Source organism: Anguilla anguilla, chromosome 11, assembly GCF_013347855.1.
Source record: "Anguilla anguilla isolate fAngAng1 chromosome 11, fAngAng1.pri, whole genome shotgun sequence".
In the NCBI taxonomy this organism is placed as follows: Eukaryota; Metazoa; Chordata; class Actinopteri; order Anguilliformes; family Anguillidae; genus Anguilla; species Anguilla anguilla.
In genome coordinates, this window is record NC_049211.1 from 34,645,723 (window position 1) to 34,748,880 (window position 103,158).

The window sequence follows — 103,158 nt, forward strand, 5'->3', positions numbered from 1 at the left end:
CTGCAATGATGATGGATTCACGTAATTCTAGGGCAAAGTTTAATACTCAATGTATTCTGATAGATCGCTTCGCTTCTGCGCAGTTAACTTTCAGTTAAACCCCCTTTCAGCATCGATAAGTCAATCACACCTTCATAATCGTTTATGCGCGGGCATGTCTGTGTAAACGGGTGCGTGCACTCGACGCAAAACCATGCGAACCAAATTGGAATGAAATTAAATATTTGCTGTTAGAATGGTGAGTAATTGGAGAGTAATTAGTTCAACGTGAAACATTTTTTGCGTTTTACAGTAGGCTACTGTCCTAAATAATTTAATTTGGCCAAGGTGAATTCGTAGTTGGACTGGATTTAAATGGGGAAATTTGGTGTTTGGCACCGGAGGCTTACTAAACTGCAATACCTCGAGTAACCACTGGAGTTTGCAAGCTTCACGGAGAATGACAATCCCTGGATCCATCAACGTATACACATCAATGTAACCGGGAGAACGCGAGGAGCGGAGTTTGAAGCCTTCACTCGTCTCCTCCAATATTGGGACACTGGAGGAAGGGGGACACAAAGATTGGAGGAGAGGAAAGGGGGATACATTTTTCAAGTATTGGAACCATAAGCCGTATAAAGATAGATTGGAACACACCCTGTCTGGCTGCCACACACCACTGCACAGTTCCTGTCTTGTCTTTTTTTGTCCTTTTCACCAGTACCAGTCCAGTACTACAAAATACATAAAAATGAAATACATCAGAATACAATTAAATATTTTTATAAATAAATAAATAAACCCACATTTTCTCCCATATACTCCCCGAGGTAACAGTTCCCAATGATCTTCCTTTACTGGACCTATTATTTACCATTTGAATAGACGTTGGGATAAAAGTGCAGTTATGCCTTTCCTGTCTATGCTTTGGTACCCTATACTTCCTCAAAAACTGGTAGTCAGAGTGCAGCACATGGGAACTATCACCAATAATACTGTCTGCCAATCTCAGTATTCTCTGATTGTACTTCTTTTTAAATATCTGTATCACTGGAACTCCCACAATCTTTGAGCACCCATTAAAAAGTCTAAAAACCTTTGATTTAAATTAAACTGATATGCTACTGTACCAAGCTGTAACACCATAAAGAAATATGCTCTGAATAATTTAGCTATAGAATAATAAATAAAATTAGCTCCCTTGTTCCATAGGATCTGTCTATGAAGAAATGAATTGTTGTACTCTGTTTCATAAATACTTATGTCAATATGTGCAGTCCAAGATAGAGTGGAGTCCACATAAACACCCAAGTACATATAGGATGTTACTTGTTTTATCCTCCGACTATGAATTGCCACTGGAGGAGGGTACTTATTTTGCGGTCAGCCAAAAATGTTTTCTTCTGTCTTTTCTGTATTTGCTATTATCAAGTTTTTGTCACACCAATCAATGAGCCTGTCCACTTCTTCTTGGTAGCAGTTTGGTTCTGTCCCCCTATCTAAGAGAGATATCAGAGTGGAATCATCAGAATGTTACAAAAATTGTTGTGATCTCCATTTTCCCATTATTTTTTTAATTACATACACATAACAAATACACACACACTTCTATAATTAAAAAAAAAAACCTATATAGAAAAAGTGGCTTTTTTTCTTTCGTTTATTAATTTTATTCTTATTTAAACTGGGACTGTCGTTATGTGACATTACTTAATAGAATGACATGTGAAATCATTTATTAATTGGAATCCCCAATACAAGATATCTAGATGTTATGTATTTGTAGCTTTACGGTATCTGAGGTCGAATCATAGGGTCGAAAACAACCAAAAACTCCCACTGTGAAGTCATAAGTAATTGACGGAAGTAGATATTACGTCACACGGAAGCCCTTCGGTCCAAGGTTGCGGTGACTTTATGACGATACTTCCTCTGACGCATTCGATTTTAAAATATTATTGTCCTTCTCAGTGATGGCGGCGTCGTTTCCTTCTCCTTCTGCAGCTAACAACAAATGGTATTTTACCCGAGAACAGATCGAGAATAGCCCGTCTCGCCGTGCTGGGCTGGATCCAGATAAAGAACTGTCGTATAGACAGCAAGCGGCTAATCTACTACAGGACATGGGACAGCGACTCAATGTGTATCTTTTTTGTCGGGGACACGGGGACTGCGCTCCAGGAGGTTGAAGCCGGTTTGGCGGAATTGTAACTGGTTCGACAAAGCTCTTCCAGATTGGTTTTTAATTAGTTCATATTAATAGTAAAACGTAGTAGAACATGTTTTAGATTAGTTTTTATATATGTAATACGTGTTCTATTCGACCTGGTCGTGAACCGTGGTGTTATCGGAGGTTGGCGGTTTCCAAGCGGGGCCCAATCTTGTTGCTAAGGCTTTGGTCTGTGGGATGTGTAGGCCGCAAATTTGGCCTAGGAATTTCCTGGAGAACAAAAGCCGGAGTCGCTGCGTCGATCGTCTGAAACGTACCGCTGGTTAATTCGCGAGCTGTTTTTTATGCGGAATGTCTGAATTAGACTCTTATACTGCTATAATTATGTCGTTAACAATTTAGTATTTAGGTTAGGTAATCATCTTTACTCAGGTACTCTAACGTTAGATTGCTAGCTGGGAAGCTAACATTAGCTTGCTCGACCATAGTTTATTTTACACAGCTAGAGCTTCCTTGCTAACGATATGTGATATTAAGTAGAGGTAACGACCACATTTGGCGTACTGAAACCACGCACAATTAGGTTTTACTGCTCGAAGGTGCAGGTTAATTGGCATTGCTGCAAGCTCGTTAAACCACTGGCTTTGGGCTAGTTTAGCAACGCAGCTAGGTAACCGCTCGTAGCTAACTATATTTGTTGCTGTCAAACATGGTAATGTTACCATTTAAAATGTTCCGTTACTCATTTTAACACTGGCCACGTCTTTACTTCACGCTACAGTGTTTGTTTCGCTAGCTAGCGAGATATATTAGTTATCCAAATAGCAGCTTGTTGTTTTGGTTTGCAACCAAGATCGCTAACCATTCTATGGATTTTGCACGTTTTCTAATTAGTTTGCGATTTAGTTTATAGCGAAACGCGTAAATACGACGTCAGTGCCTTAGAATGAATTTGCAACTGTTTATCTTGTTGTTACATGAGAAAGTTTAATGCAGAAAGCGTTCCCATGACGTCATCACAACAAAGACCAGCGCTTCCATGTAGAAGACGCTACGAATGAAACTGCTCGATTGTTGATGATGAAGTCTTATAATTGAAGCGATCAAAGATGGCACTGAAGAACAATCATAAAGTCAATGATTCAGAATGAGCCTATAAGCCAGTCGGTAATATTATGATGGTATTGATACTGCAGCAATCATTGTTTTGATGCTGATACTACTAGGCTACTTTCTAAATCCCCTCTGCCAAGAAGTCATCGCAAGGTGAAGCAGTTTCTTGTTTGTGGTCGGAACTGTGTGAAATAGGCTACCTGGCGTTAAGAATACTGTTGTGTGTTCTGTAGTTCGACACTTGTTTCTGATTGGGGTCGTCTCGTCATGATGTTTTGCATTATATATGAGGAATAACTGTTTAATTGGAAACCAGCTATCTGCGCAGCGTCTACCCGACACATCTGTTGTTATATGCCACTCGCTGTCCACTTAAATGATCACAATTCAAACTCATCTTATTCACCCGCCATGTCTTCTAGTTAACTTGCAACTATACCTATTTCATCACGTTGAGAGCTACGATCCACTATAAACAGTATAATGGTCTTGACTGCTTCGTAGTTAACAGCTAACACTAGTTGACTGTTACGCGAAAGTTCATATAGCGGTCGGTGTTGTCCAGAGCGACCTGCATTTCATTATAGGAGAAATACATTATAATACGTTATAGTGCCTGACTGGGCTAACAACAAAGTCAAGGCAAGGTTTTGTTGTGGCTAAGTATTTTTCCATGGGGGCTTTTGTGATGTATGTTATGTGCAGAGTAAAGACTGTGAAGGTTCTCAAACTCATGCATTCCTGTTCAGTTGTTGTGAATTGTCAGAAGGGATTGAGTATGCTTAACGTGATGCACAAAATATTGAAGTATTGTTATTCATCTTGTTTGGTAGGGGATAAGGTTTTTAGTCCCTGTACTGGACACAATGAGTTTCCAGTGTAGTGTGTGTGTGCATAGTTTTGTCTGTTCTGCTCCCTTAACCTGAATGTCTCCAGGTCCCAGCTAACTATCAACACTGCCATTGTGTACATGCACCGTTTTTACATGGTCCAGTCCTTCACCCGCTTCCACAGAAATGTAAGTACAGTTATTAACAACATGCTACAGTGTTCAGAACCAAATATTTTCTCCCTTTCCTATGTTTGATGCTGCTTCAGTGTGTTCGGTTTACTGCACACTGTGCTGAGTACATGCACTGGGCCTCTGCGGAGATGTACTGTAGGTTGTTCTGTGTGCTTTAGACCTGTACTGTTGCATGTAATAGCATTTTCTGTTTAAATGGATTTTTTTTTTTAAATACGCCATGGAGAGTACAGGCGATCTTTCGTCTTTTTTTTCTGTAATTGTAACTGATGCAGTAGTAAACGACAGAGGTCATGTGAACTGCTTTTGGGGAAAAAACATCGTCCCTGACCAGCTGTGTGTTAGTGGTGAACACAGTTCCTGCAAACGTCTCCACTGACCGAAGTTGTGCAATGGCATGGCTGCTGTTCTCCATGTGTGCACAGGCGTTAAGTAGACCCAAAGTGACAGGGGGCATGTTTGCCCGCATTTTTGTGGTTGTATGAGAGTGCAGCCGTGTGCCCTTTAGGTCAGATTATGGTTTTCACCCGCGGTGAAGTGGCACGGGAATCCTAGTGAACGTCCACGGGCGTCCATCCTTTTCCTCTTACTGTATCTGAATGGTGTAGATTTGTGCGACTGTGTATTGTACGCTGATGCGTGGTTTGTAGCGCCGGTTTTGCTGTGGTCCAGTAGTTGTGCTTTGCATTGATGGAGCTGCACATCAATGCAGAATGCTAACATTGGCTGGCTGTTTTCCAAATGCAAGGATGTACCTCGTCAAGCCCCTTCACCGGCCCCCCCCCCCCCCCCATCCGCTGTTATGTTTGGTGACTTGCACAGTAGGTGCCAGCAGAATGACAGACTGATCAACCAATTTGGGGGGGGTGCGAGTATGCAAAGCATATAGAAAGGAGGTGAACCACCTGTGTACATTGGAAAACAGAATTTGTTTATGGTTGATTTGCATTGGGAACGGAATGTAGGAGTGCCACTCCAGGCAGCTAAATAACAACACGAGGCTAGCTACTTGCTCTCAGCCTTGCATACAGTGCTTTAGCGTTGCTGGCCGAAAAGAGTGAATCGGTTGAAATCCCTTGTTGACATTAAGTGGTTAGAGCCGTTAATTGTTAATTGTCTGCAGCGGCCTTGTCACATTCTCCAGCGTCTAGCGCTGTCTGGTAATGAGCCAGGAGTCATGCCTGTCAGTGTAGCTGGATGTGGCGGGAGCCTCTTTAAGCTGAGCACTTTAGGATGGAGCACAGGTCCGCCTTCCATGTTCTCTGTGGGATAACGGCCCTCCGCCCTCCCCACCCGCGCTCAGGTGATCGCCCCCGCCACCCTGTTCCTGGCCGCCAAGGTGGAGGAGCAGCCCCGCAAGCTGGAGCACGTGATAAAGGTCACCCATGCGTGCCTCAACCCTCAGGACCCGTCGCCGGACACCAGGAGCGACGTAAGTCCCCTCTGTGCCCAGCCCCGGGCGGGTTTGGCCAACCGCCCTCTCTCCAGCACACGGCCTGCGCAACGCGACCGAATCGCGTTTGGTCCGAGACGGTGGGGCGACGTTCGGCTGCGTCTCCCGAGGACGACTTTTAACGGAACCAAAGTCTTGTGCGGGTGGGATATTTCAGGCGTGATAAAGCTGTGCCTGTGGGCTACGCATTTAACAAAAAAAGATTAAGGTGTAGTTTTCGTTAGACCAAAAAAGAAAGTCTGATTTTCCAGTTCTATTTTTCTGAGCAATGAAGAATCTGCTGGCGAGCAGTCGTTTACTCGAGTAACCGGTCAACCCCCTAATATAGGAAATATATGTGAAACGCACTTAGGTAATGTGTCACAAGACCTACCCAACCTTTACACAAGTTTTCTACTCCCCTTAACATCAAAACCGCTGCCGCACCTCCTAGCATCTTTTGTGTTGTTTTAGCTTGGTATGGAAAGCTTTCGAATGTCTTACTTTGGACGTTACCCGTACGCATTCGCTGCTTGTATTGTCACTGTAGGTTAGCGTAGTGTTGACTCGCATCTCTGTTTTAGGGATTTTCGCATGCACACTCGCTGCTCTGGGAATGTTGTTTGGCAGGTCTAGCGCCGTCGCTTCAGTCGCTGTGATGAATACTTATTTTCTCTTGCATTGTAAGTCGCTCTGAATACGCTGAGCGCCTGCTAAATGAACGCACTGCAATTTAATGTGAGGTCATTTAAAGGTCTCCTCGTTCCCTGCCCCTCCTCTTCCTGCCACCCTCCCGTGGCGGGATAGTTCCGCCGGCCTGGCAGTGAACAGCGTCCCACTAAATTGACTGCCAAGCCAGTGCCATAATGACAAATTTCAGGCCCCGTTTTTTCCCTCCAGTTAAAACGCAGTCTAGTGAATCCCCTTGGCCTTTTTTGAGCCCTGTGAACTGCTGCAGTTTCTGCAGCTTTCATATGAAGTTACATTGGGTGGCGTTCCCTGAACCCTCAAACAGACTTGCGCAGAAAATGGTGCAACGTTTTTGCTTAAGGCTAGAACTTACCGTACGCAAGGAGATGGGTGCTCCTGACAAGCCTCAAGCGCATTTGTTCATCTTCCGTCATCGTTTGCCGGCTGTAATCCACCACTGCCGAATGGTTTTGGTGAACGCGTTGCGAGGGAGAGGTGGATAAGGCACGCACGCGGCGTGTTTGAATACCAGCTGTTCTCCATCATCGAGTCCTCTGTGCTGCCTGGGTCATTCATGAGGGGTGAGGAGAGAGAGAGGGTGTCCTTCCAGGTGAATAACTTCCTGTCCTCTCAACTTCAGGCTTACCTGCAGCAAGCCCAAGACCTGGTCATTCTTGAGAGCATTATCCTCCAGACCCTCGGTAAGTTTGTGAGGATGGGCGAATGGGACCTGCCTGTTGCAGGTGCATGTAGAGATTACTGACTGTAACGTTATGTGTTCCTGCACGCAGCTAGTCTTGTAAACTGATCTGCTGTTGGCGGCTCAGGCGAGCTTGGGTTAGTTCTGAGAAGCACTGGGTTTGCCTATGTTTAGGCCCCTACTGTTTTTCCTAGACTTTTTGTTACTATTATTTTTTTCTGCCTCTTGGTAAATTTTCATCCCTTCCCATGCTCAAAAAACTCATTGAATTCGGCAGGCATGTCTAGTATGGCTGCCGGTTTATTATGCATGACACCCATGCAACTGACATTCTAGGCAACATTGAAAAATGATTATGGCCATCCTATTTAACGCACATGCACCAGATATCTTCCACATGTCTACCTCCTCGTGCTGAACAAATAATATCATAGAGCCCATAGTGTCCACCATATTGGATTTACCGCCATTCTTCCACAGTTGTTTGTTTTTTTCGTACTTCTACGTTGTTTGCCTGATTCTCACCATATTTTGTGCATGTGATCTACCGCATGTCCCTGTGTTTCAAATTTTGATGTGTCCAAAGATGGCTGTAGGATTGTACTTTCAATTCAGCAAAAATGGCTGGCCTTGCCCAAAATATATGTATGGCCTCAAAGTTTACGGAGATTTCAACAAAACTTCAGGGGATGATGGATAGCCATAGTTTGGATTAGCATGCCGGGGCTCGCAGTGTTTTAGTGCAGTATGGCCTGTTTTTTTGTTGTTGTAGTCGGTTTATTTTAGTAAAATACTGATTTGCATAGGCTCCATAAGGGCAAATTGTATGAAATTTGCAGAGAAACCTCAGAATGCTTTCCTCCAAAAGTCCCAAGGAGTATTTCTTCCTCAGTCAAAGATTCTTAAAGATAATAAAATATGAATATGCATAAATTGTGAAAGATATTTGATCACACCTACAGGGATCCATGTAGATCATGTATATCACATTTTGTGCATTTTGCCACCCAAGGTTGTGCTACTGTGCCACTTCAAAATTGCAATGTTCAGATCATTATTGCAGCTGTACACTTGCATCTGATACATGCCAAATTTGGTACTGATGGATCAGGTTTGCAGGCCAAGTCGCTATGATAAATTTTGGTAGAACATTTTCACTTTGAAGTTTTTGCTTTACTGATAGTTAAAGTAGACTGAATTATGTCTCAGTCACACAGAGCTCCCCTCTCCTCCTTCATATTCGCTCTTTGAGGGTACCTGAATGCAGGCTGTAAAAACTCCCTCCTTACCCCCCACCCCCACACACTCACAACTGCAGTGTGCAATTCCTGAGCCATGACATACAGCTGTACTATGTTTTCTATAAGTATGATAGCCTTGAAAATTGTTTAATTTTTCTTGTTTAGAGAACTAAATTGGACTTTTTGAGTTAAAAAAATCCCTGACTCCTGGATTACATAAGAAGATTAATATTGACATGTCTATACGTTAGCCAATGACATTTCATAACACTTGCATGTAAAGACGATAATTTTTTAAAAAGAAATTAAATGATTTCCCAGCTGCTACCTGTAAGGTGGTTAACTTGGAAACAGTTTCAGATGCATCATATGGCTAGGAGGATGACAAATATGAAAAAAATTAGCAATAACTTCTTAACAAATACATCATATGCTGTAGCTAAGCAAATTACTGCAAAAACTGAGATGGCTTGCTCTCACTTTCTATTCAGGTCAACTTTTGTAAACATGAAGAGAGACCATCCGTACGGTCTTGTATCATAAAAAGTTCCCCCATCTGGCCTGCAGTGTTGGGCAGCGATTCCTATTACGGTCCTGATTGTAAACGTGTCGATGCTTTATTGAATAAATAAATGATTCATAGCATCACGATTACAACTCGCACTTCTGTATCTTAAACCAACCCGGAAAAAGGAATTATTCTTACTGCTGTAAATTGCCCAGAATGTAGGTTGGAGCTACAGTGTAGACATAAAGACTAATCAAGTGCATACAGGTTTCATCACTAGTGAATGTCTGTGTGTGCACACTGAGTGGTGCGTGTAGCATGACTAACTGGTTTCTATAGTCTAGATTTTCTTTTTAAGTGTAGCTTGCTTTACTTGCATTTCACATTACACAAGCACTTGTGGGCAGGACCGGACAGGCAGAAAAGCAAGGATGGGCATCAGTGGGCAATGGGGGGGTAAAATACTCAACTCCAAGGGGCACTTCTGCTCCAGAGGGACAGATGGGCTGGTACTTATGTGTGCATATGCCAGGCTGGGGAAAAATAAAGGTCTGGACCATGTACATTTCTCCTATTGCAGCATACAGTGCAGTCAGATTTTCTCACACCTATTAGGTTGCTACCTCTTTAAGCGGTACGATGTAGGTTAAACTTTTTAAATTTATAAAGCTTTTAAAAATGCCCCCCACTGACTTAAAATTGGCGGGAAGCTCGGCTTACAGCAGTACACCAAGTTCTGCACTGGAACAAATAAGCTCCCTTTACTTTGATAAGTACTGGGAGAATTTTAGCAGTGTCCGAGGCTAGCGTGAATTCGATGCTGGTGAAGTCAATTTACGGGCTTTGAGCAACATTAATCATCGCAAGTAATGCCCCAATGAAGTTACTTAACTAACATTAATATTACTGCTTGTTTTTTCTTTGCTGAGTTTGCTGCAACAAAATCACTACTGTCGCTAATAATGATGGTGCAAAGGTCTTGTTGAGGATGAGAAAAGGGTTGTAGACTGGAGAAACGTAATTTGCAATTTGTAATAGTTTTGTTTCCTACAATGCTGGCAATATGGCCGTTTAGTTTTATTGAGTAGGGCCTATTTAATTTCATAAAATGGGTTGTTGGGACGCTGACTGCGTTTGAATGCGCTTTTTTTGACTGGTTCTAACTGCTATCTGATAATTGATACGTTAGATAAAGCATGGGTGCATAATTATCTTCTTTCTAACCATCTATACACAAGTATAAGACTATAAATATAAAACTACTTCTTTGTATGTCATTTCATTTAAAATGAACAGCGCACTTTTTTTTTTTTTTTAAGAAATATTGGCCTCTGAGCCACCCCTCTCCCCATAGCCTACATGTACTCTGTATGGTGATGCTACTTGTACCGTTAGTTGAGTGCATAATTGCATCCCTAGCTAATATGACTAATTTTAGCTAGGTGGTTCTACCAGCTAGTAAGCTCGCTAGCTAACATTACTGATATGACATTAGCCAAACAAACGTGCAGCTAATGGGTAAATGGCTGACTAGCCAGTAGGTAATACAAAGTGTTATTCGGTTAGCACAGCAACATTAATATAAGACAAGTGCTATTAATTATTACTATGTTTTACTGCTACTGCTGCATAACGTTGTCTTTATTGACTGACGTCCGTTTTGTGACTTTATTCCTTTGGCCGGTGATTTGAGGTTCTAATGTTTCTTTAAGTTACATTCGATGCAAACCGTACCAAAAGTGTACTTTGCTTTTCCCCTCGTCAGTTTGAGAGAGGGTCATTGGGCGCATGCATCGATTTCTTGTGGGTCATTTATGAATTTTAGGGGGCCAGTGGCACAGCCTAGATCAAACACTGAGTCTGTTAAAATGACAAGCAGTGGTAAATTAAAAAAAGGCTTGCTTATGCACATGATGGTTATATGCCAGGCAATTAATTTGATCTCGGGTGGCCGGCAATATGCTTTCTTGGGTTAATATTCATATTATAATATTCGTCCCGTCAGCCTACAGTAATCGGCATTCTTTTAGAAGTAAAAATTCTTTGCAGTAAAAATGTCATTTGTATATTAAAGAGCGGCTTTAAAAAAACTTAAACGTGTCTCAACTGTAAAAGTGAAGCTCTCTGGAAAATCCCCCAGGTACTTTTGAGCCATCTGGTTACATTTCAATGTTCAGGCCCTGCCGGTTGGGATGCGTGCAAATGTCTGGTGGGTTTAAAAAGGGATCGTCTTTGGTGCAGTTAGGTAAAACGAGCGTGTGAGAGGTGCATTGTGGTCCTCAGAGATGCGTGTCTGATGCTCACCAGCTGCACGTCAGGGCTGAGTGATTCCTGTCCATGCATTTCCTTTGGTGTGGAACCATGCCATTTATAAGGGTTCTCTCTCTCTCTCTCTCTCTCTCTCTGTCCCCCCCTCCTCCTCCTCCTCTTCTTCCTCCTCCTCCTCTCCCTTCCCTTATTTTAGCATTTGAAATCACCATTGACCACCCACATACACATGTTGTCAAGTGCACCCAGCTGGTCAGAGGTAAGCATCAACTAGTGCCTTCCCCCAAGCCTTTGGGCTTCTTCGGTTGGTTTTGCAATCGAGGCTCTTGTCTAGTTTGTGTCCCCCTTTACATTTTCGGTCTTTCCCAAATATTATTACTGAATGATCCACGGAGACTATGTAGAGTTGGTTAAGTCTGTGGGAGGGCAGATGTTCATTTTGGTCTCTGTTCGCTTTTTTTGTTGTTCCAGCGAGTAAGGACTTGGCCCAGACGTCATACTTCATGGCGACAAACAGGTGCGTTTGCGCTTCCACCCTCGATGCTAGTCCAACATAGAGTTTCTGTCCGTGGGACAAGATCCCGTACCGTGTTAAAAGAAACGATACATAAAGAAACCAGCATCTGTGATCATTTCCACTCTCTGGCCACTGAAACAAGTCTCTGTCCCCCCTCCCCCCCCCCCCCCCCCCCCTTCATCCCCCCCCCCACTTCCTGGCCGCACGGCTTCGTTTTTGATGGTTGTCCGGGACGCACCCGTACCCCCCCGAGCAGCCTGCACCTGACAACCTTCTGCCTGCAGTACAGCCCACCCATCGTGGCCTGTGTGTGCATCCATCTGGCTTGCAAGTGGTCCAACTGGGAGATCCCGGTGTCCACCGACAGCAAGCACTGGTGGGAGTACGTGGACCCCACCGTCACACTCGAGCTGCTGGACGGTTTGTATTCCTTCTCTCCCGCATCAGTGGTTTTGTGTGTACCCACGTCGGGGGGGGGCGGGGGCGGGCGCTACACGGGCCAACGGGTCGCCTCACGAACCCAAATATACCAGGAGTGGCTCTGTCCTACCCGAACAGGCACACGGCTCCGCTCTACGTATCGCAACCTCCGTGTCCGTGATTCTTTCAAAGGGGTGCCTGTCTCTAATAATCCAAATACTTACCGTGAACATTTGGTACATCGTGTAATGGAGATATAGATGTTGTATTGTCCGTCCTCTTGTTATTTTATGAAGTTGACGACCGGTGTGTAACATCATCGCTCGTATCCCAGCTCCTGGTTCAATACCCCCACTTATCAACCTTTCACACAATTCACCGTCTCACTCTCAGCTGGGCGTTAGATGCCTTTGTTAATTATTTCTGCATCACATAGTTGGAAGTTGTGCGTTTGTCGCGTGCTCTTGGTTGTCTGTCCAGGACCGTCTTGTCGATGTTGCGCCTAATGCGTCCCTTACGATCTCTCTCCACAGAGCTCACGCATGAGTTCCTGCAGATCCTGGAGAAGACTCCCAGCCGATTAAAACGCATTCGCAACTGGAAGGTACGGACAGGACTGGAGCGTGACCCGCCCTGCTGTTATAGCCACCCGCGTTAGCGCCCCCTCCTGGGCCTCTAGTCCCTGTTCAACTCTACCCTTTCTCCAGCATCTTTCTTCTTCCCTCCTCTACTCTCTTTCCTCCCACCTCCCTGCTTCCTCTCTCTTTCTCTCCCTGTCTCTCCTTCTCCCTTCCTCCTTGTAGTCTGTAGTCTCTGTTTCACTCCTGCAATTGTTAGGAGTTTTCCCATCTACAGGATAATTAAAGGATATAGAAAGTGGCTTTTTTAAAGTTGGTTTTAAGCGGAAATGTTTGTGCGAACAGGCGGCGGGCCAGACGGTGAAGAAGACGAAGGTCCAAGAGGAGGGAGACCAGACGGAGGCGATGATGAGCATGATCTCCATGGCGTCGTCCGAGAGCACGCTGGCGGGGCTGATGAGCCTCTCCGCCCCGTCCGGCGCCGCCGCCGCCTCTTCCTCCGCCTCTGCCGCCCCGTCGCTAGGCGACAAGGACCGCAGCTCCCAGCACTGGCCGTCCGGCGGCAAGGCGGGGGAGCACCAGCAGAACCAGGAGCTGAGCGCGCACGTGCCCGCCAAGGTCTCCCTCAGCGAGTACCGCGCCAAGAACGCCGACGTGCTGGCCGCCCAGAAGCGCAAGCTGGAGAACATGGAGGCCAGCGTCAAGCGGGACTACGCCTCTGCCGCCCAGGCCCTGATCGGCCAGCAGAGGAGGGAGAAGCACCAGCACCACCAGCAGCAGCAGCAGCAGCAGCAGCAGCAGCAGCAACAGCAGCTGTCCTCCTCCTCCTCCTCGCACGGGCCGGGCGCAGGCTCCGCCCCCGACCCGAACCCCTCCCCGATCGTACTCAAGATCCCCCTGGAGAAGGAGAGGCAGGACCGCAGCTCGCTGAAGGTGCGCCTCCCGCTGGGGTCCGGGGGCGGGGCCGGGGGCGGACACAGCGGGGGAGGGGGAGGGGGCGGGGGCGGGGGCGGGGGAGGGGGGAGCCGGGCGGGAGACGACTTCAAGGTGCGGATCCGGGTGCCGGAGAGGCGGGCGGGGGCCGGCGAGGAGGGGAAGAGCCGGGACAAGCACAGGGACCGCTCCAACCACCACCACCATCACCACCACCACCACCACCACCACTCCTCTTCCAGCGGGGGCTCTTCCTCCTCCTCGTCCTCACACAAACACTCGGCCGGCCCGGGCGGAGGCGGGGCGGCCGGGACCGGCAAAAAGGCGTCCGGCGAATCCAGGACCGGCTCCTCCTCGTCTTCCTCCTCGTCCCGGAAGAGGCCCCACCCGGAGCCCTCGCTGGCCGTCCACCCCCCGAAAGCCGGCAAGTCCTCCAGGAACTCGTACCAGCTCCCCCCAATGCCCGGCCCCCCCGCTCACCCGCTGAGCCTCGGACACGACAGCCTGCCGCCCGCGGGACTCGCCCACCACCAGGGCCCGTACCCCCACCCGAAACTGGACAAGGCCGACACCAACGGCCACAACGCGGCGGGGGGCGGCCAGTCCAACGAGTACCAGGACACCTTCGAGATGCTCAACTCGCTCCTGAGCGCGCAGGGCGTTCAGCCCTCTCAGGGGTCCATGTTCGACTACCGCACGCAGTACGGCGAGTACCCCCGCTACCCCGCCGGGTCGCGGGGCGGGGGGTCCCGGCCCCCGCCCCTGCCCACGGAACCCCCGCCCCCTCTGCCCCCCCTCCCCAAATGAAGACTGAAGACTGGGTGGAAGGGGGGCGGGGTCGGATGACATGATCGTATGATCGTAGGTCAGCTGGGCTGCTGGACCAGAGCTGTGTGCGTGTACGCCGACCCTCTCCTGTGCACGTAGTCCGCCACTCAGCTTGACAGCGGAGTATTGTACCACTCACTTTAGGTTTTAAGACTCCTCTTTTATTGCTTTTCTTTTTTTTTTTTTTTGGTTTTGTTTTAGTCACCCCCCCCCCCCCACATCCCTCGAATTTGTGGCAATAATGAATAAGGCTTTAAAAACCTTTAAAAAAAGAAAGAAAACAAGAACAGAGTCAATTATGTATTAAAAATGTAAATACTATTTTTCATGTCATTCAGGTTGTTGTAATATATATTTGCATTGAACTGATGAACTGAAAGTCTTTTAACAGAGTGACAGAGAACCAGGGCCAGATACTGCTGGCGAGAATAAACGAAAATACGTTTAATATAGTTTTAATAGGTTGAACGCATGGGAGGAAAATGTACACTTGTATTTCTTTATTTGTAAAGTTCTGCTAACAATTTTAATAGCTATCTCATGGTTTCAGAATGTTTTAAAGTATTTATTTTTTATTCCTTTAAATAATTTGTAGCACTTGTTATTCAGATACTTTCAGGTTATTAAAACCATATTTAATTCTCCCCCTAGACGTCTTTCCTCTGTAGTTTTTTGGGTAGAACAAAAGAGTGTATCCTGGTACTCTAAAGATTTTACCTTTTTCAACAAACGTGGGCTCACAGTTCCCACAAACTCTCTGCTGTGCTTTCTTGTGCTTTTTGAGAGGGTTTAACTGCTTTTAACATTTTAAGTTTTTTAAAAAAAAGTTTCCCCTCTGTGAACGTCAGTGTTTTCTATTCTGTAAATGTGGAATAACTAAGCAGGTGGATATAAAGTATTTTTACATTTTGTAAAAAAAAAAAAAAAACTTTAAAAAAAGTCAGATAAAGAAACATATATGTACATTAAAAAGGTTGTATTTTAGTTTGTAGTTTTCCTATGTGATGCAGTCATTGTTTTAAATGGTTGTAAAAATGCTATAACAACACTCCAGTTATTAAACAAATGGGCAGAATGAATTCTACCATCTACATTTCAAATGCAAACCATGCCAGTATCCGGGTGAAGAGTTTTTTTTTTATTTTTTTTTTTTTATTTTTTTATAAACATATATACCTTTAATTAATTCTACTAGAATCCATAAACCTTGTTCCCGCAACTGTTTTTAATTACGTATATGTACGCCCCCCCCACCACCCGAGTCAGATGTGTAAGATATTCTAGGGCTCTAACATTGCTCCCTTTGCAAGGGTAGCAAGTCATCAGATGTATGCATCTCATGCCTTGGAGTGCTGCCCACTGCCTGCCCCCCATTCAGATGCATGTACCATTCACAGAGTCTAAACATGAAATCTGGTCAGTGGGAGAACCCCGGGGGATCCTTGTGTAAAAGAATGTGTACAGTACCATTAATTGAGAATTGCTGCCTGTACGCCTGTTTTTAATGGAGATGAATTGCTCTTGTATTAATATGTGTGTATAAAAGAATGGGAAAAAATTGGGGGGAAAAAAGACCTCATCCCATGATGTTTCCTGTCCATGACATCATACTTTCTTTTTTTTTTTTTTTTTTGGAAATTCATGTAATCCTGACTATGTAATCATGTTTTACAGTTGTATTTTTGTTTGGACTTATGAAAATTAACTAAATTAATTCATTTTAATTTTGCTTTCTACATTCATCAAGTCTGTTTTGTTTTAACACTATTTTTAAAACCAAAGTTACAAACCGCATATTAGTTCAGTTTTATTCAGTTTCTGTTTCGTTTTTAATCATGGTGGTTACTTATGAAATTTACCAAAACAATGAACCCAGCTGTAGCATGTTTGTTTTGACTCATCGCCTGTTTGTGGCATCACTGATCAAGAACTACAGTTTATTTGTTGGGCGACTGGGACATGAACCCTAACTGTAGTTAAGCTTCTCCAGTTGAACATCTGAAATGTAAAATATGAAGAGAATTCTCTCAAAAAATGTGATTTGAAATGGGCCCCATTTTAAGGCATCTGTTTTCCCTCAGATAATATGATTGCATATTCCCTTTCAATCTTGGTTGAATGTTCTGTGGTTTATATTTGAGTGTCTGATTCCAACCACAGCTCCTGCTCTGTGTGATTATCACGGGGGTGAGTTCTGACGGGACGTGTCACCTTCGAGTAAGGATGTTTTTTTTTTTGTTTGTTTTACCCTACTCTTAAGGTGCAGTCAAGTAGACCAGCCAGCTTTTGTTAAGCAGACCCACTCCATGGAAGCTTGCGTGGCACGGTTTTCAGCCTTGATGAAAAGGTGTTGCAAACGAGAGAAACCAGAGAACATCTAGTGTTTCTTAAATGCGGTGAAAGGCAATCTCCAACGGCCTGGGGCTCTGAGCACTCGGTGAGAGCTGGTTTGCATGACAGGGAGGAGCAGCGATGTCTATGTAGGCTGAACACAGACCACAGGCACGGATTTTTTCACTGTGTCTTTTCCCCCGTACACATTTACCTGCTGTGTGTTTGAGTCCTTATGCAAAGAGCCGTGTTTGGGGTCAGAACGGGGCAGACGGGCGTGGCACTCTTTAGTGTTTGTCCTCTCATTTAAGACAACGATCAGCGATCAAATGAAAACCACAGGGTCATCCTTCGTTTTATTTTTAAAGTTGTCCTTCATTTTGTTTTTTGTTTTTAAAAAAAGAAAAGAGAGAAAAAAAACACGGTCTTATGATGTGTTTGTGTGATTCATGCATCCCTGCAGTTCACAGGTTGGGTAACCTTTGCTATGGGCATACTTAAAGCAAAAAGGTATGGTGTAGGCCAAAGGGAAAGAGATGTCCGTGTACTGGATCTGATGCACATTCATTTTAATCCTCTCCATCATTTTTATTTTTTATTTTTATTTTTTTAATAATTTGTTACATTTGGAGAGGAATGTTTTGTGAGCTGTACATACATTTTTGTATGTGTTTAGTGGTATCAGGTGAACTCAGGTTTGGAATTTGATTGTTTTTAGGGGGGATTCTTGTGTAATATTTCAAGTAAAGCTACAGTTTACATATCTGTATCTTTTTTTTCTTGTGTTTTTGTGAACACAGTTCCTTTCTTAAAATGTGGATGATCGACTCACCTGTAAATAAATGTTTTAAAAGAAAATATTGCTTAAATTTGTTTGATGTTGATGTGCTATACATGCAGTTAGTAACTAGATGAGGAAATTTTATCGTTAGTTCTACAGTTTGCTAATTTATACACATTATTTCACTGACTTAGAGATATTAGTTGTACATCACTGTCTTTGGAATATGACCTTTGAAACCTTTAAAAAACATTTTAGCTTAACAAAAGGGGGATAACTGAACAGAATAACAGACACAACTTTCATTCCACATCTAACAAATACAAGTTTATCAAATTTTTATTGGTCTCATCCTGAAATACTCCTATAAACAGTTTCTCTTCGAAGGTCAAGGAGATCTTCAGATGCAAACAGACAAATATGCATTATTCAGGGATGAGCAGCTTATTTTTTCTTTTAAATTATTAGTGCGGTTGCCTTTGGCAATCACACTACTATTATCTCATTTTTTAAATAATCACACATCCAATTTTAACTTAAGACTATAATGCAGTAAAGGTATAGAAGGTACAATTAAATCACAAGTTGAATATATAGTAGGTTATTTTACTGGAGCCACATGCATCTTCAGGCAACACTTTGAAATGAAGAGTTGGCCTTGACTGCAGATTCTGGCGCAATTTGAACATGGATCATCTGGTTTTACTCAAAATGTCTGGTTTCATGGTCTGTATGTCTTCATGTCAAATTCAGTGTAAATAATATAGTTTAAAAAGTTTTAAACATAAGATGAGAAGCTAACACCGTAGTTTTGTTGGACTACTGATTACCATAGCTGGCCTACTGCCATTTGTCACCAGTCATGCATCGTGGCTACTTTGTCTTGGCTTTCATGATCTGTATGTCTTCATGTCAAATCCGGTGTTAAATATAGGTTTAAAGCTTTTAAATGTAAGATAACAAGGCAGCACTGGAGTTTCGCACTGTTTTGAGGCTAGCCTGCTTGTCACCAGTCACATCACATCAGCTGCTTTCGTGGCTACGAGCTAATGTATTGGTAATGTAAAAAAAATGCCTTTGCTTTCATTATCTGTATGTCTTAATGTCAAACTGAGTAAAAATATAGTTTTAAATGTAAGATGACAAGGTGGTAGTTCTACCAGAGTTTATCATTGTTTGTAGGTCTGGCTTTAGCTCTACCTCTGCAATAATTTTACCTCTGCTCTGCTCTTATCTATGTAGCCCCGCCCACCATGCCTGAGTGTGGTAGGCTGGCAGCACTGGGAATGTGCAACAGGGTTGACAGGCAGGCAGGCCAGAGAGATGTCCTGATTGGTTGTTAAGATTCAGGGGTAGTGAAATTCGGAGTGGCTGGTTTCAGAGCATAGTTTCAGAGCCTTGGGCAGTCAGAGAGACAGGACATTTTTCTTATACCTTTAAATTTATTGATATCTGTTGGGAAGAGAAGAAGATTTATCCAAATATGAACAAAAGTGTTCTACGGCAAACTTACATATAGCACCTTTAATAAAGATAATTAAGCTTAAATGCGATTCTATTTTACCAGCCATTAGGTAATATCTCACCTAATACTGAATGATAGATTTAAGATTTCTTATTTTTCATTCTGTGCAGAAAAGATGGACTTTGGTTTGCAATTAGTTACCCTTGATTTATGAATATGAAATATTACAATGAGGTATAAAATCTGGATTGCTTTATCGATGTTCCGTATTCTTGTGTTACATTTAGTACATACAACGATAATCTCGTCAATATTAATTTAATATAGCTCATCATTTTAAGTGCAGAAATTGCTGTAGACTCTAGGATTGACAAACAGTTGCGCAGACCTATGACGTACCTCCACAACAGTTGTTCTGCACCAATCACAGAATGCGGGCGGGTCATATCTATCTTCGAAGAAGGGAACGGGAGAAGTACAACACAATTGCAAAGGAAGGGCTAACAGGTAAGAGCTTGTGGTAAGACAGTGAAACGTTGATGGGCTCTATTAGTAACCAGTCCGTTGTTTTCTACCGTCTTTTGATCATAAAATATTTCCAGCACATATATCGCTATTTTTGTGGCGTCATGGTTTATTCTGAGGCACTGAAGACGATTTATTCGGGTTCGGTCTGTGCTAGCTAGCTTAGCTAGCCAGTAGGCTAAAAGATGGCTGACCCTACGTAAAGGAGGCGGGTTGTTTACGCCAAATAAGGCGCGCGCGGAAATGTTCCCAACTCGAATAGAAACGTTCCGTTCCTCATAAGTTTAAAGTCTAGGGGGGGTTTATCTGTGCAAATAAGAGGCTACAAACCATCACGTGCGTAGTGGCTACTTAGTCACTAGTAGATTGCAGCCGAGTGTGTTTTTGAACCCAACCGTAACGTAACCACGGTCATGAGAGCTAAAATATCTGACCGCGAACTTGCAACCACAACAACGGGATTTACCTGACCGTTGAACGAATCGCGTGCTGTCACACCACGAGGTTGCCTTGTTTTGTGTATGACACGGGTTCGAAGAGTTAGTGTGTAGATGCACAGGACTGGCTAGCATGGTAGCTAGAATAATCCGTCTTTGCAGCCAGAGTTGGCCAACTATATTCCGCCAAGATGGCGGTTTTAGCACACTTTTTGCGCATTTCGAGGTTATCAGGGTCTGTGCTGCTGGCAGTGACTCTGCGATTGTTCTTAGCGGCCAATCACGGATCCAGACGTTTGTCGCATGTAAAACCACGCACCGTAGCGGTCACTTAATTCCGGTGACCAAGGCAGTGATCAACATTTTGAAAAGTTTGAAAGCGTATCAGACTAGACATGTAACCAGGAACATTAAATGTTGTCTAAAGAAAGTAATTAGGCAACTGAAGCTTCCTATTTGCTTTGGTGTAGTTGACAGCTCTTGCGCACATATGTCGCACATTTACTATTAGCTGAATCTTTATCCAGAATCTAAAATGATGCTGTTGGATCTGAACGTCCAGGATTTCTGTCTCCATCTCATATTTCTAAAGCATTTAACCATTGGTGGGGAAATACATTTTCTTTCATTCATTTACTCACCAAAGAATTGTATTATTTTTTTCTCCTCGTACAGTCCACTCTAAACAGCAGTGACGTACACGTGCACAGTGACGTTGTGACCAGATCAAATCTGATCCTATACCGTTAGCATAGCTGTTAGATTCTGAGCACAGATGGAGTCACACTAGTGCTTTATTTTACATCATCCATGCCTAGTTTGATTTGATCCGTACCGTAATGAATGTTGATACATAGATACGCCTTTAGGCATGATTAGTTGCTCCCGTGCTGTTGTTCATTAACCTATATTTTGCTTGATTTATAATTTATTTAAACATAACCAGTTTTTGTATTCTGATACTTGCAGTTTTTTTTACTGTTTTGACAATGGTGTTTTTACTATAATGGGCTTGTGAGTCATTGCCAAGTGAATAAATGTAATGCTGAATATAATTTATACAGCCAGATGTTAACTAATTTTTATTTTGTTTATGGCCATACAAATGTGTTTAGTACTTTAACAAATTGTATTTTTAGGAAAGTCAGGCAAACAAGTGGAAAGGGGGGGAACAAATTCAGTTTCAAGTAGTGAAATACCAACTCCAGTTAAGCAATTCAAATTAAATTTCTGCTGGCACTGATCTCTGTCCTTAGATGACTGCCCCTTAAACATCGAGAACCTGGCCAAGGGGCTATTCACACACAACCTTAATCTCTGTTGCATAACTAAATATTGTAGTTGGCTAAGGGGCTATTCACACACAACCTTAATCTCTGTTGCATAACTAAATATTGTAGTTGGCTGCTCTGAGGCTAAACATACTTGTCCTGTCCTTTACTACTGTAATGGACTGTACGGACTTCTGAGGCTAAAGGTTTTGCCACGTGTCGTTTACATTTGTGGGGAGCTGTACTGAGGCTGAGTTTACCGTGCATTTCATTTGCTTTTGTAGAGAGCTGTACCGAGGCTGACTTTACCTCACTTGTCATTTGCTTTTGTAGAAAGCTGTACTGAAGCTGACTTTACCTCACTTGTCATTTGCTTTTGTAGAGAGTTGTACGGAAGCTGACTTTACCTGACTTGTCATTTGCTTTTGTAGAGAGCAGTACTGAGGCTGACATTACCACACTTGTCATTTGCTTTTGTAGAGAGCAGTACTGAGGCTGACTTTACCACACATGTCATTTGCTTTTGAAGCGAGCAGTAGTAGGGCAGATGTATATAATGCATGTGAATGGTTTTCTTTGCTGACAGGCTCTGGAGATGAACAGGATCCGGATTCACGTGCTGCCGTCCAGCAGGGGTCGCGTAGCGCCCGCCGCCCGCTCCCAGGAGCCCCAGACCTGCTCCTTCTCCCAGCGGCCCTGCTCGCAGCCCCGCCTGGAGGGCCTGGAGTTCTGCATAAAGCACGTTCTGGAGGACAAGAACGCCCCCTACAGGCAGTGCAGCTACGTCTCCAACAAGAACGGCCGGCGCTGCCCCAACGCGGCGCCCAAGCCGGAGAAGAAAGACGGGTGAGCGCTTTGCCCACGTGCGGTGGGCACGGCCTCTTTCCTGGCCTCTGTGCGCCCCGCATGGCCTTCAGACCCCTCCCAAAAGAAGAGTCCTCTGAAAAGCTGTTTATGCCATTTACCAACACAACAGCATGGTTTAGTCATGGGAAGTGGCTGATCTCAGGCCTTCACTCTCCACAGAGGTGGAGGAGGATGTTAATTGTGAGTTGATTCTCTAGGTTTTTCATGGCACAGCTGAGTGTGGGTAAATGGTTTAGGCATGCAACACTTGGCACTGCATAGCCTGAGTGCCTTTCAGACAGAGGACTTGATGCAGTGCTTGAACTGACTGGGAGTTTTCGGGTGTTCCAGGGTGACGTTCTGCGCCGAGCACGCCCGCAGGAATGCCCTCTCCCTCCAGGCCCAGATGAGGAAGGTGTCGTCCGGGCCCTCCCCGGAGGTGCTCCTGTCCCAGCTGAGCGGGTACAGCCGGCCCGAGACCGGGGTCCCCGGCCAGGACGGGAGCCGCAGCGAAGCCAGCCGAATGCTGGGTGAGGGAAGGGCTCGCGTTGGGGCGGGACATTTACTGCCGTATGTGCCACAGGGTAATCAGTTAGGGGAAGCTAGCAATGAACTCCCGAATGGATTCACAGATTCGCACAAGATTTTGTGGGAAGGTTGGTCGTGAACCAAAGAGGAGGCCACGTGTTTGTGTGAGGGTGTGTGCGTGGGTGCATGCACACGTGGATGTATGCGCGTCTGCGGTCGCAGCTAGTGCGGATCCGCGCTTGTTTAGTTCAAATTTACCTTGTTGTTAGCGACTGTTACAGTATGCTTCTAATGCATTTATTATTTTAAAATGGGACTAGTTGACCCAGTTGATGTGAACAGTTTGATTGTTGGTACGTCCGGTGTGGTTGATGTTTGTTGGTATGTCGGTGTGGTCGATGTTTGTTGGTATGTTGATATATGACGCTTTGTTTAGACGAGGACAGCTGGAGTGAGGAGGAGCAGGACTCCGTTTTGCTGGACCAGACGTGGAAGGGGGACCCCGACAGCGAGGCAGACAGCATCGACAGCGATCACGAGGACCCCCTAAAGTAAGGCCCTTCCACTGCATTCAAAATCATCCATTTTGTATTCACATAGAAACCAAGTGAACAACTGCTATGATTTAGTTCAGGTCAGACTTTATATAATCTTTTTAATTCTTATTTCAGTAGTCTTACCCTGCCCCCTACTGGTCATTTGGAGACCATGTTTTTATAGTGCGACTTCACATGGTGTTGACATTTTAGCCAATTAGTGGTGCGACCGTTTAGTGAACTTGAAGTGAATATCTGTACAGAACGTTTAGAAATGACATGCTTTTCGTCCACCTACAGGAAATTGTGTCATTTATACCTGTTAATAAGCTTGAAAAGAGCTATTTATCCTTCCGTATTGTGGCATGGTCCATTCGGGAGCTACCCCCTTTTTCCCCGGCCGTGAGTTTGACTCCTGACGTGTGTGGCAGACACGCGGGGGTGTACACTGCAGAAGAAGTAGCCCTGATCACTCGCGAGAAGCTGATCCGCCTCCAGTCGCTCTACATCGACCAGTTCAAGCGCCTGCAGCACCTGCTGAAGGAGAAGAAACGCCGCTACCTGCACAGCCGCAAGGTGGAGCACGACACCGTAGGTGAGACCAGTTAGCGGACCGTAGGTGAGACCAGTTAGCATGTCGTAGGTAAGATCTGTTAGTGCGCCGTAGGTGAGACCAGTTAGCATGTCGTAGGTAAGACCTGTTAGCGGGCCGTAGGTGAGACCAGTTAGAACACCGTAGGTCAGATCAGTTAGCGTGCTGTAGGTGAGACCAGTTAGCGTGCTGTAGGTGAGACCTGTTAGCGTGCAGTAGGTGAGACCAGTTAGAACACCGTAGGTCAGATCAGTTAGCGTGCTGTAGGTGAGACCAGTTAGAACACCGTAGGTCAGATCAGTTAGCGTGCTGTAGGTGAGACCAGTTAGAACACCGTAGGTCAGATCAGTTAGCGTGCTGTAGGTGAGACCAGTTAGCGTGCCGTAGGTGAGACCAGTTAGCGGGCCGTAGGTGAGACCAGTTAGCGGGCCGTAGGTGAGACCAGTTAGAACTCCATAGGTTAGATCAGTTAGCAGGCTGTAGGTGAGACCAGTTAGCATGCTGTAGGTGAGACCAGTTAGCGGGCCGTAGGTGAGACCAGTTAGAACACCGTAGGTCAGATCAGTTAGCGTGCTGTAGGTGAGACCAGTTAGCGGGCCGTAGGTGAGACCAGTTAGAACACCGTAGGTCAGATCAGTTAGCGTGCTGTAGGTGAGACCAGTTAGCGGGCTGTAGGTGAGACCAGTTAGAACTCCATAGGTCAGATTAGTTAGCGTGCTGTACTAATAGTAGCGCGTGCGCGTGTGTTGCAGGGAGCAGTCTGCTCACAGGGCCCGAGGGCTTGTCCATGAAGGAGCGGGAGAACCTGAAGAAGCTGAAGGCCCTGCGCCGTTACCGTCGGCGATACGGTGTGGAGGCGCTGCTGCACCGGCAGCTCCGGGAGCGCCGGCTGGCTGCCACCGAGGGATCCGTCCTGCAGGTGCGCTGCTCTCACAGCCTGGTCGCCCTCTAGTGGCACAACGCTGTCACTGCTCTACAGGTTCACTCCGCATTATATGTACTCTTGCGGTTCAGTGCCTGCGGGGTCGTTGGACAGCTGCTGTCGGTTAGCGATGGAAGAGTGAGGCTCCATCAGCCCAAAGAAATGGTTTCCCTCTGGTGGTGGAATGGTGTTACTGCAGTTTCTCTGCCGATAACGCTTCTCTGTGAGTGAGAGGACGCTGTTACCTGGTCTTTTTCTAGGTACTGCTTAAATTGGCATGTTCCTGTACCATTTCAGATCCACTCTCGAGCCGTGACACAATCTGACGGGCATTTGAGTGCTATTGGGCTGCGGGGGTCGTGTAAAGTATTTTTGTCATTTTGGGTTTTTGTCTTTCAAGCTCATCCTCTACTTCCTTCAGATCTGCCCCAAGGCACGTGATCCTCAATGGCAGCTAGTGTTTATTGGCATAAATACATCTATGTATTAATTAATATTACTGTATATCTTTTTATGTTGATGAAATGGGGGGGGAAGGCATTGACAGCCTGATTTTCCATTACAGAATCCAGAATAGCATTTGTGACTTGTCACTTTTGTGTGTCCGTGTGTGTGCATGTGCGTGTGTGTGTGTGTGTGTGTGTGTGTGTGTTCGTGTGTGTTCTCCAGGCCCACTCTGCACGCTCCAGTCAGAGGTGCATCTCCTTTGTGGAGGGGGTGCGCTGCTCCAGTCAGAGTCTGCCGATGACCCGCCACTGCGTCTCCCGTATCCTACCGCCGTTGCTGTCTAAGTTACGCACCGCCAGCGTGTAGAATGCCACCGTAATCAGATCAGTCACCTGGTGACGACTTCCTGTTCTCTTTGCGCTGCGTTGCATTAAACCAATCACTGGTGCCCCCTTCATTTTTATAAATTTTCTTTTTTTCTTCTTTTTTTTTTTTTACTTGCGCTATGATGCTTATATCTGCCTCCACTCCTCATGGTCACCCCCTCATTTGCTGGAACCCCCCCCCCCCCCCTGCAGTAGCCCTGTATGGTGTCTGGCAGCTTGCAGTAGCTGTTGGTTTTGAACAGAGGCAGAAATGAAGACCTTCCCATGGTCTGTTGGTTTTCCCCCACCTCTTCCATAGGGGACACCCAATTCAGTTGGAAGGGACAGCCACTTCAAAAATCACTTTCATCTGTGATTTTACCCTCTATCGCCTTCGTTTCCTCAGCCGCCTTACCCCGCCAATCCTCTTCTTTTCACTTTTACCCCAATCTGCAAAATGGCCGCTCTTCATTTCATGGCTGTCTTCCGCTCATCTCCTGCATCTGCAGTATAGCGTTCAGCTTGCATTTCTTCTTTACTCTCCAGTGACTGGCAGTGGTAAGCTGGCAAGACGCTTGAAACGCCTCCCAGTAGCCACGAGAATATTGACAGGGCGGAGAGCTGGCAGAAGAACAGTAAATAGACAAGACCTTGATAAACAATGCTACAATATAAGCATTGTAAAAATTAAAAATAAATCATTCTTACTGAGTGTTCCTTCATAACAGCTGTATAGCTCCTACTTGACACTTTCATCAGAACTCCGTAGGCATTCATGAATGCATCTGCCTGTAACTGAAATTGTGTGTGTCCCTCTATGCCGCAGTCATGTCACTATCTGCATCAGTGGTGGCCGGGGTGGGACGTTTTCCCATTACGAGCCGATTTGTCCTTGCGTTTGTGTTCTCATTTCATTTTTATTTTGTGTCTAAAGCCTGTTTTACAGTGGCAGACCTGCTTAATGGTGTCGTAGAGCGTTTTTTTAGGCACAGCTTAGTTTATGACTCTACAGCGAGCACGTTACTCGAGTAAACGATCCCACCCCCCGGTGTTGGTGAAGTGACACACACTACGCCCATTCATGGCTGTTTGCACATGTGTTTATGAGTGATTATGCTGAACTCCAGGGGCTTCTGAGACCCCCCCCTTACACCTGGCGTGAACATGCATTTTGGGGGATCGGATAGCACTCAACTGCTTGAAAATGCAACTGTAGATGCACCCAAGACATACCGAGGACAGATTGTGATCAGTTGCCCAAACCATCTCCAGGGATGTATTGTGACCTCATTAAACACAAGTTGTAAATGGTAATGCTGCCCACGTGCGATGACTACGTGATCAGAAAAGCGTGTGTGCGTAGCTTCACATGATCCTTTTTATTGCCAAAATAGCACTGTAACGTTAGCCGGCAACAAGTCAGTTACTGTAGCTTTCAGAGGACTGGCGCAGTAGGGAAGGAGGACGTCGTGTGTGCAGTTTGAGCTGGAAGTGAGATCGGATCATGATCCGATCTCTGTGCAGTCAGCTGAGACGCATATTAAAGGGATGGTATAAACGCAATCCAGCTAAATCCTTTCTAGATACCGTCTCGATACAAGATGCATGTTATGCCGTGTGTAAAGGGGGTCTGGGAGTACTGTGAACTGCTGATGGAGTTGTCTAGCTCTGAAGGACCATTCATAGAAGGTGTGTTCCAAAAATCATGTGAGAAGGCGACGACGTGTGGTGGAGTTTAAAATGGTGCCTAACACTGGTCCGTAAGGCCAGCGGTGTCATCAGCACACAGCAGTGTCGTCATGGCAGCAGTTCACCTCTGTGACATCACGAGAGACGCCCGCCCCTGATTGGGGGCTCCTTTCCTTAGCGCCGGCTCCCCTGCAGATATCTACCAGGACAGTAACCAGGTGCTGTTTAAGATGTGCCCGGGCCTGAAGGACGTGCCCTGCGACCGGCCCGTCCACATGGGCCAGTCGGAGGAGCCGCGCTGCCCCCTGCACCTGTCCCTGCCGCCCCCCATGTACCAGCCCGAGCAGGAGCCGCTGGTGCCCGAGGAGCTGACCCCCGCCCCCACCGAGCTGTACCTGAGCGCCGCCGAGCTGCAGCCCACCGAGAACCTGCCGCTGGAGTTCAGCGACGTGCGTACCGCCCCTCTGCCTCGCCCCGCCCCGCCCCTCTGCTTCGCCCCTCTGCCTCGCCTCGCCCCGCCCCTCTGATTCACCCTGCCCCACTGCACCGCCCTGCCCCCCTGCCTCGCCCCGCCCCACTGCCCTGCCCTGCCCCTCCCCTCTGATTCACCCTGCCCCACTGCACCGCCCTGCCCCCCTGCCTCGCCCCGCCCCACTGCCCTGCCCTGCCCCTCCCCTCTGATTCGCCCCGCCCCACTGCCTCACCTCGCCCTGCCCCTCCCCTCTGATTCGCACCGCCCCGCCCCACTGCCTCACCTCGCCCCGCCCCTCCCCTCTGATTCGCCTCGCCCCTCCCCTTTGATTCGCCCCGCCCCGCCCCACTGCCCCACCCTACCCCTCTGCCTCACGCCGCCCCTCCCCTCTGATTCGCCCCGCCCCACCATCTCGCCTCGCCCCGCCCCTCCCCTCTGATTCCCCCTGCCTCGCCCCACTGCCCTGCCCCTTTGCTTCACCCCTCTGCTCTGCCCCACTCCTCTGCACTGCCATACCCCTCTGCTTCATCCTGTCCTGTGCCCCTCCTGCTCTGCAGAATATAGTGTTAATTGTAGCGTAGTCACCATTCGAATAGCTAAAGAAAATTTCTCCAAGCTCCTCAGGACACATACGAGCACATTCTGTCCTCTGAAGCAGATGTCATTCGCTGCTCTGTATCGCACCATTGTGCAGGTGGTAGTTGGAGGAAAAAACTTCTGAAGAGGCAAACCGCAGGCACTTAGTCAGCCAGCAGGGGTCACTGGTGCACAGTGAGACACTGTCATTTCGGCGAGCTGAACTCATCGGCTCCCAAAGTGATGCCAGGTGTTCATCGCCCTGCAGGGCTGCTGGCCACAGTGGGCACAGGCACAGCCCATATTCCATGCCAGGCCACACTCAGGAACTCTCCTCCATCTTGTTTCCCAAACCGAACGTCTCCCGTTTGGCCAAATACCCGTGCCCCTTCTCACCCCTGCAGCTCTCACATCGCACCACGCTGAACCATGACGCACGCGAGCATCACTTCAACATCGCTCACAGAAATGTCACAGAGAAATGGAACAGAATATCAGTGACCTCAGACTGACCTGCCGGCGCCTGGCTCCAGCGAGGGTGTCGTTAATTTGGGGCCCCGCGTGCCTTCTCCTGGTACCTCTTTCTTTTAAACAGTCGGGGGCATGGTCACTGCAATGAGTCCCTCATTACGATCACCCGTCACTTTAAATTCTCCAGTAAGCTGTGGAGGCTGTCTGTCTGCTGGCTATTCCGAGAGGCCTGTCCTTGAACTTGAAGGCGGGCTGACCGTTAATGTGTTTATTTTGCCAGACGCGTGACTGCGGACAAGGCCGCTATTCCTAGACGCGTCGAACGGAGCATCCAGTGCAAAAAAAGGCCTGTAATTGAAGGGAGAGGTCACGGCGCTTTCAGTCCCCCCCCGAAAATCAATGAATATTTTAACGCCTCGTTTTAAAAGCGAGGCTGGAAGCTTTGCTGCAGTGAACGGCTTTATTGTATCCTCACCAGCAGAATGGTTTGAAAGGTAGCCAGATACAGCGGCGTGTACGGGTGTAGAAAACAAGAACAGGGAAATGGCTGCACTGATGAGTGTGTGTGTTCCTGCTGGTGTGCATTGAGCTGTCTTAAGGGAGTGACCCGTTCAGCTCAAGCAGTAAGGCCGGGGTCCACTGTCCATACTCAAATCCTATCCTGGCCGTGCCGGTTCTGTTCACTACGTGCATTCGGGTGATTCACAGCTGGACAGGATATTGACTGAACTGAGGAAATACGCTGCGGAAGCAGTGGGGAAAAATGCTTCTTCAGTTGGGCGTCTGGCGTCCGCTTGCTGAAACTGCACATGAAGCGTCTTACTTTGGCTGTGGGCTGCGGTGTGAAAAGAAGCCGCTCACGGCACCGCGTGTTTCAGAGAAGAGCCGTCTGCACTGTCTCGAATCCATTCCATAGGAGCTTAAAAACGGGGGAGCATCTCCATTCTAGTGTTTAATTATAATAATAATAATGCATTTTGCGAGTGCCTTTTGCGATCTGACCTCGATGGGTGATGCACGGGCGCCCATTTTGGCTCCTCTGCACATGAGTGAGTGAGTGGAGCTCTGAGTGAGTGAAGCTCAGCTCAGAGCAGTGAGTGAGGTTCAGGTGAGTGAGTGAGTGAGGCTCAGCTGTGCTCAGTGAATGCGTACCTGTCTCCGGGCCGCAGGACCTGGACGTGGTGGGGGACAGAATGGAGTGCCCGCCCTCCCCGCTGCTGTTCGACACGGCGCTGGCCCTGGAGGACCAGACCATCCGCGAGATCGCCGAGGCCCCCATGGACATCCTGACGGGCGCGGAGCAGGCCGAGCTGGAGCTCTCTGAGAGAGGGGCCATCCCCATGGAGGAGGACCAGGTGGGACAGAGCCACACCCCCTCCTTTAACAGGCCAAACAACAGGGGCTTGTTTGTCTTTGTTACAACATTATTGTTTCAAGATATCTAGCAGTTAAGTAGCCTTTGAGAAGCTTGAGAAAAATCTCAAGTCTCCTTATTTGTTTCTTTGTTTTTCTTTCCAATTTGGAATTTGCAGTTGTGAAAAGCAGCTATACCACCGGAACTTGTCTATTTTACACCATACAGGCCACACAGTACTACAGGAGAGCCAGCTGATTGTTGTACACTCTACAGACCACACAGTACTAAAAGAGAGCCAGTGACTATTTTACACCCTACAGACCACACAGTACTACAGGAGAGCCAGTGACTATTTTACAACCTACAGGCCACACAGTACTACAGGAGAGCTGGTGACTGTTTACACCCTACTGGCCACACAGTAATACGGGAGAGCCAATTACTATTTTATACCTTACAGGCTACAAAGTACAACAGGACAGCCAGTGATTTTTTATTTTTTTTGGGGGGGGGGGGGTTTAACACCCCACTGGCCAAACCGTACTGGTGGAACGTATTCCTAGATTAGGGTTTAATTTCTGACCATGTTTTGCTCTTCATTGGAGAGTTGAAACGTCCTGAGGGTTTACGTGCTGCACAGGGACCACACCACATGACTCATGATTGCCTTGATTGGTTGATTCGGTTAGGAAGGGCTTCCCCCCCACCGCCCCAACCAGACTGTCTGACCGCTCGCTGCCCTCAGGTCGTCTCGGAGACCGGTGTGACTGGCGCCCCGGAGGGAGGGGCCATGGGAGACGGCACGGCGAACGACTTCGGCATAACGGCGAACGCCACATGAGAGCCACCGCGTGCGCACAACCAGCGGCGTGGACGGGACGGCCCGGGGACGCCGTTTCAACACCAAACGAACAAATAAAAACGCCCTTAAAAGCAGAGACTTCGCTGCACCCTTCGCCGGGGCCCCAGACCTCTCTCGCCAGGGTGGACCTGCTACGGAGGCGAGGGGGGGACATGGTTCCCTCGTTGTGTTCTTGCGCACGGTCGCTTTCCCGCAGGGTTCCCTGGTCCTGACGTCCTGAGATCCTGTCTGGTTTTGAAGGGGGTCTTTGAAGCGGTCTGCAGCTCCCAGCTCCCAAGTGTTCGCCAGGTGTCACTAGCTGCAGATACCATGCTGTTAATAAGCCCTGTTTGTAACTGTTCAGAAGAATTAAAAAAACATGACCAATGTATGTTTGTTTTTTTATTTTTTATTATTGGACCGGCTTAGTTTTTGCATGAATGTAGACAGTTGTAGGTATGTGTAGTTATGTATTGAGGCATGTACAGGCAGACCAGTTACCCTGAGAGGGAGAGAGGGAAACTGGTTTCCCATAGCACTGAGCCCCCTGTCTCGTGGCACAACAGGGTCTGCTCAGAAACAGGCAATCCTAGTTGAGCAAACCAGGGCCCACCTTCCTAACGTTCATTAGCCTTGTACACCCCTCCCGCACCTTTGCATTTTACCGATACAGAAAATGTGGTACTCATTAGGTTCGTTCAGCAGTGCCGAAAGAGTGGCGCGCGGTGTTTAGATGGCGGCAGAGCACTACAGCGGTAGCATCTGTGCTCCTCTGCTGCTCGTGCGCTGGAGCCAGCGGGCCTTCCCTTCTGTACTATTAACGCGAGGCGCTAGATGGCGCCAAAAAGCGTAACCCGAAGCCTGCCCAGAATTTAAACCCGACTGTTGTGTATACATTACTGAGCTGTACATATACATGCGAGCTCTTATTTTCCTACATAATTTTGCATTTGCCCCTTATGCAAATAATTACACCCGGTTTACACGTGCCTTTGTTCAGTTGTAGGCTGTGTAGAACATTAAAAATCATTTTGTGCTCCAATATTTGAGGTAACAACCGGTCTTATTTTAATAAGCTTAATAACGTACCGCATTTTGCGATTAAGCTCATATATATGTGGTTTTTCCCGGTTTTGTTTTTAAATATTTGAATATTTGCCCTGGAGCTGTGTCCCTTTTTAAGATTAAAAAGTTGCATGTAGATGCGAATTGCAGGTACATTGCTGAGATGCAGAAAACTGAGAGACCACGGATCTTACTCTTAACAGCATAGTCTTCATTTCCATGCTTTAACGAGCCCCTTAACCACGTTGAACCCCAGTATTTCCGTTTTGCTCTGGCAACCTGGTTTCATTCATTAGAAGAGCGCTATTTTCGCTAGCGCTCTGAAACAAAACATTGTGTTCTCTACTGAATGTTTAAATGGTGTATCCAGAATGAACTATATGGATAGCTGTGGTCATTCATTTGAACATAAAACATTTTGGAAGGGATCGTTTTTACGCACAACGCGCTAATTCACGAAGTGAATATTCGGACAGGAATTTTGACTTGAGAGGGGCAACCCTCTGTAACTCAAAGTTGTTTATAGGCCGACATGCCTGAAATTTCAATGCAAAAAGAGGACAAAGCGTCGATCTAAATCACAGTTTAACGCCTGTATCGAATTTGAATGCTTTAGGAAGCGGTTTGTGGCGTAAATCAGGGGCCAGCTTTCCAACGACTTTTTAAAGCAGAGCTGTTGGGTCGAGTGGGAATCGACTTGTCTGGCTGAGGTTTTCTTTACTGGTTTAACGAGGACGTTGAAGACAATCTAAGAACAATGCATCTGGAATATAAAAAGACCCCGTATACATAAAGCGTACGCTAAATGTAGCCTTTGTTTGATCTATTAAAATTGGTCATTCGCGTCTAGATCATTTTGTTTTTCATTATTACACATTCTGTTTTCATTTATGTACAAAATGTTTTCAAATATTTTATCGACAAACTGTCACAGAGCGCCGCGTCCTTATACCGCGACACCCGCAAACTGGCCGCGCCTTGTGGACCACTAGGGCACTTCGGCGACGGCGAGATGCGCGAGTCGTTTTCATTTCAGATGGAACGAACAGAATGGTGTTTCCAAAAAAAATGCAACGTGGACCACACGAGGATTGGTTGATCCCCCGAAAACGGGGCGGTGAATGTGATTTCAATGACATCACTTTTCTTGTTGGAAGCCGATTCTTCTGTAGCTCACTGGACAAGAGGGCAGAAGACACCACCGGAGGAGGGCTTTCTTGCTGACTGAGCAGGGAGGAAATACGGTATGATCAACTAAATACTGCCTAAAATAGTGGTTAGCGAGTCGTTTCTGCCACGTTTATCGTGGGTGGTGCGCTGTTTCTCATACGACAGACTGCGGCAGATAAGGTTTGTGTATTTTAATGCTTTTGAGTTCCGCGCAAAGTGCGTGTAGGGTACAGAGATGATGTACACAGGTAATTGGCCGCCAAGCATAAGCGCTGCACAAATGCGACTAGGGGTGCTATCAGACTATTTTAGTTGATCATATGGCGTATTCGATCATTATTTCAGTTAAACTGCGTGTACTCGATCTAGTTAGCACAATCTGGTATGCGAAAAGGCGATGCCCAACGCATTTTGGGCTAAGTTGCCTGTAGCCTATTGGTTTTGTTCTGAAGATGCTGCGCCCAGGTAGCCTCATGACTGTTGAAACACTAAGGGCAAGGTTATCTGCTCGCTGACGTTAGAACCGGTGTATTATTATTATTATTGTTATTATTATTAGTGGTAAGGTTGTTGTTGCAGCACTGATTGCAGCCACTCGGTGTTTCTTGAACAGAATGTATTTAGTAAGCGAATCAAATTGTAACTACTGCGGAGTATAATCAGATTTGTAAAACCTGGACAAGATCGGATGATGCTCTTTCATAAATATTTACGATCTAAAACCCTACAGGAAATTGCGTCCTATGTTTACTGTAGAATCGTGGAGCGGATTTTACCTTTGAAAAGAACATTCAAAATTATTCATATTAGTCATAAAAAACACAATCTTACCCCCTATTTAATAACAGGTGTGGCCTGATGTTTTAAGGGGGCGGAAACATCAGTGCCAATCAATAAGTTTACCTAACCGTGAGATACAGACTAGTGATGATCCTTTCTTGTAAACGCAATTTTAATACGGGACTTGTCCCAAATTAAATTGACATTATGTGGTTAGTGGTAACTCGGTTTTGAGATCAAATGCAGGAACTGGAAATTGAAACGGAATTACAAGCCTGAGGTTCATTGTTAAGTTGTCTTGGGCAGTGTCGTGGAACGGTGAAATGACTTTTACCCCGAGCCCGCTGTAATCTGCATGGGCGTACTTTTCAGCTGCAGTATATTGCCGCGGATGAATATTGTCCATTAATAATTGAGAACTAGACTACAGAGGCTGTATGATGTTTGTTTGTCCGCAGCTACCCTCCTAAGACTTTTTTTTTTTTTGGACGTAATGCTAGTGTTTTGGTTGACAAAAATATGTTGCAGTGAAAAGTTCTTCGGAAATGTTATTTGTTTTATTTTTATTGAGTGCTCCTTGTATTGCAGGTTTCAGCATGGTAGAATAAATGGTTCTTGAGATTAAGACTGGAGTCTCATATTCACTACATGGGACAAAAATGAATTGCCGAGTTTTCAAAAAACTTGCCTGGACCCTTCCCCCAAGGAATGGCCCCAATGGCCAAGAGAACAAAACGGTTAAAAATAAATGCACGACCTTTAATACAATACGGTATTCTGTAACATTGCTGACAAAGAAAGTGCAACCTGCCAAACGTGTTCGGACAATAGACTAGCTGTCGTGTATGCAGGGTGGTATAACCTTTCCACCCAGTAGCCTGGGGGGCTGAGGGGGGATTCGACAGAATAAGAAAAAACAAAATATGAACTCTTCAAATATTCCTATGTCATGTCTTCCTGTTGAGTCTGTGACAACTGCCAATGTATAAACAACTAGAGAAATGAGATTGAAACAAATGAAGATAAAGTTTGGCATCATGATGTCGTGGGTGGAGCAGGATGTAAGGTTAATCTGAGGTTCTTAGGAACTGTTTAGTTTAGAAATCCAGTGGCACTGGGGTGCTAACCAGGGTCATGGCTGTCAAACCGCATGTGTAGTTGGCTTAATAAATCCTTTAATCTCTTTAATTGTGTGGAGTTTGTGTCCTGAATGAAGAGGGCTGCACTGTCTCCCCCAGCCAGGTGAAGGCGCTATTTACAAAGTTAGTCATCGTAGTTAAGTCTTCCTCCTACATATTTAGTCATTTGCTTCGCTGATCTAATTTCATCTAAGCATCTTTAGGTATGGTGCCTTGATCTTGCCCACTGGTTTGCTCCCTGACATAATTATGAACAGATGATGGGTGCACCAAATGATTCAGAACATATTGCTCGCTCTCATGCATGTCAGCCAAATATCTTCTTTTTTTGAAAAAATGGAAACTCTACAGTGTGAGTGACAGCCGGAATGTCAGAGTTTGGGTCATTTCTGGGCTAGCTACTGTACCTTAGCATGATGATGTGATCTTATTCCTTTACTGCATCCATCTTCTATTCCTTGACATTAGCATGTGCTGTGAGACCAGGCACCACCATGGACACTGTCAGGTCAAATACAGGTCACTCCATTCAAAAGCAAGGGTGTGACATATTTGTGTAGGACATTTTTATTTAAGAACTCTGCACTGAAATGCGGTGGCATTTCATTTCATGAAAAGGTTACTACTATTAGATTGTTTGTGTCACAGATTACATAAGTACCATCAGTAATGCCATCAAATTCCTGTAATGAGTCCTTGGTATCTGTGTATAGAACTAGATATTTATTAAAGCAATTCAGGTTAAGTGTCTTGCCTTAGGGCAGGGATACTCTAATCTGGCTCTTGAGGCCAGTAGTACTGCTGGTTTTCTTTTCTACCTGATAGTTAATTGATTGATGAATGCCTCTGATTGGCCAATGATTAACCTCTCCTGGTGGGTCAGGTTTAAATCAGCCCTGAATGGAGGGGAAGAATGAAAACCAACAGTACTACTGGCTTTGCCTTAGGGTAAATCACCGAAGTGTGTCACCTTGGATTTGAACCTGCACACTCTTAGTTACAAGCCCATTATTGGACACTGCTCCCCCTATGCTTTTGCTTTGAATTTAGTGTGTTCTCAAAGCAATTAGCTGCTGCAGCTTTAACAAATTCCCATTGTCTCCAGCGGAATGCGCCTCGCCTCTGAGCCTGTTTCAATCCCACAAGCCCCTGCTGCATGCGCGCCTCGGACGCAGAAACGAATTACAGTGAAATGGAGGTTACATCCCATTGTGCAAGATGGCTCTCCAAATGAAGTTCTTTCTGTCTGTGAGATCTCTTTCAGTTTTGATGTGGTTTTGTATGTTCTTTTTTTTCATGTAGTTTTTTTAAATAATGCATGGCTGGGGCATGAACTGGTTGTAATGGGAACCACCTGTGTGTGTGTGTGTGTGTGTGTGTGTGTGTGAGAGAGACATGAGTCAGGATTACCTTGAAAGACAGTCATGTCTCAAATTATTTTTCAAAAGGCCTGTGTGTGCGTGTTTTTGTACATGCCCACAAAGAGGAACTCACACACATATGCACAAATGTATGTGGCATCCACTATGAAGTTATAAACTCAAAATTTAGCTAAACAATACACACTGCTTTATTAGATGTGCTTAGACACCATATCAATGCATACACAAGTATGCATACGCATACGCATACGCATACACAGACTTGCACCTACACACACACACGCATATGTACCTGAGCACATGCACATGTATACATTTGCATGGACATGCATATATGAACGCACATGCACACGCACATACAAACGCACACACAAACACACGCATATGCAAATGCACACACAGCCATGCTCAGTTCTGTGTGGCCCCAGGCCCTCTGTGTGGCCCCAGGCCCTTTGTGTGAGGTGGCATTCCTCCTCCCACACAATCATCAGACACCCTTTCAATTACCTCTCCCACCCCTCACCCCTTTTACAGATACATTAGTCTGTTTAGCTGTCTCACCACTTCACAGCTAAACCAGACTGTTTGACTGTTCCTCACTCCTCACCCCTTTACAGCTAACCCTGACTGGTTCTTCACGTTTATATGGCACGTCTTCAGTCGTCCTCACAGTCAAATGACTAACCCTGGCACAGAATTCAGTCTGGGGTCCAGAGGCTTAGGATGGGCTTTGGCACTAAGAGATGCACGACTCTGGGTAGATCCTTCTTGCATGCTCTTCCCTTTGATGGGTGTCTAATCCCATGCTCCCCTTTGAAAATCTCTGATATGGGCACCGCCAAAGAAAATGGTTTTTTACTTGTTTTGTTTTTTTAATGATAAGCTGGGGCTCTCTGGCGTTCTTTGTTCTCACATAAAATGTGTGAATGTCACTGCGTCTTTCCCGCCAAAGCGCCACATCACCCTACCAGCGATCAAAGCAGCTCATTGGGACGTGGCTACACGCCGCTCCCTGGGCTAAATGTGAATGAGGAGCTGGGCGTGTACGGCTGCTCTCTGTTAGAGCTCCAGTTTCCAGACTTGCACTGTGTTGTTTTTATTCTTTGTGCAGTTTGCGCAGTAATATCCTAATCTGAATGAGAAAAGTCACTAGGCCCAGGCACTGGAATAGTGTTGCTCAGGCTCGGCGTTAAAGAGCTATCCACGCGCTGAGGTTTCGCAGTCAGTACATCAGATGTCTACACTTTATACACAGTCAGCGAAGGCGGACCGCCAGCATCCCCATTGGCTACGGATATCGCCCATGCACCACAAGACGCGCGAGCACTGATTGCCATTCCTGTTGATGGAAGCTCTCCCTCACCCTGCCGGTGGTATGACCAATCACAGAGCACCTAGCGGGGCTTCCGGGCACAGTCTGCTCATTATTAGTAATTCTTTCATATTTCCTGCCTGGGCAATAATCTGGGTCTGTCTGGCATATGTGTTATAAATGAAGAGCCAGGAAACATTTCAACATTTGGATCCCTTTTGTGCTGGAGTTCAGTAGTTTTGTGAACTAAGTCGTTTTACGAGGAGTGTTTGAAGTGTTTTCGGACTTGCGTGATGGTACAGCTTTCAGAATGTCTAAAGCACAGCGGAAATGGCTGCCTGTAGACTGAGTGTCTTGCTGAGACAGACTCCTCTCAAAGCCGGTTCAACGTTCAGGAATGCTTGAGGGCGCTTAATAGATCACACGACCGATGTTCCTTGCGAGCTGAATGGACGCTGTGAGTGAGTGCAGATCTGTGGATATGAAGTGAGAATCCTGGCGTGTTCAGAGGTGGTTTGTGACTGCACGCCGTCACATGCGAGTGTTGTGTTGGCGTCGCATTAGTGTCACATTGGTGTCATGCCGTTACATTGCAGTGGAAGCAGGGCTGCCACTGCTGGGGAGGGGGGGAGGGGGGGAGGGGGGGGGGGGGGGGATGGCAGAGAAGAAAACACACTTATACCAGCATGAATTGGAGAGGCTAGAGTACCCGGAGGAAACCCACGCAGACACAGGGAGAACATGCAAACTACACACAGAAAGGCCCAGACTGGGATTCCATCGCAGGACTTGAAATTGATGTATGCGGATGAAATCCTGCTGGCTCCTTTCTCAGATTACTTCAGCGGTCTTTCCCAGGACTAGTTCGCTGTTGTCCAGCAATTATCCCAGTCCAGTGGATCTGTCCCATGGTGGTGTGTAGAACCACATCTCCAGCTGCACACGTCCTGCTGGTTGTTGTGTGCATACATTTACATTAGGCTTCAGTTCTGTTTGACTGTTCAAGCATGCATACATATATATTATGGCTACTAGCCATAGTATTTTTAGAATTCCTTCCATTTTTAGGACTCCTTTGTTCAGGCTTCACCCCATGGCTGTGTGCAGGTGTTTGGCTGACAGGGGTATTGGCAGCCATGTTCTGACTTTCTCGCTCAGCATTTGACCTTTGCTGCAAGGTTGATTTTTTTTCCCTCCGCTTCCTTTGAAGCGCTAGGGTCGGTTTTCTGTTACTTTTTAGGACCATTCGTGCTGCCCACAGTGTGTTCCAAAATGGACAGATGCCACTTTTGCAGATTTGATGGCATCAGTCCAGTTATCAACCTACAGAAGTTCAATTATTCATGTGCTTTGAAGTTGCCTTTTTATATAGATTAGATTAGATGCCATACATTATTCAGTTACACAAATGGAGTTCAAAAGTTTCAGTTCACAAGGTTATTTCTGCTTGATGGCACGATAGTGGAGACTGATCCGGTGAATTAAAATCTGCTGCCCACTCATATACATGTGTGTATAGCAGTGCATGATGGGATAACACTGGAGACCACTGCCCATAAGTGCAAAGCAGTGCACCATGGGATACATGGGATATTAACGCAAACCAGACCTTGGAACTGGAACCACTGACAGTTCTTGGGAGACCAAGGGTTGCCAGCAACCCTGCTCAACCCTAGAGCCCAGGATGGGCGTGGCTATAGCTGAATATGCTCCACCCCCACAGGGCGGACAGTCAGAGCATGGAAACAAACAGTGAGGTACACACAGAACTGTTCTGTGAGGGTGCACCCCCTCTGTAAGCAAACCATTATAGGGAGGACAAGCCCTCAGGATGAGAAACGCCCAGATCATAACACGAGGGCATTTCAGTTAAATTGAATTTAAATTTCCTGAATTGACTGAACTGAATACAGTTGACCTTGACACTGCTAAAGTGGGCTGTGTTTTTATGTCATTATATAAAAACCCGGAATCAAAATGGGTGATAAATGGAAGGTCATTTTATTCACCTGCCAATGGCTGGATAATCACGGTCTGACTGCCTGCTTAGTAGAAGGACAGCACTGACATTTATGCTTATTAAAGTGTAAGATACACTCACGGCCACTTTATTAGGTACACCTGCTTGTTAATGCAAATGGCCTGTTCCTCCAAACAGCTGTCCTGCTGGGATCTTTACGAACTACAGTCTCCAAAGTTTACGGAGAATGGTGCGATAAACAAAAAACAGACAACACAAATCATGGCAAAGTCAGTATCTTTATCATGGCAAGGTACCAGCGAACAAAATCCACCCTAAAAAGACAAGCCAACGGGGCTTGTTCAAGAACTAGGAGTTAACCTTGGAATTGATGTTCATCAGTGGGGTCAGTTAAAGTTCACCAGGGGGCTGAAAAAAGATGCAGAGTTGAATTGTTTTTTGTTGGATCTGTAAGTAACGTTACCTCTAGCTATCCAGCTAGCTACATTAGGTAGCTAGATAGCTGAAATTATGTACTTGGGGTGAGTGTGTGGGGTTGAAGACAGAGGAGGAGACTTCTTTGATTGTAAACAGGGGACCATAGCAAGGCTAAACAATCCTGCATAGTATGGCTTCAAGCTGCCATCTTATCCAGAAGCTCATCTTTACAGAGTAAGCGAGATGTGACTGTTTGAAAGCAGTCCTGACTCGTGTTACATCTGTTACACATCCAACATTTACAGGTACAGAACTGTCCAACATCCTCTTTTTTCACCCTTCTCCCTCTGACTCCCCTCTTCTTTTTGGGATGCAGTTGCCACGGTGATGCATCAGAGCAGCATCTTTTTAGATGGTATTTGCACATATAATTATTCTGCTGTCACCCCCCTGAGCAGGAGGGAGATTGTTGGGATTGCGGAGAGGGCATGTGTTCAAACACACCACCATTGTTCGGAAGACATAAATCTGCCCCACCCATGCCCCCTTTCCCCACCTTTATTCTCTCCCCTACCTCCTCCTCTTCCAGCTTTTGTTTCCCTTCACAGATTAATCCTGGCTCCCATAGTTAACTAATTACTTGACTTAACTTTGCGTTACTAGTTACTAGTGCTTTGAGAATGTGACATCTTTACTCACTGGTTATTCAGCTCTTGTTGTTCATATTAATCAGACGAATGCACGTGTGTTTCTCCTACATTGTAAGTCACTCTGGACAAGAGGTTCTTCTAATTGTAATGTACTTTCAGCGGTTCTGAAATTGGATTTGTTTGTTTGATTGATTGATTGATTGATTGATTGATTTATTGATTGATTGATTGATTGCTCTCCCAGAGCCTTCAGAGCTTGCAGATCTGTAATTCTGTACCCCCTGAACTCTGCCTGGACAATGACACTGAACTGTAACCAGGTCCCAACAGAATCTGTATGGTGGAGAAAAGGAATCCATGTTCAAAACACTGCTACGTCTGCAGACAGTACTGTCTATGAATAATGGAGTGCTGAATTCTGTGATACGGGAATCATTAATTCAGGTACATTGTGATGACTTATTTTTGCAAATGCTTTTAGAGCCCTGAAATCTAGGAGTGGTTGACTAAATTCAATGGGGCAGCAGTGCAGTATAATGGTTAAGGAATGGAACAGTCTCTGCTCTGATTCCCAGGACACTGCACAAGCTGTAAGTCTCTCAGGATGAGAACATCTGCCTGCAATGTAATGTCATGTAATGTTAGACAGAGAGAGGAGAACGGAAGGAAAGAGTGGGAATGGAAAAGAGTGTTTGTTCTGCTTGTTGAAAGAAGCTTTGTTTCCCAATGTGAACTCAGTTTCCACATTTACAGAGGGCTCTGAGGAAACTGTCAGGACAGAGCCCTGGATCTCGGCCTATGCTGCAGCAGCATTATAAAAATCCTTTTGCATGTGTTCCATATATAATACAGGCAGCTGCGCATTTCGTTTTGTATGTTTTATAGTTTATGTCTGTGGGGCCTACTCCTCTGCCATTTTGGTTGTATTTTATTGGTAGGCTGCACGTATCTGGGAGATGTTTCCTGTTTTTGTCCGTCCCTGCTGATGGTGTCTGTGACCCTGAGGGTGAGACGGGTGTCTCAGGTGATAAGGGGACTGTAATGTGACTTTCCAGCTCCTCCGCATTATGATGAGGTGGATGTATCAGGGGTACCTTCACCTACGGCCGCAGGGTTTTTCTTCTGAAACTGTTTGCCGTCTGTTTTCTTTTAACCAGTCAGGTCAGGTGTTGAGGCCCTGCGTGCTGGCAGCCCCTCTAAATGTATCTCCATTAGAGGCGTATCGATCGTTGCTAGGCTACTCACCCCCCCCCCCCCAATCCACCCGCTTTTAATGTGGAAGTTTATGTGTATGAGGGAAAGTTCCCCTAAGAACCTTTTGATGGAGAAAAAACAAGTTTAATTTCCAGATTTATTTCTTTGCGTTGTTGAAGATGTGTGATAATGTCCTCTCCCTCTCTCACTCTTTCTCTCTCTCTCTCTCTCTCTTTCGCATGCACACACACACACACACACATATATATATTATTTTGCGATCAGTCCGACAGATTTTAGAGGAACAGCTTAGTAAGTGACTGTGTGGCACTCTGCTCTTTCTTAATGAGCACCTCCAGGCTGTCCTTCACACTCTTCCTCTTGAGTCCCGATTTTCACAGCTTCTTTCACCAGGTGTGAGTGTGTGTGTGTGTGTGTGTGTGTCTGTATACGTGTGTGTGTGTATGCATGTGTGTTCCTCTTCTCTTATATCTGAATGTCTGGTGGAGGAGTGACCAGAGGAATCCTTTGCAGCTAATTAGTGTGGTTGTCTGGCTGGTAACTTTGCGAGAGCCCCAGGCGAAACTATGAGCTTTGTGATGTCAGCAGAGGCCAAAGGTCATAGGCCTCTGAAGTCCCTTTAGGTTCTTTTGCATTTTCGAGACATCTGGAGCAAAAAAATTTGAAACAATGCATTCGGTTGTTTGTTTGTATGCGAAAAAATAATGTTTTTAAGTTTTTTTCATTTTTACAATCAAAAAATTTAAAAACAAATTAGGGCGGCACGGTGGTGCAGTGGGTAGCACTGTCACCTTCACAGCAAGAAGGTTGTGTGTTCAAATCTCGGCTCTGGGCCTTTCTGTGTGGAGTTTGCATGTTCTCCCCATGTCTACGTGGGTTTCCTCCGGGTACTCCGGTTTCCTCCCACAGTCCAAAGACATGCAGATAGGCTAATTGGAGACTCTAAATTGCCCGTAGATATGAGTGTGTGAGTGAATGGTGTGTGTGCCCTGTGATAGATTGGCGGCCTGTCCAGGGTGTATTCCTTCCTCTTGCCCAATGCACGCTGGGATGGATGGATTAAAAACAGATTGCCAATGGCGAAGCAGTTAGCCTACCCTTGATGACCATTCCACAGTTACAACATCACGTACAGTGCTGTATTTTGAGCTGCATTCACACGCATACTGTTTGCTCTCACACGTTATAGTGTAAGAAATTATACATTTTTCTATTTTGTACTGTGTATGTATTGTTTTAAACATCTTTATTGTTGCAACTGTTGTTATTGTTGCTGCTCTCTTGTCACAGAACTGCTAGCTCTGATGTATATAACATGCTAGGCAGTGTTAACTTGCTTTTAGCAAACAGTATTTTTAGTTGGAAAGCGGCATTGGAATTCAGTGGCTCCAGTGCCATTTAAGAGAGAAATGTGTGTGGATAAAAAGTCTAAGTTTTAAACGCCAGTCATTTTCTCCATAGGGAAATCCTCCTTTGATCCAGAGATCCATATATGGGAAAGGTTTTTGCACTGTGTTACGTCAGACTTACTAGGCCTATAGGTGTAATTGATTCCATTTCAACTATTTTTTTGTCCTCCTGGTCGTCCCGGATACTGTGGCTCCTGGAAACTTGGTAACAGAAGTAGAGAGCTACTATTCTCTGAGGAGTTTGCCACCTTTTTATCTTGTAGCCTCAAGTGATTATCTCCTTTCAACGTGACCTTGTGCGTGCATTTTATGTGACACACACATCACTCTGTGTTTGTTTAGTCTGAGCGTTAAGGCAACCAGCTCTTTCTTTGTCCTTGAAGGTTTTTGGTAGTGGTACATATTTAATGTGAAATTTAACTTCCACTGAAGTCAAATTCGTATTCAGAGCAATTTACACAGATTATATTTTTATGTACAGTCTAGGGATGTATCCGAATCGGGCCAAGTTCTCATAGCCTCTATCTGACATTACACGGGCAGAGAGAGAGAGTATCTGAAACTCCGTCACAGCAGCTGCCTTGAGGCGGCGAACCTATCATAAAGCGAGCTGGCATTCAAAATCCGTTTCAGAGGGTCTTAGAAAGATGTTATGTCTACACTGCGCGACCACACCATTTAAAAAGCAAGACAGTGCTGGGGAAATGAATTTGATTGACTTATGGTTTCATGTAGTTTTATTAAGTAATGTAATGACAAAAAATGTATGGTATACATGGTATAAACTCATTGTATGGTATAAAACAAGAAGGAACTATTTTTTCTTGATAGAATCATTGTTTTCATAGAATTAATGATCAGTGGTTTTTGCTTAACAACGGTGCAAATAGAACTACCAACCAGAGTCTTTGCATAACGACAGTCCAAATAAAACTACCAACCAGAGTTTTGCTTGACAACAGTAAAATAATATGCCCAAACGCCCACGGAAGAATATTTCACTTTCATCTGATTAAATCTATAAAAATCAATAAATATAAAAGTAACCATATAGCTATAGTCAATGTTGGTAACCTGTTGTATAAGTGGAATAAACCCCTCCGGGCTGTCCCGTTATTGTAAAATAATGTACTTCGGGGCATGGTTAAGCAACACCACCCCCGTCGTATATGTAAGGAATACGTCTGGGGGCTGTTCCGGCAGGCTGCGCCGGCAGCTCCCAGAATGTACGACGCGCGGACTTTTGTAAATAGTTTGTGCTGGACTGTAAAATGTAAATACGTGTAAAAAGTGAATTTATCGTGTGTAAATATGTGATCTTGTGCTAGCTGAATTGTGTTTGTTGCTTTTAGTTTAGTTTTAAAAATAAATATAAATAGCTATGTGTTACCCTGAGCGAACCAGAGGTGCTGTAGGCTACAGGGGGGCTTCTCTGCTGTTATCTATGGCGAAGTCTGAATCTGAGGATTGTCTTGCTTCCTATTTTGTTCCTTCATAAAGTTTCATTGAGTTTCAAACTGCCTACGAGCATCTTCCTCGTAGAGCATTGACTCGCTAGAACAGCTTCGGCCTCACTTGTTACCTAGCCTATATAAAAATTTTTGGTTTTATGTCAGAATGGTCTGACGGCATGCTTTGCTGTCCCGGCTAGCTGGGTCAGCTAGCTGACTATTGAATTGTCTTCAAAACAGCGGTTACTATAAATGGAATCGTTCACAAAAATATGGATGAAAATGCGTCCCGTAGCCATGAGTTAAATCAATGCCTATTCTATTGTCCAAATAAGGGAAGATTCTGATTTGCAGGATGCATAAATAACGCTAGCAACAGTAACTAGAGATGTGATTCAACGTTGTCATCAGTTGTGAAATTGGATATTGAAAAGGGGAGGGGATGTAACAACAGTTCAATAGCGAAAGAATAATGTTGCTGTTTAAACTGCTTTAGAATGCTGGATTTTGTAGCGCATTGATTTTAAAAGGCCAAGGTATCCCTTTTCTGAGAAATAATGCCCACCCTTGGACCAATCAGAATCGAGTATTCAGCCAAGCCGTTGTGTAATTTCCAATAGCGGGACAGCCTGTTGTGTTTATTCCTTACATAACACCTTTAACAAAACAACATTAACAAATCGCTGCAAGCGATGACATTCCGTTTTAATCAACATTAGAGATTATAAAAGGGCGCATGCCACTGCACCGTCCGAAATGTAGAGCCAGGGCAAGATGAATTATCAGAGTTGCACGGAAAGGTAGCCTGCGTGTAACTGGTGTGAATGTCAAACGTTGCAAGGTAATGAAAAAGCATTGCGAGGGAACACAAAAGTAGCTCAAAAAAAAAAAAAGATCCCCACAATGAGGGGGCTCCGTATTTTTTTCTTCCAGTCCAGTTTTTTTTTTAAATTCCAGTCCAGGTTTTTTTTTCTTCCAGTCCAGTTTTTTTTAAATTCCAGTCCTGGTTTTTTTAAAATCCAGTCCAGTTTTTTTTTTAATTCCAGTCCTGGTTTTTTAAAAATCCAGTCCAGTTTTTTTTTTAATTCCAGTCCAGGTTTTTAAAAAAAAATCCAGTCCAGTTTTTTTTAAATTCCAGTCCTGGTTTTTTTAAAATCCAGTCCAGTTTTTTTTAAATTCCAGTCCAGGTTTTTTTTTAAATCCAGTCCAGTTTTTTTAAATTCCAGTCCAGGTTTTTTTTAAAAATCCAGTCCAGTTTTTTTTTAAATTCCAGTCCTGGTTTTTTTAAAATCCAGTCCAGTTTTTTTTAAATTCCAGTCCTGGTTTTTTTTTAATCCAGTCCAGTTTTTTTTTTAAATTCCAGTCCAGGTTTTTAAAAAAAATCCAGTCCAGTTTTTTTTTAATTCCAGTCCAGGTTTTTTTTTTAAATCCAGTCCAGTTTTTTTTTAAATTCCAGTCCTGGTTTTTTTAAAATCCAGTCCAGTTTTTTTAAAATTCCAGTCCTGGTTTTTTTTTTTCAGGTTTAAATAATCCGAATACAGATACACAGACAGATAATTTTGTTGGTTGAACAGATACAGATACAGATAATGACGTCTCTGCACAACCCTACTACAGTCCATGTATACAATTGGATGTCTGCTGAAGCGGCTCAGATTTAGAATATTGCTCACGGGCACAGCAGCAGTGTCCCAGCTGGGAGTCAAACCCGCATCATTTGAGTTGCAAGCGCAGTTCCCTAACTACTATGCTGCACTGCGTGCCGCCCCCCTGTCATGATCCGGACAATCAGAAGCATAGGTTCCATTTGCCCAAATTCCAAACAGTTTGTTTAAACAAAGCCAGGCTTCACCTTCCTTTAGAACAACCCCCGCCCACTGGCTCTGACATAAGCGCGAGTCATCCGCAGGTTTAAATAAACAGGCCTCCTCTTTTCTCTGTCTTTGTCAGCAGAGCGCCGGTCCTTATGTGGTGCGTTTCCGCTGCCCAATGCATGCCGGTCTCGGCGTGACTCGGAAGTCTGGACCGGCCCGGCGCCTGCAGCGGAGAGGGGAACACCATGGGACGGACCCCCCGAAACCAGACCCCCTCCCCGCTCTCCAGACCCCTGATGTGACCCTGCCCTGGAGCCAGTCGTAGCCCAGGAAGAGAGAAGTCAGGTTGGGCATGCGTTCGTCGCCTACCCCCCCGTCTCATAGGGAAAACACACAATCGGTGGCCTTGTTGTGTTCTGGCTGGATCCATGCGCTAATTTTTTTCTTTCATCCATCTTTTTGGGACATTTATCAAATGTTCTCTTTTTCATTCTCCTTTGCTTTTATCCAGTTCAACTTTTTTTCAGAGTGTAGGATTATTTTTCCCAACCTTAAAGGGCTTTCTGGGTTTTTTAAATATTATTTCAGATGTAATGTATGTTTCTGATTGGCCCAGACAGCTTTTGTCAGTGAAGAAGAATATTTTATGGAAGGTATGGGGGCATTAAGGGGTTTGTAGTCTAAAGCAAGAGAATACTCTTCAACAAACTACAAAGCATTGCAGCGAATGCATCTGTAACATCTTTTTTAAATTCTAATTTCGAATTGTTAAATATGTGGTAGTCATCAAATATTATATAAATTCAATGTGAGTAATGACAGTACATGGTATTCTTATTTACCTGCATGAATATTCAATAAGGCTGGATATACTGCAGCAGCAGCCATTGCTGCAGAGGAGAGGGATCTGCAGCCTGGCAGTGTGCTTTTAGAGGACACACATGTCCTCCAGACATTGCGGCAGTGGGGCTGGCCAGGGTGTGAGTGTCTGTCTCGAATTAATGTGGAATAAAAAGTTAAGAGGGGGGGAAAAATCTATTCTTTACACAAAAAAATGAAACACAACTCATTTTTTTTCAGAACAACAATTCAGAAACCAACATAAAAGTCAAGACCAAAAGTAAAGGTTTGAGTTTAGTCTGAATTAAACTTGAATGTGTTTCTGAAGTGTGAGCACCAGAATGTACAGTACCAAACTGCACTGTAGTGAGACAGCAGTAAGGAAATGCAGGTTTATTCACACACACACACACACACACACACACACACATACACACACACGCACATAAACACATGCACGCGCACACACACACGCACATCCGCACACACACCCACGCACATAAACACACATATACACACACACACATACATACGCACATACACACACACACACATGCACACACACACACACACACACACACACACACGCACACAAATGCACACACGCACACACGCACTCACACACACACACACACAAACACACACACAAACTCTCTCATGGAGACGGTTGGCATCGTTGGTTGTTTGTGTGCGTTCCCTCTCCTCCCCCCCGTCGTGCCGCGGCTGCTGTGCTGAGCGTGTGCTGAGTGTGTACTGAGCGCGTGCTGAATCATCGCGCCGCGCCTCTGCGCTCCCCGCTCCGCCAGCGCCGCCCGTGCAGGCTCCGCTGACGCTGCTGCAGGACGCCAGCAGCCCTCCTGTGACTCTGTGGGAGCTGACTCGTCTGCTCAGTGCAGTGGGTTTAATGGGGAAGTCTCCCGGGCCCCAAGGGGGGGGGGGGGGGGGGGGGGGGCACGAAATGGTGTTCTTTTTTTATCCGAAAGTGAAAATTTGGCACATTTCCTGTTTTCGAAAGCACCGTGTTTAAAGAATAAGACGAGGCAACGGGAAAGGAATACTTAGCGGGCGCATTTACATCGATCGGAGATGAGAGCAGTGCAGAGCAGAGCAGGCACGTCCAGGCCTGCGAAACGCTAAGGCGGAGGATGCCTTTCTGCAGACTCACGGCTGGACGCAGCCTGTTCAGTTGTGGTTTGAGAACGGAAGGCGTACACCAGGGATCAGAACTGCTGGTTTTCCACCCTCCCTTTGCCTGGGAGTCAGGTGTGACAGACAGTCCGGCCAATCAGTAGCACTAATTACCCGGGAGAAAAGAAAACCAGGGCTGGATTTGGATTCGAGGGCCGGAGTTGATGATCCTTGGCGTACACCCTTGAATGCGAGAGGGGGCCTGATATGTTTTCTTGACAACTTTAGCTTGCGAGAAAACCGAAATGTAAAACCCTTTTTGTAATGAACATAATTGCTTTTGTTGGATGGATTACTATTCAGAGTGAACACCAGGGGGGAAAAGTATCAAAACGCATTTTATTCCCGTTTGTGATTTAAGCTGAACGGCTGGGTGTAACAACTTTGGGGTGATTAAATTTTTTTTTTAAACTCCTGCTGTATTAATGGATTGTTTGCAAATCTTTGTACTTTCACTCAAAGATGAGATCATCTGCCAGATGCCAAAAATGTAATGGAACATCTTTTCCACAAAACATAGATTTTATTGGTTGTTGAAATCGCATTGATGACCCCCACCCCCACCCCACACTGAGAGAAAGAAAAGCGCAGCTGAATTTCTCCTCTCTGATTTTTATCCGTCTATGTCGCAGGTCTTCTTAGCCGCGCCCGGGTGCGCGTCGGCCATTTGCATTTTGTGACACAGCGCCAAGAGCAGCGCGTCCGCGGCTCGGCCGCTCCTCCCGCTGTAATTAACAGCTGGCAAACGAGACGATAACGGAAAATATTTCCTCTGCGTTACTTCCCCTCACCCCCCCCCCCACCCCCCTTTGACCGGGTGCCCTGTGTGAATCCGGAGACAGATAAAGAAAAAAGCTTTGCGCTTTTGTCTCTTATTTACGAGCCTCCTGGCGAACGGTGAACATCTGTCACCCTTCGGAGCGGTCCAGCCGTCTCCCTGCTGCAGGCCGAACCCTCCCCCTGGTCTCGGAGACGACGGTCATCTGCGTGCATAAAGCCTGTACTGGCACTGCTGGGGGGGGGTCATGGGGGGGGGGGGGGGGTCTTACTGCCTGCAGCCGCCCTCAGCATTTTACTGCTGTAAGTACAGGAGGGCGTGGGCTTTGGGTTACCTAACAATTACATACAAACAGGTAACTATTTTTTTAATCAAATGGAAGACTGAGGTAAATCAATAAGTTCCTAATTAGATTGTAGAACACTTAATTATTTTCTTACACCTATTTAATTATTTTTAAACCTTTTTTTAAATAAAAATGTTCTTTAAAATTTTCCTAAACCTAGTAATTATAGTGTAGGTTTGGCAGGTTATCATTTGCTTTGTCTTGAATTCTTCAATATCTTCCAGATGGTTAGTTTTAGTGATGGGTGTCACCATTTTACCACTTAGGAGCCTGTTGGTTCCCCTCAATCCTTAATTTGAGCCGTTGAAATTGATGTTCCTCTTTTTATGCGATTGTTTGCAATATAGCACAATAGGCACAATGTGAACATGGGAATTTTATTCTTTATGGCATGCATAGCTATTTCTGACACAATGTGGCTTAAGAGGGTAAATAATCCCTCTAAACATTAAAAGTACCTAATTAAGAAAAATTTGAAACGCTGCTTTACACTGCAAAACATTGCGTAACATTATATTCATTACACATGTACATTACACTGCATTACATTGCATAACATTTTTAATTACACATGTACATTACATTGAATAACATTGTATTCATTAGCAGGTGCTCTTATCCAGAATGACTTGCAGTGTAGGAGAGAACAGGGCATTCACATAATATGAGTAATGGCTCCAGACCTGGCAAACAGCATTCCCAGACCATGGAGTGTGATGAGGAACCTGAGTACTAATCCTAAGTATAAACACACTACTTCCATCATAAGAAGAGTGATGTAAAACTATCAATTATAACCTACAACCCTAAAAATACCACAGCCTGAATTACTCCACAAGGTGAGAGTACTCGTGGGTAGGGACAGGAGATACAGTCTGAAGAACAGGGTCGTCAGTCTCGTGTTGGAGAATGGCCAAAGATTCTGCAGTCCTGACCACTTTGGGGAGTTCTCTTCCCCATTGGGGTGCCAGTACAGATGGGCATCGCGACCGTCGCCGCGGCTCGATCGAAGCACGGGTTTGAAGCGCGGCGGGCGATCTTTCTGTCGATCGCTTCTTCCGGACCGGTGTGCTGGTCGGCCCACGCAGGGCCTCCATTTGCGTTCAGGTTGGAGGGGGGAGGACTTTGTTCCCCAGAGACTTCTGGGAGAGAGCTGGATCAGAGAGCAATGCATTTCTGCTATCGATTCTCAATTTGGATCGCTCCCATTTTTCCCCCCCGCCGCCCCGTCAGGGTTGCCCGTTGCGCGGTAAGCTGATCCGCCGGGATGGCGTGGCGTGGAAATCCTCTTAAGCTCACAGTCCCGGCGCTGCGGAGAGGCCAAGGAGCCCATTTAGTCTTCCAACTCAGCCGGACATCCATCAATCAAACACACTGCATCCTCTACAGACCCCGCCCACACGGGCTCGCTTGATAAGTATCCCCATTTTTTAAACGTTACACCCCCTCTCTCTTAGCCTCTCCAGCAAGCACAGGCTAAATGATAAACAGCTGGAGTATGGGGGGGGGGGCATAGTTGTTGTAGGAGGCTGATTCTTTCGGTGTTTGTAGTCCTACACTTTTCTCTCTCTTTCTCCCCACCTCTCTCTGTATCTCCCTTTCTCTCCCTCTCCCTCTCTCTCTATCTCATCCTCTCTCTCCCTCCCCAGCTCTGTCCTGCATTGCCCCTGAGCAGTGGGAGAGAGAGCAGCCTCTGTGCATGCTGACAGAATGTTGAACCGTCTCCACGGTGAGGGGGAGTGAGAGAGCGGGGGGAGGAGAGACCGGAAGATAGAGAGGGAGGAGAAATGAGAGAGAGGGAGGGGATAGAGAAAAATGGGGAGAGAGAAGGTGGAACAGAAAGGAAGGACAAGAAACTGAGGGAGGCATCAGAAATGTGCTTTCTGCAAGATGGATGGACAGCACCTTGCAAGAGTCAATTTATTGGCAAGCAAGCACACACACATACACACACACCCAGCCACAGACACTGGTGGCATGATCTTATATTAGTGTGTCCGTCTGTGTGGAGCCGCTCTATAGACCTCTAACACCAAGTATGCGTACTACAGCACATTACATTACATTCATTTGGCAGACACTTTTATTCAAAGCGACGTACCAAAAAGTGCATTTCATGGTCATAGACAACTGCTAAACACAGGTTCAGTAAGGTGCAGTACTTATTTTGTACAGCTATTTCTAGCTAAGAACACAGTTTAGTTCACACAGTGAACACTATTCAGACCTAACCTCTGCAAAGCCAACTAGGTAGAAGAATAAGCTACAGTATTAGGACAAATACAAATTACCAAAAAGTGCTGGGATGGGGCAACATGTAACAAGTGTCATGAGAAAAAGGGGGGGGGGAGATTTAGAGTGAAATACACAGCGTGGTGGTGGTTAGTCTAGGTATAGTCTGAAGAGATGAGTCTTCAGGCCACGGCGGAAGATGGGTAGTGAGGGGGAGGTTCAGAGAGGGACAGGGAGTTCGTTCCACCACTGGGGAGCTAGGGTGGAGAAGCTCTGTGATCCCTTTGGGCGGGTGGGAGGGGTTACAATGCGGTACAGTACATCTCCTGTCTAACGTGTCCTGTGGCGGCTGGCCATAGACTGTTCTGCTACTGTTTTTTTGGGGGGGGGGGGGTGGGCAGGGGAGTGGGGGGTGGTGATATTTAATCTGATTTATGATTTACTGCTGCCTCTTGGCATTCTGCGACAAAAGGCTGGATTACCTTTCTTATATCGTCAGTAAACGTTTTCAAACTGGTGGGTAAATACTTCAGTCCAAGGCACGAGGCCACCTGTCTGCTGTTACCAGAGAGAGGCTTCCTTATTCTGGGACCCTTCCCCCATCCCATAAATCCAGAGAGGTGGAGTCTTCTTTGGGTAAGCTCACATTCACATCTGTGACTGCCTGGTGTGGAGTCTTGCAGACGGCCATTCCATTGTGTGTCTTATAGTACATGTTAATGTATAAATGTTACATTTGAAGTGGTTTGAGCTACTTACAGTTGCTGTTATTTGATGTTGTTGTCCAAAGGGTCTTAAACTCGTAACACGTACATTTCTGACATGGCGTGGTGATTTCTGATATGGTGTGGTGATTTCTGATATGGTGTGGTGATTTCTGATATGGCATGGTGATTTTTGATATGCCATAGTGATTTCTGTTGTGATATGGTGACTTCTGATGTGGCACGGTGATTTCTGATACAGTGTGGTGATTTCTGATACGGTCTGGTGATTTCTGATATGATGTGGTGATTTCTGATATGGTGTGGTGATTTCTGATACGGTCTGGTGATTTCTGATACAGTGTGGTGATTTCTGATATGATGTGGTGATTTCTGATATGGTGTGGTCATTTCTGATATGGTCTGGTGATTTCTGATATGATGTGGTGATTTCTGATACGGTGTGGTGATTTCTGATATGGTGTCGGGATTCATGTAGATTCTTGTTCTAGACTAGATTGCGTGTCCTCTGTCCCCTGCTTCAGCTGTTAATACCGTGGGTCTATCACTGCTTAGTTTCTCCTGCAGTGCATTATATTAACATATAAAATATTGAGAGCAAAACCCACCATGTCTTTAGCTGCCACGAGGGTTTGTGGCTTTTGGTTTCCCCTTGAAAAAATTAGCTTGTGTTATTCATATATTCTTTGTAGGATGGCAAATTGCTCTTATGGAGTGCAGTCTGTGAATAGAACACTATATAAAATGTTTATGAGTCTACAGCAGATTTAGGTTCTGTACTGCTGATGTCAGGTGACATTGCTGCAAAGTCAGAGCTGCTGCTGAAGAGTTTGCCCCTCTTAAGAGAGGAGAGAGGGAGGATGGGAGGGAGGTCAGGCGTGCTCAACCAATCAGGTTTCAGCGATACTGTCACTGCCTGCATTGTATTTCACAAGAGGTAAGAGGAGTGACCAGAACAGAATCCTCTATCGGGTCTGTTATAAAAATGGTCATTCAAAAATAACCTTAATTAAGTCTTAATTAATTGAATCTGTTTCAGAGATATTAGCCTAACGATTTTGGTGGCGCTGAGTGACAATGGTAGCATGTAATCCTTTCCTTATAACAGGAAAGCATTCATTTTTAACCAGAAAGCCTTCAGCATATAGCTAGCCAGTGTTTTATGAGGGTCGACTTGACATGCATCTAATCCTGTACACATTATGCAGCAGAGTATCGATTTTTTTGTGAACTCCGTAATTAGTCAGCCATGCAAGCAATAAATCCTCCTAGAGGCTGGGGGAGATGAGGGGGGGGGAGTTGTTTGGGGGTGGGGGGGGGGGAAGTGGAGGTTTCTGGTGGGTTCACAAATGTCCCCATAATTCAGTGAGACAAGGACAATTCCACGATGCCTTGTTTTCTTCTCTCTTTCCCTCTCTCACTCTCTATTTCCTTTGTTTTCTCATTCCCTTTCTTCTTCTCTACCTCCCCCTGATTGATTCCATTTCCTTGCCTCCTTCACACACACACACACACACACGCAGGCGCCCACATGACTGTCTGTATGCTTTATGCATACTGAGTGGATCTCAGTCTGCATTGCCCACATCTGAGGAATGGGAGGGGCTGTCTGATATTTGCACTGGCGGCTGCTCCAGTGTGTGTGATCAGACTAGCATGGCTAAATGGGCTGTGTGATGGAGTGAATCCTGCTGCTTATGGGGACATTGGGGTTAGGGTTAGGCTGGCTTGGGGCAGGGGTAGTGGGGAATGATCAGTCACTGGCTCTTTTTTATTTTTATTTTGCATTTTTCTGTGCAATTTGCATCATTACCCATAGTAACAGAGTCACAATGTCAGAACCATAGGAGCCTGTCTATGACTCATCTGTGTGAGTTCCACTGAACTGTATAAGAACTATGATGAGTTCTATACTGTATATGAACTAGAAGGGAAACAAGGTCACGTGATTCCATTCCATTCTATTCAATTCGATACTTCCGCATGTGGCCCCACCTCAAGATGGCTGCCATGACCCGGAACCAGAATTATTGATGAGTCTGCCATATATTTCCTATAAGTGTTGTAGAAATTCATCGAACTTGCACCAGCGAGAATTATGTTGAAAAAGCTCACATTGTGGTAATCGATAGAAGCAGGCTATAACATTTTATGTTTTTCCTGGATTTCCAAAAACATTTATAGGCTGAACAGGATAGAAAAGAATATGACCAAATATCACTATTCCGATTGTGTTGTCCAGGCACAGTGATCTCTGATTGGTTAAGAACAAGACCGATGAGATTTGTAACAGGGTCATGAGACAACAATAGTAGCTTCAGAGCTTCATCTCATGATGGGGCCTCTCTGCACAGTGGCTTCATTTTCTTCTCAGACTGCATTTACAGGACTGTGGGTGCAGCTCTCTAGCTACTTGTTAGCTAACAGTTATGAAGGTAGCAAGCTTAGCTAGCTAGCTAGCTAGCAACTACCTTGGTGTTTTTACCTTGTGCATAATAATAATAATAGTTTCAAATGCTCTGAAGTGAGTAATATTTCCAAGTTACGTGTTGTCAGGCTATTTACTGCAAGGGGCACAGCATCCCACAGGGGGCAGCCTGATTCCCTGGGATTGGAATCCCCAGGAGTGAAGAGCAATGTGCTGAATGCCGGTAATCTGATCTAAAGGGATTATTCGTTCCCCCTAAAGGAAGAGGGGAGGGCACTAAATCTCAGGACTGTCTGTCAGAACTGATCTGGGGGCAGGGGAGGGGGTGCCCATGCAGGACAGGTTGCCCAGGGGGAACAGACTCCTTGCCTCCCGCATTTCATCACGCTTACAATTTTTTAGGTATAACCTTGACATTTAGCAGATCTACACTCTTCTGCAGCGTGACCTTCACAGTTAAAAATGTCACAAGCAGCCCATTTGGCTGGAGAGGAACTGCCGCACTTCAGGGGAAGTACATTGCTGAACGGCATAATTGGCTGTGCAGCACTTGGGTAATTGAACCTGCAACCGCTCGGGTACAAACCCAGTTCCCTAACCAGGCATTCAATTCATCGAGGCACAGTTGCCCACGGCCAGGGCTGGTAACCGGGGGGCTGGTAACCGGGAGCCTGCAGCTTGTACTTCCGCCACCTAGCAACAGCGCCTGTACTCTGGAGAGGGTAGTGATGACTTGTTGTTGGCCAATTCTATTTCTTGATCTTATCTTGTTAGTATGTTATTTTTGTTCCTGAAACTAAAGTTTACGTTCCTGATTTTTCTCTTTGTGTCGCTAACGATAATGTGGAACTGCGTTCCGTGGCTAAGCTCTGTGTGCCAGGGGTATGGCCTGTGTTCCAGGGGTAAGGCCTGTGTTCCAGGGGTAATGCCTGGTTTCCGGGGGCCTGTTCTGAGGGTGGAAGGGTTTGACTGTGCTTTTTACTCCCTGTTCTTCAGGTCGTGGCCTCTGGTGATTGGAGACTGCGCAGAAGAGAGGGCCAACATAAAGATTCAGGAGAGATAGTCTCACAGGTAGGTCATTAAAATACTGTGTCTCTGTCTCTGCATGCATACGCACTCACTCACACACTCACACACGTGTGCACGCATGCACACAGACATGCACACGTACACACACACACACACGTGCACACATGCACACACATGCAGACACACGCATACACACACATATACACACGCACACACACACATACACACATACACACACACACACGGACACACACACATACACACACACACATACACACACACGCACACACACACGCACACACTCTCTCTCCCTGTAGCTCAGAACATTAGCAGTGCATGTAAATCTGTAGCTGATGAATATTCCGCCCCGCCGCTCAGGCACGTGCTCTGATGTCACACGAGCAGTCGCCATGTCTCCCGTCCTTCAACCTTGACTCTGACCTTGAAGGCACAGCCCATTAGGCTGGAGCAGGAAGTGGGGGAGGGGCCGCCTGAGACAGACACAGGATCCTAGTACGCCATCCCCTTAATGGGTGTGAATTGCACTTAGAATTACAACTGAAATACTTTATCATCCATTCAAAAGGGCATAAAATGGAAACTGTCCTTCAGCTTTAATGCTTCTCACAACAAAAAAAGGATTTGATTAAATACAGTGTGCGCCATAATGTTTGGGACAGAGACATTTTCTTTTTCTTCATTTGGCTGTGCTCCATAATTTTAGATTTGTAATCAAACAATCCACATGTGATTAAATTGCAATCTCTCATCTTTTATTAAAGGGTATATTTACACATTTAACACTATATAACACTGGTCTTTAAGGGTGTTATACACACACATGCACATACATGTACAAACATACATTGTACACACACACACACAGTCATCAGTATCTCATGTGCATCCCAGGAGTGAGAAAAATGTAAAAATGTGGTGTTCCCATAAAAGGCTCCTCTCGATATATTGATGTTGTTTTCTCTGGGTTGGATCATGTGACATGTGAAACTGAGCCATGTCGTCATTGTTCTTTTTTTGTGTGACCAGATTATTATCATCCATTTCATACATGGTAAATTAGTACATTTCTGATATAAAAAAGAGAATTTGATATTAAATTAATTCCTAACCTCCCTTCACCCAACACACAGCATCCCATGCCCATCCCCAATCTCGCCACCCACCACATCCTGGTTCCAATATAATACAGATGATATTCAACACATTATGCATGCAATATTTGACCTTGCAAAAAATATTAAGTAATTCATTGATTCATTAAAAAAAAAAAAATTTAAATTAAGTAATAAATAAAAATTAATGTGGAGGTTTCCACCTCATGAAAAAACTCATGGCTTAGTTATTTGAAATAATTTAGGGAATGTTGTGTAGCACAACTTGGAATACAGCTTGTTTAATTTGTGTGAACTGAGATAGCCAATACTGTTTATTGTAACTTGGGCTAATGTTGATATCAGTCATTTTAATGGCAGGCCTAGATTTTGCAAGTTTGAAGTAATGACAGTTCTTTTTTTATGTGTGAATAACTTTTTTGCACGTTGATTCTTATTTACCGCATGCAGAGCTGCGCGTTTATTCAATATGTGTCATAATCTTGTAATCTGGGCTATGTCTACAATGCTTTAAAGAGATTGTAGAAAACCTTGTGCAGGTTATTGTTCTCTTCAGCTGTTCAGATGATTTATGGGCGGGGCTACGTCGAGTCCGCCCCTCCCAAAACCCTCCGGCGGCGCTTCATTTCCCCCTGCCCGAGCTCGAAGCCGATTGGTCCACATCATCGCTCGGCCAGCACCTCTCTTTTGTTCGCGGCTTGCTATTTTCAGGGTCTCCGGGTGAAAGTGTTCCAGCTTTCAGAACGAAACGCTGCGTTATACTACGTTACATTCTGGCATCTAGCAGACTATCTAGAGCAACATACATCGTTTATAGATTTGCATTTTTTCATGCAATCCGTTTATACGGCTGGATATTTTCACCTAAATCAGTTCAGGCTAACTACCTTGCTCAAGGGCACAATGGCTTGGAATTGAACCCAGAACTTTTGGTTTTCCAAGCCCAGTTCTGTAAGCATTGAAAGTTCCGGTAAGGGCTCTGCCGGCGGGGTCAGGGGTCAGCTGGCCGCGGTCTGATTGGCCAGTCTGCCTCCGATGGCTGAGGTGGCCCCAAGCGGCCCCTCAGTCTCACTGGGCCGCGGGAGTAAATCTGCTTTAATGTCGCGGGCCTGTGGAGCAGCTGTCAGGAGCTTACAATGGGCAGCCTGATTTAGGGCCCCGAGTCTGGAATGGAAATAGGAGAGAGGGGGGAACGACACAAGGGAGAGAGGCCAGACACTGACCAAGGGAGGAGGAGAAGGCCGAAAATATACGGTTTTCAACAGAGATTCAGCCTGAAGTTGGGCGTGGGAGGAGTGTCTGCGTCTCTCTGAGTGTGTGTGTGTATGCATGTGTGTGTGGCTGTGTGTGTGTCTGAGTGTGTGCATGCATGTGCATTCTTTGTTTTGAAGGATAAAATGAAGGTAATTTGATTTGTTCTCTCTCTTGCCTTGTGGGGATTCTTCTTCGTTTGCTTGCTTGGGAGTACTGGTGTATGACTCTTCTTTGTTGCACACACCCCTTTGATGGTTGTTCTTGTATATTTTTGAGCCTTGATTAGGTTAATATGGGTGTTGAATTCCGCCTCCGTAGCCAAGCCGAGCATTTATTAAAATGAATCCCAGACCTTGGCTGAATGGGGGAGTGCTCTCTGTTCTGAAGCCATGATAATTTCTGCATAGAACCAATGGCTTTTATTTTGCTGTGTTACGATTGCTTAAACTAATTGTGGATTCATTCAATGTCTGTCTGTTCACTTGGATATAATTCCCAGAACACGTTTTAGAAAAACATTAGAGGGAATATCGCAGTGCTCAGTCTGCAGCTGTTTAAGAAACGGGAGCCGAGCAGCTTTCCTGCCCTCTTGTGGTAAAGCGGTGTCACTGCAGTTCAGCCGTTCCCCTCCGTGCGAGTGAGTGTTTCTGCGGCCTGGAACTGCTCCAAACAGGAGGGCCCTACCTCCGAAGGGGCGTGGCCTACCTCCAAAGAGGAGGGTTAGGGATAGGGCAGGGGTTACACTAAACTTTGCCCGTTTGCAGCTCGGCCACTCCCCTCTGGAGCTGGACCAATGCCATTTGGAGCTGCTCCAGGCTCCAGTAATGCCCTCCATGTAGGGGTGGGCGATATGCCACAACGATAATTATCGCATGCATTAATAAATCATTGTACAGAGCCCGGCAGGTGAAATTGAATGAGATTTCCGTTTTTTTTTTATTTGTGCGCACAAATGAATGTAATTCATGCCCATGAGATACAAATTGTGCTCACAAATTACTGTAAATTATGCTCACAATGTATAAGTCATGCTCACGATTTCATACGTAACATGTGACCACAATTTCCATGTTTGTCCAGTGTTAAATGTGCCTGTGTGTATGGCCATGCAAAGACCTTTTGGTGGTGGGTGAGCTGAGTTCCCCTTCATCACTGTAAAGCACTTTGAGCGTTCGGAAGTTCGGAAAAGCGCTATATAAAATGCACTGAATTAAATCTTGAGGGGCAGGTCCTCAATGTGAGAAAAGGGCACACAAATCTGGGAAAACGGCACTCCGTTATAGTAGAGGATATATTTTAACAAAATGATTGAATGAAATTTAATGACAGCAGTGCAACTATGATAATAGACATAAATATTTTTTTGTTAAATTAATGAGACATTGGGCACTTGGGGGCTAATGGGTCAGGTGCTCCGGCAGCTATGCTGTGATCCCATCTCTATTTTATCCTGTCTCTGCTGCCCCCTGTTGGAATAAAGTGGAAAGATGCATATGGAGGACGGACATGGTGCTGTTGATAAAATGTCAAAATTTGCCGCATGGAAGCACAGATAGATGGGCTGCCACCAGGCCTCCAGGGGCCTCATTTATAGAACGGACTTACGATCAATTTTGATCTTAAGTATGACTTACGCAGAAAACCGCGTATAAGTAGTTATTTATAAAACCTTACTTGGAAATGATCTCTTATCTCTATGCAAAGTCTAGACTTTTACGTAAGTGATTTTCTGCTGGTTATGTAGGGGTATTGCAGTTTGGGACGCATATGCGTCCAAGCCTGTGGTGCACCTTGCATTAGCTTTATGAACAATTTGATAGGAATTATCAATTAAAGGTGTGAGGAATTAATTGCCCGACACAATGTGTTTTGAATTAACAACAGGATGCGATGTTCTGTAAATAGTGTGTCAAAAGTGTCCAGCCAGATCCCTCCATTCTGCTACCTCAGGACGCCTAGCACCTCCCCCTCTTCGCACCTGCACTTCCAGAACATGTCTCCTGTCTGTTCTGGCCCCACGATGGTGGAATGACCTCCCTGTGGAGGTCAGAACAGCTGAGACTGTGACCCATTTCAAACGACGACTGAAGACCCACCTCTTCAGGCTGCACCTCTCCCCATCCCTCCCTTCCCCCCTGTAAATGACTAAACTTAGGGTTGTAACTAGGCAGCTGTTTCATAGGTGACTTAGTTGATGCGCCTGTCTTAACGACTACTTGTATTTTTATTTATTTTTATTTATTTTTATTTTTCCATAGATTGCGTTGTTGCCGTTCTCGTTGTTAGTGTTAATCAGTTTAACCATCAGGGTCCAAGTTGAACTATGCGGTTGTTCCCTGTACTTGGACCGGTACTTCTCTCTAGGGGTTTCGTCATACTTGTTCCTGGTTATGGTTATACACTTTGTTGTACGTCGCTCTGGATAAGAGCGTCTGCCAAATGCCTGTAATGTAATGTAATGTAAATTAGGAAAAAGGAACCATGGCTGTTATTGCGTTATAGGAGAACATAGAAAACCGTGCTTTTAGGAGGGAGAGAATTTGAAATTCAAATCTAGTACCGCTCACGGGATTTTTACCTTTGAGGAATCATGCGCTGCTTTCTCCCTGCAACTGCCCACTCCCGATACTGCCTCAACCTCGCTCCATAAACAGTGACTCGCTTCAGAGAGACCCTGATACATTTGCACTCTAGGAATTATTATCATCGTACCATACCAGGGTTTCTGTTGGGAAAAATGCAAGGATTTTAGGCTTTCCATTAATATTCATCATAAAAAAGAGTTTCTTTCATTCATTCATTCTTTTGTCGCTCATAAGAATTCTATCCCTGATCGAAGTGAACCATTTGCGTTCTCGTGACAGAATAATTCAGTGTTTCACCTAAAATACCTAATAATTAAAGTGAAAATGAGTGCAAATTTGTGTTAAAGTTCAGAAGCTTGCTTCAGCTTTGGTTGTGGATCAGAGCCTGGCTTTTCACTGACACCCCCCCCCCCCATCCCTCCACCTGCCCGTCCTGCATCTGGCCCACCCCACCCACCCCCAAATACAGGCTGTGTACCTTTAAAGAAACTGACTATACTGCAGTATAATGTAAATGCTTCAAATTTGGCTTCATGAAAACATGATATTTCCATTTCCCAGCATCACAACATTTTTATAATAATATTGTCAGAAAAGGTAAGATTACTAGATTACTGTAAGTAAAATCAACGTCTATTCAACGTCTATAAGTCATTACTGCAAATCTAGGCCTGCATTAAAAGTATTGATATCAAAATTGTGCCAAGTTACATGAAACAATATTGGCTATCTTAGCTCATAAAAATTAAAGAAGCTGTATTCCAAAGCGGTGCTTCCCAATGTTTCCTAAATTCTTTCAAATTGTATTTACTAGTGAGGGAGACATACGAATGTCAAAGTTTTGCTCTTTTAAATGAGTGCAATTGTATATATACCATTTTGCGTGTGCATCCAATGTTTTTACTGGCTGATGTACCTTAAGTGTCCAATGGGGAGACGTATTATTTGTGGGCTTGGAGCATTTGTGATGTTGTAATCAAGCAGGAAAAAGAAGAAGAAGAAGGGGAAACGCAAAATTCCCTAAGTTTGGGGCTTTATTGTGTGGTCATGTGAAGTTGTTTGTGAATTCCATCAGTTGAAATGGGGTCCGAAGGTACAGAAATGAATGTTTTTAAGAGCTAAGGGTCTGTGATCATTACGGTTATTTCTGTAGGGAACCCTGAAAAGTGGCAAACTTTAAGTTATGCCTTATTATCAAAAAGGTAGTAAAGCGTAATTGGTCAATATGTTTGATTTCTGAATTCAGCAGTTTTTACTGCTAAAGAGTGCCTGCTAAATGCCTGTAATGAAATGTAACATTTACAAAAATTATACGGGAGGCGGCAGTGTAGTATGCAGCAGTAAGCATCTGGTCTTGTAACCGAAGGGTTGCAGGTTTGATTCCCGGGTAGAACGCTGCTGCTGTACCCTTGAGCAAGCGCTTAACCTGCATTGCTTCAGTATATATCCAGCTGTGTAAATGGATACAAATGTAAATGCTATGCAACAATGTTGTGTAAGTCTGCTAAATGACTGTAGTGTAATGTAATGTAACATGCATAATGGTCAAGCAGTACTGATTTCTTTCCCTTTATATTATTATTGGTTCAGGTCAATCTCCAATACAACATATTTTTTTAAGGTTATAGGTATATTAACCCTCCCTCTAAGCATTATGGTGACATTAATTTTCTGATATTTTAAAATCTAACATAATAATCATCAGTCTAATAAAAAGGCTCCCAGGTCAGTTCCAGGAATCCTCTGTCTGTCTTGGTTTGTGATTTCTGCCTTCCACCTGAGCTGTGACTGAACAAAGGTATAATTCAGTAAGAAACTCCAACAGTTTCCTGCTTTTCATGGCATTGTTCCATATTTAATATTTATCTTGTATATTCTGTCGTCTAAGCCTCTTGTTGACTGGCAGGATAAAAAGTGAGTTTTAAGAATTACTCCATTTAGTTATTTAAAGAACTTTTTTCAAGGCTCAACATGGGGCTGAGCATGCCCGTTTCCACCTGCCATTGTGTGCCGCCCTGTGGAGCTGCTGACTACAGTCAGCACTGACAGAGTCCAGATTCGACCCGAGACCACAGGGCTCGTCCATGGACCGCAGCGTGGTGCCTTACCCAAATGAGCCACCCGGTGGCTCGACGCTAGTATATGACTAAATGGTGACTGATAACATTGTAACAGGCATATTCACGAACTGAATGTGTGGGGAATTTTGTGATGTGCTGGCAAGGCAAAACTTTCTCGCGACAATAAATGCTTTCAACTTTTAGTAAAAGAGGGATGACACATTTAAGAGATTTACAACCAGTGACTAAACCCTGTGTGAATTTGGTTCTTGTTTTGTTTTTCTATTTGCTGTTCTTCATCAGTATTGGCTCTATGTGGTATTGCCTACATGGTTTCTTCTTTTATTTCTGTATTGCTTTAAAATCCCAGTAGAGATGGAGTGAGCTTCCCATTACAGTCAGGGGAGCAGAGTCACTGCAGACTGAAAACACACCTGCTTATGCTACACCTGGGCTCACGAAATGCTGACTGAACTCCCTACTAGCTTAACCTATTCAAAACCTCAAACTCTATCCCCCCAACCCATTTGCTTCCTAGGAATACTACATTATCCATTTACCTCTGACTGTTTCTACTATTGTGAAAGATAATGTATTGACTGCTACTATCACTTATGATTTGGCACTGTTTGTCTCCAAAACCTACGCATATGCAAATCATTTTGGGTAAGAGTGTCTGCTATATGTGTAAACAGAAATGTAAATAATTAATAAATGAGAAATGTATAATAATATATGGAGTATGTTTGTTGTTCTTCCTCAGTTTTTTAAAAATATACCATGAAATTGACTTTTGACATGTCTCATAAAATTCTCTGAATCATTTCCATATTTTTGATGACCGCAATAGCAAAATTTACTGTACTAAATATAATAAAACCTAAATATTGTGGAACACAACAGTAGCATGGTCATGTGAGAGAAATGTGTCTCTCCAACCCTGACTGTTTATCTGCCTGTAGGTTGTGATGATGTCCGAAGAGGTCAATATCCAAGACTGTGAGGAGGCCTCCGAGGCAGAAGAGGGCGACATTGAACCTTACCTGGAGGGCGAAAGCGGCACCCAGTTCCTGGAGAGGCTGCAGGAACTGGAGGTGAGTCTGAGGCAACCACAGAGCAAGAGAGATGGAGACGGTATTGTTTTTCGAGATGAGTCATTCCCTGCCACTATCCCCTCCCTTTCAGGGGAGATCTCATTTGGCTCAGCTGCCTTATGGACTGGCCCACACATCTCACCCAAGATTACTGATGTTGTCCAAATATTCGTCTCCTTACTATGAAATAGGCTTCGCCTACTTAAAAGAGAAAACGAATTACAGCGGGCAGGCTCAGTGTGTCATCTTTGTCGAGGCTATGCTTGTAATGACCAATAATCTCCGTCTCTCGGAGGAAAGATCCTCATTACCAGACTCTGAAGTAGTGTTGTAGTCTAGACCACCTAATCCGAGACCGAGGGGGGGCAAGACCGAGACCAAGACCAAGACCGAGGGGGGGGGGGGGAGACTGAGACCAAGACCAAGACCGAGGGGGGGGAGGAGACCGAGACCAAGACCAAGACCAAGACCGAGGGGGGGGGGGGGGGGGAGACCGAGACCAAGACCAAGACCGAGGCGGGGGCGGGGGAGACCGAGGCGGAGACCAAGACCAAGACCGAGGGGGGGGGGGGGGAGACCAAGACCAAGACCAAGACCGAGGGGGGGGGGGAGAAGAGACCGAGACCAAGACCGAGGGGGGCGGGGGGGGGGGGGGGGGGGCGAGGAACCCTGTATCTGTATGTGAGAGTATGCTCTTAATAAACAGAAACATTAGTTCATAGTAGTTATATTCAACATATGTATTTATTTGAAATTTAAATTTTCAACAAAATTTTGAAAGAAGTTTAAATTTAAATTTGTTTACTGTTGGCCTGCAGTAAAAAATAAAAAATAATTTAACAATAGAACAGAATATAACAACAATTTAACAAAAATATTTTAGCACAATGTCTGTAATGGTGCTTGCCTAAGTGAACAGTTGAGATTCAGTTTAACTATTTTTCCATTGTGAAGTAGCTCTTGTTTGGTAAACTAGTTTTAGAGTAGTTTCCTCAACACTGTTGAAAGGTGAGTCTCTAATCAACCAAAATACAGATTAAAAATTTTTTTCAGTTGGCTGTGTGACATCATCTGTCCGTTGCCCTGCCTTGTACTCCAAGAACCCGAAATACAGGAAGGAAGAATCTATATGATTGTTGGTAATATGAACATCAATCACATCAAAAGAGCAATCTTAATCATAATGTATAACAGGACACTCAACTTTATAGGCAGGAAGGCCACTTTGAAAAATGTATTTTATGTCGTTGGCCAGAGTATAGTGACACAGGGGTCTGTATGCGTGCTTGTTTTTGTGCTGCATATTTGTAGACCCAAACTGTGACTTTATGGTGATTCTGTGGTTCAGTATACCGATTTTTTTCCTCGTCAAAATGTCGCGAATTTGGAGCGTGATTTCATTTTCCCAGTAACTTGAAATGGCATGGTATGTCCAGATTCCAGGTCTCTAGTTTCACGGTGATAGCGAACACAACATTTATTTTGCCTTTTTGTGTAGCTATTTCCGTGGATAAAATTGCATTTATTATTATTATTTATTGGTAAAAACATTTACTTCATATCCAGGGAGGTAGCCAACTACTTGAAAGTTAGATCACGTGTAGCCGTTTACTAATACGATTGCATTTCAGGCTGGGAAATAACCTGTTAAACGAGAGAAATTGCTGAGAATCTGAGAATTGTCTTAGAATCTTTATTGCAACAGAAACGGATGCTGTACCGAAACGTTAACTACGTCACAATGGATATAACAGCTGTTTTAGAATGTCATTGCGTCACCCGGACCTTTTTTTGCAGTCCATTTAAAAATTGGCGTGACACAGGCACAACAGCAAAAATAAAATTATTATTTTTATTTTTTTTTCCTCCAGAGGGGCAGCTCAGCCAAAGAGGTCAAATGGGCTGTTGCTCGGGCAACTTTAGCCCGGCCTTGCGCACGTCCTTGGATGGTAACACTCACAGCTCTCGCTGTCTCCTGCGTGCAGGGAGGAGGGGCGGGTGCCTGCGGTACTTAAAATAAGCCGAGTTATTGGTTGCAACTGAAGTTTTACATCCAATCACAGAAAAAATAAAATAAAATAATGCCCAGGCAGGTAATGATGTGTCACTGTAGTTGAGGTCTCGACCTAAAAGTCCTCGCTCTCCGAGACCAAGAAAAGACCGAGTGAAAATGCAGTCGAGACTGGTCTGCACGGTCTCGAGACCAAGACCGGTCTCGGGTACTACAACACTACTTTGAAGTCTTAAAAAATCCAAGTTTATTGCGAGTGGTGATTCACGATCGTCTGTGTGAGTCAGTCGCAATCTGCGCTGAGCCGCATTTGCATGCAAATTTACATAGCCTACATAGCAATTTAAATATTCATGACCCAGACAGCGCACCGTGCCACCGTTTCCCTGGTTGACTGCCCTGTCCAGCAACTGCGGGTGCTGTGTGAGTCCTTAGTCATTTTTGTTCTGGTGCTCGCACCAGTTTAACTGGTGCAAAAGCATGGTGGTCCTTTTATGTGTTCCCTCTCTGTTTATTGGTTTTTGTGCTGCGTTGAGCTCGCTGTGAACACGCTGTGCCGTATATGGCTGCCTCTCAGCCAGAGCTCTGCTTGAAAAGCACTGCCTTCACATTATACTCACTCCCTCTCTCACACAGGCTGAGAATTCAGCTCTGGCTCTGGCCAATGAGAGCCAGAGAGAGGCTTATGAGAGGTGTCTGGATGAGGTGAGTTCATTCCCGGGGTTTTTTTACAGATCAGTGCTTGGCAGAGGTTCAGTGCGGCACCGTGATTAGGAAGCGCAGCGTCCGTTACAAGGGCGGAGCGAGCGCTCCAAGGGTTCATTCCAATCGCTTGTTTAATCCAATCCGTCTCCTCAGCCCTTGCATGACCCGGAAATCAGCGAGGAGTCACATGTGTAACCTTCTGTTTCAGGACGTGTGACTCATAAATGATCCGCCTGTACGTCTGCCCCGTCTGTAATTGACATTGCTTCGAGCTGACACTTGATTGGGCAACAACGTTTCAATTGCCTAATATGTGTTGCCTTGATTCCACAGTCTTCGTGTCTCATCCTTGCGTCTCTTCCTCGCGTCCGTCTTTGGATGGAGCTCAGGAGCGAGGAAAGGACACGGGGAAGAGACGCCAGGAGTGGAACAGAGATTGGAATGAACCCCATGCTGCATGCATACATAGTTCAGCTGAGCTGAGAGGCCAGCACTGTCTCATAAACCTGAAACCGTTAAAATTTTAATTGGTGGAGTTCCTCTCTGGTTTCTGTGCTAAAAGAGCTGACACCTCTGTCCATTCCTCATTTTGTTATTCCTGAGTCTCTTACCGATTTATCTTTGTCAGTCTGTTTTATTTTAACCCTTTTAGTTACGCGATCACAAATATTTAATTAGAATGTTCTTAACTGAACATTTTAATGGTGATGTAACAATCACTGCTGGTAACTGAAAGTTCTAGAACACTGACTTAGAATTTTGAAAAACATTCCAAAAAAACCTGCTCTTCATAGAATTAACACCTAAATACATCCCCAGTGTTTTAACAGTAATAACAGGAAGGTGTTGCTTTTTCTGACAGACTTTGTGGTGGGTTTTTTTTAGGTGGCGAACCATGTGGTGCAGGCTCTCCTGAACCAGAAGGTGAGGATAATGCACGCACTCCTAGGTTCCGTCCAATAAATGTACATGAATTCATCTGACAAGAGAGAAAATGGATGTGTTACCTTGCGGTTCTCTCTTTATAAAGTGAACATCCACTGTGACTCAGTAAAGGCACTGGGCACAAACACAGGCTGGGCTAACTCATTAGCTGACTGTAGCCCCATTGAGAGTCCACCTTTCTCCTGGCAGGGCAGGGGTGGGTTTAAAGAGCCCGAACAACCAAAGTAATAGTTTTTAATAATTGCGTGTGTGTGTGTGTGTGTGTGGGTGCATGTGCGTTTTTGTGTGTGTGTGCGTGCGTGTGTGTGTGTATATGTATGTGTGCATTAGGACTTGCGAGAGGAGTGCATTAAGCTGAAGATGCGAGTGTTTGAGCTGGAGAGGCAGAACCAGACCCTGAGTGAGCTCCTCCACCAGAAACTGCACAGTCACCTGGGCCCCTGCCAACAGGTGAGCCATAAGAGCTCCCTGTTCTGTCTGTCTCACTCCACTCCACTCCCTGTCTGTCTGTCTCACTCCACTCCACTCCCCGTCTGTCTGTCTCACTCCACTCCACTCCCTGTCTGTCTGTCTTTCTCCCCGTCTCTCTCACCCTGTCTGTCTACATCAGTCTCCCTGTCTCTCTCTGTCTCGCTGTCTCACCCTGAAGCTCATTCAGAATGCTGCGGCTCGTCTGGTCTTCAACCTCCCCAGACACTCCCACGTAGCTCCCCTGCTCACTACCCTCCACTGGCTGCCTGTTATAGCTCGCATCAAATTTAAAACATTGGTCCTAGCATACCAGGCAGTCAAGGGATCAGCCCCAGCATACCTCCACAAGATATTCAAACCCTACGTGCCAGCCAGATCCCTCCGTTCTGCTACCTCAGGACGCCTAGCACCTCCCCCTCTTCGCACCTGCACTTCCAGAACACGTCTCCTGTCTGTTCTGGCCCCACGATGGTGGAATGACCTCCCTGTGGAGGTCAGAACAGCTGAGACTGTGACCCATTTCAAACGACGACTGAAGACCCACCTCTTCAGGCTGCACCTCTCCCCATCCCTCCCTTCCCCCCTGTAAATGACTAAACTTAGGGTTGTAACTAGGCAGCTGTTTCATAGGTGACTTAGGTGCATTAACTGTCTTAACGACTACTTGTATTTTTATTTTTTATTTATTTATTTTCCATAGATTGCGTTGTTGCCGTTCTCGTTGTTAGTGTTAATCAGTTTAACCATCAGGGTCCAAGTTGAACTATGCGGTTGCTCCCTGCACTTGGACCGGTACTTCTCTCTAGGGGTTTCGTCATACTTGTTCCTGGTTATGGTTATACACTTTGTTGTACGTCGCTCTGGATAAGAGCGTCTGCCAAATGCCTGTAATGTAATGTAATGAAGCACTGCACTGGTAGTTTGGTCAGATGAAGTTGAATGATCTTCCCTCAGTACTGGGGTTTCTCTCCATCCACCATCACGCTGTGCTCTACCGGGGTCAGCAGCGGCTTCCACACACACACAAACACTGGCTCACCCAGAACAAAGGCTGCTGTCTCAGAGTGAAATACACAGTGGATTTTAATCTGTGCCTGTAGACTCCTGCTTTCTGTAGTGGCAAGATGTTGACTAAAGCTTTAAGCATGACGTGCATACACAGTGTTCGTTTAACACTGACGCCGGGCACCCACCGCATGCGTAGCGTAGGCGGCGCGTAAGCAGCACGGCGCGGCGCGTCGTGTGTCTACACGGGTTCCATTTGTGTCGCGCAAAGGCTTGCTTAAAGCTCTATATTCCTAGTAGCTCTCGCAGTCTGCAGTGGGATTGCATCGTGTATTTCACGTTTGTTCACGACTGTTGATTATGGGTTAAGTGAATACTTGGTGAGAGACCTTCTCTCAGTTTTCTGTGTATAAACGGGTAATCGTGACGCGCGGCAAGCAGAAAAATAGAACGGAAGCGAAAAACTACGCTTCAGTTCGCTTGTGTCGCACAAGCTTCGCAGCCGGTTCGCGACGCGTTCGCATCTGGTGTAGAGGACGTCGCCCGCTGCCGTTGAAATGACAGTACTTCAACTGCGCTTCACTTACGCGCGTAGTGCGCGCGTCCTGCGCTCGCGTCCGCTACGCGTGCGGCGGGCGTCCGGCTTGAGCACGTCCTCTGTAAACACGAGTCCGTGTGAACCTGACAGTCCTTATTGGATAACTACAAGGAGGTCAGAGCAGGAAGGTTTTGAATAGTGAGCCGCACTTTGCAAGTGCACAGTATGGTTATATAGGTTTAACAGTTATGAGGGGGGAGATCAGGTGACAGGGCCTGCCTTTGTTTAGCCTCATGGAGCTCAATGAAATTCAACCCAAATCTTTTAAATAATTTGGGACAACCAAAATATGACAACAATGTGAGTCATTTGCAGACATGTTTTCCAATTAATGTCCTATTAAGTTTAATCTGATGAAAAACACATTTTTCAACATACAAGAATGCCAAGCTACTGACACATACAAAGCACTGTCTATAGATCATTACTTTAAACTGGCAAAATCGTTAAAAATATTGATATCAAAATTACACCAAGTTACAAGAAACAATATTGCTATCTTAGCTCCTACAAATTAAAAAAGCTGTATTCCAAAGCAATGCTACCCAATGTTTCCTATATTTGTTTCAAACATATACAATATATATATGGTAAATGGTAAATGGACTGCATTTATATAGCGCTTTTATCCAAAGCGCTTTATAATTGATGCCTCTCATTCACCCATTCACACACACACTCACACACACACATATATTATATATATATATATATATATATATACATACAAACAACTTCACACGTCCACACAATAAAGCCCCAAACTAAGGGGATTTAGCGTTTTTTTCCTTCTTCTTTTTCCAGCCAATTACATCATCACAAATCCTCCAGGTCCATAAAGAATACGTCTCACCATTAGACATTTAGGTACATCAGCCAATAAAAACATAGCATCCACATGCAAAATGGTGTCCTTTTTGCATGTGTATGCTATGTTGTTATTGGCTGATGTACCTAAATGTCTAATGTACACATGCAAAATGACATATGTCCATTTTGCATGTGGATGCTATGTTTGTGCATTTTTTTTTTGGTATATAAATTGATGTTTTAAAGGGCTGAAGGTCTGTGGCCATTGTGTGTTATTTCTGTAGGGAACCCTGAGAAAGGTTATATCATTGTGTTATATTATGTGCAAGTAATAATAGCCTTTTAAATGTGTTTTTGTTTCATTAATTGTTATTTGTCATTTTTTCCATTATTTTGGTATGCCCTTTGACCAGTTAGAACTGGCTCTTAAATAGCTGAGCTGACTCCATGGCTACCACGTCATCGTTACCACCGAGCCTTCAGAAATCTCTGTGTCGTATTGTAATATCAAATATTTGTGTCCACGTGCGGCAGGCTTCATGTCCTCTGTGGTATTCCATATGCTGGAGTTACGGTTGGGTTAACTAATTTGTCAGTGGTAGAATTTGGATAAAGCCACAAATGAGAATAACTTGTCTGGAAAAAACATATACTCAGAATAGCAACATGGGGACTTCCAAAAGCAATATGTCCTGAAGTTGTGTATTTCACACTCAGGGTGTTTTTTTCTTTTCTTTTTTGTTGGTGTCATTTTGGCTCTGTATATTTTAATGTTGAATATTCTCAGAATATTGTGTATTTGTCTGCAGGGAGGACCAACTGTGCAACACCGCGCCAAGACTCCGCCCACTGTCTCTGCCAATCCAGCGGGGTCAGCATGCCAAACATCCACAAAGGTGAGGCTCGGCCAGACGGCTGCCCAGACACCCAGCATGCCTCTGTGCCAGGCTTCTCAGATTGTCTCATGTATTTTATATTTATTTTACTATGAGAAGCAGTACAAATACAGTCTGCCAGTCTCTCTCAGTCTTTCCCTTTGGTAGACTGAGTCGCAGGTAAGGGGTGTGTAATAGAATACAGTATTTATTTGATAATTTAGTGCAGAATGGGGATGCTGGGGCGTGGGATGTTGCGTCCTGACTCAGTTTGTGATCCGTGGTGGTTACAGAGCGATGGGGAGCACACAAGGAATGGGACATCAGGAGCCCGTGGCCCCGCGCTGTCCCTGGATGCCCTGTCCCCGTTCCTGCAGAAGAAAGCACACATCCTGGAGGTACTGCGCAAGCTGGAGGAGACCGACCCCCTCAAGTTCCATCCTTCGGCTGGCCTCTCCTCCTACAGCGACTTCAGTCAGGCCCTGTTCTCCGCCGATACGACCTTCGCCACCGCCAGCTGCCCCCCGCAGCTGAAGGTGTGCTGCCCGCTTTGCCTCCACTCCTGCTCGGACTCCGCCTCACGTGATGGCAAGGGGGAGGGTCTGGGGGCGGGCCCTGGGGAGGGTCGGCCACAGCAGCAGAGCTGCCGGTCCTGCCAGCTTCTGGCCCACAGGAGCCTGCAAGAGCTCCTGGCGCGCACTACAGCGCACTCTACTGGGGTGGAGGTCCTTGACGGGTTGGTAAAGCCGGAGACCAAGGTGGCACCTGTGCCAAACTCAGTAGCTGTGAACCAGCCCTGCGCGCACAGGCACAGCCTGTCGGCCAGCACATGTGCCCCCCCAACAGAGAACGGACACAAGGAGCACTGCAGCCTCCCAAAGCCAGGGGGCGCCGTCCCTCATCTTGCTGATCAGAATGGTTGTACCCACGGAGAGCCAGAGGCAAAGCTCTCCTTACTAGGAGAGGTCCAGAGTGTGACCCCACCACTCAAGGAGAGGCATGGTGACGGGCCCCCCATATGTAAACCCTCGCATGGGGACCCCGATTCTGTCACCGTCCCTTTGGGGAAGGACGAGAAGCACGCCAGGGCCGTGGCCTTCCAGAGCCTGGCCGTGGGGCCGGAGGAGTGCTTCTTCAGTGTGGCCGCGGAGGTGGCCAAGGTGAAAAACAGCCTGTATGCCGCCACCTCCAGCCTGCCGGTTCCTGGGTGCGCCCGGGTGGCCTACTGCAAGCGGGAGGCAGAGGGCCTGTCCTTCTCCTCCAGCGAGAACTTCGTGTCCAAAAAGGCGGGAGTCGAGCCTAACGCCCCGCACGAGAAGGGCGGGACCGCAAAGCAGCCGCCGCCCCCTGCCGGCAAATACAAGCTGGCTCTCCTCCCCACCTCCACCTCCCCCTCCTGCCTGAATGAATCCAAGCCCTCCCCCATCTCCTCCCCATCCCGGCTGCTCAAGTTCCTGAAGATACCGTCCATCGGGGACCGGGCGCAAGCTGCCAACCCACTCCGACTCAGCCCCCAGCTGACCCGCAGCTCCAAGATCCCCTGCAGGAGCAACAACTACGAGGTGTACCTCTCCCCCGCCACCACCAGTAAGGCGGCCTCCAGCGCCGAGAGGGCCCGGCAGCCGCCCCCGTCCTCCTCCCCCAAAACTGACCTCTATCCAGCCACTCATTCCGCGCCCACCTCCCTGCCCAAGGCTGAGGATGCCAGCGCAGCGCCCACCAATGATGCTGGCTACGGCAGTCACCTGGCGCCCAAAGCCAGCCAAACCTTGGTGGCGTCACCTGCTTCTCAGACCCAGCCAGCCTGGGGCACCCAGAAGGTTCCGCACTACGAGAACCTTTCTGAGCTGGCTGTCCCCTGCACGACACCTCACTTCCTGTCTGGTCCTGAATACAAGGATCCCCTTCAGGAGAAGAGGCTGAGCCCGCCGGGAGAGGAGGGGCCTCGCGGCTTGGCCACACCCACAGAGACTCCTCCCTGTGACACCAAACCAGCGGATCGTGGTGACGGCGAGGAAGGCGCGGCCTGTTACCAGCTCCATAGCCACCACAGCCTGCCTGTCTCCTCTGCTGTCCACCAATCCCAGAGCAGCTGCAGTCGATTCCACACGTCCAGCTCCCAGTCCCAGTCCGTCGCCAAGGGAACCGAGCCGCACCCCGCTCTCGAAAACCCGCCAACGGAGAAGCTCCTGGGCGAGTCCGGCCACCAGCCGTTCCAGGAGCGCCTGGCGGCTCTCGGCAAGCTGAAGAGCGCAGAGGACCTGCGGGTCGACGGGGTGCATTCTGGGAGCCAGGAGGACGGGGAGCTGGAGAAGGAGAGCACGGCCACCGGCAACGAGGAGAGGAGCCAAACCGCAGAGAGGAAGAGCGAGCACGACGCAGAGGAAGAAGGGTGTGCCGAGTCCACGGATTCCCCTGATGACAGGCCTTGCCCACAGAGTAGCCTCGGGGAGGACCCCGCGAAGCTTCCCGCACCCGGCCTGCCTTACGGACCGGGACCCGGCCTGCCCGCCGTGTCCGCAGGCAGCACGGAGCAGGAGGCCCCCTCTCCCAGGACGTGCGCGACGATGACGGCCGAGAGCCCGAAGGTCAAGGCGGGGCTGCAGCCGTCAAACCCAGACCCCCCGCAGGTCTTGCGCAACTACGCGAGAGGCGCAGCCACCCAGAACCGCGCCCTCAGCGACAGGGCTGCGTCCGGGCCCCACAGCAGCCCTTCCAAGGCCCAGTGCAAACCGGGCCAGTCCTCTTCCCAACCCAGGACTGCGAAACCCTTCCAGGACGAGTGCTCCGCTCCCCCCGTCAGTACTCCCGCCCCCCACCAGAAGCTTCTGTGCAGACCGGAAGACAGGACCAAGCTTACCGCCAACAGGAAGAAGGGCTTAGCCTATCTGGAGGGCCCACCGCCGGTACCGCCGAGGCCAGTGGACGTGGCGGTGGAGCGGAGAGCCCCGCCCGCGGGCCCCCAGTCGGCCATCGAGCAGAAGGTGATGAAGGGCATTGAGGAGAACATGCTGAGACTGCAGGTGCAGGACCGGGGTCAGCCGGGCGAGACCAAACAGCGGGCCTCCAATGGCATCGCCAGCTGGTTCGGCCTCCGCAAAAGCAAGCTGCCCGCGCTCAGCCGCAAGTCGGACGCCGCCAGGCCCAAGGAGGACAGGAGGGAGTGGAGGCTGGTGTCCTCCTCCTCTTCCTCCTCTTCCAGCTCCTCCTTCGGCTCCTTCTCCAAGACCGCGGGCAAGCAGAAGGTGGAAACCGAGGGCCTGAACATCTCCAAGCTGATGGAGAAGGCGGAGGACCTGCGCAAGGCCCTGGAGGAGGAGCAGGCCTTTGTCAACGGCGTGGCCCTGGACCGGCCCTCCAGGGGCCACAGCTGCGAGGTGGTGATGGACCCGGCCCAGGGCCAGCTGTCCGTCATGTACAGGGGCGTGGCCTCAGAAAACTTCATGCAGCAGCTGCTGAACAGGTGAGAGAGGACAGGTCACGGAGGTGTCCTTTTAAAAGACGGGGGGGGGGCATGGCACCTTAGAGGCATAGCAAGAAAAGTAACTTAGTTTACATTAATTATATTTACAGTATAATAACAGCTCAATACCATACCCAATTCACAAGCAGTTCAACTTTACACTGAATTTTTGTTAAACTACAAACACTCTTTTGCAGTTCTCATATGGCCAGATTGGATGTGTTAACACTGTTTTTCTATTGTCATGTGACCAGGGTGGATGTGTTAACACTGTTTTTCCACTGTCATGTGACCAGGGTGGATGTTTTAACACAGTTTTTCCACTGTCACGTGACCAGGGTGGATGTGAAGGATGGCGGTGGCGACATGCTGCCAACACATCGACGGCTCTCCTTCGACTCCAAGAAGCTGCGGCCCGTCTTTGGGCAGCAGAGGAACGGCATCGTTGTCCCTGCCAGGAGCAGAGAGGAGGTGGAGATGGTACGGGGGGGTTGGGGTGGGGTGGGGGGGGGGAGCGTGGACTCACCATGTAGAGTACACCATGTGCCTAGTACTCCTGGAGTACATGTTTTAAAGGAAAAAGATTAATCAAAGTGATGCAATAGTATGCAAATGTTCTGTTTTTCTACTTTTCTCTTGACTGCCTTGTACTCTGTCCCTGAGTGTGTGAGAGAATACTAATTATATTAAGGGTGGGTGCCTTGGTGAGGGGCCATACGCAGACCTCAAAATGGCATCTCATTATTGACTGACTCTTCTCAGGGTGCAGAGCTGGCGAGCAATGATGATGTCACAGCAGACAAGGGCCTGGTGGACTCCATGAACCGTCAGCGCTTGGCAGGTAAAAGTTACCTTGTGCTTTGCCAGCTCTAAAATCTAAATGGAGATCTATTTGCAGAATGCAGTATTACAACTTTTCTTCTTCTTCAATTTGTAGGGATATACATTTTTGATATTAAAAGATATTTTTGATACATAAGTACACAAAGTCCATAGAATATATTCTAGTACTGTATATTTTACAGTGTCCTCAAAAACCATTGGAACTTTAATTAGAACTGGAGTAGTTATGGTCAGAGGAGCCCTAAATGAGGCTTTTTGGTACAGTGAAATGTGGTGGTAGATATTTCATGTTGTGGTCTTTTTGCATCTATTGAGCATAACCCTCTTGTTAAGGTCAGTGGTATCATGAATTACAGCAGGTATCAAGACATTTCAGCCAAAAATGGGTAACCCCCTCCTTTAGGAAGCTCAAACTTAGCCAGAAATAAAACCCAATCCCTCACTGTCTCTCTCTCTCTCTCTCTCTCTCTCTCTTCCTCCCTCTCTCCCCCCCTCCCTGCCCCCCAGGCTGTGGGGCCTCTACACACACCCTGGACAGTGGCATTGGGACCTTCCCCCTACCTGATTACACAGGCTGCGCAGCGGTGAAAAGCATCCCCATGGCAAGGCCCAGAGGGGAGCACGACTCCCCTGGGAAACAGGGGCCTACGATGAAGGTTCCACACAAGGCTCGGACCCTGGACAGGGAGCTGACCTCCCTGGAGGAGGTCTGCCCAAAGCAGGGGAACCCAAACTCCACCTCCGACTATGGCTCTGCCCCGGAGGGCAAGGGTTCAAACTTACACCTGCCTACCACCATCCACGAAGGTAACAATGACAACAGACCATATGCAGGCACAGTAGATTTTAGGTCACAGGCGCTTCACAACAGGACATGGCAAACTGTTTAATCTGTTTTAAGACAAAATGTCTGGTTCAAATCTTGCCCCGTTCTAAAGAAAATGGGACTGCAGGAGATCTACTTTGCGCTCTTCCAATCATTGCTCCCTCACACCCAACCATCCAGCAATCTGTTTAGCCAGCTGGCTAACCAGAATAAAGATGGCACAATCTAGAGGGAAAACAATGTTGGAACTTAAAATGCATTAAAAATGCAAATATCCAGGAAATTGTAAGTGAGACAGCAAAGCGAGTTTGAGAAACCAGTATTATGAATGACACTGTTATAACTGGACTGGCATGCTTTCTTCCAGTTAGCCATACTCGTCGTTAGCTAACTACACATAAAGGGCCAGTCACATAGGGAACGTTTGGTGGTACGGTAGATTGCATGGATGTAGACTGACACAGAAATTCCTGTCGTAAACTAGGTGGATTGTCGTGTTACACTCAAGAGCTCCAGTGCTGTTCTACTGTATATCAGCACAGTGGCTCTTGTCCAATAAATTTGCTCAAACAGAATTAACTGTTGTGTAAAAAGCCAGCATCAGGGGTGTAAGCACAAAATTTTGGTCCTTATAAATAAGCGGGGCCCCCTTCCTCTTTTGATCCATGTCTCTCACGCATCATTCCAGGCTTTTCGAGGGCCCTCCCCCCATTCGCGCCCACTTTTCCCCCCACTACGACGCCCCTGGCCAGCATCATATTCACCGGGGATTCGGACCACCCCCTTAATGTGTGCTTTGTTCTGGTAGAGGGTATCGATGTCTGCAGTACCACGGGGTGTGTTTCAGTGGGTCATTTGTAGCTCGTGCTCAGTGATAATAAATGGTCTTCGTGTCTGTGCCATAGCTCTGTGTAATTCTGCTGCGTGTGTTCTCTCTGTGTATCACCGCTGAGGACAGAAGTGTTTCACAGCTCAGGGTGGTAAGTTGTGTGAGGGCTAACCGCATTGATTTGGTTCCCGGACAGATGAAGATCCTTCAAAGCCCTCTAAGAACTGGACTTTCCCCCACCTGAAGGCGTCCGCGGTTCCCACGGAGATGTACCTGGGGGTGAACGAGGAGGTCAGGACAGGAGGCCCCAGCAGTCCCTTCAGAAGGGTGAGCTCAAACAGAGAGAGAGAGGGAGGGGGCGAGAGAGAGAGAGAGAGAGCTCAAATGAAGAGAGGGAGGGGGTGAGAGAGAGAGAGAGCTCAAACGGAGAGAGGGAGGGGGTGAGAGTGAGAAAGAGAGACAGACAGGTATACAGAGATACTTTGGCTTTCAATATTTCCTTTATTTAGGCTCAAATGGAGAGAGAGGGAAGGGGAGAAACAGAAAGAGAGAGGGAGAGAGAGAAGGAGAGTGAGATAGATGCTTTTACCTTCAATATTTCCTTTTTTTAGACTTGTGATCAGTTCTTTTGTGTTAATATTTGTCAAGACTTATGGAGACTATGAATTAGGGAGAAAAGTTTTTTAAATAGTTTTTTTGAAAACAAGAAAGCTTAAAGCTAACTTTACCGTTATCCCGTCTCTGTTTTTGCAAATGGAGTGCAGGTGTAGTTTCGCTAAACTGCGTTGTCTTGCGGATTTGTTGCAGCTGTTTGTGACGAGCTGTGACAGGAACCTCCTCTGAAGCGTGAAGCCTTACTGCAGCGGTGCGGCGGCTCACTGACATGTGCCTCCCCAGGGCGTGGCCAGCCCCCCCCCCCCCCCCCCTTACCCCCTCCCTTCCTCCCCCAGCTCTGTCCTGTCCCTCTCTGTCCTAAGAGCCTGAACCCTCCTGGCTCTTGCCTGGGCCCTGACTCTGCAGCCTGCTGTCGGCCAATCAGGGAAAGGGCCGCCCCCTGATGCCTCCAAGGTGGGCGGGGCTGGAGATGGACCTCTCCCCGGTCTGTTCCCCAGCAGAGAGACCCTTGAGTTCCTCAGCGACTGCTCTACGAGGTGTCTTCCTGCCACACCCAGGGGGGACGCACGGATGGACAGCGTCTCCTGTCCCTCTGAAACTCCGCCAAATCGCAAGCCCCCCCACCCGCCCCACCCCCCCAACCCGCCACCCACCCCCCCATGCCACTCCCATTTGTCCTGGGCCTGTCAGAAACTTCCCAGCACACCTTAACCCTTTCTCAGACATTTCTCTTCACTTTGACTGATGCATGCACACCAAGCTGAGGGAAGGGACCCAGCCACCAATAGGCCTTCAGGTCCCAGGTCGCCAGATCAAGCCAGGTGGGGCTGGGTGGGACATACAGTACGGCCCATTAACCGGCCAAACTGGACTACGTCCGCCTGTGGCCCTGGAGCCAAGCTGCTGTCGACCCCGTACAAGACCAAAAGCACTCTTTACACACCTGCTTCCATCCAGCAGAACTGTCTGGAATGTCCTGCGGCTGCCCCGCCCCATTTTCTGGTCATCTGATCACGAAGGTTTTCACTGTCAAAACTGGACAAAAACTGCAGAAAGCAAGGAATCCCTCCAATGATATCTTCTGCCACCTAGATGTGGATAAAGACTCCGGTAGTTAACTGCTACACAAAGTGTATTCCAGTCCCTTTCTCTGTATTTTTATTTAATTAGTAGATAATATATTAATAAAAATAGATTTATTTAAGGGGTTTGTAATTGCTTTGATTTGAAATTCTGAAGTGATTGTTGCCATTATCCTTGGTTTCCTTTTTGTTTTATAATGATTTTTTTTAATGCAAAGAAAGATAGGATCTGTTTGCTATGCACATTTGCTGTACAGAGTGAGTCTCTGTCTGCTAACTAGCAAATAAAGAAAATTTCATCTGGAGATCTTTGTGGATGGTATTACCCTACTTACTGAGAACTGATGTTTTTTTTTGCACTGACAAGCTGGTTTGACATATGAAGGGTACAGAAATAAAACAGGTTATGGACCTAAATGAAATTGAGTTCATGAAAACATCTGAGGGGTGCAATGTTTTTCACTTTTTATTAAGATCATTATGTTACATGCAGTCAGCACTGATACTCTGGGAACAATTCCCTTTGTTTACGGTAGCACTGAAGCACTGAGAACAATTCCCTTTGTTTGCAGTAGCACTGAAACACTGAGAACAATCCCTTTGTTTACAGTAGCACTGAAACACTAAGAACAATCCCTTTGTTTACAGTAGCACTGATACACTGAGAACAATTCCTTTTGTTTACAGTAGCGCTGAAACACTGAGAACAATTCCCTTTGTTTACAGTAGCACAAACACTGAGGACAATATTCCCTTTGTTTACAGTAGCACTGATGCACTGAGAGCAATTCCATTTGTTTACAGTAGTGCTGAAACACTGAGAACAATTCCCTTTTACAGTGGAAGATTCTGGAAATCATGTCATTTATAAATTTGCACAATATTCAAATTCAGTGCTTTCATACTTGGAAAGTAATTTGCTTTCATTAGCTGTGTTTTATTTTTTCATCAGTTGCATCATATTTTAGACTTCATTACAGTTCAGTTCATTAATGGTTAAAGCCTCATAATGTCATAATCCAGCTGGCTAGAGATTTCCAACTGGTTGCATACTGTTGAGGGCTATCTGTGACATGTTTTACAACCTTTATATCTCCCCAACATCATAGTCTATGAATGGAACGCGTAATGTCCAGAAGTTTTTGAACTATTGCTCAATAAGTGAAAAACAGGATGACGAAGGCATCTTCAATGCCTTAACCAGTGTTGTTTTTATTTAGTCATGGTTTTGGTTTCGAGTAAAATGGCATTTAGGTTTCGGCATTTTTTAGCCAGATAAAAATGACTAAAATTGTATTCATTTTAGTTGATGCAAAAAACCATGTATTTTAGTCACGTTTTAGTCCTGACCTAATGCCACATTCAATGCCCTGCCTCCAGAAAGGCCCTGACTATAAAATACTTTGTAACATGCTTTGTAACATGTGACAACGCATCAGTTGTAATGGTGCATGTCTCTTTTGCAAGTGAAATCTTCTTCACATGCGCATACAGCAATGTCCTGCTGCAGCGTGAACATCACCGTCATCAAGCAACTTTATTTTTTGAAGACAAAAAAGACGTTAAAGATTAATATAAAACATGAATTAGTTTTATTCAAAAACTCATAGCTTTTGTTGAATAAACTTTTTTGATTTAAATAAATATAGGTAATTGAACAGTATGTTATAGCATGCATTTGTTTGGGTATAATATTTTATTTGAACAGAAGCCATTGCAGCTATCCAGCCCCAGTAAACTCCATATGTGTGTGGTCTTTGCCGTGAATATTCTTCAGGCGACAGTGCGAAGAACAAAGAGTACATGGGATAGACAATTTTGCATAACGTTGATAAAAACATGCACAGTTTTGAATTGCAAATAATAATTATTTTATTACTTGCCTTTAGGCAGCTGAGGAGAACTGGCTATACCGAATGGTATTGAGCATTTTGCGAACATGGTATACTTATATTAATTTCATAACGCTGAAGCACTGCTTCATTTTTTTTTTTTTTTTCATTTTTACTTTTACTTCATTTTTTAAAATTGAAATTTCAAAGTACCAGTATAGGCGGTGTGCAATAATTACACCTGTGTTGGCTTACGCACATTATGCCACCGATTAAACCGAACATTGCTACAACCCTGACCACTCACGGTCATTCATTTCCGTATGCAGGCCGAGCGGGGCGGAGTTATGGAGTCATCGCCGGGCCAGACCAAACCTGCCACGTGGGAAGGCTTGCTGCTGCTGCTGCTGCTGCTTCATAAAAACATACGGTCTCTTCAATCCACACCCGCACCAACGTGACCTCAGGGCAAAGCTGTTCCGCAGGGCGTCGCAGCTACTCGTTTCACACGCCCACGGAATACAGTCACACTGGTACGCCGACGCTCCAATTCCTCCCACAAACACTTCCTCAAGTAGTGTATTCCGTGGGAGTGTGAAACGAGTGCTGTGAAACCCCAGGGAGTACCCGTGTCGTGATGTCATTGTTTGGATAGCGAAGGAAAACCATGGAATTGCCTCATGCAGGGGGAACCTCATGCAAACTTTGAGGGAAACATGAAGGAAAGTGGCTCCTGGTTTAGTACAGTGAAACCATAGCAAAGGGGTGCCCTGCCCCACCATAATAATATCAGCATCATCATCATCATTTCATATTTCATTATCAGTCAATGGATATAACAGTTGATCAACAGATTTTTATTTGGTTGCTGTCAAGCTAAACACAAAAACACACAAGAACACACATGAAGGAATAATAAAAACTCAATTAAAAATACAAGATATCGAGAGTATGCAGTTGTGACTGTTGGATAAATACACAGCCAGTGTTGGGGAAGGTACTTTGAAAGCACAGCTTTGCAAGCTACCAATTACTTCACACTGCAAGAAGTTGAACTACAGCAAAGCTTTTTTTTTTTTTTAATTGACTCAAACGCTTGACACAGTTACGGTAGTTCTGCGTAATTTACATCGGGGGTACAGTAAAAGCAAACACGCAAGTCCGAGTTTTCATTCTATTTATTGTTGTCATTTTGCGATTATATGGAAATGACGATGAGAGTCGAATTAATCAATTCAACAGCAAATTGTTTACGACGTGTGCATGTTTTCTGCTATGAATGTTGTTACCAGTAACGAATGTGAATGCATTCTGTCGCATCGGATATATAAAACAGTTACAATCTGACTATTAGCCTGTTATATCCTATTTGTTGCATAAACAACGGTCCAAGTCCAACTACCAACGACAGTTTTGATTGACAACGGTAAAATATGCCGCGGAAGAATATTTCAATTTCAGGTGATTAAATCGATAATACGAAAGTAACCATGTATAGTCATTGTTGGTAACCCGTTGTATATAAATGGAATAAACCCCTCCGGGCTGTCCCGGTTATTAGAAAATAATGGAGGCTACTTCGGTGGTAGTATGGGGTTACAGAAGAAATCATAGGACAGATCGACCGAAGACAACAGGTCTACGGTGGCGTCATTTACTGATCCTTAGCAGTTTTATTTCAGACCGCAGCAGAACACTCCTCTGCGCTTGAGCTTCAGAAATGCTTGGGGAAATGTAGCTTGTGTGGACGACACCGCACTCCTTGATCAATAAAAGAGCTTCCCTACTGAAAAGCTATTTGATTCAGAAAACAGCGACGCTACCACCACGCTACTGAGAAATGTAGTTAAACTAGTAACGCCGCTACTTGTAGCGACGATACTGCCCAACGCTGAAAACAAAAGTTAATTTGCCCGCGGCCTCGGGCTGAACTGAATGGGACCCCCCACGCAATGCAAATGTGTTGTTACGAAAACAGCGTTATTTTAGGCTACGTCAGGCCGACATGCAATATATAAGTAGCCTATTCGAGACGGCCATGGACATTAATTTTTGTGTGAGCAGGTGAGCAAAATAAACTACTGAGCATACTCCATTGAGAAAGAACGAGAAAGCACAAAATGAACATCGCGACTGTTCTGGTGAGTGAAATAACATATCTGAAATATTATTAGCCGCTGGACATGTATGGGGTTGGGAGAGCATTCGAGCCATCTAAGCTTTTTAATTTAATTTACTTTATAAGTTTTTTTTTCAAGATTATAGATTTACATTAAGGGCAGTCAGGTGTCCGCATCCCTTGACTGACTGCTCTGGACAAGGCTGGCTTTAGAATAGCCATCGTTAAGTGGATATTTGTTTTTTTGCATTTCGTATTTAATACTATGTTTGGTTTTAAACAAACATACTCCGTGCATGGAAGCTTGAGAATACGGCAGCTTTCTTTTTTCAGTTTATTTTCCGCCGGCCAGCACCTCCGCATAGGTGTGCGTCAATCTCGCTGACAAAATGACAACAACTAGCCTATTATGTGCCACCTGCAATGCGATCTTACACCCCCCAGTTTTAAGTGTAGATTATGGTTAGCCTACATTTACTCGGAAGGTAAGCATAGTTTGGAACGAAATAGAGTTGTATATGTGCACGTCTTTTAGTGGTTCTCTCTGTTAATGGCGTTCTTCCGTATGTCCGTATCACACAGTTCGTGTTCCTGACCACGGTGGCTCCTGTCCGCACTCTGATACGCTGTTCTGAGTGTGATGAGAAGTGTACCAAGAGGCACATCGAACACTCAGGCAGGGTTCTCATCAGCAGCAACGTTAGTCATTTTATCCCGGAGGATGCAAGCGAGCGCATGCTGTCCCCATGGACATACGTGTAAGTCTGAGTACATTGCAAAATGGATCAGTTTAAAGGAAAGTTTTAAGCCCCACCAAATTTCAGCTCACCAACCTGCGCTGAATATAAGCACGCCACACCTAGGCAGTGGTGTCTCAAATCTAATTTACTGAAGTTACGCGAAGTTACACTCAAGTTAGCCCATATTAAGTAAAGTCATTTAGTTGAAATGTATGTCGTGTAAAGCACAATCAGAATGCACAATACATGTAAAAAATACTGTAGATGTAAGACATGTATAGACATTTTGACTAATTATATTCTAAAGATATTCAGAAGATGCGAAAAACTAAAAATAAAGTGAGCATTCACTGAAAAAAACCTGAAAGAAATGCAGTCTAATGCATTTATTGACACGCTGACAGATTCATATTAAATAACAGTGCAAGATGATGTTGAACTCTTTAATGTATGATGTAAGTAACAGGTCTTAATGTCCTGGTTTCTCAGGTACTACCTGTTTGCTGGTGTTGACTCTCTCTCTCTCTCTCTCTCTCTCTCTCAGAAAAGATTTTAATGCCAGCAGATTACCGCAGTCTATCTGGTCTGCCAGGTGCGAACATCGTTATTGCCGGGACAGCACGCTGTCGGGTTTCAACTACCGGCTGCGAGTGTGGAACGTTGTGTACAGCATGAGAGTCTATTACAAAGAGGCCTGCCAGGACGGCGGTCACTACAGGCTGGTTCCAGGGACGCTGAACGTGAACGTGGGATGCACGTGCATCAAGCCCAGGTTAAAAGCACAGTGACGTGCACTCCTGCGCGGCACTGTAGCTGGCCTAAATGTGTCGCATACATATTATATGTGTGCTACGATTAATATTATATATTTCATTTACAAGTATGATATTTTAAAATATCTAAAAACGGGATAAGACATTAACTGACCATCAGTACATACACTGTGTGTATGCCCCAACAATCTTCCTTCTCAGTTTTACTTGAGATTGGTTTAGTAACCTTTAAAATTTAATCTAGAAACACAGAACACAGGATGGCGATGGCTTGCCACCCTGGTCTTAAGACATTTTGTCAGCAAGAGAAACTGACAGAACCTCATGTTGCTCTGACAAACTAGACAAATGGGCAGATTTTGGATTTGAAAATCTGTTATCAGAATAACGTTTAATTTAGTTAAAACAAAGAAGTACAAGATGTCCCTTCTACAGTTTGCCATGTATTCACCTACACTTCCAAGTGTGGTTTTTGGTTAATAACTTTGTTTCTCCATAGAGGCACATAGGCTGTATTTTGATATAAACCAAGCCTTCAGTGTGTTAAATGTTATCATTGTTTTTGCGTTTGTGGTTTTTATTTATTACATATTATATTGTCATTCCTTTATATTCGGTGAATCAGTTGAAAAATGCTTAAATAAATAAAATAATTATTGGCCCAGTAGTGGAGTGTGTAATGTTTTCTTTTTTTTTGCTGGCAGTTGCCAAATACAGTCATCAGGTTATTATTATGAGGAGTTCTGGAAAACAGATATGAAGTGTTTATAATGAGAAGCTTTCAGCTTGTGTGATTACACCAATTTGTGAATTAATAAACAATTTATAGTTTACAACTTATAGGCATAGTTGTTGTGTAACTTGAGCTTAGTGTAACAAAATGTATTTTTATACAAACACACAAATTAATGACAAGGCTTTAATTTTAAAAATTTTATTTTAACAAATGTCTGATCGCAAAGCAAAATTAAACAAGCCCTGGATAAGGACCGGGGGGGGGGGGGGGGGGTTGGGGGGTGATGCTTCTTCACAGTTTCAAGTTTTTTTTAAACGGTCAAACAGATTCTCATAGATACTCATAATGATAATGGAGTTGGCACTTTGAAGGAATAAAATACTCCCGCCCCCATATAAAGTGAAAGGAGGACAGTTTGGGCAGCAGGAGCCAGGGGTCTCCCGACAGTTTAAAAGCAAACTGCCAGTGCCTTACGGGTGGGAGACCACGGCACATGCCTGGTGCAGCATTTCACTATTATTACTGAAAGTTATTAACTGACAAAAAAAAAGCTGGATCGTATGGAGGGAGAGAAAACCTATTAGCGTAGCATTTAGATTTAAATAAGCTGCAGTCATGGCCACCAGAGTCACTTGGGGGAATGGGGGGGGGAGTGGGTCATAATTTGTTTAGAAATGTAACATTTTATTTCAAACTATTATCAGCACTGAACAATGAAAACTGCTGATCATTATAAAAGTGAGGTGGAGGAAAGTGGGGGAGGGGGCACGTCGGCGCCACGGCCGCCCGCCCCCCTCGCGCCCTGACACCCGACCCGCACAAACGAAAACCCGCTCAGCTCCGATCCGCTGTAATCCGCGCGTGAGGCCAAATCAGCGCGTGATGCTAGCGAACGTTACAGGTACAAAAAAAGGAGAGGGGCGGGCCGGGTTAAGGGGGAGAACGCATCACATCTCTCCTGACAGATTCACCAATAAACATCCACCGTTTCCACAGGACACCTTACAACACCACCAATGTTCACACACAGCGAAGAAATCTGCATAAATTAAGAGTCAGAAATAACAGGTGCTTAACAGGGGAAGATTCTGTACCGCTCACGGGGGTTAAAAGGGCTGTACCTGGGACCTGGTATCGAAGATAAACCGGGGGGGGGAAGGGTCACTCCCCTAAGGGGAGGAGCTTAAGGTCCTATTGGCTGGGGCGCTAGGCCACGGGCTGTGATGCGGCTCGCGAAACGGTGCGGAGCTGGGGAGGGAGAGGTCGGAGGTGGGAACCGCGGGCTGTGGAAAGCACAGCGTGTCAATAAGCAGCTCAACACCGCTGCGCTCAGGCCGGATCAGAGTCACACAGGGAAAAAAAACGAGTCAAGTTTGAGCCCAGGTTTTTCCTTTTTCAAAAATAAAAATAAAACAAAAGAGCAGCAAGACTGCTACTCTTTTGTTTTAGTGGACAGGAGTTTTTGGCGAAGGACTCATTTAGTCAGATGGAAAAACGAACTGAGACGTGGAAATTTAACGTCTATATTACAACTCAGCGCCTAAGATTAGCTGATTGCTCCTCCCTAAATACTATAGCTAAGAATCTTTGGCTACAATCCAAACACGCGCACCACAAATTTTTAAAGACTTTTTTGGCTTTTTTTGGCTAATGTTCAAACAGTCAATGGATCCTGGCTGAGTTTGAAAGTGGGCACTCATAGTACTGCCTGATAAATGTTGATGCTGACGTCCCAGAAGTTGGGTGGTGGTGGGGTAGGGTTGGGGGAAGGGGGGATGAATTTAAGACTGCTCAGAAAACCTGCCATGGTATCAAAAAAATTATAATGTAATGAACCATCCAAATAAGAGAAGGATATGATGTACGCTGAGACTGTGATTGCGGATGTAACTGAAACAAAGTGTTGATCCAAGGAACAGAACTGAATGCTAACAGCTCCCCCATCTGGACAGGTTTTATCATTGCAGTACCTTAAAAATAAAAATAAAAATATTTTAAAAAATCCTTTCTGCAAGCTCACAGAAAAACCCTACTTTTTGTCTTAAATAAGGAAGAAGCTACATGTAAGAAAACAATAAAAATCATGATTAATAATTATAATCAAAAAAGGGCAATGGACGAAAACACCAGAAACGCTTCAGAACTCAGAGTCTCAGACCGGTCCTCATCTGACGCTGGTCTGAGCTTCTACTTCTTCTCCTTCTTCTTGTCCTGCTAGAGACAGAGCATGAAAGGTTACCTGGCAACAAAAAAAAAGCTAAAGCATAAAAACATGACATAGAAATTAAGTTCATATTTATACTCGACAAAAATCCGCGAATGGGCTCAGGACACTTGTGCTGCTTTGAACAAATCCGCACCCGTTTCAGATAACATATAAACGCAAATGCACACACACACAAACACACACACACACACACACACATACGCACACGCGCACGCATGCACGCACCACTACAAACATACATGGCCAAATAATAGTGCTTACAAACACACCCAAATCACTTCAGCATGCAAGCGCACACGCGCTACAGCAGAATAAATTTGGCTTGGCCTGTGGATGTTCAGCCTGACAGGGCCTTTACAGTCTTTAAATTCCCTTTCACAACAGTCTCCTTCCCACACTGCCCCCTTTCCCTCCCACACCGCCCCCTCCTCCCGCACCCCCCCCCCTTTCCCTCAGACCGCACGCGCTCTGCAGCCTCACCTTCTCGTTCATGGCCAGGATGACCATGATCTTCCTGAAGATGGTCACAAAGTCCAGGAAGAGGTCAACACAGTGCCTGACAGAGAAAGGGTGTGTTTAGCCGCTGCTGTTTAGCACAGTGAAAAAGGTCAGGCATTAGAGTACACACAGACAGACTCAGCTGCAGGTGAGTCCGGGTTCGAGCATTTAGCGCTTCTAAGGCGGGAGTAAGCGGAGGAAGCGCGCTCACCAGATGTAGTCCTTGTCGCCGAGCTCCGCCTTCTCGATGATGAGCTGCGTGTCGAAGAGCACGAAGCCGCACATCACGGCCAGTCCCAGGTACAGGTGAGCCTGCGGGGAGAGGACACGCCCCCGTTAGGTAAACCCCGCCCCCCGTGCGGCGCATTCGGCGACGAGAGCTCCTGAGGGACAACCGCACGCTCAGAAACACAGAATGTGTACATGCAGCTCGATCCGGTCAAAATCAGCAGGTGTTTCATCCAACCAATCAGCACATGGCAGTCGCGCCTCATTTGCATAAAATACAGGTCGGTAAGCATCAATGCTCTCCCTGCTGTGCAGCTCTCTCAGTTAAGACACAGACGTCAGGGGTACTTAACAGGATGTCAGGGGTACATTAACCGACAACTGCTTCCCTCTCACTTACCTTAAAGAGTATCGCCGACCCCAAGAACAGGTTGACGAGGGACACCAGAAGCAGGATGGAGAGAGCAGACATCAGGGTCCCTAGAAGGGCAGCGATGGGCGTCCATTAAAAAAAAAAACATCCCCCGTGCCCCAGGCCACACATCTACAACACCAGCCTCTCGCTGCCATACGTCTCCACTTCCCCCTTTGAAGAGCACGCTTTTTACAAAGTTTTTTTCAAAATTCCAAGCCAGTGTTCTAGAACTAATTGTTACATCAGCATTAGAATGTTAGGTAAGAACATTCTGATCACACATTTGCGGGTTAAAGGGCGGGCGGTGGTGAGGCCTCACCTCCCAGGAAGAGGTAAGCCCTGCGCCGGGCGTACAAGGCGCTGAGAGTGAAGCACACAAAGACGACGGAGGTGGCCAGGAAAGCTGTCACAATGATGCTAAAGAGAGAGACAGAGAGAAGGAGGGAGGGAAGGAGGGAGGGAGAGAGAGAGAGAGAGAGAGAGAGACAATGATACCTTACATTCATATCACAGGAAAAGCTTCTCCACTGAAAAATAACTAAAATATGCTGCATGGAACATAATCACAATCATCAACAGTGGCTGTACAGCCAGTGACCCCACACTGCTGGGAAGAAGGCTCTTACCCTGGGTTAATGGCAATGACGTAGTCCATGGTAGGCCCCAGCCCCACACCTAACGCCATACAAGAGGAGGGAAAAACGTCAGCGTCAGCACCTCAAGCGCTAACCGGGCCATTCAGAAAGCCAATGTGCTTTTAGCCTCAATTTACCCACAACAACCCTCTCAGCTGCAAAATAAAGCATCGGACCTCGGTGTTGACGCTCTTCAGGCAATACCCCGTGACATAAATATGCAACTCAAGGCTGAGACCAATGAGCAAAAACATTTAGACTGAACTCCAAATACAGATCATACCGCCAACTCCAGGTTTATTTTTTTTATGGGTCTCTGCTGATGGAGGCGGGCGTGGGGCGAAAGCACCGCACCCTCACCTGTGAAGAAGGCGAAACCGGCCAGCATTCCGAGCCGCTGCTTCTCCGTCTCCTGGTTGTGGGGCGTCATGGCGAGCCAGGCCATCATTCCCAGGGAGCCCAGGAGGCTCAGGATCCCGCCCTGGCGGAGGCAAACGCGAAGCCACAGAGACCAATCAGATTCCACCGCTCGCTTATATATATATATATATACACGCATATACTTGCATTTATATAGCACTTTTCCGAATGCTCAAAGTGCTTTACAGTGAAGGGGAACTCACCTCACCCACCACCAATGTGTAGCACCCACCCGGGTGATGCACGGCAGCCATTTTTACTCTATACACGCAGCTAGCCACAGCGGTGTTACTCTACACAGCAGCTAGCCACAGCGGTGTTACTCTACACACGCAGCTAGCCACAGCGGTGTTACTCTACACACGCAGCTAGCCACAGCGGTGTTACTCTACACAGCAGCTAGCCACAGCGGTGTTACTCTACACACGCAGCTAGCCACAGCGGTGTTACTCTACACAGCAGCTAGCCACAGCGGTGTTACTCTACACACGCAGCTAGCCACAGCGGTGTTACTCTACACAGCAGCTAGCCACAGCGGTGTTACTCTACACACGCAGCTAGCCACAGTGGTGTTACTCTACACAGCAGCTAGCCACAGTGGTGTTACTCTACACAGCAGCTAGCCACAGCGGTGTTACTCTACACAGCAGCTAGCCACAGCGGTGTTACTCTACACACGCAGCTAGCCACAGCGGTGTTACTCTACACACGCAGCTAGCCACAGCGGTGTTAGTCTACACAGCAGCTAGCCACAGCGGTGTTACTCTACACACGCAGCTAGCCACAGCGGTGTTACTCTACACACGCAGCTAGCCACAGCGGTGTTACTCTACACACGCAGCTAGCCACAGCGGTGTTACTCTACACATGCAGCTAGCCACAGTGGTGTTACTCTACACACGCAGCTAGCCACAGTGGTGTTACTCTACACAGCAGCTAGCCACAGCGGTGTTACTCTACACAGCAGCTAGCCACAGCGGTGTTACTCTACACAGCAGCTAGCCACAGCGGTGTTACTCTACACACGCAGCTAGCCACAGCGGTGTTACTCTACACAGCAGCTAGCCACAGCGGTGTTACTCTACACAGCAGCTAGCCACAGTGGTGTTACTCTACACACGCAGCTAGCCACAGTGGTGTTACTCTACACACGCAGCTAGCCACAGTGGTGTTACTCTACACAGCAGCTAGCCACAGCGGTGTTACTCTACACAGCAGCTAGCCACAGCGGTGTTACTCTACACAGCAGCTAGCCACAGCGGTGTTACTCTACACACGCAGCTAGCCACAGCGGTGTTACTCTACACAGCAGCTAGCCACAGCGGTGTTACTCTACACAGCAGCTAGCCACAGTGGTGTTACTCTACACACGCAGCTAGCCACAGCGGTGTTACTCTACACACGCAGCTAGCCACAGCGGTGTTACTCTACACACGCAGCTAGCCACAGCGGTGTTACTCTACACAGCAGCTAGCCACAGCGGTGTTACTCTACACAGCAGCTAGCCACAGTGGTGTCACTCTACACACGCAGCTAGCCACAGTGGTGTTACTCTACACACGCAGCTAGCCACAGTGGTGTTACTCTACACAGCAGCTAGCCACAGTGGTATTACTCTACACATGCAGCTAGCCACAGCGGTGTCACTCTACACACGCAGCTAGCCACAGCGGTGTTACTCTACACAGCAGCTAGCCACAGTGGTGTCACTCTACATTACCTAATGGGCCAGTTTACCTGGAAGAGCCTTGTGACCACATGGACGTAGGAGCCAGCGGCCGCCACCAGCATGCACAGGGAAAGACTGGAATACACATTCTTCAGGTGCTGCTGAGTGGAGCTGGAACTGCAAGGAGAGGGAGAGGGAGAGAGAGACCAAGACTATGAGATCAAGACTCCAGCTCTGCTATATACAACCATTACCCAAACAGTAGTGACAGATAGCAAGCCATTAAGTGTCAACGTTGCTTCTGATCACTGGAGACGCAAAAACCGTGAAAGCCAACTGACTGAAAGTGCTTTATTTACACTGGGTAACAGGGAAAATGCACAATAGTGAATCAATAGATAGTGACACTTAAGTTACACTACATGGCGAAAAGTCTGTGGACACCTGACATCCAACATCTTATCCAAAATTATGAGTATTAACATGGAGTTGGTCCACCCTGTGCTGCTCTGGGAAGGCTTTATATTAGATGTTTGAGCATTGCTGCAGGAATTTGCTTCCATTCAGCCAGAAGAGTATTAGTGAGGTCAGCCACTGATTGGGCGATTAGGCCTGGCTTACAGCTGGCTTTCCAATTCATCCCAAAGGTGTTGGACGGGGCTGAGGTCAGGGCTCTGTGCAGGCCATTCAAGTTCTTTCACACCGTTCTCAACAAAACCTATACGGACCTCGTTGTGTGCCCAGGGGCACTGTCATGCTGAAACAGGAAAGGGCCTTCCCCCAAACTGTTGGGGAAGCACAAAATTGTCTAGAATGTGACTGTATGCTGTAGGATTAACATTTTCCCTCACTGGACCTAAGGGGCTGTGGCACTCAGTCCTCCGGAGAAGCAGGTTGGTCTTAGCTGAGCCGGTGGAGAAAGCACACGCACCTGGGCTGCGTTAACCAATCAGCCCAGGTGCTTAAAGGCGAGTTACTCTCCACAGTTCGGGGCCGAGACCGGGAGCCCGTACCGAGAGCACATTCATGATTTTCGTTTCACTTTCGTTTCATTTTCGTTTATCTGAGCACACAAGACAGAGAAGGTGAACCACCGCTGAAAAGTAGGAGCTGGTCCACTGGACAGCAGGCCAGCTACGAGCGGGGAACTGAACGAGCTCCGTTTTACTTTCTTTTGTCTTAAGTTACTTTAATGTGTTGTTTTAGTCTACTGTTTTTGCCCGGAACCCGTGAGGGTGATTGTTTGTTTATTTGATTTCGGGTTTGTATGGGTGCGCTCTCTCTCTCTCTCTCCATGCGGCAACCAACGGTGTTTCCCAGAACTGCCGCAACTCCCTCCCAGGGGTGTCACGCCGGCATGTGACAGGAGCCAAGCCCATACCACGAAAAACAGTCCCAGACTATGGGGTGTCCACATACTTTCGGTCATACGGTGCATGCGGGGGAAAAAAGTGAAAATTCCATTAACGACCAATGAAATTTCAAAGCATTAACGCTGGTGGCACTGCCTGTCTATTCACTATGCTTTATTAGCTTAACCTCATTCCAGAAACGTGATGAGACCGCACACGATCCACATCATGTGACTCTGCATTTGCAATTCTTGAATCGGCCCCGATTTTGCTCAATTGGGCAAAACGACCGAACAGTTCTACTAGCCCGAGGAAAGCAGGCAAACGTTGCTCCCAAAACACGCTACTGAGCCTATGACACAAACGTCTTGTGAGAAGAATCAAATCCGGAACTCAGAGAGAGGTGCAAACGGTATAACAATATAATTCTGTGCGGGTTGGAATGCTAATTAATGACACTTCCGAGTTCCACTGGTCCCCTGTGGCTGAAAGCAGAAAGAGCACTTCTGAGGTCTCAGGGCAGGGGCCATATATGCTTCAGCAAATGAGGGTGTCTAAACATGTGCCTGCTAAAAACAACCTTCACTGTTGTGGCCATTATATCACATTCATTCAGAAGATGCTATCGTCCAGCATGACTTCCGTTAGAGAAGATAATGACGTCTAATCGAACAGCAGTGCAAGACCGGCCAAACAACCTTCCCACACCAGCGACAGCACATGCAACTTCACTAAAACACTAATGAAAGTTTGTAGCTATGTTAACATTGAACCAGGATACAAAGCATTACTATATATAGACACATGTCCTTAACAAGTTATAAAAACCAAAATGAAGATTGGAGAAAACACAGGGAACACATAGGGCTTTTGGAGGGGATGAGGGGGGGGGTCTGCAAAGCGAAATACTTACATTTGTGAGAATTTGAACAGAGCGTCAAAGTTGATGTTGCGGTCAAACACGTTCATCTTGAGACGGGCTGGTCGAGCTGCGCTGATCTTCTGTCGAGATTGGGCTTTTCGTTCCCCACCACACCAGCTGCGACGCAGACAAACAACCAAATGAGCGGTGCGCGCGAAGAAAAAAAAAAGGGCTTTGAGAACCAGGAAACACGCTGCGCGATCTTATCGACGTTAGGCAACATGCAAAAGAATGTGACAGTACAAGTCTCCCGCGTCATAAAACATCCGACAGGCCCAGTGACAACGCTTCCGTTTCACACGCGCAGGGGAGAATTTCACTGCCGATGACTAGGCACAACATAACCTGTCAGCGGTGGAGTTTGAAATGATACGTTTTCTGGCAATGGGGAAAAGTGGGAGGGGACAAAATAAAACCTTGGCAAGGGCCCCCAAAAGGTCAGGGCCGCGGCCCTGCACAGGGGCCACACGGCTACAGTCATTACTACTACCTACTAACTACTAAACAAACTGCTAAAATGGCAAATGTAGAGGTAAGGAACGATACAGAAGACGGAACTGGAATGGCACAAGGAAAGGATAAAAAACGATTTCTAGCTAAGAATCACATCAAATGAGGCATTCTCATTTTTTTCAACAGATCCAAAATGCTGAGGGAGGACTGTGGGATACACAGACTGAAACAGTGCACACACCGAATGAGCACAAAGCACAGACAAAACAAAGTGCACATTAACAGGAAAAAATGGCTTCTTAAAGCACAAAGTCATTTTTCAAAAGTATTCCTTTTTATGTTGGTGTGCATGGGTCCTGACTCTTGTGTACGGCCAACTTTTCAGCTACTCAGCAGCTCTTACAAGGTTTTGGCCAGGAACACAAGTCTATCTAGTTTCTGGCTTGAGTGATGATTGGCGGCATGACAGAATGTTGCCACTGGAACTAAATGCCCTCAGAGGGAGAACGACAAGCCGACAGGGTTCATTCAAATAACCAGAGTCAACCTTGAACCAACTTTCCATCAACTATCGAAAAACAGTGATATCAACAAAAAAAAAAGTAAAAAACCTGTATAGAACAGTTATAAAATATGAAACTGGGGTGATGGGAGGGGCTGCGGACGGAGGTCACTGATTGTAGACACAGGACCGCAGCAAAACCATCTGTTAACATTAACTCAATAAGTTAGTTTGGTGGAGAACAATGAGCTACCATGCTTTAGCTCACATTTTAACTTCTACCATCACGCATTACTCTACGGCGCTGCTGCTACTAGCTGAGAACCGTGGAGAGCCTCAGTTTTGAACTTCCACTGCACTACAAATGGCCCACTGGAGTTGGCACAACTCTTGGGATCCGGTTAACAGCAAGTGAAAATCAATGTGTTAACAGCATTTCATGAGAAATATTTTTAATCGACTCTGTTCAGAAACTGAGAACTGGTTCTGGAACTGATTTCCAATTTCAGACCAAATGCCCAGCACCTTTAAATTTGCGCAGTCATATTAAATCAGATTGAATACATAATACTTAATCAATCAAGAAGAGGGGCGGAGATGGTTCTCTGACTTGCTTATGTAAAACCCTACTTCTACGTCATGGAAGTAAAACGAAACCTTTAACCTTCGCAGTGCATGGCTATTTCTCGCGCAAAATGCGGTGAGACGGCTTAATTTTTGTTTCTCTTTACCATAGGACTACTGTAATATATCATATGGAGACAGAATGCTCGCCTTTAGAACCAAAAGAAACATGTTTTAGTGTTTATTACCCCTTCAAAAGAGGGCGTATGGTAGAGCAGCAGCAGGTTTTGCATGAATGCAAGAACCCATGTGTGCTTTCTACAAAGTGCGGGCAGGAGGGGACTGGTTGCTGAGAGAATTTGCCTAAAGAAATGTCGCATCAGAATTGCTCCTGATTCTTGAATGAGGGCTGGGCTTGCGACATATATATATATACTATTATATTTCGCCAAATTAAAACTCATAGTATAATTTCAACACTCGTTTTCAATTATTATCGTTATTGTTCACATTATTATTACCAATTCAAAAATTATACGCGTCTCATGAGTAGGATATGACACTGCTCTTGCTAATAAGGTCTTATTTTGATATGCCCAAGACATACCCTAAAGTGCAATGCCCAACTGTCCATCCATTAACCTACAACTTTCGTCAACGGAAACAATCTTTGTATACTATAAACTGCTCGAAATATGACCGACAAACCACTGTTAGGTACAGGTCCACCAACCACAAGGTACGGTTTCGGTTTGTGCCGTCAAATTATGAGTTTCCGATGCATGCAAATTGAACTACCTCGACTTTACTTAGCTCAGATTATGACGTTGATCCAGATGAACTTCTGTTCGTTACTGAACACGCCAGCCTTGTATTCGGACGGGCGAGCCAGTGTACACGAAAATATAGATAAGTGCCCAAGGGGCGTTAACAAACATACAGGCCCAAATCTAGTTGGTAGCTTAGGCACCGCTGCGAGCGGTTACCACGTTTGCTGTAAACTAGTGTAGCTATATATATTTTATCGAATCAGTCGGAGATTGGGTCGTGGCCAAGGACAGTGACACCAAACGAGCAGGTGTTTACTAAATATTGCAGCTAGCGTACTGCGTTATAGCCAGTTCGACTACCAGATGCTTACAACAAACAGTCAATGTTGGCTAACACAGAGTTGCACTTCTTCGTAATTTTATGCAACAATAGTTGGCAAGCCGTGCAAAACCGTACATAATTGACTATAGCTACTCGACAAGCCAACAAAGTAGCTACCTATCCAGGTGGCTTTCTGGCAAACCAGCAGGCATATGATGTGAGGCAGTTGGAACCCGACGCCTTTTAGTTTTAAATTGCAACCTAAAAATAACACCAGCGAAACATTTGGAGGCAGAGACAGACTGCGTATCCGCGATAATAACACAGTTAGCTAACTCACCAACAAGCAAGCTAACCTTAGTGTATTGGACTTTGCTCCTTAGCATTAGCTACTAGCCTACCGGAGCACCGTAATTTGGCTAACTTCAAAATAAGCCAAGGCACGATGTATTTTACTCTGTATTTAGAGAGCCAACTCCTGACACCAAGTTTCGGAACGTTTAAAAACGCACGGAGCAGTGAGGTATGGAGGAACGTAACGAATAACTTACTGCGTCTATGTTTCAGCTTGTTTCTCTCTTTCGCTTTACTCCTTTCTTCCAGAGTTACACGAACGTCACATTCCTCCGTGGCAAAGCTGCGTAATGACGTTTAAACGTCAACATTAACGTCCTGTACGTCGTGCTGTGAATAGAATAGCATAAAAAAAGAATAAAATATAATAGGGCCATATAAGAAATTAAATAATTTGCATAAATTACATTTAGAAATAAAATTACAGAAATGTTAGTAAATTACACAATGTTAGTAAATTACACTATTGTTACAAATTAGAAATTAAGAATTATATTAAGGAAATTCTAGTAAGTAACTTCCATGTATAAACTAGAACATATATAATTTACTTAAAATGGGGAAGCACTAATACATTTAGGATTACGCCAAATCAGAAAATTAAATTAAAATTTAAAATTAGTTGTTGAGTGCTCTTGTTTTACAGCAGTGGTTCCCAATCGCGGTCCTATGGGCCCCCTGTGTATGCTGGTTTTTATTCCAACAAGCAGCTAATTTTTCAGAATTGGGTGCTCTTCATGTTTAGAGGGATTATGTACCCTCTTAAGCCATATTATTTCAGAACTAGCATTGCATGCCACAAAGAAAAAAATTCTCATGTCGATATTGGGCTACATTGCAAACAATCACATAAAAAGAAGTACGTTTTTTTTTTGATCAAATGAAAAACTGAGGTAAATCAATAGGCTCATAATTAGGCTGTTGAATATGTGTTTAATTTCCTTCATAATTGTCTGAAATAATGTGGCTTAAGGTGGTAAAATAATCCCTCTAAACATGAAAGCGCCTAATTAAGAAAAAATAACTGTGTGTAAAAAATTCTGGGATTGTGACTGCTTGGACGAAAACCAGCATACACAGGGGGGCCACAGGACTCGTTTTAGAGGAGAGGGACCTTAGTCTTTCATTCCGATGGCAAGATCTCAAACTGGTGATTCTGGGGATGTGAGAGAAGGGCCATTATACTTTGTCCGTTCTCGACTGTCCACTCCTTATAAAATTGTTTCATGGTTCTTCATGGTCTCCCTATGATCTTACTACTCTGTAACACCACCCTGTTCAGTCTGGTTTGTCTGATGTTAGTGGGAGAACCAAACCAGGCCGGTAGGCTGATGGTCAGTGTTGATTCAAAGAATGTGTAAAATGATTGTATTACTGACTGACTAATGTTCAATTTCCTGAGAACTGTCTTAACAGATATTTGGTGTGGATTCAATGAGAAATGGCTCCAAACATTCGTTTTTTAAACTATAATTGTTCCCAAATATTGAAACTCTTTCTATTGCTTTTGCTCCAATGGTAAGGTGTCTCAGGTGTGATGATGTTCTTTTGAAGTCCATGACCATTTCCTTTGTCTGTTCCATGTTCAAGTTAAAACAAAAAAAAAAATCATCACACCACTGTTGGAACTGGTTGATAGTAGTTTGGACTGTCTCCTCAGCTTTAGAGGTGTCCACAATCACTTTGTCATATGAATACTTAAACAGGTATCTTAAAAAGGACATTCGCTCCAACAGGCATCTGTGTAGTCTAAATCAGTGGTTCTCAACTTCGGTCCTGGGGGCCCACTGTGTATGCTGGTTTTCGTTCCAACCACAATTGCAATCCCGGAATTGTAACAAGCTGTTCATTTTTCTTAATTAGGTGCTTTTCATGTTAAGAGGAATTATTTACCCTCTTAAGCCACATTATGTCAGAAATTGCTATGCATGGCATGAAGAATAAAATCCCATTGTGTTATTGTGTTGTGTTTGAAGTGATTGCAAACAATCACTTGAAAAGAGGTAACATTTTTAACAGATCAAATTAACGAGGGGAATTAATAGCCTCCTAATTAGGTTGCTGAACACGTGTTTAAGTGCTTTAAGTGCATAATATTTCCCTTAAACTAATGAGCACAATACAGTTTGATTCGTTATCATTTTCTTTGTTTTTGAATTCTTTGTTATCTATCAAATGATTATATTTAGTGGCCAGGTGTCCACATTTTCCCCAATTAGGAACCTGTTGATTTGCCTCAGTCTTTATTTTGATTAGTTAAAAAGTTTTTTTAACCTCTTTACGGAATCGTCTACGATATAACACAATGTGAATATGGGACTTTTATTCTTCATGGCATGCATAGCTATTTCTGACACAAGGTGGTTTAAGTGGGCAAATAATCCCTCTGACATGAGAAGCACCAAATTAAGGAAAAATAATAGCTTGTTACAATTCCGGGATTGCAATTGTGGTTGGAACGAAAACCAGCATACACAGTGGGCCCCCAGGACCGAAGTTGAGAACCACTGATTTAGACTACACAGATGCCTGTTGGAGCGAATGTCCTTTTTAAGATACCTGTTTAAGTATTCATATGACAAAGTGATTGTGGACACCTCTAAAGCTGAGGAGACAGTCCAAACTACTATCAACCAGTTCCAACAGTGGTGTGATGATTTTTTTTTTTGTTTTAACTTGAACATGGAACAGACAAAGGAAATGGTCATGGACTTCAAAAGAACATCATCACACCTGAGACACCTTACCATTGGAGCAAAAGCAATAGAAAGAGTTTCAATATTTGGGAACAATTATAGTTGCTCTAAATAACACAGCAGAAACCACTGAGCCTTGTGGTGAACCAGTACATATGGTCCTGATGTTACTGCATTGCCCTTTGTATTGAAGGCCACTGAGGCATTTCTGTCAAGAAGGAGAATACCCATAAGATGACATGAGGGTTAATATGCATGTTCACTAGTTTCTGAACCATTAAATGTGGCTGAATTGTATGTATTGTGTGTCATTGACGTCTCTTTTCCATTGCTCATGAAATTGATCTAAATTCTATAAACTGAAAAAATCTCCAACAGAACATTTTGGACATTTAAAAAAAATCCAATTCACTTCCAAAGTTGATTGAATTGAGGGTCACTGGTACCCAATGAGACATCCCATATGAGGGCGATGCTACAGATGATTAATCATCACCCAATGGGGCTGTTGGCCACAGTCAGCACTGGCAGATTAGATATCAGACCATAGGGCCCATCCATACACTAGATCAGTTTCTGAACAGATGAACAGATACTGAACTGTAGGGCCCATCCATACAATATATCAGTTTCTGAACAGATACCGAACTGTAGGGCCCATCCATACACTAGATGAGCTTCTTCAGAGATACCAGTCTGTGAGCCCCATCCATATACTAGATTAGCATCTCAACAAAATGAGCCACCCAGCAGCCCTCTTAATAGTGTGATGTTGTTCTTCATGTCCTGCAGGAAGTTGGACTGTCCAGGCCAACTCAGGCTTTACAATGTGTAATCTTTTTCTATTAAGATGTAGCAGAAACCTGATCCCACCCAAAACAAATGAATCCCACCCAGGAAGAGTAAAGCTAACTTGGCTGTAACGGTGACCACTTCCTCCAGTTATTAAAGCTCAACCCACTTTGTTCCTTGTTATTAACATTCCTTGTAAATGGTGCGTTATTGTTTAGTTATTATGTTGCATCACTAAGCCGTGTATTATGGTTCTAGGTCAGTCAGCTTGCATTCCACACTTTAGTGATGTTGCACATAAACTCGGTGGTCCGGGAAGGTTGAAAGCCAGGTCTGGCATCATTGGTCACATAATTCGGGTGAATGCACTTATGTTTTCTGTCAATGTCAGTCGCTCTGCTAATTCAACGGAATACGAAAAGAGACCATTAAAAAAACCGCAACCCTCCATGCAGAAATGCACAGAGATGAATTGAATCTAAGGTCGATGTAGGGAAGAGCACCCGAAATTAATTTGGTGTCAGAGGCTTATGAAGGCAAATGGCCCGAGGTGCATTAATTCCAGCTCTCCGACAGAACTGTGCGCTGCTGTACCGTGAATACAGACAGCCCTGTCCCCACAGTAAAGCACAACACCGTAACATCAGCAGCTGCATCTCACCCGCACCATCTCTCCCCATAAATCACAGTAAGACTCTTTCTCTTTTTCTGTCAAGTCACCATTAGTCAGACTCATTACTCCATACCCACTCCGATTTGAGCAAATACAAGTTACTCCAGTGTGCACAAATGTTTACACACACAGAAACACAAAAGCTGAATTTTATTCAATGACGCCACCCCATACCCCCCCACCCCGCCCCCTCATCTGTTTTACTAAAATGACTGACAACATTAGGTCATGTTTCATGTTTTTGAACATTTTTATTGTAGATCATTTCTTCATGATGGAGGTGTTTTTTTTTTATCCAATGGAATGTTACATCCTGAGTGATTTCAGATTACAAACCAGACTGACCTTTACACTTAGGCATTTCTGACAAAGGCCTACATGTAAATATTCAAAGTAAATATATGCTTGCTGCTTTAATGACCTGAACATCAACAGAGCACAGCAAACAGAGGTCTCTGGGCTCTCATCAACACTTCAGTCATTTCCATCAGCAAAATGTCTAACATAGAAAATGTGCATATCCAAAGGACACATGCAGTTAAGTTCTTTTTTTCAAATTCCCAGTTCCTGCTGAGACACCAGAGTGGCTGAGGTAATAGCCATGGTTTGAACTGTACACACTGCATAGAAGCTTGCACAACACAGAAATTGAATCAGCTTTGGACTTTGCTTCTCATAGGGATTAGAAAAATACCAATGAACCACATAAGTTCTTACACAGTTCAGTGAAAAATACTCTGCCAGCATGCTTCTCAAGCCTTCGTGGATTGGTGGAGAGCCGACCAATAGGAGTGCTCAATTTTGTACTTGACCCTGATTAGGAAATAGGAAAGGTTGATTATCTTGAAACTAACTTCTAACTCCATTAACCCAAAAAAAAAAAAAAAAAAAACGATTTTTTAGAGGACCGAGAATAAAAGCTTACTTAAATAGATATCAGTGCATCCCTCTCCACTCAGCAACAAACTCAAGGACTGAAAATGGCTAAATTAAATATGAACATTTATATTCAAAATGACACAACCTGCATATAAATACAGTAGTCAAGTCAGCCATGGATTTCAAGAGTTCTTCACCATTTTCGTACTTCATTTTCCTTAGACTGGCACGGCCGTTATTAAAGCACAAAGCCTCAGGCCTGTTTCCGCTCAGTCTACCCTACGCGATGTGCTGCATATGTTATCTGGTTTTATTTCTACAATCGCAGTCCTCCTCGCCTGCATATGCTTGTGCTTGTCGGGTTTCATAAGCCCGAAACGGGGCGGCGTTGAGCTGCGCCGCGCTAGCGCGCAGACTGAGGAACTCCCGCCGCGAGCGTTCAGTCAGAGGCCCGGGGGGGGGGGGGGGGGGAACACGCCGGAACAACCCGGAACGCCGGGAGAGCGCGTTTAGGAAGCACCTCGGAGACGAAGCAGCCCGAATTAACGAGCGAGGGGGAATGAAAATAAAAGCGAGAACGACAAAGAAAACGGGAAAAGAAAGGACACATAAAACGGGTGAAATGTGGCTTCGCAACACCATTCCAGAGAGACGCGTCTTGACAACAGGGGCGCAGATCGGGGGGGTGGGTGGGTGGGGCTACTGGGACACTTCGTCCCAAGCCGGGGGGGTTTTGGGGGATGGGGGGCAGGATATGGGGTGCAACTATTTTTCATTTAATTTGTTATAATTTATACCGGGGGGGGGGGGGGGGTTCCATTCCAATATATTTTGTCTTGGGCCTGAGAATTCACAGCTGCAGGCGAGGCTTGACAGCGGCTGGCTGGAATGGCACCGGAGACCTTGGGCTCCTTCTGTTAAAGGCTCACACACTCACACGCTCACACACTCACACGCTCACACACTCACACGCTCACACACTCACACGCTCACACACTTACACGCTCACACACTTACACGCTCACACACTCACACGCTCACACACTCACACGCTCACACACTTACACGCTCGCGACAATCCGCACGCTCCACTTCAGACTTGCCTGGTTTGGGAACGTTACGCTTCCCTGTCATGACATTCGACAGCGAATCGCTTTGGTCTCGAATGAAAACGAG

The 103,158-nt window shown here is 45.6% G+C and overlaps 4 protein-coding genes and 1 non-coding gene across 13 annotated transcripts; 4 read left to right on the forward strand and 1 right to left on the reverse strand.

Annotated features, from left to right (window-relative positions):
* The first annotated feature begins 1,924 nt into the window (after window positions 1-1,924).
* ccnt1 (cyclin T1) lies at window positions 1,925-17,593 on the forward strand. The gene is made up of 9 exons (XM_035382672.1): window positions 1,925-2,125; window positions 4,202-4,283; window positions 5,593-5,721; window positions 7,052-7,112; window positions 11,325-11,387; window positions 11,591-11,645; window positions 11,902-12,065; window positions 12,599-12,669; window positions 12,989-17,593. Exons 1-9 carry the CDS (start codon window positions 1,956-1,958, stop codon window positions 14,381-14,383), a joined length of 2,190 nt encoding a protein of 729 aa, XP_035238563.1. The 5' UTR covers window positions 1,925-1,955; the 3' UTR covers window positions 14,384-17,593.
* A 1,823-nt stretch (window positions 17,594-19,416) lies between these two features.
* kansl2 (KAT8 regulatory NSL complex subunit 2) lies at window positions 19,417-31,247 on the forward strand. Of its 3 annotated transcripts, none has more exons than XM_035381920.1 (10): window positions 19,417-19,488; window positions 21,801-22,060; window positions 22,412-22,590; window positions 23,025-23,139; window positions 23,556-23,719; window positions 24,469-24,635; window positions 25,308-25,404; window positions 27,335-27,588; window positions 29,828-30,013; window positions 30,705-30,835. In XM_035381920.1, the coding sequence occupies exons 2-10, from the start codon at window positions 21,810-21,812 to the stop codon at window positions 30,741-30,743; spliced, it is 1,452 nt and encodes a 483-aa protein (XP_035237811.1). In that variant the 5' UTR covers window positions 19,417-19,488; window positions 21,801-21,809; the 3' UTR covers window positions 30,744-30,835. The 3 variants fall into 3 exon arrangements, with proteins under 3 accessions (XP_035237811.1, XP_035237809.1, XP_035237810.1); XM_035381918.1 differs by having other exon boundaries at window positions 19,418-19,488; window positions 30,761-31,247; XM_035381919.1 differs by having other exon boundaries at window positions 19,479-19,501; window positions 30,761-31,247.
* On the forward strand, window positions 25,663-25,800 carry LOC118208740. The gene has a single exon (XR_004761637.1). It is a non-coding gene; the product is annotated as a small nucleolar RNA SNORA2/SNORA34 family (small nucleolar RNA).
* A 1,646-nt stretch (window positions 31,248-32,893) lies between the features above and the next one.
* Window positions 32,894-79,716, forward strand: LOC118207830 (nck-associated protein 5-like). Of its 6 annotated transcripts, none has more exons than XM_035381911.1 (14): window positions 32,894-33,165; window positions 46,778-46,986; window positions 56,175-56,249; window positions 64,202-64,333; window positions 66,981-67,049; window positions 67,935-67,973; window positions 68,325-68,444; window positions 71,688-71,774; window positions 72,047-75,216; window positions 75,555-75,696; window positions 75,979-76,057; window positions 76,567-76,866; window positions 77,911-78,041; window positions 78,522-79,716. In XM_035381911.1, exons 4-14 carry the CDS (start codon window positions 64,208-64,210, stop codon window positions 78,555-78,557), a joined length of 4,299 nt encoding a protein of 1,432 aa, XP_035237802.1. In that variant the 5' UTR covers window positions 32,894-33,165; window positions 46,778-46,986; window positions 56,175-56,249; window positions 64,202-64,207; the 3' UTR covers window positions 78,558-79,716. The 6 variants fall into 6 exon arrangements, with proteins under 6 accessions (XP_035237802.1, XP_035237804.1, XP_035237807.1 ...); XM_035381913.1 differs by having other exon boundaries at window positions 46,781-46,986; XM_035381914.1 differs by having other exon boundaries at window positions 33,150-33,271.
* Window positions 79,717-85,929: 6,213 nt separating this feature from the next.
* LOC118208354 (probable Bax inhibitor 1) lies at window positions 85,930-97,224 on the reverse strand. Of its 2 annotated transcripts, none has more exons than XM_035382949.1 (10): window positions 97,140-97,224; window positions 93,969-94,094; window positions 91,772-91,880; window positions 89,975-90,095; window positions 89,606-89,654; window positions 89,299-89,396; window positions 88,965-89,044; window positions 88,548-88,648; window positions 88,319-88,394; window positions 85,930-87,822 (listed from the first exon to the last, which is right to left on the reverse strand). In XM_035382949.1, the coding sequence occupies exons 2-10, from the start codon at window positions 94,022-94,024 to the stop codon at window positions 87,799-87,801; spliced, it is 714 nt and encodes a 237-aa protein (XP_035238840.1). In that variant the 5' UTR covers window positions 94,025-94,094; window positions 97,140-97,224; the 3' UTR covers window positions 85,930-87,798. The 2 variants fall into 2 exon arrangements, with proteins under 2 accessions (XP_035238840.1, XP_035238839.1); XM_035382948.1 differs by having other exon boundaries at window positions 85,930-87,825.
* Between the last annotated feature and the right edge of the window lie 5,934 nt (window positions 97,225-103,158).

Bases quoted from the DNA above. Each gene is read 5' to 3' on its own strand.
- LOC118208354 (XM_035382948.1), bottom strand. From the start codon at position 94,024: ATGAACGTGTTTGACCGCAACATCAACTTTGACGCTCTGTTCAAATTC. The intron at 91,881-93,968 runs GTAAGTATTTCG...CTCTCCTTGCAG, and splicing joins CTGTTCAAATTCTCACAAAT to TTCCAGCTCCACTCAGCAGC. The intron at 89,045-89,298 runs GTGAGGCCTCAC...CTGCCCTTCTAG, and splicing joins GGCTTACCTCTTCCTGGGAG to GGACCCTGATGTCTGCTCTC.
- LOC118207830 (XM_035381911.1), top strand. From the start codon at position 64,208: ATGATGTCCGAAGAGGTCAATATCCAAGACTGTGAGGAGGCCTCCGAG. The intron at 64,334-66,980 runs GTGAGTCTGAGG...TCTCTCACACAG, and splicing joins AGAGGCTGCAGGAACTGGAG to GCTGAGAATTCAGCTCTGGC. The intron at 75,217-75,554 runs GTGAGAGAGGAC...TCACGTGACCAG, and splicing joins ATGCAGCAGCTGCTGAACAG to GGTGGATGTGAAGGATGGCG.
- ccnt1 (XM_035382672.1), top strand. From the start codon at position 1,956: ATGGCGGCGTCGTTTCCTTCTCCTTCTGCAGCTAACAACAAATGGTAT. The intron at 4,284-5,592 runs GTAAGTACAGTT...ACCCGCGCTCAG, and splicing joins TCACCCGCTTCCACAGAAAT to GTGATCGCCCCCGCCACCCT. The intron at 11,388-11,590 runs GTAAGCATCAAC...TCGCTTTTTTTG, and splicing joins GTGCACCCAGCTGGTCAGAG to TTGTTCCAGCGAGTAAGGAC.
- kansl2 (XM_035381918.1), top strand. From the start codon at position 21,810: ATGAACAGGATCCGGATTCACGTGCTGCCGTCCAGCAGGGGTCGCGTA. The intron at 27,589-29,827 runs GTGCGTACCGCC...TCCGGGCCGCAG, and splicing joins TGCCGCTGGAGTTCAGCGAC to GACCTGGACGTGGTGGGGGA. The intron at 30,014-30,760 runs GTGGGACAGAGC...CGCTGCCCTCAG, and splicing joins TCCCCATGGAGGAGGACCAG to GTCGTCTCGGAGACCGGTGT.